This window comes from Megascapheus bottae, chromosome 14, assembly GCF_031878675.1.
Source record: "Megascapheus bottae isolate mThoBot1 chromosome 14, mThoBot2.hap1, whole genome shotgun sequence".
NCBI lineage: Eukaryota > Metazoa > Chordata > Mammalia > Rodentia > Geomyidae > Megascapheus > Megascapheus bottae.
This window is the reverse complement of record NC_143522.1, coordinates 13,579,245-13,723,052: the sequence shown is the minus strand read 5'-3', so window position 1 is coordinate 13,723,052 and position 143,808 is coordinate 13,579,245. Positions and strand designations below refer to the sequence as shown.

Genomic DNA, 143,808 nt, shown 5'->3' with positions numbered 1-143,808 from the left:
CACGCCTGGGCTCACCCTTCCTCCCAAACGACTCTCATCTTGATTCTTCCTCTCCAGCCAACTGTTTCAGACACTGACGCGATGTTCACCATCAGGGTCTTCAACCTTCTCTTCCAGTCTTGCCATCTGTGCAAAGCTGTGCTGTTTGCTTTTCTGAGCATGAGGTTTCTGTCAAGACCTCTGAAGATCTGGCTTTCCTAATGCAGAATTTGGTGTCCATGTATTTCATGCAGCACTCGGTTACCCTCTGCTTCCCTATCCACACCAGGCTAAGGTTCCCTCACCTCTTCCCTCAAAGCAGCAAAAGCTTGAGTACTGAGACTCGTCTTCCACGTCCCTTTCCTACACACCTGAGCGAAAACCTCCAGTCTCTCTGTGCTAAACCAGCCTGTCTTTTCTCTGGTGTTAGGATAAGGCAACTTGATGTTATATAGTTCTCACCACAATTTCCTCTTCTACAGGGCAGGAAAGGAGTGTTTATTCTTGCTGAGATCCCAGCTGGGTCACAGGTTATGGGATTTTAGCCATCTGCTAACCATTTCTTATAATACCCTTTGCTCCTGATTCATGCCTAGAACAAACTTGGTTTCATTTGCAAATATTCTTCACTTTCTCCTCCATTTTGATACTTAGATTACATTTATGTAGATCTTCATGGATATGTAATTATGCTTATTTATTAAGCAGAGGGCTTTTTTGTGTGTTTATGTGTGTTGGGGGAGATTATGGGGCTTGAACTCAGCATGGGTCTGTCCTTGAGCTCATCAGCTCAAGGCTACCACCTATCCTTGAGACAAGCCCCATTTCCTGTTTTCTAGAGGTTAGTTGGAGGTACGAGTCTCAGGTCCTTTTGTGCCTAGGCTGGCTTTAAACCTTAATCCTCAGATTTCAGCCTCCTGAGTAGCTAGGATTACAGATGTGAGCCACCATGCCCAGCAAGCGTAGATTTATATATCCTAATTGAATGTCCCTAATGCAAAAATCTCAAGTGTGAAATACTCCTATATCTGTAACATTTGAGGCACAGATTCATGCCACAAGTGGAAAATGCCATACCTGAGCTCATATACTAGATTGAAATCCAAATGCAACACACTAAAAATATTATACAAGTCACCTCCAGGTTGTGTGTGAGGTGTATATGAAACACGATTGGTATGTAAGTTGTCTATAATATAAATGGATTTCATGTCTAGACTCAGGTGTCTTTCCCAAGCTATAGTATTATGTAAATGCAAACATTCCCAAATCTGAAAAGAATCTGAAATTGTAAGTATTTGTGGTTCCATGTATTGTGGATAAGAAATATTCAATCTGTACTTGACATAATATGCTTTTCCATTGGATACCCAGCATTAGTCTTTATAGCTGTCACGGCAATCATTTTATTATCTTAGTTAATTTTTCTGTACATTCCTCTGGAAGGATTCATGAGAATTTCTTGTATGAGCAGGAATTTGGAAAAGTACACAAATGGTATTTGTACAATTAATAAGCACTAATAAGAATTTATAATTTTGAAAAGTCTGTCTGTAGGCTGAATTCAGTTCATGTGGGTATGACATGCTTCACTGGCTTTTTCTTTCCTCAAATTACTGGTGTTAATTGATTTACATTTTTGTTGTTGCGGTTTGGTTTCTCACAAAGCATTGTTGTTGAGAAATCTAATGACAACTTAATTATCTTTCCTTTGTGAATGATAGAGCCTTTCAGTGGGGATCTGGTTGCGATGCATTCTCATAGATTTTGTCCCAGAGAGACATGAATGTCTGTTGCATTAAGCAGAGAATATGGTCTTGGTGTCTTCCCTGGCTTTTTGTTCAGGATTTTTGCAGGCCTTTTTGATTTGGTGTTGTTCTCTTCACCCCTGTTTCTGTTTTGGGTTTGTGTGATGTGCTAAAATGTCATGGCCCTTTCCTTCCAGAGACCTTGGCTTGTCTCCTTGACTTTGATCCTCTACCACTGCTGTGCTCTATTCCTGAGCTGTCCATCACGGCCACCATACAATGGAAGCCAGTCACCACGTGAGCCATCAGCCATTGGAATGTGACTAGTTTCAATTTCCAATGCAATTTGAGTGACTGTAGACATGACTAGCCATGTATGGCTAGTTTCCAGATTCTGGGGTTCAGAGTGAGACCTCCCATCTCCTTTGCACCAAGGTCCCAATCTTCCCTCAGCTGGAAGTCTTACTTCAGGTTCTTCTGGCTGGGGTGCTGTCCTGAAAGGCCTTCTTTGTTGGTTTCAACAGTGACCCCAGAGTGTCCTGTCCTGCAGCCCAGCTTTGGCTGCTTGTTTCCCAGTGACCTGCCCTAGGATAAGGGTCTAGCTGCTATCAGCAGTTCCTGGGCCTTCTGAGTTCTAACCCCCAAATCCTGTCCTAAGTGGGTTTTATCGATGCATTTTCTCTGAGCTGAAAGATTGCTGCTAAGGTGATAATACTGTTTGTTTGCCCTAGTATTAGAGACTTTTGTTCCAAGTTCCTGGGAAGTGGGATATAGAGTTCTTCCTCTTCCCTTAGTTCTTGGATTCCACACAGCTCCTGAATAGACGTACTACTTGTGTGCCCCAATGTTTATCCTGCATTTGCAAACACCTTTGGCTCAATGTCGAGTGAGAAATTCACATTCAGGAGAGTGCGTTCATATCTCAGAGACCTGGAGAATGTCCATGGAGACCTGCTGCAAAATTTCCATCTTCAGTGAAGGGACCAGGAACTTCCCTACACTGTACATCCTCACTGCCACCCCTCCCTCCCGCTTCTGCCCTGTCCCTCTGCCTCAGGCCCCAGTTTGTCCATAGGAAACACAATGCAGGCACACACAGCTTCTCCAGAGCATGCCAGGCCAAGGGAGAGAGGGTCTCAAAGCTGCTGGGACTGGGCATCAATGATTGCTGCAACCCTAAACAAGAGAGTGAAGAGAGGGGTGAGCACTCGCCTCAGAGGACTGTGGGCTAGACAGGGTCCTCCAGTGAGGGTGGATCTTCCTTTCTGGGTCTATGATTCAAACGGCAGTGTATTCTCAAACCCCCATCTTCTATTCACAGCCAGTAATAATGCTTTACCAGCCGAGTATCTCTAACCCAGTCAGGCTGACACTGAGGACTCAGTATCATGCACCTAGTATGTCAGGGACCTTCATTTTGTTCTGGATTATGCCAGCAACATGGAGTCTAAAGAACATTCCAAGGACTGTGCAGTATTCTGCCATGTGAACCAGCCCCATCCCCTGCCAATTCCTCCCACCCCAGTGCAGACCCTGGAAGGCAGGTGAGTCAAGGGATGAGTCGTCCCAGTTTCTCTTTGGATAGCCTGATCCCCATCCAATAGTGGCCACGTGCAGCTCTTTACTCTATCCTGAGAAGCACGAGACAAGCCATGTACATGGACTTTTAGCTGCCCATGTGACTGTGACCATATGTTGACCAATAGGCCTGACTCTAGTATCTTCTAGGACGTTCTCTCCCTTCCAGACATGGTACAGTCCCGGCTTCCCATAGCCTTGTGTTCTTATAGCCTTGATGAGGACAATAATGACACAATCAAAGCTCATGCTGACTTGGGCTCACAGATAACACAGACCAAGGACAAGTCATAGGACCTCTGAGACGTGACCTTCTCCAACTTGTATCTACCACCTAACACTTTTTACCTGTCATTCATTTAGGCTCTCTCTGTGTAAACCCTAGCTTTTCAAAAATAATGTACTAGAAACCAGGGATTTGTTTTTCTCTCAGACAAAGGACTTGTGAAGACCAAAGGCCGGGGCTGATGTGACAGTCCCAAAATGTAGCCACCATCCTAGGCTCTTTCTACCTTTCTGTTCCACTATACTTAGTACATGGCATCCATCTTCCAGGTTACTGCAGGGCTACAAGATGGCTGATGCAGCTCAAATATCAGGTCCACCTTTCTGGCATGCTGAAGAAAAGAAGAATCAGCTTCTTTTAGAAAGCATTCTGGAAGCCCCTTTACAATAACCTTCTAATATTTCAGGGATGGACCCAATTGCAAAGGAAGCTGGGAAATGTAATTTTTCAATGGGGCCTATTTCTATCCTCAACAATGCAGGAATTTGGTCAGTAAGGGATTGCCTAGTGTCACTTAACCCTTACCAAGTACTCACTGGATACCAGCTGCAGTTCTAACAAACACTGTTCCCATGATCAATTATTACCCCTTATTTTCTGTAAGGGGAATCTGATGCATGGGGTTGAAGCAATGTTCCGAAAGGGTAGAGCCTGGACTTGCCATCAAGGTCCCCTAGATCTAGGCCAGTTTCTACCTAGGCCTTGCTCTCAGGGTGTGTCATTTCCCATCGCAGTCCAAGTCTCTGGTGCTCCCTTCCCAGCCTCCAACCTCCAATCTCCTGCTCACTGGGTCACTGGAGTGGAAGAGCCTGGCCTCTGCACCTTTCTGAGATCTGCCACCATCCTCCATTTGCTGCATACAACCCTTGGTTATTTGTGGTCCCTAACCACCCCCATCCTTCCCTTGTTTCCTCATTTCATTGTTTTCCACAGCACCCCTTAATCCTGTCTATAAAATAAAAGGAGCTGGCATCTCTACAGGCCTCCTCTTCATGCTTCCAGTTCCCTCCTCCTCCTTCCTCTCTCCCTTCAACCTCCTTGCTCTCTCACTCTCCCCTCCCCCAGGACACTGCCTCTCCAGCCCCTCACACCTGGCACACAGCCACCTCTGAGCTCACCCAGGGAACAGGTCTGAGCTGCCAGGGCCATAAACATAATGGAACTGGCTCTGCCCCCTCCCCTGGGCCTGGCAGTCACTCACTGTCACTAACAGGCTGAGTCCCCAACTCCCTTCACGGTGCTTGAGAGGACAGAGTCCAGAGTGAAGGGGACTTTTATACTCCTGGAGGGAGCTTTGCCTTCATGTTCCTCCTCCAGTCCTTTCTTCCTTATGCCAGACTTTCAAGCTGGTAGCTTGCAAGTTTTTGGTCCAACTGGGATTCTGTACTTCATACAGCAAACACCGGTTTATCAACCTCAGTAATCGGTAGTACCAGTGAAAGGTTTGCTTGGCCACTTGGCAGGGTAAAGGCTGCACATTAGAAAATCACCCTGGCTGGGTGCCAGTGGCTCACGACTGTTATCCTAGCTATTCAGGAGGCTGAGATCTGGGGAATGCAGTTTGAATACACCCTTATCTCTAATTAAGCACCAAAAAACCAGAAGTAGAGCTGTGGCTCAAGTAATAGAGCACTAGCACAAGGTTTAGGGACAACACTTAAGGTACTGAATTTAAGCCCCTGGGACCAGGATCAAAAAGAAAGAAAGAAAAACACTCTGTTGTGGTGGGGCTGAGCCCAGGGCACAACTATGATTTAGGAATATGAACCAAAAAAACCTTCAGAAAATTTCAGAGAACAAGCATCATGCTGATTTTAAATAGAAGAGCTTTTGTACCTATCTTCGTTCCTGTTTAGCATCATTCTAGGAAGACATGACATTGGGAGCTAAGGCAGCCATCCTGTGATAATCTTGAGAACTAAAATTGATGTATAAACAATTATAAAAAGCCGTAACCTCAAATCTCAGATCCTACCTCCAGACTTCTCATTGAGAATGGAAAATCAAGTCCTACTTGTTTAAGTTACTCCAATGGGCTGAATAATTCCCCGAAAGATGTTCATGTTCTGATTTCTGGACCCCAGAATAAGTCAAGTTACATGGCAACAGGGAATAAGGGTAACAGCTGGAACTGCCGTTGGTAATCAGTTGAATTTAAAATGGGGAGCTTAGCCAGGTGCCTGCAGCACATGTCTGTAATCCTAACTTCTCAGGAAAATGAAAGTTGAGGATTACAGTTTGAAGCCAGGGAAGTCTGTGAGACTCTCATTTCCAATCAACCACCAAAACCCTGGAAGTGGAGCTGTGGCTCAAGTGGTAGAGCTAGAACATGATTTTTTTCCAGTCCTGAGACTTGAACTCAGGGCCTGGACACTGTCCTTGAACACTAGCTAGCACTCTGCCACTTGAGCCACAGCACCGCTTCCAGCTTTTCCTGAGTATGTGGTACTGAGATATCAAACCTAAGGCTTCATATATGCCAGGCAAACACTCTACCACTAGGCTATACTCCCAGCGCCAGAACATGAATCTGAGTATGAAAAGCTCAGGGAAAGAAACCATCTTTTGAGTTCAAATCTTTTGAGCTCAAATGAGGGTGGGGAGCTTAGTCTGCATAATCTGGGAAGACTCAATCAGAAATTGAAGGAGATATGCATATATGTTGTATTTTGTGTTTGTGTGCATATTTGTATGTTTGTTTGTGTATATATGTGTAATGTCTATGTATTCTAGAATATAGCATTTACAAAAGGGATATATTAGAAAGAGATTTATTTTAAGGAATTGTGGGGCACTAATATTCAAAATTTTCAGAGTTGTCCACTGGTCTAGGATTTCAGGGAGAAGCTGCGGGTCGAAGATTAAAGTCTTAAGTCTGCAACTTTCCAACTGGAAGTCTAGCATGATTCTTTTTTTTTATTGTAATTAATAAAAGGGTTACATGATATTTGCCAGATAGAAGGTGCATTAATTCACATACATTGATACCCTTTCACATGTCTTGGTACCCATTTCCCTCCCCCCCCCCCTACACCCCCCATCTAGCATGATTCTTACACGGTGGTTTGAGGTAGAATTGTCTGCTTCTAAAGCTCCCAGCCTTTGCTCTGCCTTATCCCACTTCCTTTCAAAGTGTTAATCACTTTTTTGGTCAGTTGTAGGACTTGAACTCTGAGCCTTGGCATTATCCCTGAGCTCTTTAGCTCAAGACTACTACCCTACCCCTTGAGCCACAGTGCCACTTCTGGTTTTCTGGTGGTTAATTGAAGGTAAGAGTCTCATGGATGGGCTGGCTTTGAACAGTGATCCTCGGATCTCAGCCTCCTGAGTAGTTAGGATTACAGGGGTGAGACACCACATTTAAGACTCTTCCTCAGCAACATGAGTGCCCCATACAAGCAGGCCCCAAGGCCTGGCTAAGTTGACACACACCAACACCTATCACCAGGATTCCTAACTGTGGAAGAGTCTACACCAGCATCATTGGCTTTGAAGATGGAAGAGAGCCAAGACTCAAAGGTTCAGGTCTCCATAAAGCTTTTAGAAGGCACCATTGCCCTTATTTCAGCCTCACAAGACCCACATAGGTGTTGATCTCCAAAGGAATAAGATGAGCATTTCTGTGACTCTTCTTCTTCAGATGCAAAAACAGCTGCTGAAGTCCCATACAGAAGAAAAGAAACAGTGTCCTCCAAACATATCTGTCTCTTTGATCCTATCTTCCTTGCACCTCACTGGCCAGAACACTGCCGTATGATCACCCCAAGCCTCAGGGAGGACAGTATAATAGGCTGAAGGTTTTTTTAAATGTATTTTTTGTTACTGTAAAGGTGATATACAGGGTTATAGTGGCATAAGTCAGATAATGAGTACATTTCTTTTTGAACCGTGTCAGCCCTTCCCTCGCTCCTTCCCATCCCACCCACAAGTTGTATAGTTCATTTTTCACATAGTGTCTAGTGGGTATCACTTCTGCATTTGTTCACCCTTTGTCCCGAGTTTTCTGTGTCCCCCCCTTACCTTGTCAAAGACAAGCTGACATGATAAAAAGGAAAAGACAAAGACAGAAGCAACAACAACAGAAAATCTCTTAAGTGGGTATACCTGCACAATCAAATTCTTCTTTTCCAAAGGAAAGAATGATATTATTGTACCATGCATAAGGAAATGGAAAGACTTGGAAAAAAATATATTAAGCAAAGTAAGCCAGACCCAAAGGAACATGGGTTGCATGGTTTCCCTCATCTATGGTAACCAGAATGTGCCTATGAATCTACAAGTAAACACACTGAGTAGTAAAAACAAAGAAACAAGCAAAACAACAAACCCACTGGGACATGATAAATTATACAGGTCCCTAGACCGTCACACAGTGAAACCAAAGGGAGATAATCATAGGAGCAGATCACAAAGACTCGGTAGCATATGAACATAGAAAATAGTGTTTATTAGCTGGGCCCAGTGGCTCACACCTCTAATCCTAGCTACTCAGGAGGCTGAGAACTGAGGAGGAGGGTTCAAAGCCAGCCCAGGCACTAAATTCTAAATTCCATGAGACTCTTTTTTTTTTTTTTTGCCAGTCCTGGGCTTCAGCTCAGGGCTTGAGCACTGTCCTTGGACTTTCTCAAAGCTAGCACTCTACCACTTGAGCCTCAGCACCACTTCTGGCTTTTTGCTATGTATGTAGTACTGAGGAATAGAATCTGGGTCTTTGTGCATGCTAGGCAAGCACTCTACCACTAGGCCAAACTCCCGGCCCCTCCGTGAGACTCTTATCTCCAATTAAACCAGAAGTGGCACTGTGGCTCAAGGGTAGGGAGGTAGTCTGGAGCTGAAGAGCTCAGGAACAAAGCCCAGGCCCAGAGTTCAAGCCCCACAACTGACAAAAGAAAACAAATAAAATAGTATTTATTTATTGAAATGAACTCCAAGAAATAGACTGAATTTTTGTGTCCCTTCTTTCGTCCTGTGTTGGAATTCTCACCCTCAAGGTGATGGTATAGGGGATGGGGCCTTTGGTCATAAAGGTGGAGCTCTGATAAAGGGACCAGTGTCCCTGCAAAAGATCTTGGAGAGCTCTGTCATCCTTTCTTCTGTGAGTGGTTACATGAAATGTGCTGCAGCAGGAAGCAGACCCAAGCAGACATGGATTCTACCAGGATCATGGATTCAGCCATGAGCTTGGACTTAAGGCTTCCAAGTATGGAAAAGAACTTTCTGTTGTTTTATAAGCCACTCAGAACATGGGATTTGGTTATATATCCTAAACAAAACAAGGTAATAGGGATTAGGAAGGTCTTTTTGTTGTTCTTTTTTTTCCTTTTCAGTCTTCAATGTAGAGACTAGCTAGAATGAGAGACTGGAAGTAAGCAGTCATCGATGTGTGTTATGGCACACTCCATTATGCTTCAACCAACCAATCAATCAGTCGGTCAATAGATCAATTAATCAGTCAAAGAGAGGACAAGTTGAAAGGAACCAGGGTTCTGGTTTTCAAAGCTGTGTTTGGCCACCAGGTTAGGCTTGCTGACAGTTTGTTCCTTCCTGTCTCTCTTGTGGGCTCCCTTTGAATGAAGAGCCCCGATACTGAGCTTCGGGATTCAAACAGGCAGAGAGGTTTGTCTCTCACTGCTCCCTGCCCCCTCCAATCCTGTCCATACAAGACTGATAATGAAACCAATACCTTTCACCGGCGTAATTTTCATATTTAATGAGCATGACTCAAAAACTATTACATTAATTAGTCAAATCCCACAAACCGTTAATGGTGCACGCAGTAATTAATATTGTATTCAATTAAAAAATGACCTATTTCGGGGGCTGCTTCCAGGTTGGGAGTGTGAGGAGGGGAGGTGGGGATATTGCACACACACATGGCACTATTCGTTGGCACAGCTCTGTGGTGAGCTCTTCTCTCTTTTTCTTTACCCTGCCATTCATGGAGGGAGTGTGGGTGTTCCCTGCCCCACCACCCTAGCCAGTCACCAGCTTCCCCTCTGCCTTGTGCCTCCCCTCCCTGCCTCTCCCCCACTGTGGAGCCGACAGCCTACTTGCTGTGATTTATGGGAGGGCCTGGCACAGGGCTCACAGACTGGAAAATTTCCAGTTTACACAAGAATTCCCTGAAAAATGAGCTTGGTTAATTTATTTCTTTCATTAACGAATTCGAACTATGAGATAATCTTTCTGAGCACCCCTCCTGGGCCCACCCTCCAGTGTTCACACATCCTGACAAGCTGCACCCTCGCCTCCCCCTGCCTGATGGGTGGTAGGCAGAGCTCAGGAGGGCCAGGGGATGGCCTCAGTAGGTGTTGGCCACCTCCAGCTGTGGCCTGAGGTCCATCTGATCCTCTTCTCTGTCAACCATAGATGCCAGGACTGAATCTCAGGGCTAAGCCAATAAGACTCCTGGCATCTAGTTGGCTCAATGTGTTTACAGAAAAGCTCAGCTCGTGGCTGTGGCTATGAAGTCACTGCCAAGAGATGTTTAACTCAGTGTTCATCACTCAGGGTCCTGAGGGGTAGGGCCCATCTTCAGAACAGGGCTGAAGGCCAAGGTTTCTACCTGATCCTCAAAAATGTGGCTATGAACAGAGCATATGGGGATCCCAACATGCAGCTCTCCCACTTCTCTTGCATCAAGAGCTTCACCACAAACTCACACCACCTCTCCCAAACAGCTGCCTCAAGATCCCCCCCATTAGGTCTGAGATAGCCTGGAACCCTCAGGAGGATTGAGGGACAGTCGAATTAGATTAGGGCAGACGTACAACTTGAACCCAGATGCTGGCTTGGAGCCCATGAAGGAGTATGCCTGATGGGTGGAGCTCCGAGCTTGGAAGCAGGAACACATACTTGAAGTCCTAACTACCACTTTCTTGCTGTGGTAAGACTGTGAATAAGTTACGTAATCCCTGCCTCTGCATTTGATTTTAGGATGAGAATTAAAAAACTTACTTCCGGACTGGGAGTTTGGCCTAGTGGTAGAGTGCTTGCCTAGCATGCACAAAGGCCCAGGTTCGATTCCTCTGTACCACATACACAGAAAAAAAAGCCAGGAGTGGTGCTGAGGCTCAAGTGGTGGAGCTCTAGCCTTGAGAAAGTCCAAGGACAGTGCTCAGGCCCTGAGCTCAAGCCCAGGACTGGCAAAAATAAATAAATAAATAAATAACTTCCACAAAAGGCTGTTGCTTGACTCTATAACACACAGAGCCCACTCTAGGACACACATCAGGATGGAGTTAGTAGAAGTGATGATTGCTGTAATCATGATTGCATTATTAGAAAAGGTCAGCTAGAGCTTGGGAACATCCAGGCTGGGGGTTGGTGTTACTGATTCAGGAGGCTCCTGGCTGTGTCACTCTCTTGCTTCAAGATTTTGAGAAAAACCAAATAATCTGCCTGAGCATTGGTGTTCTCATTTGTGCAATAGACATTATGGTAATAGCCTCCCAGGATGTCATACAAATTAAGTGGAATAATGTACAGGTAGCCTCAGATGAAGCCAGCTATTATCTGTTAAGCATCTGTTCCTCTGTCTAAATATTTGAAATTTGTCATTGTCATCCCCCTCCAGATATGTTAGTGCTTCCTCTTCCAGTATAAATGAAACCCATATAGTATAACCTGCACAAATGTACACTTAAAATAATGTTACAGACCCTAAGGCTAATATTGAGCAGAAATCATACAAAAAGTAATGACTGTTTTTTGTCAATCGTGGGACCTGAACTGGGTGTTGTCCCTGAGCTCTTCAGCTCAAGGTTAACCATCCTACCCCTTGAGCCATAGGGCCACTTCTGGTTTTCTGGTGGTTAATTGGAGATAAGAGTCTTATGGACTTTAGTGCACTTTAGTGCCCAGGCTGGCTTTGAACCACGATCCTCAGATCGCAGCCTCATGAGTAGCTAGGGTTACAGGTATGAGCCACAGTGCCCAGGTGAAATTATTCTTTATCACTATCTTTAAGTTCTGCTGAGGTCTAGAAGACTTTGGATTTTAGAGCACCCTCAGATCTGCCTTTAGGATTCAGGAAAATTAGCCATCTTCCTCACTGCATCCTCCCCTCTCCTACTCGCCCCTCCATGAGATAGAAAGGATATATAGAAGGCAAGTAACACTATAATTTTAAGTGCTCTGGAATGACTTCTTAGTTACACAGACACTTAATAAAATTTCCTGGAAAAGAGGTTGAGTCCACCGTAATTCTAGGCCTCCTACTGACTTGAGCATAATTGCTGCTAATCGACAAAGAGGTAATTACTGTTTGACCTGCCTTCTGCTTTTGAAGCAAACAGTCACACACCCTTGAGGGAATCTGGTGTTGTATCTGAGTCTCTGTCCTTGAAAAGGCCCCATGCTCCAGTCCATCATAGGCTCCCTGGATCTCTGATGAGGAAGAGAAGTTGAGATCCTAAGGGAAGTAGACTGGTGTCAGTCCTAGTAGCGTCTGCCCAAGAGCATGTTGTGTGGTATGGCAAAGGGGTGAGCAGACTGCAGAATAGCCGCTCATTGGCTGCTTATCAGCTGCCCCTCACGCAATATGCTTCCTCTAGATTGTGTGAGCCAATCCCATAGATTCAAGATGGTTCTTAAATGGAGAGAAGCGAGGTGGCTGAGGAGCCCGAGTGGTGTAACATGGAAAGCACTAGACCTACCATTGCTAACTTTGAATGTGAAACAAAATATTGGGCAGATCATTTGTAGAGTGCTTGTCTGGCATGTGTGAAGTCCTGGTTCAATTTCTAGCACTGAAATTGCTTGGTGTGTGGGAAGAGCCCACCCACCAAGGGATGGAGTAGCCCCTTAGTGTCTGAAAAAGGCCAGGAGGAGGATTTCCCCCAAAGCCTCTGGGACAGCCTTATTGACATCTTAATCTTAGTCTAGTGAAATCCAGGCCAGATGCCAAATTTCTACAACTTGTAAGATAATAAATCGGTGGGGCTTCTCATGGTATTCTGTGTTGATTTGTTGTAGCAGCCATTGAGAACTAAAGAAGCTGTTGAGGAGTAAGCGTTGGTGACCCTAGCCTGTTGCCTGATGTGGGAACCTCCTAATACATCTTGATTCAGAGGCCCTCCTACGTTGTGAGGTCTCTTAGTCCAGTCGTATCCCTCAGAGCTTGAAATCATTCGTCCTTCTTTGCTAACGATACATATACAGTTAACTCTCCATCAACAACGCTTCCAATTCTGGGAGAGGGCTCCAAGGGCCTGGTCATCAGCCATGTTTGTTGAAGACTGAGTGGAGTGAAGATGAGCTTCTTGAAATTCTTGCCAGGCACACCTTGAGCAAACATTGCTGTCACCTTTCTCTTCCTGTTGCACTCGGGATTTACTTGGGAGACTCCCTTCCTGATCTCCATAAGGCATGGCTGCCCCACCTCTGGTCGTGCAAGCAGCATGACCCAATTCTTAGAGTTTGGCAGGCAAAGGTCCCTAGGGAAAGAACAGATCTCTTCCAGGGGGGTGACTGAGGATCGGGATGTCAGACAAGTACTTGGACAAACGTTAGGCTCTACTAATCCCATGTTGAGGAAACTATCTGGAATCAAAGTTGAGCTGAACAAATGTACTCGGATGTACACTGCAGGTAGATTTTAACTTGTCCTCTATAAGGAAAATGAGAGGGTTATTGTAGATTCCCTGAACTCACATGAGAACAAACTGCAGTTTTGTTCAACAGAAATACAGTCAATCAAAACTAATCTCGTAGGGGCCAGGAGTGTGGTCTAATGGTAGATTGCTTGCCTAGCATGCACGACACCCTAGGTTTGATTCCTTGGTACCAAGTACCCAGAAAGTGGTGCCATGGCTCAAATGGTAGAGTGATAGCTTTGAGAAAGACCAAGGACAGTGCCCAGGCCCTGAGTTTAAGCCCCAGGTCTCGCAAAAGAAAAATATTGTAGACACCCCTACTTAAAAAATATCATCTTGCCGGGTGCCAGTGGCTCTCTCACTTTGGGTATTACCAGCCTGCTCCATAGACCGTCAGACGTGTTCTTGGGCTATCTCTTTCTCCCTCTTTCCCCTGATGTTTGTCTCTTAGTGTCTTGGGTGGATACCAAGTTATGGAGAACAAGAAGGGGCTAGTCATGAGCCAGGCATGTGACTGTAATCCTAGCTTCTCAGGAGGCTGAGATCTGAGGATTTGGGTTCAAAGCCAACCCAGGAACTAAAGTCCATGAGACTCTTATCTACAATTAACCACTAGAAAGCTGGAAGTGGCTCTGTGACTTCAGGGGTAGGGTGGAGGCCTTGAGCTGAAGAGCTCAGGAACAACACCCAGGCCCAAAGTTCAAGGCCCATGACAGACAAAAAAAAAAAGGTTAGAGGGACCCTCCACTCATGGAGGGTAAGGGCTGTAAGGGTTGGGGGAATCCTAGCAGGAGAATCAATCTGTCCCCACTGACAAGGCCTGAACATGAGCAGAGAAGCCTCTGGAAGTTCCTTAGAGCTCTGTGCCTTTTGTTCTAGGCTCTCCTTGCCCTTTGGGGAGAGGCCCAAACCCAGAACCTGATGTTCCCTCTCTCCCTTTCCTGTTTTGATGGGCAAGTAGGAAGCTGCCTCCCAAAGCTTGATCAGGCCCTAACCTTTTTCAGTCTCGTCTTAGTCGGGGTGTGTTCTCCTTGCCCTTCCTGCGGGTCAGAAGGCAAGAAGCGCTAAAAACCCCGACACTCCTACAGATATCTCTAGCAGAACCAGCACTCTGGTTTCAACACTGATAGATCCTAAGATTCTATTTTGTGACATCATGAACCCAGATAGGATGTGGCGGTCATGTTCCATCGAAGTAACTGTGCATGCACAATAACCAAGGGTGGAAACAACTTTCAGTTCAGACCTGTGGCCTCCAGAAGTCTGAGAGAATAAATAGCTATTATTTCTTTTTTCTTTTCTTTTCTTTCTTTCTTTCCTTTTTTTTTTTTTTTTTTTTTGGTCAGTTGCAGGGCTTGGGCTCTGGGCCTGGACACTGTCCCTGTGTAATTCAACTCAAGGCTACTACTCCACCCACAGGACCACTTCCGGTTTTCTAGTGACTAATTGGAGATAAGGGTCTCACAGTCTTTAGTGCCTGGGGTTGACGTTGAACCTCCATCCTCAGATCTCAGCCTCTTAGTAGCTAGGATTATAGGCGTGAGCAATGCATCCAGCTAATATATGTTGTTTCAAGCCACCCAGATGATTGGCTTTTTGTTACAGCAGTGCTAGGAAATGAATACACTCTATCCCATTCCATTTCTATAAAGACATAGAGAATGGACAGGCTTTAGAAAGGGAGTGGTGGCTCCTTGAACATTTGCACATGTGAGAATGAGCTGTTCATTGCTTCACAGAGTTATTGAGGACCAGAAAGGCAGAATTTGTGACATGCTTGTAATCCTGGCTATTTTGGAGGTTGAGATCTGAGGACTGGGGTTCTAAGCCAGCCTAGGCAGGAAAGTTCATGAGACTTATCTCCACTTATGAAGCAAAAGGCTGGAAGTGGAGCTGTGGTCCAAGCAGTAGAACTTCAGCTTTCAGAAAAAAAAAAAAAAGCTATGAGATAGAGCCCAGGCCCTGAATTCAAGCTCTAGTATTGGTGGGGGGGTGGGGGAAAGAGAGAGAGACAGAGACAGAGAGACAGAGAGAGACAGAGACAGAGAGAGAGAGAGAGACAGAGAGGAAGGAGGGAAGGCAGGCAGACAGAGCTTGAGAAAGAAAGGGGCTTAGAAATGTTAACCACTCATGTGAACATGAGACAACAAATTATTCTATTACTGCAATAGCAGAACCAAAATTCTGACCAGGCAGCAGCCTGCGCTCATTCTTGTTTGTAACTTCTTAACCATTTGCACTGTCTTTTGGGATCTCTGGATTCCATCCCCTTCCTTACCCCGCAACCATGAAGAAACCCTTGCTGAGAGCCCAGGTTGGGGCAAGGGATGGTTTAACCCACTCCGGGGAATGTGGGGAATGCTGCACATGGGTTAACTTTGCCTTGAGGGGCCAGGAACCCCAGTTTTCCCCCACCCCCAAGTGTCAGTGTGCACTCATGTGTGCCCGAAGAGCACAGGGAGAGAATCCAGTGATATTTCACACAAATGAGAAATGTTGTTCTGCAGATTAAAGCCTGGCCGGGCCTGGTTTTGTCTTTATTTATGCTTTTCCATTTCCCTCTGGGCCGACATGGGTGCCGATGTTGGGGAGCACTGAAGGACGTAATTGGCGTGGTGAAGGATTGTTGAGTGGCCTGACGCTCTCTTGCAGGGCCACCCTTCCTTCCCTCCCCCATCTGTCACCATCTAATGTGACAAAGTTTTTATCGGGCATTGAGGCACGGGAGATTAAAAGTAAATACTGCAATCAGCAGGCAGCTGGGGAGAAAATGCAGTGCATTTCACAGTAAGCTGCACAGCTCATCAGGGTAGCCTTGTGGCTGGTGAGGCGAGGGGTAGGGGGTGGAGACCACAGGCTAGGGTGGGGGGCCAGGGGGCCCACAGGCCCAAGCTGAAGTAGTAAAATGAGACTGGCCGTCACATACCAAATGCCTACTCTATGCAAGAAATTCGGTCCCAGTGGTTTTGTGCATTTCCTAATTTGACCCTTATGATGATAAGGAAGAGTTGGAATAAGTTCTTAATTTAATCAATGAAGAACCCAAAGGCCGAATACATTACTGAAAATTTCCAGCGTCATCCTAAAGGTTGGCAATCTAGGGTGAGCTCCTTTTTCCCTGCTCTCTTCTTGGGTGAACACTTTTGGGGGTCTGAATTTGCAAGCCAAATTACCACAAACTGTTTTGTTACCTCTTCATAAATTGTCCTAAACCACAAGCTTCTAATAGTTAATCACTCAATCATTTAGTCATTAGAAAAATTCTGTTTTTTTCCCCTCCTTAATGTCTCAAGCATCTACATTACCAATTATGTACTATACACTCAATAAATATCCATTGATTGAATGAATGAATAAAGAAATCAACATTGGTCCAATAACTGCCATGAGGGTTAAAAAGTAGCCAGGTGCTGGTGGATTGTGCCTGTAATCCTAGATTCTTAGAAAGTTAAATCCCTGGTTCAAAACCAGCTTAGACAGAAAATCTGTGAAACTGCTACCTCCCATTAACTAGCAAAATAAAACCAGAAGTAGAATTGTGGCTCAAGTGGCAGAGTTTCACTCAAGTGAGAGCATGAGGTCCTGACTTCATGTCCTAGTGTTGGCACCAACTTTTTTTTTATTGTAATTAGTAAAAGGGTTACATGATATTTGCCAGATAGAAGGTTCATTAATTCACATACATTGATACCCTTTCACATGTCTTGGTACCCATTACCCTCCCCCCCACACCCCCCACCCATCTTGGTTTTCCCCCTTTCCCTATCAAATTTCAAATAACCAAATACAAATAAATTCAATATATCAGATAACAAAGTGAGATACTGTAACAATATGAGATACCCAAGGGACAGCAAAGGAGATGAGAGACAACATAGTACATTAAGGACAACAATCATTCATTATATGGCTTTTGTTTCAATACCCTGGAGGTCCTTTCAATTAGCTTCATACTATATGGCCTTATGTATCAAGGTTTTGCTCTATTGCAGATCTCTGCTAGTAGAGCCCAAGGTTTCTACTGATTATGACGAATGAGGGAAACCATTGAGCCTAAGTTCCTTTGAGTCTGGCTTACTTCACTTAATATGAAAATGGCCTATAGACACATGAAGAAATGCTCAACATCTCTGGTCATAAAAGAAATGCAAATCAAAACAACTCTAAGATTCCACCTCACTCCAGTTAGAATGGCCAGGATCAGGAAAACGAATAATAACAGATGCTGGAGGGGATGTGGCCAGGAGGGATCACTACTACACTGTTGGTGGGAGTGCAAACTCGTTCAACCACTATGGAAAGCAGTATGGTAGTGCCTCAAAAGGCTAAACATAGAACTCCCCTATGACCCAGCAATTCCACTACTTGGCATTTACCCAACCATCCAGAAACAAGGGCATACTAAATCCACTAGCACAACAATGTTCATTGCAGCACTATTCACCATAGCAAAGATATGGAACCAACCTAAATGTCCCTCAGTTGATGAGTGGATCAACTAGTTGTGGTATTTGTACACAATGGAATTCTATGCTGCTGTCAGAAAGAATGACATTGACCCATTTGTTAGGAAATGGAAAGACTTAGAAAAAATCATATTAAGTGAAGTAAACCAACTTTTTTTTTAAGTTTCTTAACATTGTAGAAAAAGAAATCCAGGCACTGGTGGCTCACACCTGTAATCCTAGCTATTCAGGAGGCTGAGATCTGAGGATCTTGGTTCAAAGCCATCCTTGGCAGAAGAGTCCATGAAACTCATATTTTCAATTAACCACCAGAAAATAGGAAATAGAACAGTCATGGCACTATGGACACTTTCCTCTACATTGTTTTTTCTGTGGCTATTGACCTATATACTTCGTATTTTTGGTTAGCAACCTTTCTGGTCTCTACCCATTAGATGCCAATATTGCAAATCACCATTCTGATACCTGAAGATGTTTCTAGGCATAGCTAAATGTCCCCTGAGGAAAAAAAAATTTTAAATCACCTCTAGGGCTGGGAGTTTAGCCTAATGGTAGAGTGCTTGCCTAGCATGCACGAAGAACTGGGTTCGATTCCTTGGTATCACATATATAGAAAAAAGCCAGAAGTGGTGCTGTGGCTCAAGTGATAGAGCTCTAGCCTTGGGAAAACCAAAGGATAGTGCTCAGGCCCTGAGCCTAAGCCCAGGACTGGCAAAAAAAAAAAAAGAAAAAAATCACCTCTAGATGAACACTATAATGAATTATTATATCATCAAAGACTAGAAATATACTTTGGGGGCAGTATTTATCCATTTTAGTGAGCATGCTAGAGAGAGTCTGAGCTCAAAGGTACACAATAGGGGCTGATATGAAATCTTGGCAAACAGGCCAGACAAGTGCTGTGAAACAGCACAGTCTAAAACTAGGGGATCAGGCAAGTGACTGAGAGAGATGGGACGGGATATGAGACAGTGTTCAGAAATCCCACAGGAGAGGTCTCCAAGTAGAGCCATTTCCAGCCATAATCTGCTATCCTGATTCATGAACTGCAGCCCCCTGTGGCCAGGGATTGGTCTTGTACATCTGAAACAGTCTTCTTAGACAAAAGAACTGAGTCTGGGCTGAGTAACACGGACAGGATGCCCCGACTGTGACCACAACCCTCCACCATCCCCCCCCACCCCAGACACACTTCCCCTGCATTGACCTCTTCTGCCTTTTTCCCATCACCTTCCTCCTTAAAGACTCTTGGGAGCAACACACAGTAAACAGTCAATGGGAGATAAATGTCCACGTAATAGATTGAAATCCATTGGTAATAGATTGATGATAGATTGTAATCCATTGTAGTCCAGGTAAATGGAATGGATCCCAGGTACCCAAAGTGGTGAATTGCTCCTTCCTGGCACGGATTTCCTCCCTGTCTTGATACTCCCCCTCTCTTCCACTCTGTCTACACCCCCTGTCCACTACCTCACACATGCTGTGGCAGGCTTGGCTTCTGGGAATCCAGCATGTGGTCATCACTGAGGATCAGGAATGGCACCCTGCCACAGCTAAGTGAGGACTTCTTGACCCAGATGATGGGTGTATCTAGCTACATTTCCTGCACAGGGATGAAAGCTGGTGAATGGGGGCTGAAGTGGGAAGGACAGGCCCCTTCACCCAGCCACTACAGAAATCCATACGTACTGTCGGTTGTGGGCACCCGCCAAAGGAAGTCAGCGTGGCCCACAGGAGCAGTGTGAAGTGCACACGTTTTCACAGTGGACAGCAGGTCTGCCCCCGGTGTCTCAAGTTTTCAGGGGTACTATCTTTTATTCAGGAGATCCCCAGAGATGGTAGGTAACACTATCTCCCAGTTGTTTCTGTGCTAACAAACACAGGCACCTCGGTTTGAACATGTTTGTGTTCACATGCCTGAACATCGGTCCGCGTGCACACACATGCGTTGCCCAGCATGCATGTGTATGCGGACCCAGGTTTTTGTGTGTTGCTGTGTATTTGTGGATGCAGCAGTCGCGTGTTATTATGCTACTAATGGGAATGCTGCCATGGAGCACAACTCTCAATTAGCTCCCAGGGAGATTGCTGTGGCAGCCAGTCATGGAACAGCAAAGCCTGAAGGAATGGATTAATTTGTAGTACAAGCAGTTAGGGCCACTGCATTAGCAATGGGGGTTCAGCAGCCAGAGACCTGATTAGCGGAGCTCAAGACTATTCGGCATCACACATACCTTGATGGTATCAGAGGAACCTCAAGGACCACTTCGGGGATGCTGGCAAGGACATAGCCACAGCACTGGAAGACAGAGAGGCTAGTGATCAGTACTCTCTCCCTCCTTCCCTCCATCCACCCCATGTATCCCTCAGTCTCTGGCACAGCATGATGGGTAGAAGCGATGACCCGTGATAAGGGAGATGTCCTCATCACATGTGAGCGAAGAAGTAAAAAGACCTGGAGATGGTCATGGTAAAAGTCACTTAGACATAATGTAGTCAAGCCAGGTGCAGTACCTCATGCCTATCATCCTAGCTACTCAGAAGGATGACATCTGAGCTCATGGTTCAAAGCCAGTCTGGGCACTAAAGTTTGTGAGACTCATATCTCCAATTAACTGCCAGAAAACTGGAAGTGGTGCTGTGGCTCAAGAGGGCAGTAGCCATGAGCTGAAGAGCTCAGGGACAACACCCAGACGCAGAGTTCAAGTCCCATGACTGACAAAAATAAATAAATAAAAATAAAAAGGTGCATTCAGGTAGAGGCTGTGATTCCTGGGGATCTCAAGCCAAAGAGACTAGAAAGGTAGCAGTAGAATTTGGTCCTGGAATTCTTTCCTGCCTCTAGAGATCAAGCACATCTACGTTCTCAGGAGAGACGTTACTAGGCTAGACTGAGTCAAGAGAACAAGAAAGATTCTGGGACTTTCATTTCCTTCGTTTCTACCTCTGGTTTTGTTGGTGAAGGAAGAAGCTTTGTTCTGCATCCTTTTCTTCTTGGACTGGACAGTTTCTTCAGTGTCCTTATACGTCTTAAGCCGGTTATTTTTTAGGATGTTCCTCCATTTAAGTTTTTTTAAACAAATTTATTGATATTATAAAGGTGTTGTACAGAAGGGTTGCAATTACATAAGTCAAGAGTACATTTCTTTTTAGACAATGTCACTCCTCCCCTCACTGGTTTGTCTGGTTATTGTTGTTGTTTGTGGTGGTGGTGGTGTGTGTGTATGTATGTGTGTGTGATTAGATTCAGTTCATGCATTTGGACAAAAGTTTCCCAGAAGTGATGTTGGGTTGTTCTCTGTTTTGTGTCAGGCGGCACAGGATGCTATTAATGTTAGTCATTCAGTTAAGTGATAACCCGCCAGGTTTCTCCCGTGTAAAGTCACTGTGCTTCCCTGTGTAACAAGTAATTGTGGGAAGGTATTATGAGGCTGTATACATGCCCTGCTTCATACTTCAAACTTCCACCTGCAGTGCTGAGACCTACTGACGGTCTTCCAATTCCTTCATTCCTTTTGTATTTGTTATGGGGAATTCTACTGTTAACAAGAGCCATCCTTCTCCCTCATTTATTTATCTTTTCATATTAGTACATATTTTTGGTCGGTTATAGGGCTTGAACCCAGGGCCTGGGTGCTGTCCCCGAGCTCCTTTTGAGGAAGGCTTGTGTTCTACCACTCTGAGCCCCAGTACCACTTCTGGTTTTCTGGTGGTTAACTGGAGATAAGAGTCTCACAGACTTTCCTGTTTAGGCTGGCTTTGAAATGTAATCCTCAGATCTCCTGAATAGCTAGGATTACAGGTGCGAGCCACCAGCACCTGGTATTGGATTGTCTATTATTAATGGCCACTTCTGCCTAATAATTACAAAGCTGAGGAGGTACAACAGTGAACTCTTGACCTGCAGGACCTAAACCATCTAAACTTTTACAGAAAATTACCAATCTTTGGTATATATTATGTCAAAAAAGATTCTATTTGTAACACTGGCATGGTGATGTGCCTATCTTGGGTTAGCTTCTGAAGTCAACCTGCAAAGCACAAGTCTTAGAACCATCCAAAAAGTCTTTTGAAAGTTGTCCTGTAGGGAGACACTCATAGCTTTTTTTTTGCCAGTCATGGGGCTTGAACTCAGGGCCTGAGCACTGCCCTTGGACTTTTCTCAAGGCTCGAGATCTACCACTTGAGCTACACCACTTCCAGCTTTTTTCTATGCATATGGTGCTGAGGAATTGACCCCAGATCTTTGTGCATGCTAGGCAAGCTCTCTACCACTAGGCCAAACTCCCAGCCTGACGGATAGCATTTTTATGAAATCCATTGTAGCCAGTTTTTCCAGTTTTATGAAATCCATCCAGTTTTTCCAGCCTCTACAAGCTCATGCCGTATATTTGGATAGCATATACCTGCAATGTGAAGCGCTGCTATTGGAAGCCATGCCAACCCACAAAGCAGCCAGCTCAAATGTGCCATGTAGCCAACTGCACTCCTGAAACCCAAGCACATGAGGCTAGCAATGATTACAAGAAATAAATGATTAAAAACCCTAGAATAGCATTTCCTCAGAAGCTCTCTCATTTGGAAAATTACAAAAGAAAATTGAAATGGGAAATGTTTTACCAGTGTAAAAGCTAGAAAACACACACATAGTGTGTGTGTGTGTGTGTGTGTGTGTGTGTGTGTGTGTGTGTACAAAAAACTTTTAAACATATGCTGAAAGAGACTTTATACTCTGGTAAATTACATCAATGATTAGTGAACACAACAAGTACCATCCAGTTAAGAGTGACTGAAAAAATGAATTTGAAAGATACTGGTGGCTCAGGCCTATAATCCTAGCTACTCAGAACGCTGAGATATGAGGATTGTGGTACAAAATCAGTTCAGGCAGGAAAGTCCATGAGACTCTTATCTCTAATAAACTACTCAGAAAAAAACAAATGGTACTGTGGCTCAAGTGGTAGAACGCTAGCCTTGGGACAACACCTAGGCCCTGAGTTTAAACCCTATGACTGGTGTACACACACACACACACACACACACACACACACACACACAAGACATGATTCCAAATGTATTTGAAATGTTCTACTGGATTAATATAGCAATCATCTACCATTTCCTACCCACTAAATTGGGCAAACGGAAGTATGATTATACTGAATAATGATCTGGACATAAGGAATTGAGGTTGCTAAACCTGGATGTTGGGGACTGGAGAAGTAGTTGAGTTGACAAACCATTGTGAAGAGCCATTTGAGTGAGTGGGCAAAACCAGCCACCAACGAATATGTTCCACTGAACTTCCCTAAAAATGCTGTTACCAGGGTGATCTCATCCCAGGGGATTTCTGAGCTGCTTCCAAGGGGACTTAAAAGTCAAAGAAACTGTCAGAGAGCCCCAGCAACTCAGAGGAAGAAGTGAGAATCATAGTCCCATCCCTCTTGTCAAACTCTCTGGACAGGATGAAGGTGCAGTGGGAGTGAAGTATGGGATGGCACTTTCTGAGCAAGGCTGAAGTTAGAGCCCAGGATTCTTATCTTATCTCTTACCTCAAAGGAGCTACCAAAAAGCAGGAAGTGGAGCTATGGCTCAAGTGGCAGAATGCTAGAAAACTAGCCCAGGGGCATTGCCTCCCTCCCCTTCCCCCAAATATGCATCGCTTTGGAGGACATCTGCCAGAGGGACCTAGGCTCCTGTCCAGCCATCCATTGGTTTGTTCTTTAGATCTAAGCCACTGGGGTGAAAGAGATGATCCAGACATAGTGTCTGTCTTCAAGGACTCCAGATCTAAGAGGGGGACACTGATGCATTAACAACTCATTTACAATTCAACTGCCTGTGACAAATGGGGGAGCAGAATTTTCTGAACATAGAGAAGGGAGGGTGGCTTCGGCAGCTGGTCTTGAGAGAAAAGAAGGGGACTACAGGGAGGGGATCATGACCTTGGAAACCGTGGAAGATGGTTCTTGGCAGAGGGAAGAGGCACAGGACTAAAATGAAAAGGGAAGGAGCCTGCCCTCTCCACTGTCTCTGACATTCAACCCAGTACCACATCACTGTTGGCATTTTTGAGCAAATCAGAAATGGGATGATAAAAAGGAATAAAGTCTGACTGGTACAGAATTTGAAACAATGCAGATCCTTCTTGATATCTGTTCCTATGGTTCCTGAATTCTGTGAATGTAGAATGAGAAGAACGTATCAGGAACACATCTCATAAAAAAAGCCTGCCTGCATTCCAACAGCCACCTCACACCAGTATTCACCCTCTGGGCTCCAGAGGTAAAAAGCCTGCTTGGGGGACTCCTGGCCTAGTAGACATCCATCTCCATCAGCTCTGAGAGGTCTGACTCAGGTTAGTGAGAGGACAGACAGAACAAAGCCTGGAGCCCAGCAAGGAGAGGCATTTGTGAATTAGGCTGAGCTGGGGCTGGTCCAGTAGGAAAGCAGTAAACCACCAAACGATCTACAAGGACACTTTAGAGGGATGAGGTCCCCAGGGCAAGTTGGACTATAAACAGAAGAGTTGGAGTAGCCTGCTGCTAGAATGTGAGTGTCGTGAAGCAGGATAGAGAAATGAGGAAAGAATGAAACTAAAATCAATAAGTATTATAAAGCTATACCATCCGTCATTAAACCAGGAAATAAACTGAAGAAAAACATAAAAATAGTTCTCCCTTCCCCCCTCCCCTTTTTTTTTGTCAGTCCTGGAGCTTGAAGTCCGGGCCTCGGCACTGTCCCTGAGCTTCTTTTTCTCAAGGCTAGCACTCGTGTCACCTGAACCACAGTGCCACTTGTGGCTTTTTCTATTTATGTGTTATTGAGGAATCAAACCCAGGGCTTCATGAATGCTAGGCAAGTACTCTACCATTCAGCCACATTCCCAGCCTCACCACCTATTTTTATTTAGTTACTTATTGTAGGGGGGGTGCACATGCTTGTATTGGGGCTGGAAATCAGGGTCTCGTGATCTCACTGGGCTTTTTCCTTTACAGTGAGTATTTTACCCCTTGAGCCACACCTCTGCTTTTGGATTTTTGCTGGTTATTTAGTGATGAAAGTCTGTCAGGTTTGTCTGCTCATGCTGGTTTTGAATCTCCATCCTCATACCCTGTCCTAGGATTATAGGTATGAGCCATCAGCATTTGACTTCTCACCACCTATTTTTTGATATTTAGTTCCAAGAATAAAAGTAAAGGTGCATCTGCCTTCTCCTTTGAGATGTTAAGTTTCCTTGAAGGGATTGAGAGCCCTCCCCCCCTCAAAAAAAAAAAAGGAAGACATACCTGCCTAGAAAGAACCTGAAGCTCACTTACTGCTGCTGTATTTGGGCCCATATCACATGTCCCAGTTTTAAACTACTAATGAGCACCTATCTTCACTGTGAGGAAAAATGGAAAGAGGAATAGGTGGGACTTGATTCTCAATAGATGAAGACTGTCTATTGAGGCATAACAGGAAGGGGTGACAACCTTCCCATGGGAATGGAGGCTGTGCAAAGAGGTGGGCTTGGAGTTAGGCTTTTATGGGGTCTGAGTAAGGCGACAGCAATTCCACTCGTTGGCATTTACCCAACTGTCCAGAAACAAGGACATACTAAAGCCACTAGCACAACCATGTTCATTGCAGCACTATTTACCATAGCAAAGATATGGAACCAACCCAGATGTCCCTCAGTAGATGATTGGATCAAGATATACTTATACACAATGGAATTCTATGCTGCCATCAGAAAGAACGACATCGCCCCATTTGTAAGGAGATGGAAAGACTTGGAAAAAATCATATTAAGTGAAGTACGCCAGACTCAAAGGAACATAGGCTCAATGGTTTCCCTCATTTGTAATAATTAGTACACATCTAGGACTCTCCTAGCAGAGGATTACAATAGGTACATAAGGTCATACGTGATGAGACTAAATGAAAGGATCTCTAGGATATGGAAACAAGAGCTTTATCTTGTGTGATTATTGTTCTTAATGTACTATGTTATTTCTCTTCTCTTTTTTTGCCCTTTGGTTAAGTTCATACTGTTACTGTATCTGACTTTGTTATCTAGTATATTGTATATATGTTTATTTGTTTATTTGAAATAGGAAAGGGAAGGAGGGAAAACAAGATGATTGGGAGGGAGTGGAGGGAGGAAAATGGGGACAAAAACATGAGAAGAGGTATCAATGTGTGAGAAGTAATGCACCTAGTATCTGGCAAATGTAACTGTAACCCCTCTATACATTACCCCAACAATAAAAAAAAAATCAGGCTGGGAGCATAGCCTAATGGTAGAATGCTTACCTAACATTCATAAAGCCCTGGGCTTGATACCTTGGTACCACATACACAGAAAAAGCCCAAGTGGCGCTGTGGCTCAAGTGGCAGAGTGCTAGCCTTGAGCAAAATGTGTCTAAGGACAGTACCCAGGCCCTGAGTTCAAGCCCCAGGACTTGCAAAGAAAAAAAGAAGAAGAAAGGGTAAAAATGGCTGTGGAGAACTGCAGTTTGGGAGTCTTTCCTTCTGTCTCCTGCATAGGGAGCAGGAAATGGTTCTTTTCCATTTCTCGCTACTTTATCCTTTTATACTACAATGAATCCTTGCTAAAACTTCCATCTTGTGAGATGCTTCTTGTGGTGAGACCCCTTGAAATGCTGTCCACACATAGATCTTATGTTCCTGCATTTGTGTGGATGCTAGGAAGCTGACTGAAGGAACCCTCTCATCCATCTTCCAGTGACACAACCCAAGGCACAGCTGTGCCCGGGTTCCTGTCCTCTGAACACCTCTCCTGTCAATACATCCTTACTGAGCTCTTGGTATGAGTCCAGCACTGCTCTATGCACGAGGCTCGTTTCAGTGAACAAAACCAGTGCCTCGTGACTATAATCCTAGCTACTTAGAAGGCTGAGATCAGAGAATCAGGGTTCCTAGCCACCCTGAGCAGACGAATCCTAAAGGCTTATGTATCAGTCGAGTGCCTGGACTCAGAGCTTGGGCACTGTCCCTGAGCTCTTTTGCTCAAGGCTAGCATCCTACCACCTGGAGCCACAGCACCACTTCTTTTTCTGGTGGTTTAACTGGAAATGAGTGTCACAAACTTTCCTGCCCAGTCTGGCTTTGAACCATGACCCTCAGATTCCCTCTGAGTGGCTAGGATTACAGGTTCTTATCTCTAATTCACCAACAAAAAGCCAGAAGTAATGTGGCTTAAGTGATATACAGTAGTGTCAACCTTGAGGGAGGAAAAAAAATTAAGCAAGAGTACTCTGGTCCCGAGTTCAAGTCCCAGTATCAGCACACATACAAAATAAAAGCCTAATGTATTGCTTCGAGTGTCGCTCAGTAGAGTAATTGAGCACTCGCCTAGTGTAGATAAGGTCCTGAGTTTAATTGTAACACCGAAAAGACAAGCTTAATGTACCTCTTGGGTTTTTTTTTTAATCATTTTTTTTGGGGGGGGGGACGCAGTCCTGGGCTTGGGCTCAGGGCCTGAGCACTGTGCTTGGGTTTTCTCAAGGTCTAGAGCTCTACCACTTGAGCCACAGCACCACTTCTGGTTTTTTCTATGTATGTGCTACTGTAGTGCTACAGTGCTAGGCAAGCACTGTACCACTAGGCCAAACTCCCCCCCCCCTTTTTTTTTTTCTTGTCAGTTATGGGGCTTGAATTCGGCTTGGGCGCTGTCTCTGAACTCTTCAGCTCAAGGCTACTGCCCTACCCTTGAGCCAAGCCCCACTTCCCGTTTGGTTTTTTTTTTTCTAGAGGTTAATTGGAGATAATTGTCTCAGATCCTTTTGTGTCCCGGCTGGCTTTGAACCTTGATCCTCAGATCTCAGGTTCCTGAGATTACAGGATTACAGGTGTGAGCCACCGAGCCGGCTTTTTTTTTTTTTTAACACAGTAGAAAGTGATAAGTACATTGAAGGAAACCAAGGCATAGGAGAAGATAGTAGATGTTGGACAGCATGTGGGGTGTGTGTGTGTGTGTGTGTGTGTGTGTGTGTGTGTGTGCGCGCGAAAGAGAGAGAGAGAGAGAGAGAGAGAGAGAGAGAGAGAGAGAGAGAGAGAAGCATACACATGCATAGTCTTTTCCCCCTCCCCCCCAAGGTTTCAGTCCATAGAGCATGGATACATTGTTGTTGTTTTTTTATTCTTTATTAAGATTGGGTAGCACATGTATATTCTTAAGTGTGTAAAGTAGGTAAGGCAACCTGGAGAAGGAGGCCTTTGAAGGTTCCTTTTCCATATCACACAATTGTTTCAAGTCACATTTTCACCTGTGAGCTTTCATGGATGAATATGTCACCAAAAAGACTTGAGCTCCTCTAAGAACAGAAACCATTTTGCCTCTCCTCCGTTGCCCTCAAAGCCTAGCACAGACTTGCGCCCATCGTGGAGATGCAGACAGAGGTTTTGGATGAATAAATGAATGAATGAATGAGTGAGTGAAAAAGCAATGTCTTCCATCTCAAGATTGGGCTTCTGGTTCAGGCATTAGGGAATCATTGTATTCACTGCTGGGCCAACCAGAACTGTCCCTTTAGGGCAGGGAGAAAAAGAGGTGTCTTCAGTCAAGGAGAGCCTCGTGATGAGGTGATGGGACAGGGAAGGTAGGAACAGGACTGAAGGTGAGGTGGGGTGGGCAATTGGAGAGGGGAAGGAAGAGCAGAAGAAGCAGGAGGGGAGAAAACAAAAGATCAATAAGCTGAGAAGTGACAGCAGCCAGCCAGGGAACGCTGCACCATTAGAATTCATGAACTCGCTTCTTACATTAAGTCTTTATATGACACCTGGCCTTTAATGCAAAGCTGGCTGCGAACATTAAAAATTAAAAGCCGAAGGTAGGCTACATCCATCTCTGATAGCGAGGCTCCCCTCCTATCTGAGGCCTGCACAAAGCTATTACACATTGATAAATTATTTGGGGTAATAGCCGAGATATTACATTGTTTCTGAGTGAAGGTAAAATCTCTCCCTGACACGGGCATTTATCAGGAGTGCCTTTCATGCTATTTATTATGGGCTAGATGAGCAGGGTCTGTGGTGGCTGGGGTGCTGGGCTTGAGCCCCTTTCCCTCCCACCCTCGCCCTGTCCCTCTGTCACTCCCTTGATAGGGTATTGAAGGAGCCAATGACAAGTTAATTAATAACTAAAGATATGCCATTCTCCCTTTAAGGGTGGGGCTCCTGGAGATGAATGGAGTTTGGTTGCTGAGCAATCAGATGCATCACAACTGCCTTGGTCCCTGACTCTGCTCTAGTCCCTTTGAGGTAAACTTGAAGCCATCCTCCCCATCCTACGATTTGGGAAGAGCCCACCAAGCTAGGTCTTGCCCTCATCACGCCGTGTCCACGACCTCCCCACCCTTTCACACTGGCAGCCAATCAGAACTGTTGAATACTTATTTGGCTGATGGGCTTAGAGATTTCCCTGCCAGCAACTCCCCACCCTCCTAACCCCCACACCCCCAGCCCATCCAGGGACCTACACGCTGTATCTTGGCTAGGGAGCCACTTCTTTTGCCACTGGGTTTCAAAACTGGCGCTCTCTGCTTTTCCTGCCTCTGTAGGCTTGGTCAAAACTCTTAATGGTGCCCTCCAGTCTGTGGAGCAGCCCAGAAAGCTGGCTCTAGTGTCAAGCAAGGCTGAGATTTCTACTTCCTCCATTTCTGCTTCTTCCACTATAGTAGGAGTGGGATAACCATGGCAGCCCCTTAGGTGGCTGTTAGAGTGGGGTCATGTGAGGAATGGCTGAGCTTCCCAAGAGAGCCTCCTGCACGTGAGGTGGGTAGGTGTAGATTGACCTGTGTGTGTGTGTGTGTGTGTGTGTGTGTGTAGACAGAGTAGACAATGCCATGGGGTCACTTACAGGCTTACAGCTGCTGACACTGGCTGTTTGCTTTGGGGGGGAGGGGGAGGGCTGGGGAGAGTCACCTATCCACCATCCCTTCTGGAAGAAGCATTCCTTCCAGGAATGTTTTCCAAGGGCCTGTTGTTTTTCAGGCATGCTGTTAAGAACTATGTAGACAATGACGAACTTGACAGATGTGGTTTCTACTCTCTTGATAGAAGCAGGTTGCTCTAGATTAGAGCTTAGCTAGATTATAACCTATATCCTCCCTGCTGCTGGCAGAGCCAGAATGACTGTCCCTCTATGGCATTTCCATCGAACAGTCAGACGCCATAGAATTCTAAACCAGCGGAAGAAGAGCCAGCCCCCTGGGCACACAGGCCTCTGTGGTTCAGTATTCTACTTGGTCTGGAAGGTAGTTCAGTGTGCAGGGCGGGTAGATCTAGGGCGAACCACCGGGGGTGGCTTTGCCTCCCTCCCCAACCATCACCATTGTCAACGTCTGCAAGCCTGGCTGATCACCACTCATCCAGCCTCCTTGCACTCACACAGGACCAGCTGACTGCATTCCAGTTAGGGCTCCATTCTCTGCCAACCAGGCCGAGCCTGCCTTCCCCTAGGACTTTGGGAAACACCTGAGCATGCTCCCAAAAGTCCAGAAAGGACAAGTGGATCATGGATCATGATGATGGAGCAACTTCACTGATTAATTATGCTATAGATTTGGTTGCTGGGCTGACTCAGGTCGTTTTTGTTATTTTTGTTTTCTCTTGGTGCCAGTTCTGGAGCTTAAACTCAGGGTTTGGGCTCTGGCCCTGAGCTTTTATATTCAAGGCTGGTGTTCTATCACTTGTGCCATTGCTCCACTTCTAGCTTTTTGGTGGTTAATAGAGATAAGCGTTTCATGAAAAGTTGGGAATGTGGCTTAGTTGTAGAGTTGCCTAGCATGAGTCCAGAAATAACACGGTGGCTCAAATGATAGAATGCTAGCCCAGAGTGAGAGATTGGGAACAGTGCCCAGGCCCTGAGTTCAATCCCTAGAACTAGCGAAAAAAGTCTCATGGACTTTCCTGGCTGGACTGGCTTTGAACCAAGATCCTCAGATCTCAGCTCTGTGGGTAGCTAGGATTACAGGCATGAGCCACCAGCACCAGCTCTCAGCTCCTTCTTGATGGGAATTTTTCTTGTGAGGAGAGACTCCAGTCTAAAAGGGTGATTGTTATCCCGATAGAAGCTGCATTTCCTTCTTGCCAGGAGAGTCAGATGGGCCCGGCCAGGTGAATGAAAGTCAACTTCTGTTGTCTTCCCAGAACGAATCTCATTCAAGGAGCTTGAGGAGGCAGAGGAACAGCTGAGACCCTGCTCTAAATAGCTGATGCATAAATAAAAAGTCCAACCAGAAACAGCCTTCTGGAATTAACTCAATGATAGAGTGACATCTAATAATAATAATAGTAATCATGGCAGGTAACTCTTGCCAGCGTGAAGTGTGTGCCATTGCCTTCTGTGTCTCATTTAATCCTCACTGGAATGCAGGAAGCTGAGATTACAGAGGCCCAAAGATGCAGCACCCAGGGTGGCCAGGGCTTTGACCTAAGCACTAAGCACACACAGGAAAGGCTCTTGAGGACAAGCTGTTCCACTTCTTCATCTTCACTGGAGCACACCGAGGCCCAGACTGGGAAATTTCTTACCTAAGAGCAGTTCTTAGGAAGAAACAGGACTGGATCCCGTGTCCTAATTCCAAACCCAGAGCTTTTCTCTGACATGCCAGAACATAAGTATTAACAAAACCACTCTCTTTTCCCTTTCCTTCCCTTCTCTCTTCAAGGCCAAGGGAGATCATAATGGCAGAGAGAGAGAGAGAGAGAGAGAGAGAGAGAGAGAGAGAGAGAGAGAGAGAGAGAGAGAGAGAGAGAGAGAGAGGAGGCAAGAGAGTACACAAAATGTTGACAGACAATAGACAGACAGACAGACACATATAGCCTTGAGAAGGTTTGGAGCTCCAGGAATCTGACTTTGAAGATGAAAGCAGGAATCAGAGGTAACAGCAGCTGGAGGTGAGGACTGCGAAGGTAGCTGACTGCCTGCAAGAGTCACAGGCCAAGAGTAAGTAATGGATGTGCCAGGAGGCCTTAGTGTTAAAAGTACTCTGAAAGGAACTGGCAGAGCCAGTGGCCTTAGCAGATAAAGCTCAGCACACCAAAAGACCACGGAAAATCTAGGAGGGAGCCAGCATCCAGCAAAGGTAGAGAAATGAGGGCAGTCCCAAGGCCAGGTGGGAGAAAAAGGACCAGCCAAAGCTGAGAGGTGGGCATGAGTATCCTCTAAGCCAGAGCCATCACTGGAGCTTAGATTTTTATTTGGAGTTGATCACTGGGCAAGAAAAAAAGATGGCAAGAGTATCTTAGAAGTTTTCCCTGAACATTATTTCTCTTTTGTTATCTTTATAAATAACTGCTATAAATATTTAAATTTGATTACTTTTTCTGGAAGTATTGAGGATTAAAGCCAGAGTAGGCAAGTACCCTACCCCTGAGCCCCAAATCACTTTAACCACCAGAAAACCAGATGTAGCACTGTGGCAGCACTGTGGCTCAAGTGGTAGAGTACCAGCCTTGAGCTGAAGAGCTCAGGGACAGCATCCAGGCCCAATGTCCAAGCCCCCACAATGGACAAAAATAAAATAAAATGAAATAAATTAAAAGTACACACACACACACACACACACACACACACTTGTCTTGGCGAGTTTGTGACAAAATGTAGAACATCGTGTATTTTGAATTCTCCCTGATTTGAGGCTGCTGGATCCACAGAGGCCTTCCCATCTCCAGAAGGAACGCTGCTCTGGGTAGGAAAGGGTGTGTTTTCTGGAGAGAGACTTCTACATCAGATGGGCACAGAAATTGCAATCACTCCGAATTCATAAGTAGGCTGGTCTTGCAGCCAAAGTCCCTGCTAATGCTGCACAATTTAATCTTTGGGATAGATCACAAGTGTCTGGGTTTTAGGCCTGCCTGGCTATGCAGAGTTAATGTGACTTTGGGGTTGGGGCTGGAGTAGCGGGGGAGATGGAGAGGATGGAGGGGTGAGTTTTTACAATCCCAATGTCTCTGCACCCAGAACCTGGCAAGGGGGCAGTGGTCAGAAGGAAACAGAGGGAGAGAAAGATATCAAGTGTAGTAATCAGAATGAAAAATGGAGCCGCGGTTACTTTAAACAAGAGCTAATTCATCACAAGAACGAGTGGATAAGTAGCTGAGTTTCAGGCGTTCAGTAAGTTCCCTGTTCTGCTCCAAAAATTATTCCACCCCTGTCTGCACGCTCCCATAAATCATCCCTTCTTCACATCAGCTCCGATTACCAATTACTCCTGCCTGTAACACGCTTTCCTTGCCCAACGCCAGCAGACGGGCGCTTGCCTTTTAATTTTACAAATGCTTTTCTCCCACTTTGCTTTCTTCTTTCTCCTTCAGCCTCTCCCCTCCACCCCCCCAGCCTTGCTCTTTCTCCTCCTTCCTCTCTTCCGTCTCTGTCATTTCTTACTTGCATAGGCCCCTGTGAACCTGAACCTATTCAGTAGCCTTTTGGGATAGGAATCAAGTGCTACCAAGAATACTAGAGACCCTGGGAACACTTGCAGAAGATGTGAGAAGGATGGCACCTTGGTATCCATCCCCATCCTTTGTCTTAGTCTACAGCATGAGACAGCGCTTCCGTCTCAGGTTCCCCTCCCCTGTTGGAAAGATTGGGACGGTCTTGCATGGTTACAGCGGTCACCATAATCACTGATCTGTAAGGAGAGTTGACAGTGCTCGAGGAACAGAAGAGGAGAGTGTCTACCTGCCTTCCAACCCAGATTCTTTCTACCACCATAGACTCTCCCAGAATCTAGCCACTGTATCACAACTGGGGCCACAACTTAGTATCATATGCACCCTACTTTCTTCAAAACAACTTAACATGGCCCATTTTTTCAAAAAATTCATTGAGCCAGACCCATGTGACTCACAGCTATAATCCTAGTTACTCAGGAGGCTGAGATCTGAGGACTGTGGTTTGAAGCCAACTCTGGCAGGAAAGTCCATGAGACTCTTGAATCCAATTAACCACCAGAAAACCAGAAGTGGCTCTGTGGCTCAAAGCAGTAGAGCACCAGCCTTGAGGAAAAGGCTCAGAGAGAGTACCCAGGCCCTGAGTTCAAGCCCCATGACAGACTATATATCTATATATAGATATATAGTCTATCAATAGTATATATAATATATAGTTATATATAGTTCCACTTTATAGGTGATGGAAACCAGAGTCTACTATGTGATTAGCTTATTATTTAATTTATTCTTTTATTTTAATTTATCATTAGTCATCAAAAATAAAAATGAAAAGATTTCATATTACTGTATTCATTTAGATCGCTACATCTATCCACCAAGCATGACCGTGCCTGCCACCAGTCAGGCACAAAGAATCCTCAGGAGTCTTTTGAAACTTAGAACCCAGTAGGGCACAAAGCTCAGCGCCTTAGTAACGGTGGGATATGGGAGATGAAGCTAATAAAGAAAAGCCAGCTGTATAGACAATGGGGAGAAAATTAAACCAGTAAATGGACTGGAGCTATCGCAGTGATTGGCTGTTAACCAATAGAAAGCATGAAGGCATCCTGCTAGTCACTGTAAGAACTCACTAGTGAATACAGTTTGCATTTGAGAATCTTTACATGAGAAGTACCTGACAGCACACCAAGGAGGGTGCTACAGGACGGGTTGTAGCTACCATGTATTGGGTAGATACCGTCTAATGTGAATCTAATCCCACCACTTTATCACAAACCAAGTCATTGTAGATCCTTTACTTCTCACAGCAGGAAACAGCCCCCACAGTCATCAAGTGGCTGATGGGTGGAGAGTAGGTTTTTCCATTGTCTCTTGGCCAAAGCAGCTAGCCATAAGGTGAAAATCACCTTTCCCTGCTGATGAGCTTTATTAAATGAATGACATGGACATTCGAGTTAATTAACTCTCACGCCCTTTGTCCTTTCACTTTATAACCTGGCCCTGTTTATTTAGGGCCAAATCCTTTAATGTCTTCAATTTATTGAAGTCATTTCTTCTTGTTGGTTCAGAGTTTCTAGAAACCTCTGGGGGGAGGCTCCCCAGGGAAGGGTGACACTTAGGGTAGCATATCTAGGTGCCAAGTAGCATCTGCGTGATGAGATGAGACAGCAGAACTTGGGGAAGCTGTGCTACTTAAGGGGTTCCAGCGGCAGCAGCTGGTAGAATATATGGATAGGTATATGATAGGAATTTGAGGTTGGATGAGCACAGGTGGTTCTGACATAAGCCACAAGCTGAGAATTACCAGCTGCATTCATTTGTTTCCATCTGCAACTGTTCACTGGCTCAGTTCAAGCCCAGTGACTTCAGTTGAAGGGACCTGGGGTAATCCCTAGGCGTTGAGAATTTTTAAGTTCTTAGAATGCAGCCAAAGGAGACAGGCCATGGCTTGGAGGGTTGGAAGACTCCAGACTTCATCCCAAATCAGTGCCCTGAGTGATGGGTGCCCTAAAGGGCACCTATCAGGGAGCTCAGAGTTCAAAATCATGACTTTGTTCTAGAATTCTCAGATCAAAGACTTAGAAGTCAAGTATAAGCCAAGCACGGTGGCTCGTGCCTGTAATCCTAGCTACTCAGGAGGCTGAGACCTGAGGACCATAGCTCAAAGCAGAAGAATAAGAAGAAGTAAAGAAGCTTGGAAGTACTAAACATGAGGAATGGGACTTGCCAGAGCTGATGGTACATGCCTGTAATCCTAGCTACTCCAGAAGCTGAGATCTGAGGACCAAAGTCTGAAGCCAGCTTGAACAGACAAACTCATAAGACTCTTACCTTCAACTAACCAGAAAAAGATTTTTAAATGGATTTTTAAATGGTAGAGTGTCAGCCTTGAGCAAAAAAACAAAACAAAACAAAAAAAACGCTAAATAAGAGTGCTGCACTCTGAATTCAAGCTCCAGTAACAATGCATACATGCACGTGTGTGTGTGCATTCACATGCATGCGTGCACACACACACACACACACACACACACACATACACACACACAAAGAGGGAATTCGATGCTGGAGACCCTGGAGCCAGCTTCAGCACCATCCCTAGCGTGGAGGGATCGCATCCCTGTCTGTCTCTCCCTGTGGCTGCTTGCCCAGCTCTGTTTTCCATCTGTAAATCAGCTTCCTGGGCTGCTTTTAAGCACCAAGGACAGAGACTGATCATTGGCAATAACTCAGACTGAAGATAGGGAGTGGAGGTGGGGGTGTGATCTGATTTTGTTTTGTGTTGTTTTAATGGAAACTGGCCAATGGGAACCACAAACTCAAAGGTGTCATTCTGACCCAGGCTAGAGAAATGAACAAAACCATCCACTTAGAACATTAGTGTTCATGAGTAAGGAAGAACTTTTAGAAAGGACTTGAGAAAAATAGCCTTGCTTCTATCTTATAGAGAATTCAGAGACAGAGAAAACTTGACTGCCTCTATGTTCACTGCATTTACTCACCAGCCTGATCAGGGCTGGGACAATATCAAGAAAACAGTAAGTGTACAAGAACATGGAACCCAGTAGATGAATGAAGACCCAGCCAAGGGGCCTTTGGGGTATCCCTGCCCCTGTTCCTGTATCCTGAGATGTAAGAACAAGGTTATAAGTATCTGGAAATCACAAAGCCCAGAAGAAAACTGCCAAGGAGGGTCTTAACTGAGCGCCAGTCTACTAGTAAAGGCGAGATAGGCCCTTGGTACCATGGAGTTGAGATCTGAGAATCCACCCCTGTGGGTGGATTCTGGGCAAGGCTGAATTCTTGTCCAGTGTGTGTGTGTGTGTGTGTGTGTGTGTGTGTGTGTGTGTGTGTGTGTGTGTGTGTGTGTGTGTGTGTGTGTCAGTCTTGGGGCTTGAACTGAGGGTCCAGGCACTGTCCCTGTTTTGGTTTTGCTTTTTGCTTGTTCTGGTGTTTGGATTTTTGGTTTATTTTCTGTTTTCTACTTAAGCCCTGTGTCCTCTTCAGGCTTTTTGGTGGTTAATTGGAGATCAGAGCCTATGGGGCTTTCCTACTGGGTTGTCTTTGAACTTGAACTCCAGAGCTCAGCCTGAGCAGCTAGGATTATAGGCATAAGCCACCGTGCCCAGCTATTACTGGCTTTTTGCCATCAAACTTGCTAGAAGGCTTTTGGAACGAAGAGACTCTTTCCTGAAAAGATCACTTTAAGCCTGGCTCATCCTTCTCCTTCCTCAGTTCTCCTCCTCTCCTATGGGAGCCCGGTGCTTGGTTTCCAAATGGACAGGAGGTTAAAGGACAAGCTTTTCCCTTGTCCTGAACACAGTGGTTGTGTTTGTGAGGGCTTTTCAAGTGTACAGTGCACCACCGCTGACTGCAGCCCTGGCTACCCATTGTGTTGGGGCTGTTTGAATTGTGCCTTGATCTTGGACCAAGGCCATCCAGAACTGAAGTTCCAGGCCAGCTTCTGCCCAGCAAATGGTCCTCTTGCTCCTTACTCCTTCCCATGTGAATTAGCTTTCATCCTGACCAAGGCCTCCGGTCCATTCAAAGCCCCTTTCTGTGTCGTGCAATCTGGCTGGTCTCCCATAAATAACCTCCAGTGACTATGACCCTAGCCATGGCTCACAGTGACCTATGTCGTCCACCAGGCTCAAGGTCACAAGCCAACTCTCAGACTCCTTGGGGTTCTCAGTCTACTTCATGCTTGTTCCCACATCTTTGCCTCTGTTCCCGACATCCTGTCTACGTAGTATATCCTCCTTCCCTACTTAGCTTACCTCTCATTGGATTCGTTTCTGATAATGTGCGAGGTTTTGAGGGAATTTGACTTCCACTGCGAGTTTTCCTGTCCCCTCCATGGAGGGCTGACTCCTTGCTGATTTCCAGAACCCTTTGGATAACTGTGTCGTGATATGTGGCTATCAATCGCAAGATGAGACACTGGCTTTACCAGATATGTTGAAAGCTATCTTTAAAGGATTTAAGTAGTGGCTGGGAAAGAATATAGGTACTAGGTCTCAGGTAGCTTTGAGGAAAGTTGTTCTTCCCCTGAGAAGAGAGAGCACACTATACTAGACAGGAAGGCCCAGGGCTCTATCACTTCCAATAGTGCTAAGCCTGTCATTTGAGGGCCATTAATGGAATCTAAGGAAAGAGTCAGAGCTGAGACATAGACATAGACACTGCTGGAATTCTAGACAGTTGTTTGCTTGGTAACTCTCACCAGGTGAGAGGTCCCTGGGACAAGCACCAGGTAAGATGATGCTATTGACCAGAACCATTAGAAAGAATGATAGTGTACCATTCTCAAGGAAATAGAAAGACTTGGAAAGAGTTATATTAAATAAAGTTAACCAGACACAAAGAAACAAATGTTGCTTGATTCCTCTAGTAAGTGGTAGACAAAATGTGTCTATAAATCTATAAGTAAACAAATTGGGTAGTGTGTAAATTCCAAATGAATTAACTGAACTGTAATAGATGCTATGGAGAACTAAAAGAGTATAACTTTTTTAAGAAATACTAAGTCAAGCAGGGCACAGTGGCTCATGCCTGTAATCCTGGCTACTCAGGAGGCTGAGATCTGAGAATCACAATTCAAAGCTAGCCCAGGCACGAAAGTCCATGAGACTCTCCAATTAACCACCAAAAAACCGGAAGTGGGGCTGTAGCTCCTGGGGTAGGGCAGTAGCCTTGAGCTAAAGAGCTCAGGGATAGCACCCAAGCCCAGAGTTCAAGCCTCACAACCGATGTGGGGCGGGGAGAGGGCAGGGAAGAACCACCAAGTCAAAGTCCAACAAAATAAGCACCAAGAAATGGATACTTGTGGACCAGGAGTATGGCCTAGTGGTAGAGTGCTTGCCTAGCATGCACAAAGCCCTGGGTTCGATTCCTTGGTACCACATACATAGAAAAAGATGGAAGTGGCACTGTGGCTCAAGTGATAGATCTCTAGCCTTGAGAAAGCCCAAGGACAGTGCTCAGGCCTGAGGTCAAGCCCTAGAACTGGCAAAAGAAAAAAATAAATATTTGCAAGGGGGCGGGAGAGGAGTAGATGAATGAAGGAGGGAAGGAAGGAGAAAGCAGTCAAGAAGTCATCGAATGAAGAAATGTAAGAGAAGGGGGAGTAGAAAGGGATTGAGACTGTTGAAGGGGGGTGGCACAGACCAAGATGCATTGTATTTGTTTACTGCTTTGTTAAGTGACACTTCCCTTGTACAACTAACTACTTAAAGATAATTTTTTTAAAAAACACAGAAAGTCTCAGAAATGAGTGAATGACAGGCGACTATTTGGATGAAAAAGACCTATTAGGAAAGCAAGTTTAACCCACGTTTATTGAGCATTTACTATGACCAGGACCCTGAGCCTGAACAATTTTTCTGAGACTTTACCAAGAGGTTATAGAGAAATTCTGTCACCCCCTGTTAACAATGAGGAAAGGAAGACATGGGAAGTTCAAGTTTAACCTACAGCAAAGACGCGAGCAGAAGCTATCATTGAACCATATACTTCATGTCTCAACAGTCAGACTACTAGGTCAGAGACCAGAAAACAGCACAAAAATAGTCTATTTCTGAATGCCGAGGAGGGCTATGAAATCCGTCTGGATCTTTAAGTGGCTGAGAAATGAACTAGTTATTAAAAACCTGTTTTTAATAAGAAAAACAAAGTTAAGAAATACATGCAATTAGTAAGTCATCATAAAAAAAACAGGCAAAGGGTCACTTAGAAAAATTAAATGCTAGGGAGACACATCAATCACAGAGTCCTGCGGTGGTACAAAATGGAAAGGCCTTGCCAGAATTAGCTAATGAACTTAAAAGAACTCTTGACATGCACTTTCAGCAAGCAGAGGGTGGACCACAAAGATGAATGGAGAGGGAAAACTTAGAACTGGACTTGAAAAACAGGAAGAAAACCGATTCCAGCAATTTCCCCCCAGGGAAGCCATAAGTTCCGTTTGTAGGCAAGCCATAGAACAAATTTTATGATTAAAAATTTACGATAAATTTTATGACTAGAAAATCCAGGAAGCAGCTGGAAAGCAACAGAGACCTGAGCCATAAACTCAACTGGCAGGTTTACATAGAAGTCATGCCGGGAAACGACAATGCTTTTTTTTTTTTTAATTCTAACTAATTTGTAATATAAGTAGAAAGAGGGTCTGCTGAAGATTCCGTGCGTTTTGATTTTAGAAAAGCCTTTGATTCAGTGTCTTATGAAATCTGACTGACAAAATTAATTTAAATTGGCATGGACAAGGACCGTCACAGGATAGGCCTCGGCTGTAAGGCCATAAACTCAGGTGAGATGGACCAGGGGGCGGGCCTGGGGCTGCTCTGTAGGTTGGGTCTGCACAAGCAGACGCCTATCATATCCACAGCTTTCATGAAGGTGAGGTTCATGGCTGGCGATAGGTGAGAGTAATGTAGCCAGGGTGACACAGACGAGGAGGGCACACAACGGCAGAATTTTCGCCAGACAGTAGTGTGTGCTGCACAAAGGGTGCCTGAGATCAGAAGAACCAAAGTCTACTGGCAGCCTAAGTATCAAGAAGAATATCCCCTCCAAAGGATGGGGACACACAGGTGCTCAAGGCTGTTAGGGATGACGAGAAACAGAAAGCCTGCTTGGAACAAGTGAAGCCAGGTAGTATTAGCGTCATGGCCTCCCATCATAAAGAAATTCACCACTTGTGACTGCAGGTGGGGCAAGAAGCTGGGTGCTCTGAGGATATCAGACGTCCCACCTCACACCCTTTTGGCTCTCCCTGGCTTGAGGCTTGCTCAACATGGTGGCAAGACCCATCCTTGGCCATAGAAGTTCCAGGCCTCCTGATCCCAGCAGCCAGTGAACAAAGCTGCGGTTCTTTCTGGTTTCTGGAAAAGTCCCAGCAAGGACACTAGCTAGTGCAGCCCAAGTCACGTGCCCACCTCGGGGACAGAGCAGGATCAACTCTTCCCAGAGTGCACAAACTAAGAATGGTGAAAAGATAACTGAGTTCCCCGAAGACCGACCCTGAGACAGGATTGAAGGGAAGGAATACGCTCTTTTTCAAGACTCACAGGCTGTCAGGCACTAGTGGCTCATGCTTGTAATCTCAGAGGATGAGATATGGAGGATCATAACTAGAAGCCAGCTGGGGCAGAAAAGTCTGCAAGAAGCCAGGCATTGGTGGCTCATGTTGTAATCCTCGCAGCTCAGGAGGCTGAGATCTGAGCATCATTCTCTAAAGCCAGCTCAGGCAGGAAAATACATGAGACTCTTATCTCCAATTAACCACCAGAAAACCCAAAGTTGTGCTGTGGCTCAAGCGGTAGGACAGTGGCCTTGAGCTGAAGAGTCCAGGGAAAATGCCCAGGCCCAGAGTTCAAGTCCTATAACTGACTAAAAAAAAAAAAGTCTCCAATTAACCAGCAAAATGTCAGACTAGAGAAGTGGCTCAAGCCATAAGCAAGCAACCTGAACAAGTATGAGGCTTGAGTTCAAGCCTTGGTACTCTCACTCACATGTTCTCTTCCCCCCCTCCTCCCCAAGGAAAGAGATCCCTCCATTCTCCACTTCTAGCAGTAGTTGTCCAGTTGTGCCCTGGGGAGGTTGCTGGGATACACATATGCTCAGGACAAAGGGCTCCTGATGGGCCAGGAGTTTGGCCTAGTGGTAGAGTGCTTGCCTAGCATGCAGGAATACCGGGGTTCGATTCCTCAGTACCACATACCCAGAAAAAGAAAAGCTGGAAGTAGAGCACTAGCCTTGAAGAAAGCCCAAGGGCAGTGCGCAGGCTCTGAGTTCAAGCCCCAGGACCAGCAAAAAAAAAGGGGGGGGGTTTTGTGAGTGGGGGAAGAGACTGGGGCTCCCACCACAATTCCCAGCTGAATGAAAAAAGCTGGAAATGGTGCTGAGGCTCAAGTGGTAGAACTCTAGCCTTGAGAAAGTCCAAGGACAGTGCTCAGACCCTGAGCTCAAGCCCAGGACTGGCAAAAAAAAAAAAAAAAAAAAAAAAAGAATAAAGTATCTACCATTTTTGTTCTCTGTGACACTGAGAGATTAGATTCTGAGTGAGGTGAAGGTGCTGCCATCTGCCTTTGAGGAACTGGCTGAAGGGGAGCCTTCCTGCAGATTTGCCATGTGCTACCACTAGCTCCGCCTGACGCCTTCTTTCTCAGGCCCCAAGTCCAAGCCTGGCCAGGCTGTGGGAGTAAAGTGCCTTGGTTTCTCTCCTACCGGACAAGTATCTCCCCTCTCTTCCCTCTATCCCAGTCCCTTCCTCTCCCCAACCCTCACAGGTACCCAGCCTACTTCCCCGCCTACCATCTCCCAATCAGGGCCTGTTTTAATCCTTGCTGGGTCTCCTTTAGTTTTCCTCCTTTGCTGGGTTTCCTGGGTTGTAATTTTTCCCTCTGTGTCATCCATCACAGACATAGCACCGCTTGTGCAAATTAAAATGCACCTCAGAATAATAAAAAAGGGGCTTTCTCACTCCCCCTCCTTTTCCTTCCCAGCAGCAACTGTTCAATACAAAACATTTGTCTCCTGCAAGAGCAAAGGCATTAACCCTGTGGGTGCTGTCATTGAGTTGATGTAGCCCTGGCGGCCTGGGAGGCCAGTGATCAAGGCCTGAGGAAGTTGGAGAAATGCAGAGAAGGGTACATGGCTCTCTAGACTTGATTCAAGCCTCTGGAATGGCAGGCACCAGGCAGACTCAGCCTCTTTAGTCCCCAGCAGTCTTCTGTGAGGCAGAACTCGATCTTCATTTTGAAAACACGAAGCTATGGGTGATTGGTGACTTTCTCAATGAGTTGCCCAGAACTTGGTCTTCTCTGCTTGCCTCCTGAGGCCAGGGCCCACAGGCCAATAGCATCCGGTTAGCAATGGCCTGTAAACAATGCAGACTCTTGGGCCCTAAGCCAGACCTGTTGTCTCAGAATCTGAATCAAAACAAAAAAATCCTTCTGGGTGCAGTGGCTCACACCTGTAATCCTAGCTACTCAGGAGGCTGAGAGCTGAGGATCAAGGTTCAAAGCCAGGCTGGGCACTAAAGACCATGAGACTTTTATCTCCAATTAACCACCAGAAAACTGGAAGTGGCACTGGGGCTCAAGGGGTAGGGTGGTAGCCTTGAGTTTAAGAGCTCAGGGACAGTGCCCAGGCTGAGTTCAAGCCCCATGACCCACCAAAAAAAAAAATCATGTGGTAGGGAAAATAATACCCAGGAAGTTGAAGAATTGCTGCTCTAAGCCTGTGTGCCTGCCTCTCTCATCCACTCCTCATGTCATGATGTCCTGAACATATCCTGCTAAGAATGCCTTTTCTCTGGGGGCAGTGGACTCAACACAACCCTCCCCTTCTCCATGACTCCAGGCCACAGGTGGACGTGAGCAGGCCTTCCCCAGGCCTACCACCACCACAGCAACTATACCCAGACTTGTTGTTCGTTACTTGTTTCCTTACCTGGGCACCTGCTCCATGCTCCTTGGGGATCATCTGGAGGCTGGAAGATACCTCATTCCCCCTGTGTCCATAGTCCAAGAACAGAAGCCTCATGGTGAGTCTTTCTGCATTTGCATCTTAATGTACATACACATACAACTGTATACACTCACCAGTTTATAATTATAAAAGTGATATAGTAGATCTTCTTGGGGCAATGAAATAGACATACTTGTCCCTATTACTTCTATTAACTAAACCCTAGGGTTATATAGAAAGCATTGATAAGCAAGATGAAGAAGACAAGACTGTAGACTGGGAGGGATATCAGGACTCTCTGCTCCTAACCCCAGCCAAAAAAAGAAAAAAGAAACTCATGGGAGTAGTCCTTTTGGCTCTCTGTATTTTTTTCCCCTCACCTTATATAGCCATGCTTGAAGCTGAAGAAGCCAGTAACCTGAAAATGTCCATGGGAACAAGTATCAAAGTCTACTTGCTCTCCCTACCCAAAGAATTAGGAAGAGGTGAACCTTAACAAGACAGAAAACTCGGGCCGGGAGCATGGTGTAGTGGTAGAGTGCTTGCCTACCATGCACAAAGCCCTGGGTTCAATTCCTTGGTACCACATACACAGAAAAAAAAAAAAACAAACAGAAGTGGTATTAAGGCTCAAGTGGTAGAGCACTAGCCTTGAGAAAGTGCCCAGGCTCTGAGTTCAAGCCCCAGGACTGACCAAATGAAAAAAAAAAAAAAACAGACCTTTGGCTATAAGTGTTCTTCTACTCTAACACAGTATCTCAGAAACAAACAAAACAAACAGACCAGGGCGCACGCGTGCTCAGCCCCAGCAGTAAAGATCACATAGGAGCTTAGCCTCCTACCCCCACTGGGCTGCAAGGAGGTACTTGAATGGTGCCTGAAATGGTCCGCTTCTGTCCCCACCAGTGATAATGAGCCTGAGTTCAAGCCCTAGGTCTGGAAAAAAAGAAAAGAAAAGAAAGAAATACAGTTGAGTCCTGGTGGCTCATGCCTGTAATCCTAGTTACTCAGGATGCTGAGACCTGAGGATAGTGATTTGATGCTAGCTCTGGCAAGAAAGTCTATGAGACTCTTATATTCAATTAACTACCAGAAAGCTAGAAGCAGAGCTGTGGCTCAAGTATTAGAGAACCAGCTTTGGTTAAAAAGATATGGGATAGTGCCCTGAGTTTAAGCCCCAGCTCTTGTGTGCGTATGCACGCATGCACACATACAAGAATCCTAAATAAGTAAGGAGACAAAATGGTGGATTAAAAGTATCTACCATTTTGGGGGCTTGGAGTTTGGCCTAGTAGTAGAATGCTCGCTTAGCATGCATGAATACCTGGGTTCGATTCCTCGGTACCACATACAAGAATAAAAGCTGGAAGTGGTGCTGTGGCTCAAGTGGTAGAGCTCTTACTTGAGAAAGCCCAAGGATAATGCTCAAGCCTTGAGTTCAAACCCCAGGACTGGCAAAAAAAATCAAAATAAAAAGGGGGGGTTGGCCTAGTGGTAGAGTGTTTGCCTTGCATGCATGGAGATCTGGGTTCGATTCCTCAATACTATATACCTAGAAAAAAACCCTGGAAATGGTGCTGAGGCTCAAGTGGTAGAACTCTAGCCTTGAGAAAGTCCAAGGACAGTGCTCAGACACTGAACTCAAGCCCAAGACTGGAAAAAAAAAAATAAAGTATCTACCATTTTTGTTCTCTGTGACACTGAGAGATTAGATTCTGAACCGAGAAAGAAAAGGAGAAAATCAGGAACAAGAAAGGAGATGGCAAAGAGGCAGAAAACCAGAGAAACAAACTCAGCAGAAGAAAGGGATTGAAGAGCATAGAAATTAGATCGATCAGTCAATGACATTGAAAAACTGCTAAGAAAATACAAATGGAATTCAAAAGACCTCCAGACTTCATCAAAAGACCAAACATGTAAACCACAAGTGTAGAAGAAAAGAAAACACCCAAACTATTCAATACATAGAACCAGTAACTACCCAATAAAATAATAGAAGAAAAGGTCCCCAAGTTGAGAACAGAGGGTAATACACGTAAAGGAAGCTTCCAGAATATCAGCCTATAGCCAAGAATAAACAAGACTCAGCAAAAATTTAAAAGGGAATGAAATTAAATCAAAAGAAAGGTGACCACCAGCTGACAGTGGCTCACAAGTATAATTCTAGCTACTCAGAAGGCTGAGATCTCAGAATCCTAACTTGAAGCTAACCTAGGCAGAAAAGTCACTGATACTCTTATCTCCAGTCGACCAGCAAAAAGCCAGAAGTAAGGCATAGTAGGTCATGAGCCTTGAGTGAAAAAGCTAAGAAATAGTGCCCAGAACTTGACTTCAAGCCTCAGGACTTGCACACACACACACACACACACACACACACACACACACGTGCACACACACACACACATACACAAAGAAGAAGAAGAAGAAGAGGAGGAGGAGGAGGAGGAGGAGGAGGAGGAGGAGGAGGAGGAGGAGGAGGAAGACACACAAAGAAGAAATGGAGCTGGGATCTATTAAGAGCCCAAGCTAAGGATAGGATGCTTGACAATCCAATTATCTGTCTATAGCATCAGAATTCTGGGTGTTATCAAGGTCATTGCAAGCTGTCAGCAATGATGCTGGGGAAAGAGGAATTTTATTAGTGTACCACTGAACTATTCACAGAGATAAAGACAGTTTGCCCGTGGCCAGAGGAAGACCCTGGGTAGTTGGGTAGCTAGAACCATAGCAGGCCTTTGGGGGTCTCCATCATGTGACACCATCCTGGGATCTGATTGGCTGAGCTCAGGTCTTGGCCCCACCCCAGAGGAAGAGAGGGCAGTATGGCTATTTTCATAAAGGAAGAGTAGGGATGTTGGGCTTAAGAAAGGACAGGTGGCAACTTGCACAGAATTAACAGAATGGGACCACTGGAAGGTAGCTTAGAGTTTGTTCTCCCAACCTGACCAGTTAAGGATTAAGACACCAGGATCAGAGATGTTGGCTTCCTTAGATCCCTGGCTTCCAGAGGCCAAGCTGTGTCCTGAATGCAGGCAGAGCAAGGGTCCATGCTCTATCTGCTTTCAAAGCAAGAAAACACACAACCGCCAATTCTCTGGGGCCTCCTCACCTGTATCAATGGGCTTTCAGTGTGCTTATTCTCAGAGAACATTTTTCAGTCTTCCATGAAGACATATCCCCTTCCGTGCAAATGGAAGCCAAGCCTATGTGGCTGGCAGGGAATGGAAGGATGTAGCAGGGCCAAAGAAGACTACTATTTCTTAGGAAGGGCACACTGGAGAGAACCAACTGGCCCAAGCTGACATCCCTCCTTCCTCAACCCCTGGATAGCAACCTACCCACAGGGTTATGAGACACCCATGGAAGATAAATCGTGTCACTGCCTTGGAGCAGAAAGCAAGGTGCTGTCTAGTGCCTTATCCAGCTCTGCGCTGGCTTCATGGCTGTGACAGCATGACGGATGTTTGGTTTTGTTCCCTGCACTGTTAGCATTTATCATCCTCTTGTAAAAGCGGGCACTCTCCACCTGTCCCCTTCTTGCTCATACCTTCCACTGAACTCTTTTCTGGTCCACCTCCTTCTTTAGCCTGCTCCCTGACCACTGTGGGGAACCCCCTTGATATCTCCCCAGAGGAAACCCAGAGATTTCTCACATTCAATCCAGGAACATTTGCTGAGCCATTTCTTCCAGGTGAGGCATCCTGCTTGCTTCCCACTGTGGGTGGTACACATCAGTTAAAAGAGAAGTGCCTGCCTCTGCCTTCAGAGAACTTGCCAGAAAATAGCTATGAAATCCTAGGTGGATAGAATATGACACAAAACGTGTCCCAGAGCATGAGGCAGGAAGCTGGTGACCAGAAGAGAAGGTGTGTGGGGACAGGGGACAAACAGCCAATGAGAATAAAAGCAGTAAAAAACATCCAATAAATTGGGGTGAGGAGAGTGGATGAAAGAGATAAAGAAAGAGATAAAGCCACATGTTCAGGGAAACCATTGTGCTTGAGCCAACCATTGGGCCACCTCCCCTGGCATGGCAGAAATCCTGTAATACAAGGACGCTGTTGTTAGTGCAGGCATTTGCAGAGTGTAAGATTAATTGAGGACTAGGGAAATGTAACTCAATGGTTGAGCAGATTGCTCAGCATGGATGAGGTCCTGAGTTTGATTCCGAGCATCAGAAGTCAAATTACAAAGATTATTGGGCCAGGCACGGTGGCTCACGCCTGTAATCCTAGCGACTCAGGAGGCTGAGATCTGAGGATCGCAGTTTAGTGTTCAAAGCCATCGCGGGCACTAAAGAATGTGAGACTCTTATCTCCAATTAATTACTAGAAAATGGAAAGTGGGGCTGTGGCTCAAAGGGTAGGGAGGTAGCTTTGAACTGAGGAGCTCAGGGACAATGCCCAGGCCCAGAGTGCAAGCCCCATGATCCCCCCCCAACACACACACACACACACACACACAGGTTACTGGAAGTTGGACTCTCCATTGAGGAACTATTGAGAAGTAAAAGAAATATGTGAGAACCAGGTGCTGGTGGCCCATGCCTGTAATGCTAGCTCTCAGGAGGGTGCAATCGGAGGATCATAGTTTGAAACCTCTCCAATGGACCACCAGAAAAACTGGAAGTGGCGTTTTGGTTCAAAGCGGTATAGCATTAGCCTTGAGCAAAAGAGCTCAGTAATAATGTCCAGGCCATAAGTTCAAGCCCCACAACCAACCAAAAAAAAGAAGAAAGAAAAACAAAAAGAAAAAGGAAAACATTTGACATTTGAGGTCCCTGCTGGGATTCAGTCTTACCACAGGACCTTTGCACATGTTAGTTCTTCAATTCAGAGCACATTGCCACCTGGTCTTCCCATGGTTCGAATTTTCTTATCTTTCAGATCGTTGCTTAACTGTTAACCTCTTCAGAGTGGCTTTTCCCAATGATTCTAAAGGAGATTAAGTGATTCTAAAGTGGTCCTCTCCCCACCTACTCCCATGAGCCTTTTTCAGCTCTGCCATTATTCCTAACACTTATATTTGCCATTGTTTATTAGCGTCTTTCTTTTGTCTCCTTCCTCTTTCTCCTCCACTTCTTTTTCTGACTCACCCAATTTGTGTGTAACCTTCAGGAATCCAGGGGCCACATTTGTCTCCTTTATTCCTGTGTCCTGTGTGACTGACCACATATCACTGAATTCTTGGTGGGTGCAGCAACAACTTCCAAAGAGCTCATCAGGAAGCTGAGCAGTTTTCCCCAGGATCTGAGGTTACAACTCTCAGGTACAAGGTTAGCTGTACCTACTAGATATCGGGGTTCCACTGACAGGCTTCCCTTTCAGGCTTGCTGAAAGGGAAGGAAGAGACAAAGCAATCTGGGATGGGAATAGGCATGCTGCTGGCTGGGGCTGGTGTGAGAGAGCAATACCGTGCTCCTCCTTCCAAAAAAAATGGCTAACGGGCCGGGAGTTGCACGAAGACCCAGGTTCGATTCCTCAATACCACATACATAGAAAAAAAAAGCTAGAAATGGTGCTCAAGTGGTAAAGCTCTAGCCTTGAGAAAGCCCAAGGACACTGCCTGGGCCCTGAGTTCAAAGCCCAGGACTGGCAAAAAAAAAATGCCTACAGGTTCTCCAGGTATGGTCAGTGAACACCTTGGGCCAGCCCTGCAGCCAGAGCCAAGACCACGCCTTTCTGGGCAGCCATTTTCCTATCATGGGACTTCCCTAACTGACAGCTCTTTCTCTGGGCTCTCTGCAGCAGTGAACAACTTTATTATTCGGGTTTCTGATTGGGATGGAATATAACATGCAACGATATTCTTGGCATTGGATGTGACCCTATGAAAAACAAGGGGTTATGAGAGAAAGGGAAGGAAAGAAGAAGGTGGGGATGGAGGGAGAGAGGGAAGAAAGGAAACTCCAGCTAGGTCAGCAGATCTCCTGCAGCTCATCTTGATTTCTTTAATCTGTCATTGGAGGCCTGCTGTCTAGAATACTGCCAAGAAGAGCTTCAAGCAGCAGTGATCTGTTCTCTCACACCTCAGAAGGCAGAAGGCCACGATCAAGGCCTTTCTCTCGGGAGCTGTGAGGAGAATCTGCTCCAGGCCTAGATCCTGAGTGCAGCTGTCCATATTTGATATTGCCTGGCTTGTGTTATTTCCCCTCCATTCCTTCCTCCACTTTTCATGTCACCTTCTTTTCCGCATCTGTGTCCTCTCCTTTTCCTAGAAGGACACGGGCCTCTGGCCTGAGAGCCACCCTGAGTCCATAATGATCTCATCTCCCATTTCTAGTTGATTACTTCCCATAGACAGCAAAGCAACTGCCACAGGGCTGGCCTGGCCAAGAGATGTGGAGGTGGGACATTGGTTTGCTTTTCATTTGAAAGACATGCATTTACTTCATTCACATTTGGTGCTGTGTGTGTGTGTGTGTGTGTGTGTGTGTGTGTGTGTTATATTTTGTGTCACGGGGGATTAAAATTCCCTTCACCATCCCATACTTATTAGACAAGCATTCTACCACTTGACTCTACGCTCAGCCCTTTTGCTTTTTGCTTATTTTTTAGATGGTACTCAACCTTGGATCTTGATCTTCTTATCTCCATCTCCTGAGTAATTGGGATTACAGGGCCAAATGACTACATCCATCCCGCCCCTTTGTATATTTTCATACATAAAGACACCACAGTGCCTCAGGTTACCTTCCCCTTCTAGTCACTGATCTGCAGGCTGAGACATGGGTCACCGAGTATAGAGGGGATCTGGGGTATCCTTTGCCTGGCCCTAGCCAGGGACCTGTGTCCTCCATCCTATGCCATTATGTAACCTCTGCTCCACAGAGGACAGTGGGGACCTCAGGGTAGGGACCATCTATCGATGGTTGAAAGCGGGTTTGACTTCAAGGAAATGTTCTGGAAGCAAAGCTCTCCCAGCTTCCCCTGGAAATTGCTTTGTTTAATATGCAAAATGCAGCCGTGTTTAGATGACATCTCAGCATCCATCACCCTATGCAAATCCTGACCCTGGGGAAGAGAAGGCCCTGTAAGTCACTCGATCTCCTAATCAGGTGTGTGCGGGTGACAGCAGGCCAGGAGAGCAGCACAGGGGGTAGCTGGCAGCTCACCATAGAGGCTTGATAGAGAGCAATGAGAGAGGGAGTCTGGGTCTTGGTGGAGGGCTTGTTCCGTCCATATCTGTGCCCAACATCACTCTGCCACTTGCAACTCCTCCCCTTCTTCAGGGTAGCTGCTCTTGGACTTGTGATGGAGCTGTTGAGCAGTCAACTAAAGGACAGAGCTCCAAGCAGGTTGCTGCTGAGTCTGGGGACAGTGAGTCCCTACCCTTTCCTGGGAGGTGTATGGAGAATGAAGCATTTGAAGGTAGGATTGGAGGCTTCTAACCAAGCCTGCTGGCCAGTCTCTCAACCAGTCACCACGCCAGGGCCTTCAGCAACAGGAGTGCATCATCTCAGACATGCATGCAAGATGTCCAGTAACTTGGAATTTCAGGTAAGTGATGAAGAATCCTTCGGTGTGCATCCCAAATATAGCAGAGCCTTAGTCTCCCTGGATAAATGGTTCCAAGGAGATTGCCATTGAGGAAAGGCCACAAAGGTAGAAGACGCAGAGTTCGGTACTCTACAACTACTCGAATTTACCTATCCTGGACATAGAGTAGACCTGAAACATGGAGCAGGGCACCATTATTCTCCCCTCTAGTACTACTACTAGGATTGCTCACCAAAAGCTAGGTCTTATTTGCTGCTCTTTCTCTCCGACAGTGTCCCTGCCTGATTCTTCTTCCAACTTCTGCTGAGAACATGCTGCCTTTGAACAGATCTGCACATCTCCAGGAAGCTGAATTCAGGGACGAGAGGTAGAGTGATGTGGCTATTTTCTGTGCAAGCAGAAGCTGCTGTCCATGGTGGCCCTGTTGGGAGGGGGCTAGGTCATGAAATACTAGGGTATCTTTTGCCAAACATCCTGCTCCACCATTGTCATGGAGTAACGGCTAATCATCGTTAAGACTGCTTCTTGATATGGCAGCCAGTGGTCCCCAGCATTGACCCCAACAGACTTTCCCAGCTGCAGAGGTCGCTTACATCTTTTCTTTTGGTGGTGCTAGGCTTGGAACTCGGGCACCCTGGTTGCTTGGCAGGTGCTCTATCGTTTGAGCCTCGCTTTTAGTCCTTATTTGCAGCTGCAGCTTTACCCATCCACCTCCCCTCAACTCACCATCTTGACCTCTTATTTGGTTATTGAATATGTGTTAACTGTACATACGTTTTCTCTTCCCTTCCTTATGACTTCCTTTGTTGTCTTAGTGTTTTAAGTTCATTGCTTTCAAAATGTCCTCATAACCCATCTCTGCCCTCCAGGCTTCCAAGGTGGACGTGGCTCTTTACAGTCCTCTGCTGGCATCAGGCTGAGGGCAGTGTTGGTCAGAGGACAGTCTAGACAGATATCAAAGAAACTCAACAGGCCCTGGATAGAGTCCAGATCCACAGGACCAGATAGGAGACCCCCCCAGATCATGGGACTCGTGGGGGAGCTTTGGGAGAGCAAGTAAAAGATGGAAGTACTGAGGGGGTGGAGGGGTGCTGCTGGTATCAAGAAGCAATTCCGGTCATACTATCAATATTATCAATATTGGACAAGAAAACACTTTTCCACAGTGATTTTCCTGGGAGCTGTTCTCTGTCAACTACTCTGAGCCCTTCAGTCTCCTAGTGACAGGCTTGTCACCGATCCCCATCTGGTCTCCTTTCTGCTCCAGGGGAGGGGAGAATCTGGAGAGGGGAGCCCTCCCCCCTGCTCCTGAGGGGCTTCAAACCATCTCCTGGAAAAGACTTGTCTTCTGCCTGCAAAAGTTGGAGGAGTCGTGACCAAACAAGCCACCAGGGACCTTTAGAAAGGACAGAGTACTATCTTCTCCGTGGTTGGATTTTATGTTTTATTTCTTGGTTTGTCTCAGAGTTAAAACTGAGAAGGGATGTTTCCTCCTTACAGATCATTTTTTTCCAGAAATGGCAGATTCGGGATAAACTTAGGTTCTGTTTGAGGGCTCAGGGTCTCTTAAAAATCTTGTCCCCTCAGCAGCCTGCCCTAGCCTCTCCCCACATCTTGCAAGGCTTTTAACTGTGAAGCCACCCCCACCTTCTCTGGATGTCCCTGTGAAACCCAGCAAGGCCTGCACAACAGGCTTTCCCATGAGCGGGGTTCCCTCATCACCCCAATCCTTGTTGCTTTTATTGGGGAGGCTGGCCCCCTCCTCCATGAGCTCCTGCTAACACTGTCTCCAGCAGACATGGGACATAAAGGCCAGTGATGCCCAAGCCCAGTGGTTATAGGCAGACCAGTCCGTGCAATGAACTTGAGTCCCTGGCAATAAGATATCTCTTTCTGACCCCTCTGATGCATGTGCAAGCCGTGTGGGGCCGGAACACACCCCAACTTCTTTTAATGCCTCAGCCAGCCAGGCCCTTACCCCTAGCCCGATCGCTAGAGTTTAGCTGAGTTCTGAATGTCAAGAAGGTGCCTCTGCTGTGAATGCAGTGGGCTTGGAAAGTGAGGGGATGGACATTGCACTGCACTGGCTCATCCCGTGACTCAGACTTTACTCTCTCCACAGGGAGAGGGAACTGGGACCCATATAATGTCCTCCATGGGGACATCAGAAAGGGACCCTGCAGCAGTGGGGTCTCACCAGCCTCTTGTAGGATCTCAGCATGTCCCAGCACCATGCACACTGACAGCAAACAAAGGAGACACTTGTGAGAGGCTGGACAGGTGTCCCCGTCTAGACAGAAACCAGTCTGCCTCTTCCGGCCAGAGTGGAGTGAGGACTCCCAGCCTGGGTGTAGAAAGTAGCTGGCAGGTCCATATTTCATCAGGGACTGAACCTTTCACTCTGAGAGATCCGCCCCTTGCACTGAGCATGGGTTAGGAACTCCTTGAGTGGGTGAAAGCTGACTTTGGCTGTCACCCACAAAAATCAAGTGTGCTGGAGTGTGGGTGATAGGTTTCCCATGACACAAAAGGGAAGACCTAACCAGAGCAGGATGGTGGGTTAACCTTACATAGAAGCTCTACAGAGCAAGGACCCTGGACCCATGTCCTTAGTTCAAGACTGGCAGGAAGCTGCCCTCTGGGGACACCATCTGCTTACCCTTTGGAATGCAAGGAGGGGACATTTGTGCCACTGCCAGCAAAGGCCAGGCAGTCCGGATGCTCCAACTCCCTGCCTGAGGCTTACCCTGTACCTTATCTCTTCTACTGATCTTCCTGTGCTTGGCAAAGAATGCTTGGGACCTCACCCCACACTGCCAGCCTCCTGCCAAAGCCAGGGTACCCTGGCTGGGGCCAAGCCCTGTGGTCTGCCCCTGCCCTGGGGAAGGTGGGGTATGGGAAAAAGCACAGGGCAAGGCCTAGACCCTGCTCTTTTGTTGCAGCCATTCTAACCAGCAGGCCTGAAGTCATCTCTGAGCTCTGACGTAGGGGAAGGAAGCTGCTGTGGGGTTCGGGGGTGGGGGGGAGCTGGGAAGAGGGGCACTGGACTGTAATGCTGGCAGCTGCGAGAACTGAATGGCGCCCAGGAAAACCTAGAACTCCAGTGATTGCTCCCTGTTGGGAGGAAGGAGGCAGGCAACTGGAGTGTGGAGGAGTGGGGCCTCCAGAGGGGTCCTGAAGAGATCAGAACAGATGCTCCTGATCTGAGGACCTGCCCCCCATGGGAGAACCTTAGTGGTTCCCACCGAGCTGCCAGAGTTCCGGACTCTGAGTGCTTCCCACCCAGGCTGTGGACAGGGTGGGGCCCAGGCGATGCACATGCTGCCTCTTAGTGGCTTGGCAGAGTAGCAATGCTTCCTTCAATGGACTCCAGTCCCCAGGGGAGTCAGCCCTGACCTAGGCCTCAGTGCTGCCCACAAGAAACACGTACCAAAGAAATAGCCCATGACAGATTGCAGGTGAGTCCCAGACCCATCTTCCTATCCCTGTCCCCTGCCCCCACAGGGAGTCTTCACACATGGCTGGAAGCAGGAAACCCCTTTCTCTGGGACAGCACAGTGTCATGATGTAGGGGTCAGAGGACGAGGCTGGCGCCATGGAGGTCTCCGAGTAGGTCTGTCCATCTGTCTGTCTGTATGCGGGGCCATCAGACCTTGGCCTCCAGCATCTCCAGAAAGAGTTTGTGCATGGGCACCTTGCCCTGCAGCTTGATGCCGTAGAAGTGCTGCACGGCCTTGGCAGCCGTCTGCCGCAGCAGGGGCAGCGTCAGCAGCAGCTTGCCGGTCCTCCGTGGCTCCTCGTGGCGCTGGCTCAGCTCATAGTCCTGCAGCGCCTCGTGCAGCAGGTCCTGCAGCTTCTGCACCGCCTCCAGGTCCTCGATGTACATGGAATCTATGGGCACAAGGTGAGTGTCAGTGCCTGGCCCAGCTGGGGATGACTGCCTTGTGAGCAGTGGGCTGGGGACAGATTCATAACCACAGGAAACACTTATGGCTTACTAGTAATCCTAGCTACTCAAGGAGGCTGAGGTTCAAAGCCAGCCTGGGTAAGAAAGTCAGTGAGACTCTTATCTCCAATTAACCACCGGAAAACGAGAAGTGGAGTTGTGTCTCAAAGTGGAAGAGCACTAGCCTTTCACATTTTTTTCTTCTCTTCTACCAAGCCAGCCAGGACTTCTTTGCCAGCTGAGTACTGAAATGTGGCACTGTTCCTGTAGTCTAAGTCATTCGAACTGTTGCTGGGCCTTGGCTACTGGATCCCCAGCCATGGGAGGCCTGCCAGCTTCCCCCTCAACCCGTCACCTTCCTTCCCCCAGCCTCCCCAAGGAGCTGCAATTGGCAGGTGCCTTCAACCAAAAATGAAATAAAATAACATTGCAAGATTAATTTCTTTGCAATCCATCAGCAAGTCTGTATCGATGGCATTGATAAACTGTTAATTACAAAATCAATGGCTATGAATTTTTCCTGCCACAGAGAACCCTAGAGATGCTGAGATGCAGGGTGAGTGACAGCCCAGAAGCTCCCAAGACACAGGGATGGGGCAGGGGGGGGGGGGCCTATCTGGCTCTGGTATCCTTACTGTCACCCCATCTAGCCAGCCTCCATAGTAGCACCCACGGTGGCCTAGGTGATGCCACCAAGACTTCTTGGTAGCCTCTGGGCACCACTCCTCTGCCAACATGTGCTCTAGTTGCCTGCATGAGCTTTGCGGCTCCATGTTCCTGTGTAACCTTTCCTGGCTCTTTGCTAACCTTGTTCCAAACTAGTCTTCAGCACATTGCTTTTCTAGCCATCTTGCCCTGGAAGGCCTGTGACCTGGCTTTCTCTCTCTTTTCCTCTGTCTTCTGTTGCTATTGGCCCTGAGCCAACTGGCTCGGGAGACCACCTCCTCAACTGAAGACCTGCCCCCACTCCCACCAAGAGCCATCAGACTAAGCCAGCTCTCACCTCTTGCTTTGGTTATGTTCTCATTCTCCCCACTGGGGACAGTTGCCTCCCCCAATGTGGGTCAACCCACACTCTAGTATGAATTAGTCAGGACAGCCCAAATTGAGGGTTTGGCATCCTGTACTTGGCAAGCCTCCACCTCAGACTCCATCCACCCCTTCTCCTGTTCTGGCTGCTTTGGCTTCTCCTCTGCCATTCAGACTGGGATGCAAAGAACGACATCCAAGGCATCCCTGGGAAAGGGCCACACCCAAGGAGGACAGGGGGTACTGAAGTTCTTCCATGCAATGTCATGACAGCACCCAGAGGACCCCAACAGAAACGATGCGCTTCTCATGAATTACAAGTGCTGCCAGGTGGGGTGGCTCACGCCTGTCATCCTAGCTGCTCAGGAGGCTGAGATCTGAGGATCACAGTTCACAGCCAGGTCAGGCAGGAGACTTATCTCTAATTCACCACCAAAATCAGAACTGGCACTGTGGCTCAAGGTGGTATAGTGCTAACTTTGAGCAAAAGAGCCCAGGGACAGCACACAGGCCCCAAGTGCAAGCCCCATGACTGACCCAATTTTTTTTTAAATTGCTACACTGATTTCAAGAAAGGAGATAGACTGGGTAACACATAGAACTCTGTTTTATCACTCAAGTAGTCTGTAAATCTACAGCAAAATTTAAAAAAAAAAAACCAAATGCGCGTGAGCGTGCACACATGCACACGCACACACACGCACGCACACACACACACACGCGCACACACACACACACACACACGCGCGCGCGCCAAAATACAGCATTTAGTACCCATCACCAAACACATTATACTTTTGTAATCTGGATATATAAATGGTATTTATAAAAATGAGTAACATTTTCAATTACTGTGTGGCCTTCAGTTGTTACTAATAAAAAGGAATGGAAGGGGCTGTGAGTTTGGCCTAGTGGTAGAGTGTTTGCCTAGCATGCATGAAGACCCAGGTTTGATTCCTTGGTACCACGTACATAGAAAAAGCCAGAAGCGGTGCTGTGGCTCAAGTGGTAGAGCTCTAGCCTGGAGAAAAATCCAAGGACAGTGCTCAGGTCCTAAGTTCAAATCCCAGGACTAGCAAAAATAAAATTAAAAGGAACAGGAAGCTGTGCCCTGATCTGAATTAGGCCAGGCTCCCCAGGGGCAGAGGCTGAGACCCTCTGAGTCTGAGGCTGAGTGTTTGGGTTCTGGGATTCCTGGAGTGTGCGTGTGCTCAGAATATGGGAGGCAGGAAGTCCAGGGAAAGAGAGAGAGAGAACCAAGGTAGAGCCTGCTCTGCTGACCAGCTCTGATCGAGACTTTCAGCTGGAGCAACGGGAGCTACTAGCTGGGAGACTCAGGAGTGAAGGATGGGCTCACTTGCTGGGTGGGGTTCATGAGAATAACCTTGAATGCTCCCAGCTTTACAGGTGCTGAGACAGCCCATCCTGTGGAACAATCAGCTGTACATCTCCATCCCAGATCCAGCTTTCTCCTACCACACACTGACAGCCCTGTTCCCTCTAACCCTGCAAGAGTGACAGCAGCCATGAATATTTACTCAGTGTTTCTATCTAGGCAAAGCACTGGACATGGCAGTTATGCTTTATCTTTAATGCTCACAGAAGTGCTCCAAGAAGATGATGGGAAATGGCCCCACTGAGCACACAAGGACACTGTGTGGCACTGCTAGTGTCAGAGATACGATTAGAATGTGGGGGGAAATCTTGACTTGGGTCTGTCGATCTGACCCAGACGAAAGCAATTAAGTTTGCCACACACTATCCCATACCCTTGTAGGCAGGCATTTGACACCTGCTTTCAAGAAGGTACCTCGTGTTTCCTCTCCTGCAGGAATCCCAGCACCCAGAATAGCACCCTACAAGCAGCGAGGTGCTTCAAGTATGAACAAAGTATATTTAAGTGCTAGAGAACTGCATTAATAAAGAGTAAATGGATTCAGGCACTGTTGGCTCACACCTGTAACACTAGCTACTTTGCGGGGGAGGTGGTGAGAGAGCTCAGGCACTGTCCCTGAGCTCTTCAGCTCAAGGCTACCACCCTATAAGAAAGAGTCTCACAGTCTTCAGTGCCCTGGCTGGCTTTGAATCACAATCTTCAGATCTCCGCCTCCTGAGTAGCTAGGATTACTCTAGCTACTTCTTAACTAGGTTGAGATCTGAGAATTGAGGCTCAAGTAGAGAAGTCTGTGAGATTCTTATCTCTGACTAGCTTATCTCAAAAAAAAAAAAGAACTATGGCTCTGTGGTGCATTACCTGCCTTGTGTGATAAGGTCTGGGGCCAGGAACATGGCCTAGTGGTAGAGTGCTTGCCTGGCATGCCCAAAGACCTGGGTTCGATCTCTTGGAACCACATACACAGAAAAAACCAGAAGGAAGTGGTGCTGTGACTCAAGTGTTAGAGCACTAGCCTTGAGAAAGCCCAAGGACAGTGCCCAGGCCCTGAGTTCAAGGCCCAGGACTGGCCAAAAAAAAGGTTAAGTACCTAGACCCTGAGTTCAAGCCCCAGTAATGGCACAGCAGGTAGACTGATGGCAATGGATACAAAGATTCAAAGAATTGGTATAAGCTAGGGTTGGTTTTGGAATTAGATAAATGTTGCTTTTAGTTCTAACTGGAGGAGGAGGAAAGAAGGGAGGAGGAGGAGGAGGAGGAGGAGGAGGAGGAGGAGGAGGAGGAGGAGGAAATTCAGAGCCACCTCAACAAACTAGAGTACTTGCATGCCAGATGTTATATGAAAATACAAATGTACAGGCAAATGTCTTCAAACTAGGTGCCAGTGGCTCATGCCTAGAAATCTAGTAGATCAGGAGACTGAGATCTGAAGACTGCAGCTCAAAAAAAGCCAGAAGAGGAGGTGTAGCTCAAGTGATAGAACACCAGTCTTGGGTGAAAAAAGCCAAGGGAGCCTGGCACAGTAGCTCATGCCTGTAATCCTAACAACTCAGGAGGCTGAGATCTGAGGATCAAGGTTCAAAGCTATCCCGGGCAATAAAGAAAGTGAGACTTCCAACTAAAGTCTAAAAACTGGGAAGTGGGGCTTGGCTCAAGGGTAGGGGTAGGGTAGTAGCCTTGAGCTGAAGAGCTCATGGACGAAGAGCTCATGGACAGTGCCCAGGACCCATGGCCCACAAAAAAAAAAAAAAGCCAAGTGAGACTGTGAGGCGCTGAGTTCAAGCCCTAGTATGGACATGATATATGCATGCACATAGGAATGAACATGAACAAATACACACGAATACATACATACATACATACATACACACTCTTTCTCTCTCTCTCTCTCTCTCTCTCTCTCTCTCTCTCTCTCTCTCTCTCTCTCTCTCTCTCTCTCTAATAGTCTTGTGGAATAAAAGCTGCTCACTGACTTTTCATCTTACTGAGAAGCAATTAGCTTAAGTGAAGTCTCAGATTTGACCCTTAGTGACCAGCACCAGGATTTCCATTTTTCCTAGGGCATTGGCCCAGATGTCAAGGCCTAGAAAACACTCAACCAACACTAGCCTTCATCACTGTCTTTTCAACTTCATGCCACCCTCACAATCTGTCATGCCAGTGGTGTCAGTGTCTTCCCGTCAACTCTGCCCTTAGCTAGAGATTCCTTGCTGGGCCCCTGCAGCTTCTCCTGCAGATCTGCAACCTGCTGACGCTCCCCATACCTGAGTTTGCCAGGGCCAGGGCCTTGAGGGTCACAAACTCCTCCTTTTCCACCTTGAGCTTCTTGTATCTGCGGACCAGCTGCAGGATGGCCTGGTAGAGCTCCAGTAGCCCCACCAGGCGGGAATGCTCCTCATCCATGATGTAGTCCTCTGCGTAGACAAGCTTGTCGTCGTAGGGCAGCGAGCGATACACAATTCCAAGGATGAGGATCTCCATCCAGGCGCTCTGAAGCAGGCTCATCTGGTCCCCAAGCGAGAGACTTGAGAAGCCTGCAGGAGGAGTAGGGAGGGAAGCCAATGGTCAGGAGAGAGGGGGGAGCAGGTGCCTCCTGGAACTCACTGGAGGGCAAACAAAGTGCAGGGATGGGCTCCAGGGTAGAGCAGTCCTGTGCTCCTGCAGGCCCATTGTCCTTTCCTTGGTATATGAGTCACACTGGAATTCACGGAAAAGGTTTACATTCATAAGAGCTCAGTCAATGTTGACAGTTATTATCGTTAGAATGGTTAGTTTAAAGGTATTTTGCAAGCATCATTTCCAAGAGGCATTCTTATTAATTAAATTCCTTTGTAATTTAAAGGTTTACTGGGCTCAATGAGGAGGTGGCAGTACAGGGCTCTTCCATCCACTCTAGGTGGAAGAGTTAGGAAGTTTCCAAACTGCCCCCACCCCCACCTCTGCCTCTGCTCATGGGATTTTGTGTTTTAAAATGAGCCCTGACCCTAATGCCAGGTCTCCAGTCAGGAACGAGGACTCAGCTGTTTCAGCCTGGGGAAGAAACTCTGATCACCACAAGCTGGGGCTGCTGGGAGGTCAAGGCTCCCAGGGTCAGGGGTGTTTTCTCCCAGGGGTCACCCCACTGCCCAGGCCATCACTCTCCCTTAATGATGACCTAGCAGTTCTGTGCTGGGAACTGAGAGTCACCGCTACTTCCCCCCCTCTGATGGCTGAACTCCATAGTGAAAGGTGACACAGGGCCTGGAGGTGTCCAATGTGCTGTGAAGGCTGCTTGGGGCTGGAAGTTGGACTCAGCCTTTGCCTGTGAGACCAGCCTCGGAGTAGATGCTGCTCGGAGTTGCTGTAAGCACCAAATATGGCTATGATCCTGACACAGGCAAATTGATGCTAAGCTTTTATTAATGGTGAGGCCTTCACCTGACAGGTGACGATGGCATACAGGCATTGCACTGGATATGAATGTAACTTAGGTAGTTGATGAATAACTAGGTTTACACCTATAATCCTAGCTACTCAGGAAGATAAGACCAAAGGACCGTGGTTCCGAGGCAGACTAGTCAGCAAAGTCTGTGAGGCTCATCTCCAAAGCTGGAAGTACAACTGTGGTTCAAATAGTAGAACACTAGCTTTGAGCATAAAATCTAGGGAAAGTGGCTGGGCCCTGAGTCCAAGCCCTGAATCAATCAACCAGCAAAAAGCTAAAAGTGGAAGTGTAACACAAGTGGTTGAGCACCAGTTCTGAGCAGAAAGGCCAAGAGCTGATACTGGCACATACACCAAAAAGTCAATTAATACTTGATATATTAGGGAGTGAGAAAAGCAACATAGTTTAGTGATTTTTCAAACTGCCGTAACCATCAAACATGAACAGTAACTCACTGGGGGCTCATCCCGAAACTAGATGAGTTAACTCATCTAGGAAAATAGTAAATCTATTTTCTAAAGTAATGGCTCTAAGCCAGGTGCTGGTGGCTAATGCCAGTCATCCTCACTACTTAAGAGGCTGAGATCTGAGGATCAGGATTCAAAGCCAGCCCAGGCATAGAAGTCCATGAGACTCATCTCCAGTTAACCACCAGAGAACCGGAAGTGGCTCAAGGGTTAGGATAATAGCCTTGAGCTGAAGAGCTCAGGGACAACACCCAGGCCCAGAGTTCATGTCCCACAACCTACAAAAAGAAAGAGCGAAAGAAAGAAAGAAAAGGCTCCACAAAGCCATTCATAGCAAACTCATGCACAATTTAAATGAACTTTAAATTTTTAGGATAATTACATGTATCAGTCACTCAGCCAGGACCTAGCCCTGCCTCCTGATGTGGGGGTGCCTTAAAGATGAAGAGAGGGTGCATGTGGCCATCTACCATGTCCCAGCCAGGTGCTGGCCTTGTGTGCAGAGATTGTCACTGTCACTGATACTACACACTGGTGGCATCACACCTCTCCATTTCTTACCCCGCGCCTGCCCCTTCACCTTCAAGGGCATACCACAGGCACAGGCTACCTTGGCCCTCTATTTTCCACCTCTAAGAATTCCCTCTGCACAGCCTGGGCCTTGGACTACCACCTGCCCGTAGGACTCCATGGTGACCAACTAGAGATCAGGGCAACAGGGGCAAACTTTGATGGACGTGTCTTCTCATAAGAGAGACTGGGACAGAGGGCCGAGCTATTGTGTGTGGTGCTATCCGGATTTCCAGCACAAGAGACAGGTATGTGGCCGCTGATGGGGTCCCAAGCAGCTGGGAGGTAATAAAAGATAGAATTGGACATCTAATTTCCCTTATCAGGTCCCTGAGTAGAAGAGAGGCCTTGGGCAACATTAATTAACAGATACCAATCAGCCTGCACAGGAGGTTTGTGTGTGTGCGTGTGTGTGTAAGTACATCTCAGGGTGAAGTAAGAGGAAGGTCTGAGAGCAGACAGACTGGGAGGGAAGATGCAGGAGGAGGGCAGGGGAGGAAATTAATAGACAAGTATACTGAAAGGTGGAAGAAAGGTGGAGCAGGAACCAAGCTTCAAGAGAAACGATTCATGTGGCTAATCACACAGGTACTGCCTTAACAAGAACGTCCCACCATGGGTCACTCAACAAATAATTTACTAAGCACCTATTAAATGTAGGCCCATGTTAGGCCCTAGGGACAGGCAATGTGCTTCAACAAAGACTGAAACCTGTTTTGAAGAACTCATAGTGAATGAGTTGTCAGGCATCATCAACCAGTACAAACTTTTTTGTTTGGAATTTTTGGGGAGTGAGGGAAGAATGTTAATTGTTCTGTTTTATTTTTTCCGGTCTTGGGGTTTGAACTCAGGGCTTGGCTTCTATCCCTGGTATTCTTTTGCTCAAGACTAGCACTCCACTTCTTGAGCCACAGTACCACTCCTGGATTTTTCTGAATAGTTTATTGAAAATAAACTCGCCAGGGCTGGCTTTGAACTGGACCCTCAGATTTCAGCCTCCTGATTAGCTAGGATTACAGGTGTGAGCCACCAGTGTCTGGCTTGATGGGTTTTTAGGATTTTGTTTTCTTTTGTTTTGGGGTGGGGGGAGTGTTTTTGTTATTTGGTGTGGTTGTACTTGTTATGCAAGCTGCTTTGCCACTGAGCTACAACCCAGCCCTGTTGTTTTTTTATGCCAGAACAGGGGGCTTAAATTCAGGGTCCTGGCAGCATCCCTTAGCTTTTTGGAACCACAGCTTCCATTTTGATCTTCCCAGTGCTTAATTGTTGATAATAATTTAATGCGCTTTCCTGCTCAGGCTGGCTTTGAACCATGATCCTTAGATCTCAAGCTCTTGAGTAGGCAGGATGACAGGTATGAGCCACTGGTCCCCAGCTTAACAAGCAGTTATATGACAAGATGAGCTCTGGTGACGGGAAGGCTTGAGAAGAAGTAATGGGAGTCTGGAAGACTTTGCACAGTGGGGCTTTGGAGGCAGCGCTCTAAGGATTGGGAAGAGATCTGAAGGCTGCCATGCCCTGGCTCTGAGCTCTGAGGAAGCACAGACATGGGGATTCTCATCTTCCTATCTACCACCAGCACCTAGCCTGGAGCAGGAGTGTCCTGACAAGTATCACTGCAGCGGAGAGAAGGCAAAAATGCCAAGGGCCTGACGGCCCTGTATGATGGGCAAATGTGTCCAAAGCACTTGCCTAGAGCCTCCTTAGGTCCTTGAGCTCAAATTTCACTGTCTGCCATTTAGCCTGCCCTGCCCATGAGACAGGGAGACAGCCCTGAGACATAGAAGGCAGCCACCTGAAAAATGTGAGCAGTAAACTCAGCTCTTGATTTCTCTCCTTGAACATTTTGCAGAGGAAAGCATGGTAGCACATACCTGTAATCCCAGAATTTAGAAGACTGAGGCAGAAGGATTGACAGTTTGAGGGCAACCTGGATTACATAGAGAAACTTCGTCTCAAAACAATGGAAACAAAATTGGAAAGACCTAGCAAACCCAAACAGACACCTCAAAGTGCTGTGAGTACATGCAGGAAAAGGAGGGAAAGAATCAAATATTTGAAATATTCCAAATATTGGGGGGAAGACACTAAAAGGAAAATGGCTGCACATTAGGCGCTCACACCTATAATCCTAGCTTCTTAGGAGACTGAGATCTAAGGATTAGAGGTTTGAGGCCAGCCTGGGTAAGAAAGTCTATGAGACTCTCATCTCCAGTTAACCACCAAAAGCTAGAAAATGGAGCCGTGGCTCAAGTGGTAGTAGAGCACTAACCTTGAGCAAAAAAAGCTCAGGATTGTGCCCAGGCCTTGAGTTCAAGCCCCAAGACTGGCACAAAGAGGAAGGGGAGAAAAAGAAAAAAAGTATAAATGTTACTTGCAGGATTATCCAGGGAAGAGACAAGGAGATAAGAGTGAATAACTATGCACCTTCTTTTTGGCCAACTTTTGGTTTTTGAATCTTGTCAATATTTAAGATGCTAATAAATAAAATCAAAGCATAACTATAACTCAATCAAAATTAAAATAAATCCTAGCTTTCTATTTAGAAATTCCACTTTTAGGAGCATCTTCCCACAAAGAGATGCATACATACACAAATACCTATAGATGAAATGTGAAAAGAGGTTGTCAGATCACTGTCTGAAATGACAAAGCAGAAAACATTCCAGATGTGCTGGGATACCTGTACTTGCTATATAGATGCCATTTTTACTTAAATGAAGGGACATCAGAAGCCACTAGAGGTGTCTGTGACGTGTCTGTGCTTGTGACAAATCCAGTCAGAAGGTCAAGGAAGGCCTAGGTTTTAGAACACAGACTCCGGGGCCAGGCAGAATTTCTGCTCTGCTGACTGGAAGTGACCTTGCCAAGCCTACATTTCTTCATCTGGGAACTGGGCTCATCATAGCACATTCCTCAGCAGGTACTTGAACTTAATGTGTTTATACATGTAGCACACGGTGTGGGAAGCTAGTCACACTTATACCATACATGGTAGTCGTGCACACACAGGGAATTTGCAGGATGCTTGCATGTTCACTTCTGACGTCCTCACTAAAAGCCCATGCTCTCTCTGCTTAAAACCTGAAAGAAGCCAGGCACTGGTGCCCTATATCTGTAATCCTAGCTATTTAGAAGGCTGAGAGCCTAAGAATCACCATTCCAAAGCAGCCCAGGTAGAAAAGTATCTGAAATTCTTATCTCTAATTAATCGTGTGTGTGTGTGTGTGTGTGTGTGTGTGTGTGTGTGTGTGTGCAGAAAAAAATAGCTGCAAGTGGAAATGTAGCTCAAGTGGTAGAGCAACAAAGAACCTTGACTGGAGAAGCTAAGGGATAGCACCCAGATGGTGAGTTCAAGCCCCAGTACCTGCACACACATGCATACACAATTGAAGCAGCTCTCTGACCAAAGTTGTTTTCTCAACACCTCCTTCTCAGTCCTGGGAATCTCACCCAGTAGCAGGAGTGCAGTTGAGGTGTGTGTGTGTGTGTGTGTGTGTGTGTGTGTGTGTGTGTGTGTGTGTGCGCGCGCTGGGGGGACAGGGGGACAAACTTGGGCTGACTTCCTCAGAGGCCCTGGCTGCCAGGCCTCCCACCTTGAGCTTTGCTGTCTCAGGAAAACCATCTTATCTATACCCACAGATCTCTGAACATCCAGGCCCTGACCAAACCTCATCTCCTCCTCCCCTCCCCCCACCCCGTGATTTGGCACCACAGGCTCTAGAATTTAAAGGGGGAAAAAAAAGCACATAATTTGTGGCAAGTGGAGTTCATAATCTGTTAATTTATGAGTGTCTCTGCCGACCTGGAGGGCCATTAGAGAGGTAATAAAGGGAGATGTAATTATAGGATCTGGGGCCACTTCAGACACAGCTGCTGTCACTCGGCAGCTCATTTTTCATCCAGCCAGACGGTGGCTACCTGGAGCAGGCTGCCCAGGGACCCTCCTGAAGAGGGATGGCTGGCAAGGTTGTGGGGATCCCTCAAAGGCCCTTCTGGACAGGGCAACTCAGATGGCCTAAAGAAGGGCAGACAGGGCCAGGAGTTTGGCCTAGTGGTAGAGTGCTTGCTTAGCATGCACAAAGACCTGGGTTCGATTCCTTGGTACCACATACATAGAAAAATGCCAGAAGTGGTGCTGAGGCTCAAGTGGTAGAGCTCTAGTCTTGAGAAAGTTCAAGGACAGTGCTCAGGATCTGAGCTCAAGCCCAGGACTGGCAAAAAAAAAAAAAAAAAAAAAGCCTAAAGATTTTGGGCTTGTCATCCAATTACCTAAATGCTTAGAAAAAACAAACAAACAAAAAACACCTGTATTAGGGAATGAACCTTCACAGTCACTAGGAACAATAGCTGTTCTTCTGAGCAAATCACTGTCAGCCCCAAATTCTCCCAGGGAACTCATTCATGTCCCCATTCTTGGGCCAGAAATTAATCTACAGTACCTTCTCCCATTGTTTTTGAGATCTTGTTCTCTGAAATTGTAGTTATCCAAGTGAACCACAATCTAAAACTATTACGTGAATATCTGGAATACCAAATATAAGCATTTGAGTTTTCAATTGTGGAACGTTCTGGAATCTCATGCCATCCTGATCTGTTTTGCCTAGTACAAAAATTATCCCGCTGCCCAGTGTATCCATACTGTATCTGCTGGCTCTCTACTGTCACTCAGCCACCAGATCAACTGTGAGGAAAATGCAGTGCAAGTGCTCAAACAGTCTTTATTTTTTTTTTTATTTAAGATGGCCACAAAGAGCTGGGCCCGGTGGCTCACACCTGTAAACCTAGCTACTCAGGAGGCTGAGATCTCAGGATCAAGGTTCAAAGCCAGCCCAGCCACTAAAGAAAGTAAGACTCTTATCTCAAACTAATCTCTAGAAAACCAGAAGTGGGGTTCTGGTTCAGGGGTAGGGTGGTAGTCTTGAGCTGAAGAGCTCAGGGATAGTGTCCAGGCACAGAGTTCAAGCCCCATGACCCACAAAAATAAAAGAAGAAAGAAGAAGAAAAGATAGCCACAAAGCTGCAGTAGTAACCAGTGTGAGGGTGGGGGGATGGAGGCATGGTTCAATTGGTAGGGCACTAGCCAATGAGCAAAAGAGTTAGGTAACAAGTTGGAGTTCTGGACTTGGAAGGAAGGAAGGAAGGAAGGAAGGAAGGAAGGAAGGAAAGGAGGGAGGTAGGGAGGGAGGGAGGGAGGGAGGGAATAACTCTGGTGCTAGGTGCCAAGGCAGGAAAGAATAGTATATATAGGGTTCAGGCATCCCCAATTGAGCCTTAGGGCATCTACTGAAGGTCTTAGAACATAATCCCCATGACACGTCTCAACCAGAGCTTCTAATAAAAGACTACATCTAGCAAGTACTCAACCTCAGTGCACAAACACAAGCATGGCACGGCTCCTGGGTGCCAAGCTCTGGACCGGAAGAGCAGGAAGGCACTGAAGCATGAGATGTGGTTCAGTGTGTAAGAACAGCAGCCTCCTCAGAGCTCCAGTCCTGAGCACTGAGTGACAAGCCCTCCCAGTCCATGCCAGGTGGGAGTGGCCAGGAGACACACTAGACTCTGGTGTTCAGTATGAGCTCCAGCTTCCATTCCCTCCACTCACACTGCATTCTCTTTCTCTCTCAAGTCCATCCCTCTCTTTGTTAGTGAGTCTGTCTTCTGATGAGTTTTCCATCTAATTGGAGATGGGATGAAGTCAATTAGTTTAAAACTACGGGGTGCATACTGTGTCATTTCCTGTCATAGGAGGTTTACATGCAGTGGCAAGAGACTCCACTCATTAATTTTACCTTAAACACTGGAAGGTCAAGCCCCAATAATTCAGTATGCAGATTTATGCAAATAGGCAAATCTGTGTCTGAGACAGGCAACTGTTCATTTCTGTGTGTGTGTGTGTGTGTGTGTGTGTGTGTGTGTGTGTGTGTGTGTGTACACCAGTCCTGGGGCCTTGGCACTATCCCTGAGCATTTTTGCTCAAGGCTGGAACACTAACACTTGAGCCACCGATCTACTTCCAGCTTCTTGACTGTTAATTAGAGATTAAGAGTCTCAAGCACTTTCCTGTCTGGACTGGCTTTGAACAGTGATCCTCAGATCTTAGCTCACTTTCATTACTGGAGTGGCATCCATGGTGACAGCCTCCACAGTTATTACGAAGCACCCACTGAGGGTGGAACGCCTGTCACTCTCCCAGCAATCCTGTACCTGGGGAGGAGGACAGGGGAGGAGTCTCTTCTATTTCAAATAATGGAGTCAGTGAGGACAGAGAAGGCATGAAAATGACTCTATAGTCTATGCTCAGTCCCCACTCTGTCAGGTGACAGTCTCCTGATCCTGCACCCCTGTCTTAAAGAGGGTGATAGCAGGAGAAGCAGTGACCCCAGAAACCACCAGGCGCCACTCCAGAGCTGTTTCTAGAATACAGTATCCGGCCGACCCAGATAGGAGTGTGGGGGCAGGGCCCCATGGCTGCACCCAATTTGGCCCTGGGTTAGTAGAGCAATCTAGGCTGAGGTGTCCTTAAGCAGTGGCCTGACCCCACATCTGTGCTGAGCCAGCACTGGGCAGATTCAAAAACTACTGAGTATGTAATCCCCACGGGCTGAGCTCCTCAGCAAGGGCGTACCAGCCACGTCCCTGGCAAACCTGCCCTGCAGTCTGGGGGCCACCAGGGAGTTCCCCAGACTGCCTGCTTGCAGCACCACCATCTCCTCCAGGGTCTCTGAGAGCTCTGCCTGCAGGAAGGCTCCCTCCTCCAGTGGCACACTATCATATAGGACCGGGTCTCATTTGAGTCTACTGAGGCTACTTGGCATTCAGAGCCTAGAATCCTGATACTCAATAACCACACTATCCTTCAGGGCCATGGCAGACATGGGAGATGGGAAGACAAGCCATCCCACCAACTACAACTAGAGCCAAACAAGAAAGAGTATACTGTACAAACAAGAAAAAAGTACACTGTATAGAAAAGCCCCCCCCCCAAAGCGTGTGCAATGTAGAACTGTATTTTTGAAAATGAAGAATCAGCTCCTGCCATTTACTCAAACAAACAAAAGAGGGTTCTGCAGGGTGTGAGTGGCTCACACCTGTAATCCTAGCTGCTCAAGAGGCTGAGATCTGAGGATTGTGATTCAAAGCCAGCCCAGGCAGGAAAGTTGGTAAAACTCTTATTTCCAGTTAACCTCCAGAAAACTGGAAGTGATGCTGTGACTCAAATGGTACAGTGCTAGGCCTTGAGCGGAAGAACTCAGGTACAGCACCCAGACCCAGAGTTCAAACCCCATGGCAGACAAAACAAAAAGGTTAAAGTGGGCTTTGGGTCCACATGAAGAGAAGCCCATAGGGCTTCTTCTCTTCACATGCTTCTCTCCTCAAAAATGCCCTTAAAATCATGAAATCCAACAGGGCCACCAGTGGCTCACACATGTAATCCCAGCTACCTAAGAGGCTGAGATCTGAGATTTGTGGTTTAAGGCTAGCCCAGACAGAAAAATCCACGATTCTCTTATCTCTAATTAATCAGCAAAAAGCCAAAAGTGAAGTTGTGGCTCAAGTAGTAGAGTGCTGGCCTTGAGTACACAAGTTCAGGACAGTATTCAGGCCCTGAGTTCAAGTTCCAGGCAGCAGCAAAAAAAAAGGCAGTCGAATACAAGGCAAAATAATGGGCACACTATTTTGACTATCCTGAGTTTCATAGCATATATAAACTATGCATATGTGTGTGTGTGTATAACATATATGCTAAAACAGTATAAATTGTATACTATAATTAATGGTATACTAAATTGTATACTATGTTTTTTTTAAATCATGGAATTAGGTTGGGCACTAATGGCTGGTTGCTTTCCTGCCTAATCCCTATGAGGTCTACCAGACATCCCTGCTCTTTGTCCTTGAAGGGTTTAGGGATGATCTTTGAATAGTACAAATAGTTCATCTAGCCACCGCAGGCTATAATCTTAGCGACTTAGGAGGCTGAGATCTGAGGATTCAAGTTCAAATTCCAGAAGTAGCACTGTGGCTCAGGTGGTAGAGCTCTAGCCTTGAGCAAAAGAAGCTCAGGGTAAGTGCTCAGGCCTGAGTTCAAACCCTTGGACTGGCACAAACAAATGAATAAACAAAAACAAATAGAAAACCAGGAGCCAATGGTTCACACCTGTAATCCTGGCTACGCAGAAGTCGGAGACCCAAGGATCATGGTTCAAAGCCAGCCCAGGCAGGAAACATTCATGAGACATCTCCAATTAATTATCAGAAAACCAAAAGTGGCACTGTGGCTCAAAGTGACACAGTACTAGCTAGACTTGAGCAAAAGAGCTCAAGGATATTGTTGTCCAGGCTCTGAGCTCAAGCCCTACAATCAACAAAAACGAAAAGACAGTAGATCTAATCATAACCCTTTCCAGAATGAATAAGGACTCGTGACTAAGGACCCTGTGAAGTTCTTACATATTACTATACCCTCAACGCTCTAAAATCCCACAGAGAGAAAGGACCTCAAGGAAGAGCAGACTTGCCAAAAGACATCCCAGTCTACTCAGAGGCCAGGCACCAACCAGGATCACCCACAGCTATGGAACTGGCCTTGGGGAGCCTGGATGAGATCTCTTAGCCACCCTCTCCACACTCCCCGTGATTCACCTGGGATGTTCTTGGCCCAGCCAATGATGACCACAAGCTCCCGATCCGCCAGGTCACAGAGAATGGTCAGGGACTTGATGTCCCCGTCGGGCATTTCAGGGGGAGGCATGGAGTACAGCTTTTCCGGCTCAGCCACCAGTAGATATGAGACAATCTTGGTCACTAAAAGGACCAAAGACAGAGAGGTGAATGCCTGAGGAAAGAGGGCAGGGCAGAGCTTCAGACAAATCAGGAAGAAGTTCGATTCCTAGAGCTAAAAGAAGCGCAAATACAACTCGGGGTCTGTGCATCAGGCAGACAGTTTCTCCTAGGCAGTTGCCTGATGAATTCTCCCAGGAAGAACTCACAGAGCAACTTGGGGGGTGGGGAGGGGAGAAGTGAGGGTGCAGATACTTGGTGCTGTGCACCTCTGTCTTAAGATCATGCCTCACTGGGAGCCAGGCAGACCCATGTGGATGGACTTTCAATATAAAGCCAGGAAAGAATTCTTCTCCCCAAGGGATTCTCTGACGCCCTCCCCTCCCCCTCCCCCACCCCCATTTCCCACCCCCCACACACACCCGCAATTCCCAGATCCACATTATCCCATGGCCCTGTGCTGGAAAGGTGGCATTTCCCCCAAGGAATGCCCAGTATCCTAGGACAAGGGGAGGGAGTGATTGGCTGTCCTGGTACGCACATGGCTTTTTAGCAGGTGGCGAAATTTGTAAGTTCAGATATGAGTTGCTCTCCGAGTCCAGCCTCCGCTTGTATTTCTGACGGCCTCCACGCACTCGATCTAGACGCACACCTGTCAGGGAGGAAAGGAGACAAGTCTCAGGAGCTAGCCAACATCACCAAGGGTGCCGCAATGACTTCCAACTGCAGCACTGGCTGAGTCCTGCAGGGTCCTGCCCAGCAAGCCTCAAGCCAGGGAGCTGAACAATCCTACAAAAACTGTCTGACAGTAGTGTTGGCATTGGCTTGTTCCATGCCTGGTTCTGCCTCTCTGGTTCAGCATCCTCCTGAGACCCATCCTAAGTGAGCTCCTTGAGCCTTTGTCTTTCAAAGGGAAAATACCTCAGTGTTTTAGATCTGCCTGAATCAGAGGAAGGTGGAGTTTTTCTTGTCAAGATGAAAAGGCCCCTGAGTTGGCAGACACTTTGTAACTGCCCCAACAGGGACAGAAGCACATAATGGGCTCTTATTACAAAGGTCAATGACTGCCTAGTGTTGATGCCTCACGCCTGTATCCTAGCTACTCAGGAGGTGGAGATCTGGGGATGGCTGATCTTAAGACTGGGATAGCACCAGCCTTATGCATAAAAAGCTAAGGGACAAGCTGGGCACCGGTGACTCACACCTGTAACCTAGGTACTCAGGAGGCTGAGATCTGAGGATTGTGGTTCGAAGCCAGCCTCCGTAGAAAAGTCCCTGAAAAGTCCCCATTCTCTGGAGGGTCTTATCTCCAAATCAATCACTCAAAGGAGTGGAGCTGTGGCTGAAGTAGTAGAACACTAGCCTTAAGCACAAAGAGGCTCAAAAGGACAGCAAGCACCCAGGCCCTGAGGATAAGCCCCATGACTGACAATTAAAAAAAAAAATCTTTGATGTATCCTCCACCACCCCCGCCTCTAGGTCTTTTACAGCCTGGTGATCAATGGTTCCCATCAATGCACATATCAATTATCAGCTTTTTTCCTTTCTCTTAAGGAGCCTGTTGGGTTTGATTGTGCACATTCGGAGGCCTGGTGAAATGGGCCTGCTTCTGCTTCCTGACAGCTTCTCCCTCTGCACACCTTCATGATGGGTGCGACTTGTGGATTCAGCTAGGCCCCCTCAGGGTCCTGTCACTGCTCCCTGCTCAGCTCCACACAGCCTTGAACCTGGGCAAGCTTCCTCATCCCTGGTTTCATCAGTCGGCCAGGGAAGAGGTATGGCAGTACCCATATGCCCACTACCCACTTACTACCTGTTGACAGCTAAATGAATTTGTGGTATGTTGTAAAGCAGCCTCTTGTCACATCGCTCTAGAAGGCAATGACTGTCTATTCAAAGCCCCTCTGAAAGCAAAGGCAGAGATGACCACAACCTTATTATCATGGCAGTAATGATTTAAAAAACCACCTACATGGGCTGGGAACTTGGCCTGGTAGTAGAGTGCTTGGCTAGTATGCAGGAAGACACACATTTGATTCCTCAGTGCCACATACATAGAAAAAGCTAGAAGTGGTGCTGTGGCTCAAGTGGTAGGGCTCCAGCCTTGAGAAAGCCCAAGGACAGTGCTCAGGCCCTGAGTTTAAGCCCCAGAACTGGCAAAAAAAATTTTTTTTAAGTGAACTCTTTCAGGTGGGTACTAGCAGCTAATATCTGTAATCCTAGCAACTCAAGAGGCTGAGATCTGAGGATCCCAGTTCAAAGCCAGCCCAGGTGGAAAGTCTGTAGGACTCATCTCCAAGCCACCACCAGAAAACCAGAAATGGTGCTGTTGGCTCAAAGTGGTACAATACTAGCCTTGAGCAAAGGAGCTCAGGGATAGGACCCAGACCCAGAATTCAAGCCCAACAACAGACCAAAGGAAAATAAATAAAAAAAAAAAAAAAACTGACAGACATGATGGCTCACGCCTATAATCCTAGCTACTCAGGGGGCGGAGATCTGAGGATCATGGTTCAAAACCATTCGGGGCATTACAAAGTGTGTGAGACTCATCTCCAATTAATCACCACAAAACCAGAAGTGGTGCTGTGGCTGTAGAGGTAGGGTGGTAGCCTTGAGCTGAAGAGCTCAGGGACAGTGCCCAGGTCCAGAGTTCAAGTCCCACAACAGACAAAAACAAAACAAAACAAACAAACAAACAAAAAAAAAACCTTCTGATTTGGGGAAAGCCAAGCAATCTCAGTCCTATCCTATCTCATAGCTTCCCAATGTCCTGCCAGCCTGCAAAGGCAGTCTGCAAAAGCATGATCCGTCATGGCAGATCAGTCCTTATGACAGTATCTTCTGGTTTTGAACAGTATTCCTCCTGCTAATCCCTTTCTACCCTCTATCCCATTCAGCAAGACAACTCGTTTCTACTAGACAATCCTATATGAATCTGAACATACATGAGTACGTGCTGTCCTTCCCCGGCAACTGGCCTTTGTTGTCTTGATCTGCATAATGCTTTCAGACCTGTCATCTCTCCACCTTCTACATATTAGTCCTTATTGACACAGTCTTCTTATGAACCAAGCACTTTCAGCACCTCGGGGACACTGCTCAGTTGTGCCTATTCTTATTATCTGATATTTTATATTTTATTGAGGAGGCTGCTCACAATTTTTCTAAACAAGAAGTACCTCCCCTAAGACATAATGGTGTGGCCTGGTTTTCGCTCCTGTTACCACCAGATACTGTATCAGGACACTTATTACAAATATATCACCATTTTTGTTGTTTGAGACAGCATGTCCAGACAATCCTAATAATTATCCAATCTGTTCCTCTCACTTTGACACCTCCCATCCCCTCCCTGCTCCCTGGGGTCTCTGATAGCAAGGTGGGGCATATGGCTTGATTCCAGACAATGGAAAGTCAGGGCTTTTGTGAATTCTTTTGTTTTTCAAATGAAAGGTATGAACATGTTTGGTGTGATTGTTTCTGCCTGTCTATTTGACCTGGAAGAGGAAACCTAGAGTTGTGGCAAGTACCTTGTAACTATGAGGCAACCATCTAATGACACCTAAAGGATATCCCAGAAGAAAGAAAGAATTGACTCCTTTATGCTGTGGCTGAGAAGTCACTGTGATCAGCAAGGGCCCAAGTCCACGCCTGTGAGAAGAATCAGTCTCCCTGATTGTTGCATAAGCTGTTGGCTTCCAGAGAACTCTTAAACCTCAATAGTCTCTCTGATGCTGGGGGCTCATGCCTGTAATCCTAGCTACTCAGGAGGCCGAGATCTGAGGATCATGGTTCCCTGCAGAAAAGTCCATGAGACACTTATCTTGAATAAACCACCCTAAAATAAGCTGGAAGTAGAGCTGTGGCTCAAGAGATAGAGTGCTAGATTTGAGGGGGAAAAAAAGCTCAGGAGCAGTGCCCAGGCTGTGAGTTCAAAGACCAGGACTGGTAACAACAACAGCAATAACAAATAATCAGCAGAAAAGCTGGGTTCATGCTTGTAGGCCTAGCTACTTAAGATGCTGAGATCTAAGGATCTTGGTTCAAAACCAGCCCCAGAGACTCTTATCTCCAAATAACCGGCAAAAAGCTAGAAGTAGAGATGTGGCTCAAGAAGTAGAGGGCAGCTAGCAGTGAAAAGGCCAAGCAAAATAATAGAATAAATAAATAAATAAATAAATAAATAAATAAATAATTGTGGATAACAAACAGTAAGTTCAATATTCACTGTTATTCAAATTGCTTTAACCTTGAAGATGTTCTGATCCTGACATGGTCCAGTGGTATATTATTCTCTAGCTGCACAAAGTGACACACTGGGGGATACATGAGGTCACTGTAACATCTCACAGCTGCAACTGAGTCTACAGTGATCTCAAAACAAAAAGTTCATGAAAAACGAATTTTTTTAATCCTGGGTGGAAAATCAAATGGTGCAACTGTTGGTAGTACACAATCTTGTTTTCTTTGCTGCCAGAGTGAAATCTATGTATCATTTGACTTGGTAGTTCTACTCCTAGTTAGATACCCAAAAGAACTGCAAGGTGGGGTTACAAGAATGGATTAGTTGGTAGAACAGTGAACAAAGTGTCAGGTACTAAGCTCAAGTACCAGTCTCACAAGCAATAACAACAGCAACAAATAGACGTGTAAGTAGTGAGCCAGGTGCAGTGGCTCACACCTGTAAAAGTAGCTACTCAGGAGGCTGAGATCTGAGGATCGGGGTTCAAAGCCAGCCCAGGCATTAAAGACCATGAGACTCTTACCTCCAATTAAGCATTAGAAAACCGAAAGTGGCACTGTGGCTGGAGGAGTAAGGCAGCAGCCTTAAACTGAAGAGTTCAGGGACAGTGCCCAGGCCCAGAGTTCAAGCCCTACGACTCACACACAACACAAAAAAATGTTTAAGCAGTGAGCCTGGTGTTAGAGAGCTTGCCTAGCATGTACAAGGACATGGTTCTGATCGCTCACAGTGAAAAAATTAAAGAAGCCAGGAGTTTGGCCTAGTCGTAGAGTGCTTGCCGAGCATACAGGAAGAACTGGGTTCAATTCCTCCATACCACATACATAGAAAAAGCTGGAAGTAGTGCTGTGGCTCAAGTGGTAGAGCTCTAGCCTTGAGAAAGACCAAGGACAGTGCTCAGGCCCCTGAGATCAAGCCCTAGGACTGGCAAAAAAAAATAAAATAAAATAAAGAAAAGACATTGAAAACAGGAATTTGAACAGATATGTATATGCCGGGATTTACTGCAGTACTATGTACAATAGCCAAAAGGTAGAAACAGCCTCAGCAACCATGAATGTGGATAAATAAACACAATATATACATGTAACACTACATAGTCCTAAGAAGGGTTCTGCTATCTGTTACAATATGAATCAAATTGTAAGAGTGCTATGCCACACTAAAATAAAAATAGACACCAAAGGACAAAAATTCCCTTTAATTAAGTATCTGGGACAGTCAGATTGTTTGTTTTGCCAGTCCTGGGGCTTGAACTCAGGGCCTGGGCACTTGGACTTTTGCTCAAGGTTAGTGCTCTGCCACTTGAGCCACACTGCCACTTCTGGCTTTTTCTGTGTATGTGGTAAAAAGGAATTGAATCCAGGGCTTTGTGCATGCTAGGTGAGCACTCTACCACTAGGCTATGCTCCTGGCCCGGACAGTCAAACTCTGAGACCGACTGGATGGAATGTGTGGCAGCCTGGGGAGAGGAAGAGCAAAGCAGGATGAGGAGTTGGCTTTAAATGGGTAGTATTACCATTTAGGATGGTGAAAACCTTTTCCAATAGAGATAAGGGTTAGAAAATCTGAACACACTTATTGATACTAAGCTGAATTGACCCTGAACTAAATACTTAAATGGATTTTGCAGATTTTGATCTTGGTGTTTCCCTGTTGAGATAAAATCTTAGCTATAGCTCTGGCTGGTCTTCAACTTGATCCTTCTTCCTAAGACTATGAACCACTAGATAACAGAAGTAATCCTGGGCTTAGAATGTTTTGGTTTTGGCCACATGCTGATGGCTCTGGTGGCTCTGGCCTGTAATCCTAGCTACGCAGGAAGAGGCTGAGATCTGAGAATCTGGTTCAAAGCCAGCCCAGGCAGGAATGCCCATGAGACTAATTTCCCATTAACCATCTAAAACCTGGAAGTGAAGCTATCTCTCAAAGTGGTGGAGCATTAGCCTTGAGTAAGTATGCTCTGGGACAGTGTCCAGACCCTGAGTTCTAGGCCCACAACAAACCAAAAAATGTTTTGTCTTTCTTTTTTGGATTTTCTTTTTTCAGTCTGGGACCAGTGGCTCACATTTGTTTTCTCAGGAGGCTGAGATCTTAGAACGGTAGTTTACAGCCAGCCCAGGCAGGAGAGCTCTGGAGAATATCTCTAACTAAGCACCATAAAAGCCAGAAGTAGAACTGTGGTTCAGGTGATGGGGTCCTGGTTTTGTGCTTAAAAGCTCAGGAAACAGCAGGGCGTGGTGGCTCACACCTGTAAGCCTAGCTACTCTGGGGGCTGAGATCTGAGAATTGGGATTTGAAGGCAGCCCAGATAAGCAAGTCTGTGAGATTTGCCTTGGGTTCAAGCTCCAGGACCTATACATGCACACACACGCACACACACACACACACACACACACACACACACACACACACACGTGCACACACACACACACACACACACTACACACACTTCTTAGATTAATTGAATTTAAGACAAAATGTATGAACTTTGTAGCAAAATATGTAGCAAGCATTCAATAGTACCTGTTTTTTTTTTTTTTTTTTTCATTTAGTAGGTCATGGGGCTTAAACTCTGGGCCTGGGCGCTGTCCCTTAACTCTAGCTCAAGGCTACCATCATACCCCTTGAGCCATAGGGCAAGTTTGTTTTCTGGTAATTAACTGGAGATGAGTCTCCCCTTCTTTAGTGCCTGGGCTGGTTCTGAACCAAGATCCTCAGATCTCAGCCTCCTGAGTAGCTAGGATTACAGGCATGAGCCACCATGCTAGTTGTTTTTTTTTTTGGCCAGTCCTAGGGTTTGAACTTGGGACCTGAGCACTGTTCTTGGTCATTCTCAAGGCTAGAGCTCTACCACTTGAGCCATAGCACTACTTGTGGCATTTTTCTACATATGTGGTACCAAGGAATCAAACCTGGGTCTTCGTGCATACTATTCAAGCACTCTACCACTAGGCCAAACTCCTGGCCCATCAATAGTACCTTCTTGTTCTTCATCAGAGCACTTGCTGAATTGATAGTACCAAGATTCTGACCTTTGTTCATAATAAAAGCAAAATCATTCCCACTGACCCCTCCTTTCTTCTTATTTTTCCCCATAAGCTGGATGAGATCCCAGTCTTTTAAAAATAGTCAAATGTGCAGGGCATAAGCCTCTGAGGCCAGTTTAAGTTTCTTCCAGGCACTAAAAATAACCAGAAAAAATTCTTCAGAGCATGGCCCTACACCTGACCTGGGCCTGGCCTGGTGCCCCGGCTCTTTCCTCATCTGCCTATAAAAGGTTTAGTCAGGAGGAGACACCTCAAAACCAGAGTTCTTTCCAAGCTATTTTCCAATGGGGGTGTGGGGAGGGCAGGCAGGGCCCACAGGCCTTGCAGGAAGGGTGTTTATGGTCAAGATTTTTCTCTTTTCCTATCCAGAACTCATGCCCAGCATGAGTTCAGAAAAGGCTGAAAGTGGTGCCGTGCTCAAGTGGTAGCACACTGGCCTTAAAAAGGCCCAAGGACAGTGTCCAGGCCCTGAGTTCAAGCCCTAGGACTGCCAAAAAAAAGAGAGGAAAAAAATATATAATATGGATAACATACATATATATTATATATGTGATAAAAATCAATCTTCTAACACGATGAAGAATATCAATCTCAAATAAGTGAGCAACATGAAAACTCTATGGTATAACTAACCCTAGCAGCCAGCATCCCTAAAGATGGGAAACAAGGGCAGGTACTGTGGCTCATACCTATAATCCTGTCTACTCAGGAGGCTCAGATCCGAGGATTGTGGTTCAAAGCCAGTCAGGCAGGAAAGTCCATGAGATCTCCAGTTAACCACCAGAAAACCAGAAGTGGAACTGTGGCTCAATGTAGTAGAGTGCTAGCCTTGAGCTGAAGAGCACAGGGACAGCATCTGAGTGTCAGAGTTCAAGTCCCATGACTGAACAGACCAAAAAAAGAAGATGGAGCACAAGATGAAAATGACCACCACTGTCATTCTTATTTACAGAGGAGAAAATAGAGGCTTTCTAAGCTTAAGCAACATATCTAAAGAGCTGGTAAAATGGTGAAGCTGGAGCTTTATTTATTTAGCCAGTCTTGGGGCTTGAACTCAGGGTCTGGGCACTGTCCCTGAGCTTCTGCTCTACCATTTGAGCCAGAAAACCACTTCTGGCTTTTTCTGTTTATGTAGTACTGAAGAATTGAATCTAGGGCTTCATGCTTGCCTTACTCTACCACTAAGCCACATTTCCAAGCCTAGCTAGGGCTTTTTACCACATCTAAATGATCTATTATCCAAAGTGCCACATGTGCAGAGAGTGAACAGTAAGAGGGTTGACAGATAGGAACATCTGTCTTCCTCCATTAACACTTGTCCATCCAGAGGTCATGGCACAGAAGGCTCAGAGCACATGGCAAGCCCTCAGGAATGGTTCCACAAGAAGGGAGGGGAGCCCAGTGAGGCATGAATGGAAGATAGAAAGTACAGGATCCAAACCTCTGTTAAGAGTTTTCAGGCTGTAGTTCAATGTTATTTTCTGAAGTGCTGCCAAGCTGGTTTGTTTCAAAACAGGAATGTATTTCAGAAAAGACAAAGAATTTCTAAAGACAACTCATCTCTCATTCTCTTTCTTCATGCACAGGGCCAGATAAATGGTATTTCTGGCCTGGGCTGGAGGCACATTCCTCTGTAAGTACAAAACCATTAAAGCCCATGCAGCAGAAACATGATCAGGGCCTCCTTTTAATTTCCTGACATGAGCTGGCCACTAACCCAATTATCTAGAATCCCCCAAGGAGCCCTCCGCCTTCCCAACAAGCACAAAGAGAGAGTGAGCATATTGCATGGATGCAGGCCCAGCTCTCACTGAAATCAAATATCTTTTAGAAAACACTTGGGGAGTGAGAGCAGTGGGGCAGGGGCTATGTGGAGAGGCTCATGGCTGGTAAGAGGGAGAAGGGAAGGTGAAGAACACGGGGACAGGCTGACTAAGAAGATGCTCGAATCTCAGAGCTATGCCAAACACTTGGGAAGCCCCTATGAAATGTAGCACACGAACCCAGATGCTGGCGGCTCATAGCTGTAAACCTACTTAGGAGACTGAGATCTGAGGATCACGATTCAAACCAGCCTGGACAGAAAAGTTGGTAAAACTCTTATCTCTAATTAATGAACAAAACAGCCAGAAATAGAAGACTCAAAGACCAAGGGGCAGCCTGAACCCCAAGTTCAAACTTCAGTACAGTACAAAACAAACAAACAAAAAATAGAAAAGTAGACCATGAATATCATCTCTGTTGCACAAGCTGCCCTGAAGTTCCAAGCAGTGTGCAGAGAGCTACAGAGGACATATACTTAGTCAGCTCTGAAACTCTGAGACTAAGGAAGCCTTTCCTACGTCCAACTTCTTTCTCAGTCATTGCTGGGCCCCTAAACCACTGAACAGTCTTTCAGATGATTTTAGGAAAGGAAGGAAGTCACTAAAGAGCTTGAGCTGCTGCACAATAGCAGTTCAGACTCCAGATGATGGGGAAAAAAGAGAACAGTGTCCTGGTCTGAGACTCAGGTCCCCAGGTCAGAGTCCACTATGGAACCGTCACTCATGACACAGCTGCAGAAAGGGTAAGGTCTTAAGAGTGACTTAGGAAACGGGATGGCTTATAGCTGTCATCGTACTTACTCTGGAAGCAGAGATCTGTGGATTATGGTTCAAAGTGAACGCAGAAAAGCCCCTGAGACTCTTTATATTAACTAATCACACAAAAAAAGTCTGAAGTGGAGCTGCGGCTCAAGTGGTAGCATGCTAGCTTTGAGCAAAAGAAGCTCAAGGACAGTGTTCAGGCCTTGACTTTAAGCCCTAGGACCAGCATGGGTGTGCACGTGTGTGCACACACAAACATATGTTCACATATGCAAGCATGCAGAACTGACTTGGGGAAGGCAGAGAGAGGGTGGAGCCCAGGCTGGTATGGGAGCTATGCCAGGAGGGATACCCAAACAAAAGAAAGCTGGAGCCAGAATAGTTATCAAGAGAGTCCTCTGCCTGGCAGGGACCCAGGCTACTGAGTGAAGTCTGCTTCTCCTGAGGGGACTGGTCCCTGCAGAGCCCCAGATCTCAGGACCTCACCAAGGCTCCATGGGGACGCACACTGAGCCAGGTGCTCAGCCTCCCCCCAACCCCAGGAAACTATGTGTCATCTTTCCCATTGTGGATTTAGACATGCCAGAACTGGAGGGGTGGGCAAGAGATTATTCTGGTGACCATCCTTCCTCTTGCAGGCAGAATTCTCTAGCCCAACTCAGGAGTAGCATATCTGCCCAGGATGCTGGCCGCAACTCCATCAATCTCAAGGCTATTGAAGATGTGTGACAGGGGCTGCCCCAAAGAAATTCCTGTGCACCACAATGACAGTTTGAGGGTTGAGGGGAGCTGGACCCAGAGCTTCTGCTCTGTGCTGTGAGGGATGTAGGTGGGTAGAGAGGATGGCTACTCAGAGGTGACTAAATGAAAAACACAGTACCAAGCTCCAGAATACCATCACACCTACATGCAATCTTTTGTGTGTGTGTGTGTGTGTGTGTGTGTGTGTGTGTGTGTGTGTGTGTGTCTGTGTGTGTGTCTGTGTCTGTGTGTCTGTGTGTCTGTGTGTCTCCTAGCTGGGGCTTGAACTCAGAGCTTCTCTGCTCTCACGTGGTTTTTTTGTTCAAGATCGGTATTCTCCCACTTGAGCCATGCCTCTAGTTCTGTGAAATCTGTCTTTCTAACGAGCATTACCTCAATCTACCCCGCTTTGTTTTTAATCCTTTCAAGTCATTATTCATCACAACACTAGGGGATTGAACTCAAGAGTTTTGTCCTCACTAGGCCAAGCAGCCCTTTTCACCATGATTGCTTTTTGAATAGGGTCTTATATATATGTTCAGTTGAGCACGAACCACATCCCTCCTATTTATACTTCTTGTGTAGATGGCACCATCAAGCTACCACACTCAGCATTAACTGGTAGAAATGGCATCTCCCAAACTTTGTGCCTAGTCTGGTCTCAATAACAATAATTCTGATCTCCATCTCCCAAGTAGCTAGGGTTATAGGCATGAGCCACACCACCAGTGGGCATGTTTCACTTAGCACATACAGGTAGTAACGCTTAGTTACTACCTGTGGCTGTGGTTGCCATACCAGACAGTGCAAATCTAAGTGAAAAAACAGGGATAAAAAGGAAGAAGAAGAAAAGGATAGGAAGACAGGAAGAGGAACAAGGGAAGCATTCACCAGAAAAGAGTCATGTCCTGTTTCCTTCTCCCACCCTTACCCCTGCTAACCCAGAAAACTAGTCTCCTCTGCAGGAGAGAAAGTCCTTCCCGGGGCCAAAGGTATGGTATTTACTTATCACTCTATGCCTTAACACCTTCCACCCCCAAATCCTTAAGGAGCACTGACAGTGGGTAGAGAGAGGCCTGCTCCAAAGGAGGATTTCTGAGAGTGAGTGACAAGCCAAGAGCTGTCCCTCTCCCAGGAGATGACAGGTGCCTAGACTGTGGGAAGGCGGCTAATGTGTTGGAGAGATGTCAGAAGCCAGATGACCTTGAAGGGCGGATGTGACCTGTGCTTCCCCTTGTGCTTCAAGGGGAAGCACAAGGGCCTGAAACTCCCCAGTGAGAAGAGCTAAGCTCACCCCTACCTGGCAGCAGGTAAGGTCTTAGCATAGGAGAGCTTCTTACCCTCCTTTAGCATCCCCACTTTCAGACATTTCATGAAGCGGCAGGCCTGGCAGGATTTGCGCCTCCGTTTTGTGATCTCACACTCATTGGTGGCCGGGCAGCTGTACTCGATGTTTCCTGCAACACAGAGAGGGAGGGTTACCAGATGCCTGCAGTCCAGGGGCAAACTGGCCTCAGCTACAACTTCCCCTGCTGGGGTTCCAAACCAGGAGGGTGGCTGTTTGTCTGAATGTTTCAGAATCTTCCCTGCAGGGACTTCAGGCCGGAAGGTTGGAGGTCCAATAGCCATTAGGAAAAGCACTCCATCAGCATGGGTGGCAAATTTACTGTGCTGGCAGTTTTTATCCCAGGAAGACCAAAGGCCTTGTGCAAACCATCAGACCTCCTACCCTCCAGTCTCCAGCCTAGGACCTCCTGTTGCTGGGGAAAGCTTCATGGACATTCAGCCCACAGCAGTCAGGGTCTGGATTCTGCACTGGAGAAGCCTCACGCCACCCAGTTTTGCTGGGTTCTATTCCTCGGTACCACATACATAGAAAAAAGCCAGAAATGGTGCTGTGGCTCAAGTGGTAGAGCTCTAGCCTTGAGAAAGCTCAAGGACAGTGCTCAGGCCCTGAGTTCAAGGCCCAGGACTGGCAAAAAAAAAATCACTTTTCTTCACCTTTCTCTCATCTAGTCTTGGCTTGCTCATCTGTGCAAGTGCACCTTCCACACCAAAGATTTGAACAGGACATTGCCTAGGAAGTTGCTTTAAAGAAAATTATAGGGCCAGAAATGTGGCTTAGTGATAGAGTGTATGCATGAAGCCCTGGGTTCAATTCCTCAATACCAACATAAACAGAAAAAGCTGAAAGTTGCACTGTGGCTCAAGTGGTAGAGTACTAGCCTTGAGCAAAAGAAGCTCAAGGACAGTGCCCAGGCCCTGTGTTCAAGCCCAGGACTGGCAAAACAAACAAACAAAAAAAGTACTGGAGCCGGCAAGGTGGCTCATAACCTACAATCCTAGCTACTCAGGCGCCTGACATCTGATGGCAGTTCAAAGCCAGCCCAGGTAGTAAAGGTGAGACTCTTAGCTCCAATTAAACACTAGAAAATGGGAAGTAGGGCTGTGGCTACAGGTGTAAGGCATTAGCCTTGAGCTAAAAAGCTCAGGGACAACACCCAGGCTCAGGGGTAGGGCTGTAGCCTCGAGCTGAAAAGCTCAGGGATAGCACCCAGGCCCAGAGTTCAAGCCCCATGACCCACAAAAAAAAAAAAAAGGTGCTAGAGCAGATTGAAGTGGCTCATGACTGTAATCCTAGCTATTCAGGAGGCTGAGACCTGAGGGTTGCAGTTCAAAGCCAACCAGGGCAACAGACATCCAGGAAACACATCTCCAATTAACCAGCAAAAAGCCAGAAGTGGAGGGGTAGCTAAGTGGTAGAGTACCAGACTTCAGTGAAAAAGCTGACAGTGTGAGTGCAATATCCCAAGTCCAAGCCTCACTGTATGTGCATGCACACATGTACACACATGCAAAGTAAAATATGGACAAGGGACAGAGCCCTATAGAGTGCTTTTCTACAAGGATAAAAGGCCATGGGTTCAACTCCCCGCATCACCCCCAAAACAACTGGATACAGATTCAAGCAGCAGAATGCGTGCCCAGCAAGCAGGAGGCACTGAGTTCAATCCCCGGGGCCAAGAAAAGACAGCCAAGGGGCTAGTTAATGTGAGGTGAGCCTCTGATAAGGACAGTTGGTTTTCTGTGGCGGAGGGGATTTGTGATGAATTTTACAGTCATTCAAACAGGTTATAAAGTCACTACCAGAAGGCCAGCTCCAGGTTCTCAGGGGGTGGGGAGACACCTGAAGGTTTTGTATGCTGCTCACCAAACTCTAGCAGTACCTGGAAAGCCCAGGGGAAAGCCCCGGAGATGCCATGGAAGATCAAACACACACACACACACACACACACACACACACTTCCCCGATGAGAACCCCAGTATCACAGAGTGCTTCGGGGCAGTGTGACAAGCCAGGCCTCAAGAGATTTAGCCTGACCTTCAATGCTCTTTTCAGGGCCTGCTCCTGGGAGCATACTCATTCCCTTCAGAGTGGCTTAACCAATCTGTGCCAATAACACTCCTGGTGCTGGAAGCCAAGGCGATAGGGTGCCAGGTCTCTCATCATAGATACCCACCTTGGAAGGACAGAGAGAAACTGCCTGCCCTTGGAATCCAACTACTTGACAATAACAGTTGCTAGGGATAATAAGGAGGCATTGGCAGCTCCCACTATTACTCAGGAGGCCGAAATCGGAGGTTCCTAGTTCGAAACCAGGCTGGGCTGGAAAGTCTATGAAACTCTTCTCTCCAGTTAACCACCCAAAAGCAGGATGTGGAAGGTGGCTTAAGTGGTAGGGTACAAACTTCGAGCAAAAAAAATAAAAAATAAAAAAACACTAAGGGAGAATGTGAGGGGTCCTGTGCACATGGACACACACACACACACACACACACACACACACACACACACACACACACTAGCTAGGAGTTTCTATGAACTGCTTTCTGCATGAACTATGGGCTCCCTCAGTCTTCACCACACCCTGAGTGGACACATTGCTACCCAAGACACAGGAGCTTATATTATAGTGATTGGCAATGCTGCCCTCAAAGACAGCCCCCTGTTGCTGACCTGGCGGCTGAGATGGTGTGCTGCAGACATCTACCAGACTTTCTAGGAACAAGCCAGATTCCTGTCACCAGTGACAAAATGTCTAAAGGAGTCACATCGCAGGGCTTGACTTACCCTCAAGGGGAATCCAGGGGCATTACAGCAACTTGGGGCTTCCCAGGAGGGGCTAGAGGTCACCCTGTCTGTTGGAGGATAGGAAGGGATGGCAGTTCTGTGCCACTCCACCAACTTCTACAAATCTAACTATTAACTTTTATTCGTGTGTGTGTGTGTGTGTGTGTGTGTGTGTGTGTGTGTGTGTGTGTGTGTATGCCAGTTCTGGGGCTTGAACTCAGAGCCTGGGTACTGTCCCGAGCTTCTTTTGGGTTATCACTCTACACCTGAGCCACAGCATCACTTCTGGGTTTTTTTGTTTTTGTTTTTTTGGAGTTTTTTGGCCAATCCTGGGCTTGAGCTCAGGGCTTGCGCACTGTTCTTGGACTTTCTCAAGGCTAGCTTTCTACCACTTGAGCCTCAGCACCACTTCTGGCTTTTTTCTATGTATGTGGTAACGAGGAATGGAACCCGGGTCTTCGTGCATGCTAGGCAAGCACTCTACCACTAGGCCAAACTCCTAATCCCATGTGTTTTTCTGTTTATGAAGTACACAGGAATTGAACCCAGGGCTTTATACATGATAAGCAAGTACTCTACACTAAGCCACATTCCCAAACCTTCTTTTTCTTTCTTTTAGGTACTGGGGTACCTCATGCTTTCCTTAGGCCTCACTTGGTAGGTGAATGCTCCTACCACTGAGTCATGTCTTTAGCCCTGCTTTGAGCTGGTTATTTTGAGCTGGCCTGAACTACCATCCACCTATCTGTGGCCTTATCATTGGCAGATGACAGGCATGGGCCACTAAGCCCAGCTTATCTGAGCTGATATGGGATCTCTCAGACTCCTCAGTCCTGGCTACCCTAAATGAGGATCTTCTCCTCAGCTTCACAGGTAGCTTAGGATAACAGAAACCACTCCCTCCCTGTGCCTCCCCAACCCATGCTAGCCAGGCCCAGGCCCCACCTGGGGAAGTATTCCCCCTCTACTGACTAGGCCCCACCCCTGCCCCCTGCCTGTACTCTAACTGGCTGGTCCACCCAGGCTAGCTCCTGTGGGCAACAAAATTCCTGACACCCAGAAGGTGTTCAGTACATGCTGAGAGCTAACTTGGGCCATCTTACAAATATGAGTACAGTATGGGGGCAAATGCCTATCATCCTAGTGCTTGAGAGGAATAAGTCTCTGGAAATTGCCAGTCCTGGGGCTTGAACTCAGGGCCTGAGCACTGTCCTTGGGCTTTCTCAAGGCTAGAGCTCTACCACTTGAGCCACAGCACCACTTCCAGCTTTTTCTATGTATGTGGCACTAAGGAATCAAACCCAGGTCTTTGTGTGTGCTAGGCAAGCATTCTGCCACTAGGCCAAACTCCCAGCCCTGGAGTACCATTCTTGACTCTGTACGTGCATGAGAGAGAGAGAGAGAGAGAGAGAGAGAGAGAGAGAGAGGGGGAGAGAGTGCGTGTACATGCACACACATATTGTAATTGTACTCATTTTTGTCCCTTTCAATTTGTTTTATGGTCCCAGCGGCTGGCTGCCAGCAAAAGCAGGCTGGAGGCCTTGTCTTGTCATTTCTGTAAGTGCCTCGTCGATAAAGTGATGAGATTAGTTCATCACAGTCCCTGTGGTCTCAAGGGGAGTCTAGAAGAGCTCAAGAACAGGGAGGGGGCATTGGAAGCACACAGACACCCGTGCAGACCCTGGGCCAACTCTGGTATGGCAAGTTTGGGGGTATGCCCACACGAGACAGGGACATAGCCGATGGCTAGCATTAGTTCAGAGTTCTCGTCTGGAAGCATGTCCAGCACTGACATGTGAAGACACCACATGGCTTCCTCTGCCATAAAACAGATACTGTTTCCATCCCAGAGAGCTGAAAGATGTACCAAGCAGGTCAGGAAGCTGAGTTTTCATGGCTACACAGGAAGCTGACAAGTAAGGATGGAGATTCAAACACATCCCTGACAGAAAAGTCCATGACACTTTTACCTCTAGCTAACCATCAAAACAGATGGAAGTAGAATGCTAACCTTGAGCAAGGAAATCTCAAGGGCAGTGCCCAGGCCTTGAGTTAATGCCAGGGCCCCTCCCCCTCCACACACTGGCATCTGAAGCTAGAGGAGAAAGGAACAAACACCCAGAACCTGCCCCTGACTGCTGGGGACCTTGAGACACCACCAAGTCTCTTTGATCCTGGGCCACCCTAAGAAGGAGATACCAGTGGCACCCCCATCAGCTGTCCAGAAATAGCTGCAGGAGAACAACACACCTGCCCAGACTCAGAGATGAGACTGCTGAGCTGACACAGCCCATGGGGACCTGTGGGCTAAGGCTGGATGACCTGGTAAGCAGCTGCTACAGAAGAGCCTTGCTCCTGGAGGACAGAGACTGCCCCTTCCACCCTGGATGGCTGAGTGTCATCTGCCCTCCAACCTCCCCTCCCTATAGCTTGATGATCTGACTCTTGACTCCTGATTCCACTTCCTTCTTGGTGTCTTGAGTGCCTTGGCTTTCTCAAACTCAACTCACTCTCTCCTCACCTGCTCCTCTCACTGTCAACCTGTCAAGGACTCCATCGAGCCTGTGACTCAGGTCAGATGCTGAGCAGGCACCCTGCACCCTCCTGCTCTACTCCTAAGGCCTTTTTATCCTGCTTCCTTCTCATGCTGCAGCAGCCCCTAACTCCTCGCCGTTAGCCTCCACCACCTCCGCTTCTTTTTCAGGCTGCCTTCCATTACCCCTAAAGGGGACATAAGGTTTCTACCTGAGCAAACCCAGATAGATGGCCTCTGGTCTACCACAGCACACAGCACACACACATACACAAACACACACACCAGTGAGTGTATAACTACCAAGAAATCTGATGAAGGTTGGTAGATGGTTTTTTTTTGGTTTGGTTGGTTTTTTGTTTTTTGGGAGTTTTTTTTTGCCAGTCCTGGGCTTGAGCTCAGGGCCTCAGCACTGTCCTTGGATTTTCTCAAGGCTAGAGCTCTATCACTTGAACCACAGCACCACTTCTGGCTTTTTCTTTGTATGTGGTACCGAGGAATCGAACCCAGGTCTTTGTGCATGCTAGGCAAGCACTCTATCACTAAGCCACATTCCCAGTCCAGATGTTATTTTAATAATAAAATTCCAATAATGAGCCAGGTGCCGGTGACCTATGCTAGCTACTCAGAGGACCGAGATCTGAGGATCATGGTTCAATGCCAGCCCAGACAACAAAGTTTGTGAAACTCTAATCTCCAACTACCCAGAAAAAGCTGAAGTATCACTGTGGCTCAAGTGGTAGAGGGCTAGCCTTGAGCACAGAGAGGCTTAGGGACAGAGCATAGGCCTAGGACTTGAAAAAAAAATGTTCAATAATGAAACCAGGTGTCTGGACTCACACCTATAATCCTAGCTACTCAGGAGGCTGAGATCTGAGGGCAGGAAAGTCTGTGAGACTCTTATCTCCGAGTAACCATCAAAACTAGAGCGGTTTCACAAGCTCAAGAGGTAAGGCTCAAACCTCAGTAAAAATGCTAAAGAACAAGCTGGGTGTGGTGGTACCGTGGTTCATGCCTAGAATCGTAACTACTCAGGAGGCTGAGATCTGAAGATTGTGGTTCAAAGCTTGCCAGGGCCCTAAAGAACATGAAACTCTTATCTTCAATCAACCACTAGAAAACAGGAAGTGAGGCTATGGCCCAAAGGTAGGGCAGTAGCCTTGAACTGAAGAGCTCAGGAACAGCTCCCAGGCCCAGAGTTCAAGCCCCCTGACCCACCAAAAAAAAAAAAAAAGCTAAGGGACAATATCCAGGCCAGGAGCAGGCCATGAGTTCAAGCCCCAGTGCTGGCACAAAGGGAAAAAAAAGAAAGAAAGAACGAAAGAAAGAACGAAAGAAAGAACGAAAGAAAGAAAGAAAGAAAGAAAGAAAGAAAGAAAGAAAGAAAGAAAGAAATAGAAAACGTAAGGAAAGTTTCAAAAAAGCTTCCAATAATGAATAAACAAGGAAAAGCCAGGTGGTGCCACTGAGAGATGTTCAGAAAAACACAAACCTAGAACAAATGAGGTACTTTCAACTCCTCCCAGCCCCCACCCCAACAGGTCTATCTCCCTGCACCACTCCAACTTCAAAAGCTTTCCCAGTAGAGCTGTTTTCAAAGTAGAACATGCTTCAATCCCAGTGAGAAAAGGGCTGGACAATTGTAATCAGATTGAGGCCAATCTAAAGGGTCTCACGTGCTAAGCAGCAGGCTAGGGGTAGGGTAGGGCTGGCAATTTGCATTTCTAAGGAACTTCTAAAGGAAACTCTTAGCTGGGGGGGGGGTGTGTGTGGAGGGAGAACAGACTTGAAAAGCACAGCCCCTAGATGATCTCACTGGGCCCAAAGGCCCATTTGGATCTCATTCTTAAGCTTTAGGCTCTGATGCCTAACTCTCCCTGGTCTCCAGGATCTGAACTAGTCCAAACTTTCATCCATCAGCTGTCTACCCCCCTCCTCTGCCCCCTTGAACACTTCTTCCTTTTAGGTTTCTTTTCCCATGGTGGTCTTGCCAACCCATCGATCCCTGTAGCAGCCTCTGTTAAAAACCAGGAGTCCCTTCAGTTTCCATTGTGCAGCCTCTGTACTTTAAAAATTCAGTCCAGTCAGGCATGGTTGCGTTACTCAGGAGGCTGAGATCTTAGGATCATGGTTCAAAGCCAGCCTGGGCACTAAAGTGACTCATCTCCAATTGGCCACTATAAAACCAGAAATGGTGCTGTGGCTGAAGGAGTAGGGTGGTAGCCTTGAGCTGAAGAGCTCAGGGACAATTTGGGCCCACAGTTCAGGCCCCACAACTGAGAAACACACACACACACACACACACACACACACACACACACACACACACACACACTATCTCACTCAGTCCAGCCAGGCCTGCAATTCTAGATGCTCAGGAGGCTATTTGAGGATCGCTTGGAAGCCAGATTATCTCAAAGTAGCCATCAAAAAAGTCTGAAAGTGAAGCTGTGGCTTAAGTGGCAGAGCACCAGACTCAGTGAAAAAGCTAAGGGAAGTATCTTGGCCCTGCTGATTTCAAACCCTAGTACTAGCAGAAAAAAGCAAAACACAAAACAAAAGGTGGATTGTGGATCAGGCTAAACAAGCTCTGGATGTCACTTGGCTTACACATCGGCCCCATGCTGCCTTGTACCCTGCCTGTGTCTCCAAAGAGAAATTGTGAGCTGCTCTCCTTTGCTCCCTCAGTGCCCTTCAGATAGCTAAAGCTCTGTAGATTTGCTGGTCTCTACACAGATGAGGAAACTGAGGCCAGAGGATCTCAGTCCCTGCCCAAGGTCAGCAGCTCTGGACTGGAATCAAAACCAGATCTCACTCCCACACCACTCCTGCACTTTGTCTCAAGACTTGGGTCCCCCAGGATCCACCAGCCTTGTTCTCCAGGACAAAACGTCTGGAGGTAGTCCAAGGCAGAATAGCCCATCAATCATGCCCCTGCTTGGCTCCTTGGGGACTTTCCTTCCAGGCCTACATCCGGGCCCCAGGTGAGTAAAGGAAACACTGTGCCAGGACTCTGCCTCACTTGCTCCTCTTTGTCTTAAGTCACACACCCAGGAGGTACTTGAAGGTCTCTTCCCTAGATATATCCAGGGAAGCTGACCGGCTCCCCTTAATCAGGGAGGGGTAGAACCCCGATTCACCCACCTTCTTTCGGTCCAGCATTAACTTTGTGGTGTTAAGGATTGAATCCAAGACTCATCCTCAGCATGTGCTCCACACTGAGCCATCTTCCCAGCACTCTTAAATAAACAGGGGTTCACAGGCCAGACACCCATGGCTCCTACCCATATTCAAGGAGGTTGAAATCATGGTTCACAGCCAGCTGGGGCATGAAAAGTCTGTGAGACTCTCATCTCCAATTAACTAGCAAAAAGTCAGAAGTAGAGCTGGGAAAGTGACACTGTGGCTTAAGTGGTAGAGCACTAGCCTTGAACTGAAGAGTATAGGGACAGTGCCTAGGCCCAGTGTTCAAGCCCCACCCCACCCCCCAAAAAAAAGTGGAGCTTTAATTCAAGAGGTAGAGTACCAGCTTTGAGCAAAAAAGCTAAGGGACAACACCCAGGTCCCAAGTTCAAGTCCCAGCAGTGCTTTTCCCCCCAGAAAAGGGGTCCAGGAGTTTGGCCTAATGGTAGAGTGCTTGCCTAGCATGCCCCAAGTCCAGATTCAATTCCTTGGTACCACATACATAGAAAAAAGCCAGAAGTGCTGCTGAGGCTCAAGTGGTAGAGCTCTAACCTTGAGAAAGCCCTAGGACAGTGATCAGGCCCTGAGTTCAAGCCTCAGGACTGGCAAAAGAAAAGTAGGGGAAAATAAAACCTGAAGGAAGGGAGAAAGGAGATTAGAAACTAAGAAACTCGGGGAAGAGAAAAGGGGAAGTGGTGAGAGCATCTCTGCGGAGAGAAAGGAGGTAAACTGAGCTATGCCAGGGACAGGCAGGCATCCTGACACAAGAAGTTAACAGGAAGTAACAATGGAGTCAGCAGGTCCAATTTCAGGGAGAAGGGAGACGAGGTGAGGTAGTCTCCATTTGCAGCAGGATGCACTCACTGCTAGGCACAAGAGGTCAAGGGCTCGGGCACGGTACAGATGGGAAAATCCCTGAAGTGCATTGGAAGAGGGCCAGATTACTGCATTATCCCTCCACCAGACTCGGGCAGCCATGGCAGAGACTCCCCCTCACGGATGCAGATGCCTACTGCCCAATATTAGGAGCTGGATGTATAAGCCCAGAGGCCCAAGTACAAGCACCTTGGAGAATTAGACCAATTCATCAGAGTGCTAAGGTCACCACTTGCAGGAGACTTACAAGGGACCAAGTCACAGTAGGAAAGAAGCTCACCAGGAAAGGGGATGCTTAGTAATCAGCAGGCGACCTCCAGGCCTCAAGTCCCTTTTCTAAGGTATGATTGGTACCTTTGCCTAAACCTACCTTTCTCTCTGCCTCCAGGGCTGGCCAATCCCTGTAGAAGAGCCATCTTCTCCTTTAGATAAGTTAGTATATTCAAATTCTAGTCTGCTTCGCCTGAAGCCATTCTGTCCAGAGCCTTTCTTTCTTATCTCTGAGCTCATCTAATCTGGGTCCTATAGCCACACCTCTGAACACTCAGGAAAAATTCAGGATCTCAATTAGATCCTGAATTTTATATCAAGTAGATATAAACACTTCCGGTGCACCTAGGGGTTCACGGCCCAGAGAGTTGGGGGCTATTCAGCCTTGCAGAAGAGTGAGAGCTGTAGAGGGCTGATAGTTTTACTCTTGGCCACTAGACAACTAGTCTGTAACAACTTTGTATTCAAAGCAGTCATGAGACAATTTGTAAATGAATAAAGGTGGCTGTCTTCCAGCCCTCCTTGATTCACAAAAGCCAGCCCTTAGCCACAGGCCAGTCATAATTGTCTCATCTTTTCCAGCCTCCCCCTCTAGCCTCCCCTCCCTTTCCACCCACACTGGGCAAGCCAATCAGTGGGCTCTCAAAACGGTATTTGCAGGAGATGGACAGACTCAGGACTTTCACCCTAGGATCTATTACTAGGTAATTGTTTTTGCAATGTAAACATCCTCCAGGTATATGCTATGATTTCTGGGTTGGTTGAGCAGATTCAAAAGACTCAAAATAGAGCTAGGCCCTGGTAACTCACACCTATAATCCTAGCTACTCTAGAAGCTGACACCCAGCTATCTCAGTTCAGCGGTAGCCTAGGCAAGCAAGTCCCCAAGACTTATCTCCAATGAGCCTGTCAAAAGCTGGGACTGGAGGCATGTGGCAAAGTGACAGCTGTGAGCAGAAAAGGCCAAGTGAGAGCACCAAGGACCAAGGCCCTGGGTTCAAGCCCTAGTAGTGACAAGAAAACACCTGAGGTAGGGTGGGATCTGGTATGATTTCCAGACCCTTTCTTCCATACACTGGAAAACGAATCCTTCATTTCTATTTATGAAGAATTTTTTTAATGGCCTGGAGACTTGAGAGTGTAGCTCAGTGGAGTTGAGGGCGGGGAGGGGAGCTGTTCTCTTTGTTTGGTCCCTGATCAGGCAGGTGTTTAGGAATCTACACATGCTGGAAAATACCCATAGAATCATGGCAGTCTGGTTTTGGGGGACAGCATTCATGATCCCATTCTGTGGGTCCTCTGCACCCTACACAAAACGAGACTCAACATTAACTCATTTCTTAGATGTGTGTGTGTGTGTGTGTGTGTGTGTTTGGGTATTGTGTGTGTGTGTGTTTTGCCGTTGTTGTTGGTATAGGGCTTGAACTCAAGGCTTGGGCATTGTCCCTGAACCCTCTTGTTCAAGGCTAGCTCTCTACCACTTTGAAGCATAGTGCCATTTCCAATTTCTGGTTAATTAGAAACAAGAGTCTCACAGACTTGCCTACCATGGACTTTCCTACCACTGGCTTTAACAGTGAGTGATCTTCAGACCTCAGCCTCTTGAGTGGCTAGGATTATAGGCATGTGCCACCAGCACCTGGCTTGGCTTGTCTCTAGTTATTCTAACATAGTTTTTTTTTTTCCAGCTGTATACTTCCAAATGTTCTACAATGACATTTAGAAAGAACAAAATTTTTTTTTAAAATTTCTTAGAACAAAAGCAAAAAGTAAACTGTAAATACCAGAGCAGTCTACCTTTAGGCTTACTTTCCTTGCTCTAGAGGACAGCCACTTGCTGGTAACGAGCATGTTTGTCTTAATAACTTCTATGAAGAGGTCAGTATCCTCTTCTCAGTAAACAATAATTAAGACTGTTTACACATCTTTCCTTCAGACTCCAAACTGGCTCAGAACATTCTTAGCTACCTGGGCTCCAGTGAGGGAGTACAAACAGCAGTGAGACTACAAACAGCAGCCTTTACTTCTAGAACAATGGTATCTAGAATGCTCCATCCCCATTTAAGAATATGGGGAAAGAAAGAAAAATAAATCCAATTGTCTCCTTAAATACAATTTTCCAAACACTGATCTTGAAGATTGTTTAAGCTAATGAAACGTCACCAGTTTAGGGAGTAGTTATTTCAGTAACTTAAATTGGTTAAAACATCTCATGTAGTCAAATATTCTGATACATAAGAGCATTTGTAAGGGGTTCTCAGCTTTGTCGAGATAGGAAACGTAATTGCCATAATGTGTTCACTTAGATGCCAGGGCTTCCACAAGGTTCAAGCCAATAGAAGGCTGGCAGTTACCTAACATTCACCAGGCCTTGGATTCTATCCCTAGTGCTAAAGAAAAAGAAAAGCTGGCCCAGCCCAGGATGCATTCAAGGCTGCCCTAGAGGCTAACACAAAGGGAATACAGAGGAGTTCAATCAATATTTGCTAGGTAAAGCTGGGACTAGGACTCCGTCCAGGTGAGATGATGAACCCAAGGTGATGAACTCAAGGTCTTGAGATTTTAGGAGAAGTTGCTTTTTCCCTTTTTACCATACTTGAACTTCTACTGGAACTTGGACCTCAGCACTTCATGCTTGCTAAGCAGGTATTCTACCACTTGAGCAACATCCCAGTCCTTTACCACATTTTTAAATGCTCACCGAATCTTTATAATTAAAGTAGGTAAAATTATCTAAATCTTTTCTGTTGTTTTTGTTTTGGTATCAGTCCTGGGGCTTGAACTCAAGGCCTAGCCACTATCTCTGAGCTTCTTTTGCTTGAGATTAGTACTCTACCACTTGAACCACAAGGCCACTTCCAGGTTTTTCTGTTTACTGATACTGAGAAATCAAATCCAGGGTTTCATGCATGATAGGCAAGTACTCTACCACTAAGCCACATTCCCAGCCCCAATTATCTAAATCTTATTGGATGAAAATAATCATTGCACTGCTTTCATTAACCGTACGAAAGCTGGGCACTAGTGGCTCCAGCCTGTAATCCTTATTACTCAGGAGGCTGAGATCTGAGGATTCATGGTTTAAAGCCAGCCTGGGCACAAAAGTCAATGAGACTTTTATCTACAATGAACCACCGGAAAACCAAAAGTGGCCTTGTTGCTCAAGTGGTAGAGTATTAGTCTTGAGCTGAAGAGCTAAGGAACAGTACTCAGATTGGGGAAAAGAGGGGGAAGATATGCAGATTACAAAAGCTTTTTATTCTCTAACAGCAAATTGTGTCTGTTATCTTAGTAACAGTGTCTTAAGTGGTATTAAGGTGAAAATAATCGTTATAAACATTCATTTTTAGCACTTTCTAGGCCCCAGACAATACTCTTAAATACTTGAAATATATTAATTTCCTCTATCTTCTGACAGGGTTTAGGTGATTTAAGAATGATGTCTCAACAAAACCTAGATACATAAGGCCATACAGTGTGACGCTAAATGAAAAGACCTCTAAGATATGAAAACGAAAGCCATATAATGAGTGATTGTTGTCCTTAATGTACTATGTTATTTCTCATCTCTTTTGCTGTCCCTTGGTTATCTCATATTGTTAGAGTATTTTACTTTGTTATCTGATATATTGGATATATTTGTATTTGGTTATTTGAAATTGGATAGGGAAGGGGGGAAAACAAGATGAGGGGTGGGGGTGGGGGGAGGGAAATGGGGACCAAGACATGAGAAAGGGTATCAATGTATGTGAAGTAATACACCTTCTATCTGGTGAATGTAATGTAACCCTTCTATTAATTACAATAAAAAATATATGGAAAAAAAAGAATGATGTCTCAGGAAGTAGGGATATGGCTCAAGGGGTAAATCAGTAGCCTTGAGCTGAAGAGCTCAGGGACAGGGCCCAGGCCCAGAGTTCAAGTCCCATGACCAACAGGAAAAGAAAAAAAAAAAGATGTCTCATGCTACAGATAAAGCAAGTGAAATGAGAATCTGAGCCATCAAGCCCGCCAAGAACCCTCTGACCCACAAGGATAACCAGGCCCAATTCTTTTTTTCCTATGCCAATGCTGGCCTAGGCACTGACCCTTAGTTTTTGAGTCAAGGCTGGCACTCTTCCACTAGAACCATACCTCCACTTTCAGATTTTTGGTGCTTAAGCTCCCAGGCTTGACTGTCCAGGCTGGCTTTGAACCTTGATCTTCAGATCTCAGCCTTCTGAGTAGGATTACAAGCATAAGCTACTGGTGCCTGACTTCCAATTCTTTCTTTAAAGCATGTCCAATTCTAATGCCCTCTAGTGTTTTCATAGATTGTTCACTTGAAATTTTAGCCAATAGTTGCTAAATGAATAAACAAAATTGTGTCAGGGAAGCCCAGTCTTTTCCAAAAAACTCAAAAGGCACAGAGGGAAAAGAGAGGACCTCTCAGGACCATGGCTGAGCCTCGGAGGACAGATCGGATGGGTTGGGATGGAGTGGAATTGGAGTCCCCTGGCATTCCTCTAGCCCAGCTCAGATGTGTTGTAGTGCCAGGGGCAATCACAACACTGCTTGGTGCTTAGTAGGTGTTCAGGAGCTAAGCTGGCTGAATGTCTGGAAATGCCCCAGACCTACTACAGTAGGAACCTTACAATCACTCTGCACAGTGAACCCTGAAACTGGCCAGTGAGGTCCGCTGAATCATTACCCCCAAGTAACCAGCAGAGTAGGATAGGAAGCCACCAAGTCTTTATAAGAATGAGTCACCCCAGGGCCAGTGGAAAGAGGAAGGCAGGACTGATATGCAAATGCATTATAAAATAGCCTAAAGACAGGCCACACTAGGAACTGACATAGCTAATTCCCTCCCCCAAGAGCACAAGCCTTCAACAAGGCAAAATAGTCAGGTCTCATGTGTGCAATTAAAGAAGAGAAAAACAAGGGTTTGCCCCCAAGAGGCTAGCTAGCTGGAGCCTGTAATCCTAGCTACTCAGGAGGCTGAGACCTGAAGATCTAAGTTCAAAGCCAGCCCGGGCACAAAAGGACTGGGGGCTCTTATTTCCAGTTAACATCTAGAAAATGGGAAATGAGGCTATGGCTCAAGGGTAGGGCGGTAGCCTTAAGCTGAAGACCTCAGGGACAACGCCCAGGCCCAGGCCCAGGTGCAGGGCGGTAGCCTTGAGCTGAAGACCTCAGAGACAGCACCCAGGCAGCGTTCAATCCCCAGGACCCACCCAAAAAAAAAAAAGAAAAGAAAAGAAAAAGAAAGGCTGGAGGCATGGCTCAAGGCGGTACAGTGCTTTCCTAGCAAACTTAATCCTGCCAACTAGTTTACACTGGGGCAAAGCAAATAATGCTATTTTTATTCCAGAAAAATAAGCTTCTAAGGGGCACACATTTTAGTGTACTCTCCGTTCAGGTGAGAGACCCCCCCTGCCCCCCCACCCCCCCCCCCACACACACATGGCTAGGCCTTGTCGTGGATTTTGGTAGTGACAGATGCCTGCAACTGTTGAAAAAGTTCCAGAATCACAGACAGGAGAAAGCTGGAAAGGAGAATCTGTAGTTCACTCATGCCCCCCCCCCCGCTCCACACACACACCTGCACCTGCCCCCAGCCTCTGCTCTGCCCATCACCACGCACCTTGGATAGTCCTCTTGAAGAAGGCCTTGCAAGCCTCACAGGAGGCCACGCCATAGTGGTAGCCGGAGGCAATGTCCCCGCATACCAGACACAGGCGCTTGGGGATGGCGTTGAGCATGTACTCGCACTTGATGGCCGAGTCCTCCATGATGCCACTAGCACAGTCCTCGTAGCTCTTGCGGCACGCAGGGCCTCCCAGCCCTGCCCCTGTGAACATGGGTGGTGAGTCCAGACCATTGGCGTGAGTGCCTAGGGCCATGCCAAAGCCACCGCTGGCATCCGATGAGCCGCTGGGGCTGTGATGGCTGAGGGCATCAATGCCCGAGGATGGACTGGACGGCTCCGTCTTGATGAAAGAGCTGCAACTGGAGCCCAGCAGCCTGTCGTCTGCAGACATCCGGTTGAGCAGCCTGTGGAGGAGAGAGAGCGTAGGAGTCAAGGTGGGAGGGCCTGGTGGGCGGGGCGCCAGCTAAGGACAACTGGGATGGTGGTCCGGAGGCCTGCTTGGTGCAGCCCACAGCAAGTTTCTGCCAACTTCGAATTTCTCTACGACACTACTGTTTGTTTTATTTTGCTTTATTTATTTTACGTGAATACACACACACACACACACACACACACACACGTGTGTCTGTCTGTCTGTGTCTATGTGCAGATTCTTAGGCTTGAACTAACTCAGAGCCTGGATGCTGTCCCCTAACTTTCTCACTCTACCACTTAAGACAAAGCCATAACTTCATTTCTGGTTTTGTTTTGATTTCATTTGGGGGGGGGTCATTAATTAGAGATGAGTCTCACAGACTTCCCTGCCCCACCTGGTTTTGAACCATGGTCCTCAGATTTCAGCCTCCTGAATAGCTAGAGTTGCAGGTGTGAACCACCAGCCCCACAGCTCGAGTCTTTGCAAATTGCTAGCCTGAGAGGGACACTCTTCAGCCCGAATACTTAGCCAACCATCCAGCAACATAATGGCTAGAACTATCCCAATGTGTCCAGCCCGGATCAGGAACTCAGCTCTAAGGACTCATTGAACAATAACAGCTATCCATGATAGGCACCCTGCTGGGCCACGAGGCCAGCACAAACTTAGTGCTTCCGGAGTTCCTTTTGGGATCCAACCTAGAGACTAAGGATGTCAAGTCACCTGACCTGTGCAGCTGGAGGGAAAGGCACCACCCAGACTGGTAGCACTTGGGTTTTGCCTCAGGCTCATGACTGCTAAATGGACTGCTCCTTTGGAACACAGCCCCAGTCTCTACCCCCTCACTCTTTCCTTATCAGCCCCCAGCTCCCACCCAATGCACCTATCAGCAAGACTGTTTTCTGCAGAATGCTAGAAGCGGGCTGCTAGTCTCACCCCTGCACACACACACACACACACACACACACACACACACACACACACACACCTCCCTGCTCTTTGTCCTTTCCTTCCCATCTGTGGTAAGGCTTTGCCTAGTCAGATCTCAACCTCCAAAGCTTTAAGGCTCAGCTACACAAGCAAGCTTTAACCTGAAGTTTTTTAGCCTGGAAAAGCAAAACAGCCTCACCAATATGGCGGATCACGGCCAGAAAGACACGTTTCCAGTAATGGGAAGCCCACCCTCCCAGATCCCTGTGGAGTAGCTGGGAAGGCAGCCAGGATGTGACCCTCCCATATCCCCAGGTCCAAGTGGGGACCTGAGACCCTCAGAGCCAGGAGATTAAAAGTGGCTGAGTTCCCAGCAGGGAGATGAGCCGTGTTCAGGGGAGCACAGCTGCTCCCTACCCTGCAGGCTGGATTGGATCTGAGTCAGGAGGCCTGGGGTCCAACCACAGGTGGCCCCACTCCCTCTACTACCTACTGGAAGGAGCAGGAAGAAGTGGATGCTTACGCCCCAGGGGCAGGAGAATGAGAAGAGGGAAAGATCTTGGAAGTCTGCCAGAGCCAACTCCAGGATTCTGTCCTGTGCACCACACTAAACAAAGAAAAAGCAGGAACCTGAACTGGAGGGAGGGTCTCCATGCTTGAGGGATCACCATGAAGCTGCAGGATTCTACCTCCAGTGTTGCTTTGACAAGCCGGTCTTTTCTAGGCAGCCCACTAGAGAAAAATCTGGTCACTCCCTGGCAAAGGGGCTTCCTCAATAGACCACAAAATCCACCTTCCATCAAAGTCTAGCCACCTACCAACACCTCAAAGGTGTCTGTTAAATCTTCTAGGAGGGAGCCCCTACTGCCCCTCTGGTCTGACTGGTAAGTTCATGGTCAACACTTATCTCCAATTAACCACTAGAAAAGTAGAAGTGGCACTGTGGCTCTAGGGTTAGGGTGGTAGCCTTGAGCTGAAGAGCCCAATCGCAGAGTCCAAGCCCTATGACCAGCAAACAAACACACAAACAAACAAACTCCCATAAGGATCTGGCCCTCCAGTTTACAATCTCCTGGAATATAGAGCATAAGGACAGAGATTCTGGGTCGATTCTATTCCAAATGGAGTATTTCAGAATCCCCCTGAGATCCTCTCCGCCATGCCCCCTAGTCTCCCTTGAATTGGCAGAGGGTTTTCCCACTGAGTCCCTGTCCTCTCCTTGGGCAAAGCATCCATCTTCTCTCCAAACACCAGTGATGTGGCCCCAGAATGCCATCAGTCTGTCAAGATATCCATCATCTGTCAGAATTTGATTGAATAGGCAGGAGTGTATCTCTGGACTCGTCCAAACCCATCCTACCATGAGATCATATGGAGAGCAACTGAACACATGCTCTTGAAAGCAGCCCCCAATGGCTGCCTCATGTCCTACTCTTCACAGGACCATGCCAGGCCTGAAGTAAAGTTCTGTTACCACATCTCCTCTTTCTTTGGCCTCTACCTGCCTTCTCCGGGTTTCCCCAAAGGGAAAGGTTTCACAAAATGCACATGACATAAACCATCATGAAGAACAGCTACCATTTAGTTAGCATGTATTGTCCCTGGAGGTACAAGAACTGTTTACCCTTGGGAAGTAACACCCAGTCTCTTCCAGGAGTGGGTAGGTGACAGTTTTCCCAACTGCCTTCTTAGCACCAAAGCTCAGCTAATCTTGATGGACAGTGGATGGTGGATAATGATTGTGTTTCCAATTCTTGCCCCTTCCTTCTTGATCTCAAAGGGCCTAAAGCATCCTGTAGTGTTTGTTTGCCTTCTCCTCCTCCAGGGTTGAGAAACTGAATCTTGGCCTACTTTAGTTGGCAGGAGAACACATGCTAATTTAATGCCTGAATTCCAGATTGGGGGGAGGGTGGGGGTGTTGGGTTGAAATGATGTTATTTATTTCTCTTTTTTTTCCTCCTCCTCCTTCCCTCCTCCTCTTCTTCCTCCTCCTCCTTCTTCTGCCAGTCCTGGGGTTTGAACTAAGGGCCTGTCACTGTTCTTTCTCCAGGCCAGTGCTCTACTACTTGAGCTACAACTCCACTTCTGGCTTTTTCTGTGTATGTGGTATTGAGGAATCGAACCCAGGGCTTCATGCATGCTAAGTAAGCACTCTACCACTAAGCCACATTCCCAGCCCCAGGTTACTCTTGTCTCTAATTGATGGCTCATGCCTGTAATCCTAGCTACTCAGGAGGCTGAGATCTGAGGATCAAGGTTCAAAGCCAACCTGGGTACTAGACACAAGTCCGTGATTCTCTTATCTCCAGTTAATCACCAGAAAACCAGAAGTGGAAGTGGCGCTGTCACTCAAGGGGTCGGGCAGTAGCCGTGAGCTGAAGAGCTCAGGGACAATACCCAGGCCCAGAGTTCAAGTCCCACCATCGCTCCCGATCCCCCCCAAAAAGCCAGAAATGGAGCTGTGGTGGAAGTGCTAGCCTTGAGCATAAAAGCTCAAGGACAGCATCAGGTTCTGAGTTTAACCCCCAGTATTGCCCCCAAAATAATAATAATTAAAAAGAAACCTAGTCCAGCCAGGCACTGGTGGCTTAGTCCTATAATCTTAGCTTCTCAGGAGGCTGATATCTGAGGGTGGAAGTTCAAAGCCAGCCTGGGATCCAATTAACCAGGAAACCTGAAGTGGAGCTATTTCTCAAAGTAGTATAGCCCTAACCTTGAGCTGAAGAGCTAAAGGACAGCACCCAGGCTCTGAGTTAAAAAAGAAAGAAAGAAACAACAACAAAAAAAAACCTTAGTCCAGCCACAGTGATTTATGGCTGTAATCCTAGCACCTAGTAAGGATCTGTTTGAAAACAACTTGGGCAGAAAAGTCTAGAGATGCCACTAACCAGCAAAACAAATTGGAGGCATGGCTCAAGTGGTAGAATCTAAGCTATGATCAACAACAATAAAACAAACAAATAAAAACTGAGCTGGGCATAGTGGCTCGCACCTACAATCCTAGCTACTCAGGAGGCTGAGACCTGAAGATTGAAGTTTAAAGCCAGCCCAGGCGCTAAAGAACAAGAGACTCTTATCTCCAATTAACTACTAGAAAACAGGAAGTGGGGATGTGGCTCCAGGGGTAGGGTTGTAGCCTTGAGCTGAAGAGCTCAGAGACAACACCCAAACCCACTGGTAGGATTGTAGCCCTGAACTGAAGAGCTCAGGGACAGCTCCCAGGCCCAGAGTCCAAGCACCATGACAGACCAAAAAAAAAGGAAAACTGAATGAGAGCTCAATGGCCTGAGTTCAAGCCCTGTACCAACATACAATACAAAAAAATAAAAACAACGAAGAGCTTATCACAGAACTATGAGATTAGTCAATGGGAAGTAGAAGGTGGACAGTGGGTTAGATTGCAGCCACTGAGTCAGTGGCTTGAACTCAGGCCATGGTATCTTGTTGGTGCTTAAAAAGTTCCAGATTGGGCTGGGCCTGGGTAGTTTGAGCCTGTAATCCTAGCTATGCAGGAGGCTGAGATCTGAGGACTGCGGTTTGAAGTGAGCAAGTTCATGAGACACTTATCTCTAATGAGGCAGCAAAAAGTCAGAAGTAGAACTGTATGGCTCAAGTGATAGAGTGCCAGCATTGGGTGAAAAAGCCAAGCAAGAGTTTGAGGCCCTGAGTTCAAGCCCCAGGATGGTCACAAAGCAGAAGAAAGAAGAAGCAGCAGCAGCTGAGACCTAGGTTGTAGGTTCTCAGCCTCTTTGCACAACTCACGTGTCAGCCTGAGCCAGTCTTTGCCTTGCAGAATGTTCAAGAGGATTCCTGGTTTCTATCCACTCCCTATCAATCTATGTCAACCAGGATCCAGACACATCAACCAAGACCTTCCTCGGGCATGGCCAAAGGTCTCCCTTGAAGCTTCAATTGCCCCCCCAGTTGAGAACCACTGACTTAGCTATAGGAGGAAAGAAGTAAACAGACAAGGGCCCAGGAGGGCTAGGCAAAAGGAGCTACACAGTCCCAGAAGAGGGGCTGGTGGCCAGGAGGACCTGGGAAATACCCAGGGCTGAGTGTAGAGGCTTCCATGGGAGGAGGCAGAGGATCAGGGGGAAAATTGGGAGGCTGAGAGATTTTACCAGGGCCTGAGAATCTGGTACTTAGGATCTCAGAGGTGGCTGCAGGTATGGGGTTCAGGTGTTGTCTAGGGAGAGAGGCAGCTCTGAGAGGAGGGGGATACCGTCTATGGCTGGCTAGTTCCCGATTGGATCGATGATTATTGACTCTTTATGGGAGGATGGAGAATGGATGCCCAGCTCAGCCTTTGCAAGAGCAATAGTCCGAGGTGAGGTCGAAGGCCCTGGAGGCTCATTTCCCTTTGATCCCTGGTAAACTGGAGTCAGCCAGAGCCAGCCAGAATGTTAGAGTCACCACCCACCACATGACTCTGTCCTGTCCCCACCCAGCCCCGCCCGCAGCCTTCTCAGTGGGGTGGGGGTGGGGAGCTCCCTGCTGGACAAAAAAATGGAAGATTTTCCTGACCTGAAGACCAGAAGAATTTTTAAAGTTCTGAATGAAATTCAAACTGTTGAACTATTTTGTCTCAGACCTCTAGAGGAGATAAATCCCTGGGTAACAGCAAGAGAGCATGATCGATTTCTCCCTTGGAATTCCCAGGAAGTATGTATGTTCCTGGAGGTTGCTAGCCATTGGGCAGGCAGGATACAAGCGTGCACTGGCCTGAGGACTCTCTGCCATGGGATGGGATCTTCCTATCACTTGGAAGAATGTGGATCATGCAGAAACACCATGTCCTCAAGCACAGCAACCAGTGGCTGAATCCCTGTTGAGAGTCTGCAGGCTGGTGTAGGACTCACCACTTATTCTCCATGTTACTGTTGACTCTGATTGGCCAGGTCACCCTCTCTGCACCTCCTGGTCCTCCAATCACAGCACCTGCTTCCTAGGGCTGTCCTGGGTGACAAGAGCAGATGAGGGGAAAGGCTTAGAACAGCACTGGCCCTCAATCAGGGCTTAGTGGGTAATGAGGTTGTTATTCTCCCAAGAAACCACTAACCAGAAAAATCCAGTAGCTGGCAGGCTTGTGATTAAGCCTTTTAAAGTTCCCTAGATTCACAACCTTGGATAATCTGGTAAGAAACTTGTTGTATACCAGGAGGGGAAAAGGGTTAGCCAAGCAAATTGAAAGGACAAACAGACTGAAATTGGTGGCACAGTCCTATTATCCCAGCTATTTGGGAGGCAGAGATACAGGGTCAAGTTCAAGGCCAAAATGGGGCAAAAAGTTAGCAAGACACAAACAAGAATGGAGTGGTAACCTGCTGGTCTCAGATATCCTAGGAGATAGGAGCCAGTCCCATGCAAATAGGAAGACCCTAACTGAAAAATAACCTAAAGTACAGAGGGTTGCAAGTGTGAGGGAGCACCAGTTAGGCACTGAGTTATTCTAAATACTGGGGGGAGAGGGAAAGGAGGAAAGACAGAAGATGGGAAGGGAGAATGGTGTAGTGCCACAAACCTATAAACCAATACCTTGGAGGCTGAAGCAGGATGATCTTGCACTTAAGGTCACACTGGGCTACATAGGAAGACCTTGTCTAAAACAAAACAAAACAAAAAAGTAGAAGGAAGGGGCCAGAAGTTTGGCCTAGTGGTAGAGTACTTGCCTAACATGCACAAAGACTCGGGTGCGATACCTCGGTACCACAAACAGAAAAAGCCGGAAGTGGTGCTGTAGTTCAAGTGGTAGAGAAAACCCAAGGAGAGTGCTCAGGCCCTGGACTCAAACCCAGGACTGGCAAAAAAAAAAAATGTAGAAGGAAGAGTGAGAGGGGGAGGGGAAGAGAAGTAAAACAAGTCAGGCTGGGCTCATGCCTGTAATCCTAGCTACTCAAGAGGCTGAGATCTGAGGATCAAGGTTCAAAGCCAGCCCAGGCACAGAAGGACCTGAGACTCTTATCTCCAATTAACCTCTAGAAAATGGAAGTGGGGCTTGGCTCAAGGGTAGGGCAGTAGCCTTAAGCTGAAGAGCTCAGGGACAGAGCCCAGGCCGAGTTCAAGCCCCATGACCCAACCCCAAAAAAGGAAGAAAAGCAAGTCAGAACTAGAAATCTACCTTAAGGAAGAAAAATGGTTTCAGAATTTTTGAACTCTATACTCATATGCAAATTTCAAAATTAATTTGCTCTAGGCTCAGCAGCCAGGCTTTGTTATAAATCGCCTCCTCCAGCCCCTGGAAGTAGCCCATAAGCTTCCTTTAAATCAGAGTTATGAAGCTGGGCTCTGAGGCTCATGCCTATAATCCTAGCTACTCTGGAGGCTGAGATCTGACATTCAAGATTCAAGGCCATCCTGGGCATTAAAGTCCATGAGATTCTTCTCTCCAGTTTCCAGAAAACTGGAAGTGGCACTGTGGCTCAAGGGGTAGAGCAGTATCCTTGAACTGAAGAGCTCAGGGACAGTACCCAGGCCCAGAGTTCAAGCCCCATGACCAACAAAGAAAAAAAAAACATTTAAAAAAAACAAAAACAGTGTTATGGGGCCAGAGCAGGCTTAGTGGTTTAGTGCCTGCCTATCATGCACAAAGCTCTGCACTGGATTCCTAGATACCACATACACAGAAAAAGCCAGAAGGGATACTGTGGCTCAGTTGGTAGAGCTCTAGGCTTGAGAATTCCAAGGACAGTGCGCAGGCCTTGAGTTCAAGCCTCAGGACTGGCAAAAAAAATGATGACAACGATAGAGTCATGATGAGCTTATACCCACATCCCAGCCCTGGGAAGGCAAGGGCCAAAGCTCTTAATTTCACATAGTGAGAATCTATCCAGTTATCCTCATCATTATTTAATAATTATTTAATGCTGAAATGCCTTTAACAGAAGCATGAGATGCAAATTTTCTTTTTTGTTATTCATGGGGTTGGAGCTCAGGGCCTGTGCACTGTCCCTGAGCTCTTTTTTTTTTTTTTTTCCTTTTCTGGTAGTGGGTTTGAACCCTGGGCCTGGGTGCTGTCCCTAAGCTCTTCAGCTCAAGGCTACCGCCCTACCCTTTGAGCCACTGCACCACTTCCAGCTTTCTAGTCGTTTATTGGAGATAAAAGTCTCATGGAATTTAGTGCCCAGACTGGCTTTGAACCACAGTCCTCAGATTTCAGCCTTCTGAGTAGCTAGGATTACAGGAGTGAGCTTCTGTTTATGAGGTACTTCCAGCTTTTTGGTATTTAATTGGAGATGAGTAACATAGACTTTTCTGCCTGAGCTGGATTTGACCACAGTCCTCAGATCTCAGCCTCCTGAATAGCTATCATAAGCCACTACCAATGGGCTACATTTTTTTTCTCTTAAAGTCCTTCCATGAGGATCGGAGCAGTCTCCATACCTATAATTCTAGCTATTCAGGAGGCTAAAAATCTAAAGGATCTTGGTTCCTAACCAACCTGGAGAGAAAAGTTTCATAGATTCCATATCCAAAATAATCAGCTGGAGGCAGGGCTTCAGTGATGTGGCTTCAGTGATGAAAGGGCCAGTCTTAGCAAACAAAAGGCTTTGAGTTCGGGCCCGGGAGTTTGGCCTAGCGGTTAAAGTGCTTGCCTAGCATGCACAAGGACCCGGGTTCGATTCCTCGGTATCCTACATGCACAACCAAGCCGGAAGTGGCAGAGACGAGACACAACCAAGCCGGAAAAGTGGCAGAGAGCGGAGGCGAGCAAGCGGAGGCCACCACAAGCAAGCGGAGCCCAACCGAGTGGTGGCCGGAGCGTGCGGGAGCGAGCCGAGCCAGAGCCAGCGAGGCCGGAGCGAGCGGGGCCAGAAAGAGAGAGAGAAGGGGGCCAAAAAAAAAAAGGCTTTGAGTTCAAACCTCAATATCACCTTCTTAAAGAAGAACAGCCACTCAAAAATGTTTTACTAATTTAGGTGGGTGCTAATGACTCATGCCTGTAATCATAGCTATTCAGGAAGCTGAGATCTGAGGATCTCAGTTCAAAGCCAGCTGGGGCAGGAAAGCCAGTGAGACTCCAATTAACCACCAGAAAACCAGAAGTGGTGCTGTGGCTCAAGTGGTAAAGGACTAGCCTTGAGCTGAAGAGCTCAGGGACAGTAGTACCCAGGCCCAGGGTTCAAGCCCCACTATCAACAACAACAACCACAACAAACTGCAGCTTGAGCCAGGAGTTTTGCCTAGTGGCAGAGTGCTTGTCTAGCATGCATGAAGATAGGGGTTTGAGTCCACGGTACCACATACATAGAAAATGCTGGAAGTGGTGCTGTGTCTCAAGTAGTAGAGTTCTAGCCTTGAGAAAGCCCAAAGACATTGCTGAGGCCCTGAGTTCAAGCCCTAGGACTGGCCAAGCTAGCCATACTGAAAAGAAAACCTCAGGGACAGTACCCAAGCTGCCCTGAGTTCAAGCTCCAGGATGGGCATACACATGTAAAAAAAAAAAAAAGAAAGTTCAATAAATCAAACAGGCCTCATCCTAAGTAGTTTGAATTGCTTACACTGTGCATGTCAATAGACGTTTTGTTGTTGTTGTTTATGTTTAAGATGAAGTCTTCCGGTAGGCTAGCTTCAACTGACTTTAAACTCCTGCTGTTTATGGTTGCAGTGCTCAGCCTTCCTAGTGTGAGAATTACAGGAGCCACCAAGACTGACTTAACACATTTTTTTTCATCGATCATGAGGCTTGAACTCTGGGCCTGGCCACTGTCACTGAGCTCTTCAGCTCAAGGCCAGCCCTCTACCACTTGAGCCACAGTACTACTTCCAGTTTGCTGGTGGTTCCTTAGAGAGAAGAGTCTCATGGACTTTTGTGCCCTGGCTGGCTTTGAACCATGGCCTTCAGATCTCAGCCTCCTAAGTAGGTAGGATTACAGGCATGAGCCACCGTATCTGTCTTCCATAATTTTTAAAATCATTCTTATGCCATGGAAGCCTTGCTTATACGTATCATTCAACAGTGGAAAATATTTTCAGGATATACAACTGGGTTCACTGGATCATGAGTTCTCAGATGTGTTTCTGCCTGAGAAAACCAAAACTCTGGGGAAGCAAATGGCTTGCTCCAAGTTCCTTCTAGAAAGCCAGGCTTATTGAAAGGGATACATGGAGGACTGGCCCAGATTTTAGAGACCCGCCCCCCTCAATCAGGGACCTGCCCAGGAGGATGAACTGACATAGGAAACCATCTACCTGCCACCCTCTCTGGCCACCTTTCTGCTGAGGCACTTAGCTGTGTGACTTTTTAAATTTTATTTGCCCCATGGGATTATTTCCCAAATGCTACCCCTTTCTCTCTTGGGCCTCTTCCAGCTGGAAGGCTGTACCAAGACCTGTGTCTCTCCACCACCACTAGAGCCCAGGCAGAAATCTCTAATTAAGCATCTTGTCATTAGAAACATTACTTAAACCCAGGCTGATCCCAGACAACTGATGGAAATCTTGTCCCACACAACGATAGCATGGAAGGTAATGATGGGTAATTAGTGTCTTTCAATCAGGGTTTCTTATCCATGATTTTTCAGGCTCCGTGCACCAGGATGAGAAGAGACAGGCTGCTGCATGGAAGCAGGAAGGGCAGCTAGGAAGTCTCAGTTCACCCCCACACGAGGGGCCTTTGATGGCCCTTGGAAACGTCCATCCTGACCTGGGTCCTCTTAATTGAATGCCTTCAGGCAGGTCCAGAGGGACCTTGTGACTCCCTCCTTCGCCCTTTTGTTGGAAGGACAGCTCATTCCCTCTCATCTTCCATCATCTCAACCATCTCAACTCCATCTCAACTTATTTGTCTGTCGGTCCATCTGATTCTCTCCCCCTCTCTCTCTCTCTCTCTCTCTCTCTCTCTCTCTCTCTCTCTCTCTCTCTCTCTCTCTCTCTCTCTCTCTCTCTCTCCCTCCTTCCCTCCCTCCCTCCTCCCTCCGTCTCTCTCTCCAGTCGCAGCTAGTCCTGAGCTCTAGAGCACACAGCCCACCAAGGTGCGATGAAAAAGAATAGCAAAGCTGTCAGCACAGTGGAGCCTCCCTCGGTTGCTACTGGAAGCAGAGCCCCCACAGCATCTCTGTTACGTTCAAGGAGCGCGGCCTGACTCCCAGATACCTCAGCTGACACAGGCTTCTGAAAAATAGCTCCTGTGCCATCTCCTCGGTTCATTGATCCATTCACTCACTCCTTCCACTCCTCATCACACCACATTTCATCAACTGTTGGTTACACTTTTTTGCTCACATTTTACCATTTTGGCAATCAGAATGTATCCAGAATGGATATCATGTCATAGTTTAGCCAGCACCAGGAAATAATGAAGCCTTTAGTGTAGGATGTCACAGATCGCATAAAACAGCTAAGAGTAGCACGCAAGGGAGAGGTGCTCTTTGGCCCTCCAGAAGGGAGCAGAGGCAGGGAGCTGGAGAAGGCTGGTTGCCCTGGGTGAGTGACTGGCTATTGATCTGATAAACAAACAGCCAGCAGGCCCAATCACAATGTTATTTTACATTTCAATTAGTGCTCAGGAAGCCTCTTTCTCAGGGCCGAGTGGCAGCTGACAAAGTTCTGAATTCTGAGCCTAGTGGGAGGTGTTGGAGTCTACTTCTGTTTTGCCTCTGGGTGGGGGCCCTCCTGGGCGGGGCTGAGATGGCAGTAGGAGGATGTGAGCCCCAGAGGGGTAGGTGTGAGTCAAGCCTGAAGGGAAGGGCCTCAGGCTGCTGACCACCCCTCAGCTGACCACACCTGACCAGAGCAATGCTGGGCTTTCTCAGGAAGCAATGCTCTCTCTAGTTTCCTGCAAATCAGAGCTTCCTTCAGTCCCCAAATGACTGCTTTACAGATTGGGGGGGGGGGGGAGGTAGGGTGGGAGGGGTAGCCAGGTGCACAGGTGTTGGGTCACCTAGTCCACATAGCTTCTAACTACCTAGAAGGGCAACTACTTGAACTCCCAACCCCTCAAGACTGGCATCTGGGGCTGAGCTAGATCTGAGGAGACATCTTTACTTCTCCCTTTCCTGGCCAGGCGAACTTTTATTTAAAGGCAGATGAGAATTGGCCTCTGTCCTGCTAGAGGGGCAGCGGGAGGGCCTGGCCTTGATAGCCATTTCCAGAGGACAGCACAGCCCGAGTGCTCTTCCCTGGACCACCCTGGGCATGGCCACTGCTTAAGGGCAGCAACTGGGACCCAAAGAACCAGCCGGGCTGCTTCTCAAGGAGAATGACGCCATTTAGAAGTCTGAGTTCTTTGGCAGTTCTCAATGATAGGAATAGCCAAGAGAAATGCCCTGGGATGCATTTGTGTGTGTGTGTGTGTGTGTGTGTGTGTGTGTGTGTGTGTGTAGAGAATTCAAAGTAGGTGAAACAGGAACTCACAATATGATTATTCTTTTATTTATTTGTTTGGGGCTTTAATTCTGTGTCTGGGCACTGTCCCTGAGCTTTTGTGCTCAAGGCTAGCCTTCTACCACTTGAGCCACAGCTCCTCTCCTTCCCTGGCCTTGCTTCAAACTCAGATTCTCAGATCTCAGTCTCCTAACTCACAAGAGTATAGGCCTGAGAACCTAGCTTGGGAACTCCTAATATTAAAGGCTCATTCACAGGTCCCAGGAGCTACTACTCTGACCCATGTCTTTAGTTTAATTGAGGTCATATTTTGGCTCTTTGGGCTGAGTGCCCAAATTGCTGTCTTCTTTGTTCTCAGGGTGCGCTAACCTCAAGTGGACCCCCCACTCAGCACACATTCTCACAAAGACACACATGCATACACACACACACACACACACACACACATACACACACACACACATACACACACACACACACATACCTTCTACAACAATAACTTACTTTACATACTTAGAACCCTGGTTCCCAGATCTCCTGTCAGGGGTGGAATTAATTTCATAATGTACATTTCAGGCTTGAAAGTTATTCTTTTTTTTTTTTTTTTTGCCAGTCCTGGGCTTGAGCTCAGGGCCTGAGCACTGTCCTTGGACTTTCTCAAGGCTAGAGCTCTACCACTTGAGCCTCAGCACCACTTCCGGCTTTTTTCTATATGTGGTACCGAGGAATCGAACCTAGGTCTCCATGCATGCTAGGCAAGCACTTTAACCACTAGGCCAAACTCCTGGCTTGTGAAAGTTATTCTTAATAAACAGCACGAGTTATCTTCTGAACTCTTATTATGCCTGGTACAAAGAGCCCAGACAGTGATCTGGCTTGGCTTCTGCTCCAAAACTGTGTGTCCTTCACACAGTCAGTCGCCTTGTCTGGTGTATCCTTCCACTTCCTTTTCTGGCCATTTACTGAAGGGCCTTTGGGACCACTTGCTAAGTTCTGGAAGGAAGTGGGACCCTGGCCTCTCATGTCCCAAGGCTGACAGGGAAGCTGGATGCTGGGTGCTCCTGCCTTGTGCTAATTCCACAGCAGGCCTGTAATCCCAGCACAAGAATCTCAAAGCCAGGTTTGGCTACATATAGAGAACATGTGTCAAAAAAAAAATCAGGGCCACGAGCATAGCCTTGTGGTAGAGTGCTTGCCTAGTATTCATGAAGCCCTGGTTTCCATCCCTCCATACCACAGAAAAAAAGCCGGAAATGCCATTCTGACTCAAGAGGTAGAGTGCTAACTTTGAGAAAGCCCAAGGACAGTGCCCAAACCCTGAGTTCAAGCCCCAGGACTGGCAAAAAAATTCAAACATTTACTACCTGTTTATAACCTGTTCAACTAAGGTTAGTTCCATAAAAGTAGAGACTTTGATTAATTGCTCTACCTCAGAGCCACAATACACTGATAAATACATAAACCAATTACCAAAAGCCAGAGGAAGAAAAAAATGAACAGCAGAGACTGTGGAATAATAACATAGGAAGTAGTGTGCATAAATTGACATGGTTCAGACTTGACTTCCAAGGCTTTGTGGTTGGAGGTAAGCCACTTAGCCTCTCTGAGCTTTGGGTATATTGTCCATAAAGTCTATACCATCTCCCTTTATTCAGAGGGTTGCCTTGAGGATTTAGGAGAAAATGAGCAGAAAATATACAGACTTCCTATAGCCTAGACTGTTCTGGACCACTCCATGCTCTACCTCAGCCTCTCAAGTTTTGGGGTTCCAGGCGTGTCCTACATGGCCCATTTCTTGTTGAAATTTGTTTTGGACTGGACCCACATCTCATCTTCATCACGGTGGCCTATAGCTCTTTACCTACCTATAAGATTCCCAAGTAGGAAGTCCCCTGTGGAACTGGACTGAACCTAGCAGCTCTGTCAGGTTGTCTCCACCCTGGCCTATGTCTCACTCTGGTTCCTACTACACCGGGCCGAGCGCCAGGCACAGAGTGGGCTTGGCCAGGCACAGGGTGGGCTGTGAGAGAACAAAGGACTCCCCAGGTCAGGCACCTGGCTCCCAGTCCATCAGCAAGCACCCCATCTCTCACTGCACCTGGGAATGTCTGGGCCCTGCACACCTCAGAAGTGAGAGCCTAGGGGAAGAGAAGACTCAGTCCATCCTTCCCTCAGTATCCCACAGATCAATCAGCTCAATGAAACATAGAAGGCCGCGGGGAGGGCGGGACAAAAACACCAAGTAATGACTAATAATCAAGTAAAATTGAATTATTTCTGTGCTGACTGGGTGGGATGGGTGGAAATATGAGGAAATTTCTGGGAGAGGGGACAGCAAACTCAGCAGAACACCACCCCCCATGCTGACCCTGGGGATCCTGGTAGAATGGCGGGGCCCACAATCCCCAGTGTGAACTTGGTACAAGACTGGATTCTAAAACAGAGTCAAAGGTCTTACCACTGATTTCAGTGCAGGTACCCACATGTACTGAGTCAAACACAGCAGATCCTGGGCAGAAGCACACAGTTCACAGCAGGTGACAAAGACAATTAATGATTCATGGATTATAATGAGTCCTAACATGCTGGAACCAGAACACACACACACACACACACACACACACACACACACACACACACACACACACAGTATTCACAGAGGGAGCAAGGCATCTGGGAAGGCTTCCTAGAGGAGATGAAGCCAATCCTCTGTCTTAAATGACAGCTGGTGTCAGCCAGGCCAAGAAGAGCAGCAGGTGCAAGTCATAAAGCAAGCAAGAAGGAGGCAGAGCTCTGCCTGGGTGGGCAGGAGTGTGGCATGGGGTGGGGCCAGGTAGTTTGCAGGTGAGTTGTGTGCCAGAGAGTGGGGTGGAGAAGTGAGCATGGCCAGCTAGCTTTCTGGCCACTGGAACCTCTGTGTCACCCAGATGCCACACCTGAAGCAATGAAGAACATTTGCTTGATACTGAGTCTTTCACCTCGGGGTTGCAGCTCGGTGAGGCATAGGGGGCTTGCTAGCTCAAGGATAAACCGGTCAGGAGTTTAGGCTTCCTGCTTCCCATCTCTGGCCTCTTCTTTCCTACCTGGACTTTCTTTGCAATACCAGAGATTTAGTAAAGCTAGCTATTTAAAGGAACTCCACAGGTAATCCTTGAGTAAACGGAAAATCTTTAAGCAAAGCTAATAATCACCCTATAATCAGAGGTTAGGTAATACAGGATTTTACAGTACCTCGTGGGGCTGAATAGTTCTGGTCCCTACAAATGGTCTCATGCATGCTTGAGAGAGGGAGAAGGGGGAGACACAGACAGAGATAGAGAGACAAAGACAAAGACAGAGACAGAGACAGAGAGACAGGGTGCTGCTTGTGGCAGGGTGGGATATAGAGGTTTAGTCCAGGGGTAGCCTACTTGCCTGCCTAGGTTCAGTCCCTGCAGGGAGTAGAGAATGAGAGGAGAGGGAAGAGGGAAAAGAAGAGAGAGAAGACAGAAGAAGGAAGGAAGGTGGGGAAGGAAAGAAGAAGGGAAGGGAGGAGGAAGGAGAGAACAGAACAGGATGGGTAGAGAGGAGAGAGGAAGAGCTCCTGGCATGTTGGGGCGAGGCTGGGAGGGGGACATGAGCAGGATGGGGGTCTTCGTTTGGTGCTGGTTGGAAGAAGAAAGGCACTTAGTGGTGCTGGCTCTCACAAGATCTTCCACATGACAAAGAACAAGAAAAAGAGAGCCTTACTTCTTAGAATGGAGACTGACATCTTGGGAGAACAAGACATCTATTTTTCCCCTCCAACCCAACCACTTGGACTACTGGGGATCCCACCATTTGCAGCCAGTTTGTTCCTCAGTTTACCATTGATAGGTCCAGGCAAGTTGGAACCAACTTGTGTCCTAGCACATAGCCCAGTAAACAACAGGTGCTCTGTACATGTGCCAAGACTAATACTTGTCACATTTTCAGGAATTTGACTCAGAATGAAGATAGAGAAAAACCAAGCTCTTTTATTTTGTGCTGCTTGCTCCACTGAAGTCATGTCTCTAGCCCTGTTTTTTTTTGTTGTTGGTTAATTGGAGATAGATTCTCATACACTGTTCTGCTCAGGCTGGCTTCAAGCTGGGATCCAGACCTCAGCCTACTGATGACCTAGGACTACAGGACGTGGGATGACAGCTACAGGTGCCTGGCTCAAAAAAAAAAAAATCTAAGCTCTTGATATAAATTAGTAAGAGGAAGTGATGTCCATTGAGCAGCTTTTTTATACTGGGGCATTAAGTATTCTCCCTCTCTCACTCTCTCTCCCTCTCTCTTTCTCCCTCCCTCCCTCCCCCCTTTCTCTCTTTCTCCCTCCCTCCCTCCCTCCATAAACATTTTTTCCTGGCCCTTTATTTTTAACTTTTTTTTTTTGCCAGTCATGGGGCTTGAACTCAGAGCCTGAGCACTGTCCTTGGCTTTTTTTTTCTCAAGGCTAGAGCTCTACCACTTGAGTCACAGCACCACTTCCAGCTTTTTTCTATGTATGTGGTACTGAGGAACTGAACCTGGGTCTTCGTGCATGCGAGGCAAGCACTCTACTTCTAGGCTAAATTCTCAGCTCTATTTTTAACATTTTTAATTGTTAGAAAGGTGATAGACAGAGGGGTTACAGTGACAAAGTCAGGTAAAGAGTACATTTCTTGGCAGGAAATGTGACTTAGTGGTAGACTGCTTGCCTAGCATGCATGGAGCCCTAGGTTTGATTCCTAAGTATTACATAAACAGAAAAATCTGTAACTCATCTTGCAACTCAAGTGGTAGAGTGCTAACCTTGAACAAAAGAAGATCAAGGACAGTGCCTAGGCCCTGAGTTCAAGGCCAGGACTAGCAATATATATATGTAGTTTGGTTGCTTGGTCTTTTTGGGGGGGGGACTATGCCACCCCTTTCCTGGCTCTCTTCTAGATTTTCCCATCCCATTCACACTGCAAATTGTGTAGTTCATTTTCAGTGTAGTATCTAGTGAGTACCACTGCTGCATTGAGGTTTGATTTTCTGATTATTACGCATGTGAATATGTTACCCTGTGTGTGTGTGTGTGTGTGTGTGTGTGTGTGTGTGTGTGTGTGTGTGTGTGTATGTGTGTGTTGGTACTGGGGTTTGAACCCAGGGCCTTTGTACTGTCTTTTAGCTTTTTCACTCAAGGCTGGTACTCTACCACTTCAGTTACACCTCCACCTCCACTTCCAGCTTTTTCTATCCCTGCCCTCACCCCTCCTTAGTTGGAGGTAAGAATCTCACAGACTTTTCTGCCCAATTTGGCTTCAAACCACAGATCTCAGCCTCCTAAGTAGCTAGGATTACCGGCATGAGCCACAGGCACCCAGCTAAATGTGTTACTTTATTTATTTATTTATTTATTTTTGCCAGTTCTGGGGCTTGAACGCAGGGCCTGAGCACCGTCCTTGGGCTTTTTCTCAAGGCTAGAGCTCTACCACTTGAGCCACAGCACTACTCCCAGCTTTTCTATGTATGTGGCACCAAGGAATCGAATCCAGGTCTTCGTGCATGCTAGGCAAGCACTCTACCACTAGGCCAAACTCCCAGCCTGTGTTACCTTTTTTTAAGACTGAAAAATGAAGCTAGATTTCCTCTGTCATCCTAGCTACTCAACAGGCTGAGATCTGAGATCAAGATTTGAAGCCAGCTTGGGCAGAAAAATCCATGATTTGAACTCCAATTACCCAGCAAATAGCCAAATTGGTACTGCAGGTGTGGCTCAAGTGGCAGTTTTCCAGCTGTGAGAGAAAAATAGCCTAGGGAGGCCCTGAGTTCAAACCCCACCCAATACTGGTTTTAAAAAAAAGATTGAAAAATGAAAAGTAAAATGGGCTCCCAGGGGCTTAATAAATAGCAAACCAAAAGTGTAAAACAAATGACCTTATAAGCCTGCTTCTTTCTCCCATATGAGATGGAGAGACATCACACATTAGAAATACACACCCGGGATAATCTCAGTAAAGTTCACAGGCAAGACCAATGCAATAAACTCTTCTCTTCCATGCTTCCCCCCCCTTACCCCTCCCAAACCCCTCTCCCCAAAGGAGGTCCCTCAGCTTGTTTGGCTAATGTATTCGCAAACCAAATTAGGTGGCCCCTGGCTCCCAGGGAGGTCCCCAAGCCAGTGGCTAGATGCAGAGAATTAGATACCATCTCATGCTCAAATCTGATTAGGCTGGCCCCGCCCCTGCCCCCACTCACCAAAGCCCACTTTCTAATCAATTTTACAAAAGGCCTCTGCAGATATACACTAATGGTATTGAGCTGGGATCTGTAAACCAAGTCTTCCAAAGGGGAATGCAGAGATAAAATGTTCAGGCTGTATTAAGGGAGAAGCTTGTCGCCAGAGTGGTGCCCTTAACTCTAAGAGACAAGGGCCGGGGACACTCCCAAACAATGTCACTACTACCTCCAGATCTCCAGCTTCAACGTGACTTCCACTTTCAAACCAAGCCCCACTCCAGCTCCTCTCTAAGCAGGTCCCTTGCCACTTAGCCTGTGTGCACTTGATGCCCAGCTGCTGAACTGTCTGTGCCCCTTTGCCCATGATCCCCTGTGTCCACCAACGGTAGCCACTGTAACACCAGGCTGCCGTTTTATTATCCTGCCCCTAAGTTTCCGGTCTGAGGCTGAGTACCTAGAAAAATCCCCAGTGTTGATTAAGTGCTCCGCAAAGCTAGTTCTTTCTTCTTGTCCTGGCCCAGCTGCTTAGCACCAACTTTCTTGTCAGTCCTGTGTATTTTGTGGTGCTTTGGGCATTTCTTCTCAGCCAAGTTCTTTGAGGATAGGAATTATCTTTTCTCCATCTTGGAATTCCCTTCCCTTCTTCTCTCTTCTTCCCCAACACCCTCCTTCATTCATATAAGGGGGGGGGGCGTGGAGAAAGCAGCCATGAACTCAGGGATTTGCAATGCTAGGCAAATACACTACCTCTGAGCTACCTTCAGCCCCATCTTTTTGTTTGTTTGTTTTGGTAGTACTGAGTACTCTTGGACTCCTCAGGCCTAGCACTCTTGCTCTGTTTTCTGGCTCAAGGCTGACACTCTACCACCTGAGCCATGCCTCCAGCCCTGCTTTTTGCTGTTTATTTTAGAAGATGGAATCTCTCAGACTTTTCTGCTCTGGCTGGCTTTAACTGTGATCCTCTAGATCTCAGCCTCCTGACTTGGATTTCAGGAGTAATCTACGGACAGCACCTTTCTCTCAATAGATTGGGCGCCGGGGGAGGGGGGGGAGGCATAGGGCTGGAACTCAGCCTGGGAGCTGTCCCTAAGCTCTTCAGCTCAAGGCTACCACCCTACCCCTGGGCCTGGACTTTGTTCCTCAGCTCTTCAGCTCAAGGCTATAGCCCTACCCTAGAGCCAAGCCCCACTTTCCCATTTTTCTAGAGGTTAATTGGAGATAAGAGTCTCAGGTCCTTTTGTGCCCAGGCTGGCTTTGATCCTCAGAGCTCAGCCTCCTGAGTAGCTAGGATTACAGATGTGAGTCACTGCACCCGGCTTCCTCAATAGATTTGGCAATAGAATGATATTCTTCTCTCTCTTTTCCTTCCTTCCTTCATTCCTTCCTTCCTTGCTTATTTCCTTCCTTCCTTCCTTCTTTCCTCCCTCCCTTCCTCCCTTCCTTCCTTTTCTCCTTTCTCTTTCTTTCTCATCTCACTACATAGCCCAGGCTGGCCTTGAACTTACTATTCTTCTGCCTCAGCTTCTATAGTGCTGGGGTTACAGTTGAGCCCCATTACACTTAGTATAATGATTGTGTGTGATCCTGGAGTTTGAACTCACAGCTTCTTGCTTGTGGGCAGGTGCTCTACACTAGAGCCCCCAAATTGTGAGGGTATTTGGTATGGATGCTACGATCTGGATTGGTAAAGTACTCAACAGCTATGACTAAGCTCCTGCATGGCTGTGTGCCAGGCTATGAGGTCAGCAGCAGGAATGGCTCCTGATCAGGCTCAGATCCCAGTGCTCTGGGATTCTGGGCAACCTGAAGCTGGAGTTGGAGGTGGCTCGGCAGCCTGAGAGCTAGTTTCCTGGGCAGAACAAGGATCTGGCCAGCAGGGGGCGATCTGCACGGCTGTGCACACAATCCTAAGGCCCAGGCTGCCAAGGCCACTCCATTCATTACAGGCAGGGCCCGGTGCTGAGGGGCTGCTCTCCCAGACAAGATTAGGGAATAGGAGGGGCTTGGTGGAAGGATAGCGGTTCATAGAAGGCTGAAATTCTAGGGCAGTGACCCAGAAAGAGGTCACCTAGCAGTATATTCAGTTTTTCATCCACAATACTAGAGGCCTGGACATGGCTCTGGCAGGGAACTAGGGTCTTGGAAGCCTTAGTGAGCTAAGGGGACTTAGTGAGAGAGGGAGCTGATTATCAAGTACAGAAGTATAATGCAAGGTCAGTAGTTTTAAAGTTACAGAAATACATTTACTGTGGTCTGGGTACATATGGCATAGGACAGGTCCCTAGTAAGTACTAGCAGCTGAGGACAGACAGACAGACAGACAGACACACACACACACACACACACACACATACACACACTCATCTGCATCCACACAGGCACATGCACACAGGTAATGAATACCCCAATACAAAATCTGATGCTATGACCATGACTTTGTTTACTTAGCAGATGGTCAGAGAGCATGCTGGGTGTTTGAGAGTACCCAGACTTATCCAAGTCCTGTGTTATTAGACCAGAAGGTCCTGTCCCCATTAGCGCCCATATTGCTACCCTGGTTGTCAGGTCAGGGGCTACCTCCCATGGCCTTAGGCACCCCCAGCCCTTAGGCACCAAGGCAAAGATAGAGCTGTGCACATGCTCTGTCAGCAGCAAGCTGGATGAAGGCTGGAAAATGTTCTGTACCCATATTCTTCTGCCTTTCCTCTGGACACACACAGCAAACACACAGTCACTCTTCTCTCCCAGCGTTCTGCTCCCCATGTTCTCTAATCTCCCCACTATCCAACATCGAAGAGCAGCCTATCCACGGGCTCTACCACTTGAACCACAGCATCTCTTCTGGCTTTTTCTGTGTATGTGGTACCAAGGAATCCAACCCAGCGTATGGCACATGCTAGGCGAGCAGTCTACCACTAGGCTATACTCTCAGCCCCCTACAGATTTTTCTACCCTCAGTGGGCTTCAAACCATGATCCTCAGATCTCAGTCTCCTGAATAGCTAGGATTACACGTGTGAGCTACCAGTGCCTCACATGAGGTTTGTTGTTTTGTTTTATTTTATTTTATTTTTTTAATTGGAACACTCCGTGGCTGCAAAGACCACCAGGAAATCAAGATAGCACCTTTTTTTCATGTATGATGGCTGCAGAACTGACTAATCTTGACTATTTTGTCCTCTGAGGCCTTCCATATGAATATCTAGCTGTGCACCTGAGCTTTAATTATGGCCAAAGTAAGATACTCCTTTCACCTCCCTGCAGGAGGCCCCCGCCTCAGAACAGAATCCTGAAAACAGGAGGACTGTGGCACAGGCCCACAAGAGAGCAAATCTTTTGTTACTGTCTACTGACTCACACAGAATGGCAAGGCATCTTCTAAGGACTATTTCCAAGTCAGAGGTCACCAATGCTTGTGCTATGCTTTTGCTTTCTGTCTTCTGGTCCCTTCAGAGCCTGAAGGTCCAGCCTGAAGATGCCTGGCTTCCTATTTCTGGTCTCTAGGCCAGGGTATCTCCAACATTCAGTCTCACAGGATACATCCAACTCTAGCCCATTCTGCCCAGTTCAGGGTCCAATGAATCAGTGCAGAATCAACTATTAGCCTAGCTGGAGCATGGGGGGAAAGAGGGCTCAACAATCAGTTCATAAAGACAAGGCTATTTTTTTTTGTGGGTCTTGGGGCTTGAACTCAGCCTGGGCGCTGTCCCTGAGCTCTTCAGCTCAAGGCTACTGCCCTACCCCTGGGCCTGGGCTTGGGCTTTGTTCCTCAGCTCTTCAGCTCAAGGCTACAGGTCTGCCCTTGAGCTAAGCCCCACTTCCCATTTTCTAGAAGTTAGTTAGAGATAAGAGTCTCAGGTTCTTTTGTGCTGAGCTGGCTTTGAACCTGGATCCTCAGATATCAGCCTCCTGAGTAGCTAGGATTACAGGTGTGAGCCACTGCTCCTGCTCCCAGCAAGGCAAGGACATTTTTACACACCTAAAATGAAGAAGACTGTAACCCCACACTAAAGACAAATCTTAGGCTGCAGAGAGTGCTGAAAGGTTCCTCAGCTGCTGCTCCTTCTTGTTCTCCTTTTCCCTTGTTTCCAAGTCCGCAGAAAGGCATTGGAGGGCATCTGCCACGATTCAGAGTTCTCTTCCCTGGATGTTCCACGCTTGCTATGTTCTTGTGCAAAAGTCTGAAATGTTTCTCTTTCCCAGATGGCTTTCCCAGAAGAAACCCCCCAGAGGATGGCAGCGTATGAAAAGGGGACCCGATTGCCAGGCTAATTCTTAAGAGCAAATAAGTGAATAAGGAGGAGGAGGAGCCTTTTGTGTCTCTCTTCCTATCTCTCACTAGACTCATGCCAGCTCTGCTTCATTTGACCCTCCCCAGCCAAACAACGTAGGCTCTGCTAGGTAATTTGCAGGTTTGACCGTTTAGATGGGGAAAGTTCTCAGCATCTGGCTGGGCCATTACTCAATTCTGCATGAAGCAGGGACAGAGGCTAAGGGGTGGCTGACACATTATCTGAGTTCCTGGGGATACCTACATAAACTCCAAAGTGGGGACAAATGGTCAGGAGCAGCCGGTGTGACTGTGAAGTCAGGAGAGCCATTGTGACCAACAGACATTTATACACCCGGTCAGTGCCATCTCCTTCAATGTGGTCACCTTGGACTTCTCTTTCCAGTCCCCAGTGGTGCTGCCTTTGGTCACAGCATTTTTGGAGGTCCTCTTGGGAACTGCCTTTAATGCCAGGCTAGTTGAGGAGAAGAGTCTCGACCTTTGTAATGAAAAACTGCTTTGCTCAGCTTTGTCACCCAGCTAATTCCTGAGACTGCCCTCCAAATGACCTTGGCAGCCTTCAAATTTAAATCCACCCCAAAGGAAGACAACTCATTCTCCATAGGAGACAGCAATGCCAGCCACTCACCGCTGCAATCTTAGCTACTCAGGGAAGCTGAGACTCTAGGCTCACAGTTCAGAGTCCACCAGGGAAGTAAAACTAACCAGCAATAAAAAATTAATCAGCAAAAAAGTTCAACTGGTACCAGGCACGGTGGCTTATGCCTTTAATCCTAGCTAGTCAGGAGGCTTAGATCTTCGGTTCAAAGCCAGCCTGGGCACAAAAAGACCTGAGACTCTTGTCTCCAATTAAGCTAGGAAACAGAAGTGGGGTTTGGTTCCAGGGTAGGGTGGTAGCCTTGAGCCGAGCCCAAGTCCTATGACCCGCCCCCCCCCCCACAAAAATGTTCAACTGGAATCATGGCTCAAGCAGGAGAGCACCAGCTGTGAACAAGCTAGTAGAAGTCAAGTCTCAGTACCAGCAACAATACACAATAGAAGTCAAAGACCAACAAGGAGGGAATGTGGGGTCATCAATAGAACTTGATTCCCAGGCATGCACCCCCATGAGCTCGCCCGCAATTAGCCTTAAGTTACAGACAGAACACAAGTTCTAAGTGACCCACCTAAAATCACTGAACCGCCAGAGGCCTGGACCCTTCTCCTTAGGTTGCAGAAGGTGTGGCATCTTTTTTTTAAAATCAAGCTTTTATGCTGATTGAAATAACCAATCACACTTTATGCACAGCCAGGGAAACAATCACATCCCAGAAGTTAGCATCTGCCAAGAGGCAGACTGGAGCCAGGGACATAGAAGAACCAAGGGGTCCTTGCGGAGTTCAATCAACCAGACACAAGCTTTACATCTAGAGATGAGGATTAAAATGATCCCTAACCAGGCAGGGTGCGATGGCTCACACCTGTAATCATAGCTACTCAGGAGGCTCAGATCTGAGAACTGTGGTTCAAAGCCAGTCCTGGTACTAAAAAGTCCCTGAGACTTTTTTTTTTTTGGTGGGGTCACGGGGCTTGAACTCAGCCTAAGAACTTCCCTGAGCTCTTCCACTCAAGGCTACCACCCTACCCCTAGAGCCACAGTTCCACTTCTCTATTTTCTAACAGTTAATTGGAAATAAGAGTCTCATATTCTTCAGTGTCTGGGCTGGCTTTGAACCACAATCCTCACATCTCAGCTTCTTAAGTAGCTAAGATTACAGGTGTGAGCCACTGCACCCCATCAGCTCTCTGTGTTTTTTTGTTGCTGTTGTTTTGTTTTTGTTTGTTTGTTGCCAGTTATGGGGCTTGAACTCAGGGCCTGGGCACTGTCCTTGGATACTTTTTGCTCAATGCTAGCGCTCTGACACCTGAGCCACAGCACCACTTCTGGCCTTTTCCGTGTATGTGGTAGCGAGGGATTGAGCCTAGTGCTTCTTGCATGGTAGGCAAGCACTCTACCACTAGGCCATGCTATGAGCTCTGTGTGTTACAGGATAATATTTCTCTGCTTCTATCTCAGTGAGGAAAGAAAAAAAATGCACAAATCCCCTTGTAGCATGGTTGTGTGATTAAAAAACAGAAATTAGGTAAAGTATGTCTTCATGTGTATGCCTGGCACATGGTAAAATTCAGACACACACTGGATGAATTTTCCAACAAGGAACTTGAAACCATTTTCCAACAAGGCCAGGCTGGTCTTATAGGCACTACAGTTCAAAGAGCAAAAACAAATAAAACAAATTGAGAGACTATCCCCACGTGCCTGGAAGTACTGTGTTCTCTGTCACTACCAAGCAAAGGGACACACTGTCAAGGGGAAAAGTGAGTATGGGCTTTGAATTCAGGGCCTCAGGACCTTGAATAATGTGCTAGGCTCTACCACTTAAGCCTGTGCCCAGGCCTTTTTTTTTTTTTGCTTTTTTTTATGCCAGTTCTGGGGTTCGAAGCCTGGAGGCCTGAGTTCACACAGAGTCTTGTATTCTTTCCCCAGTCTGACCTTGAACTTTAAATCCCCTACTTATGACTCTTCAGTTGTTGGGGTTACAGGTACATGCCAACACACCCAACTCTCAGCCTTCTTCCTTTCTTCTTTCTTTTTTTCTTTTTTTTACAGGTGCTGGGGTTTGAACTCAGGGCCTGAGTGCTGTCCGTAGTTTTTCCATCCAAGGCAAACGTCTACCACTTGAGCTATACTTCCACTTCCAGCTTTTAGTTGGAGATAAGAGTCTTAGGAACTTGGCTTCAAATTATAATCCTTAGATCTCAGCCTGCTGAGTAGCTAGGATTACAGGTGTGAGCCACCAGTGCCTGGCTCCAGCCTTTTTACTATACAAGAAAAGAAGAGAAAGGGAGGGAAGGGGGAAGGAAGGGAGGGAGGAAGGAAGGAAGGAAGGAATAAATAGATAACTAGATAGATACATAAATAGTTTGTCCTGTGGCTAATACCAAGATTCCCATGGCCAAGGTCAAGCTCCATCCGTTCAGGGAAGATTAGAGCAGGATAGATCAAGAGCTCACTTGCATGGTGGGTCCAGGGCTGGCCTCGTGTGTGCAGTGAGGAGGATCTCAGGTGACCCTCAGCAAGACTCTTCCCGAGTCTCCTATAAGGCAGAAAGTCCCAGCCTCTGGAGTGTGTCTGGCTATGACCTTGAATCCCAAGGTCCTGCTAGAGAAGCAACAATGAGAAATTCACCAGGCACAGCTCTCTTTGATGTGTCCTGACCTGGGGGATTGGTATCAGGAGACACAAAAAAACCAGATGATACTTTCCAGGGTCATAGTCCACCATGGAGAGGAGCCCAGAGCCTCTTTCATGTCCTTTCCTGCACCCATCAGTGCCAGGGCGGCTGGCGTAGGCAGGCGAGAGTCCATTGAGACACAAGATTAATGGCTTCTAAGGCAGGTGAGCCAGTCACGATCCTCTGCAGTTCCCTGGGCCTGGCTCCATGAGGCGTGCAGTATAGAAAGTACCCGGTGGAAAGGCTAGTTCTTGCCAACCAGGCAGAAGCCCTGTGTGGGTCTACAGCGGGTACCTGTGGGCTGAGGCTCACTTGGGCCTGTTGCTGCTGCTGCTGCTACTTCAAGGTCCTGGTAAGCTGAGAGAAGAGGTGGATAGATAAGAGCTCAGGCTAGGATGGACCCAGTTTCTGAGGTCTGTGTGCCTAGCACTGGATTCTAGGTTTATTTAAAGATGCCCACTGTTTCAGTTCTCCACTTCTGGCTTTTTGAAGGTTCCCTGGGGATGAGAATCTACCTCTGCGGGCTTTGAAACATGATCCTCAGATCTCAAGCTCTGAGTCGATAGAATGATGGACATAAGACATAGGTACCTGCTTTTGATCTTTAAGTTTCTTACACAGGAATTATTTGAGTCAGTTGATAGGCCTTCCTCTGGCTCTCTGACTGACCCCTGCACTCTCCTCTCCCCAGCTAGGGTAGGAGAGCTGTGGGGATCCTGGCATTATCACAATTGACACCACCCAGCTCTAAGGCTCAGAGTTCAAATCCTCAGCATCTGTCACTAGGTCAGAGGCCTGATAGAAATGGAGGGCATATCACCTTGATGCCCAGAAAGATAGCCAGGATGAAACAGAGTGCCTGGTAAGGCCAAGTAGCCAGGCCCAGGCCTATTCTGCACCTAAGCATAGCACTATCATGAAGGTACTTATCCACTTGGGACCTCAGCCTCCCTGTCTGCGAAATGAGGGCACTGGAATGAGTAAGCCTCCTGGGTTCTTCTCGGCTTCCCACAGTCTGCCTTCTCCTTGGGTGGGAAGGGGGTGGGGGGAGGTCCCACATATAGCCAAGCAATGTGCTCAGGGGGCAGTAGTTAGTATTGTTGTCATTAGCAGCAGGAAAATGAAGATCTGTGAAACCGGCCTAGAACCCCAGGATTACAAAGGAACTGGGTAGGAAAAGCCCCAAATGGCTCAGCCTGGAGAGACCAGGCCCACATCATAGATGTAGCTTCCTGCAGTCTTGGGGACCTGTCTCCTGCTGCCAAGATTTTCTATTTTCTAGGACTGCTGTGATATCACGTCAAGCAATGTCATAACATAGTATTAAAACAAAACACACTTAACAAGCCAGGCGCTGGTGACTCATGTCTGCAATCCCACTTACTCAGGAGGCTGAGAGCTGAGAATCAAAATTCAAAATCGGCCCAGGTAGACAAATCCCAAAGACTCTGATCTCCAATTAACCAGTAAAAATAGTCAGAAGAGTTAAGTGTGACTCAAGTGGCAGAGTGTCAGTTTTTTGAGTGGAAAAGCCAAGTAAGGTCCTGAGTTCAAGCCCTATTACCAGCGCATGTACATGGGTGGACACACACACACACACACACACACACACACGTGTGTGTGGCCAGTGCCAAGAGCGAGTGAGGTTCCTTCCCCTCCCCTGCCCAGCTGAGGGGACCCACTCACAGAATACAAAACCTTCCAAATTCCTTCAGGCAGCAGGTATGGCATGTACGAGAGAGAGAGAGAGAGAGAGAGAGAGAGAGAGAGAGAGAGAGAGAGAGAGAGAGAGAGAGAGAGAGAGAGAGAGAGAGAGAGAGAGAGAGAGGGAGAGAGACAGAGACAGAGACACAGAGAGAGACACAGAGAGAGAGAGACAGAGAGAGAGAGACAGACAGACGGACAGACAGACACACAGACACACAGACAGACACACAGACAGACACAGACAGAGAGAGACAGAAAGAAAAGTTCAGAATGGGATCTGGCACTTTTATTCCTCTACTCCTTGACTTGCTGCCCTCTTCTCCCTGCCTGGTGAGCTTTACTGTGCGTTAGGAAAGCCAGGCTCACACCTTATGGATCCCTTCCTCAACCAGGCTCTACAGCAGTGACTAGCCTGAACAACTGAACAGGTTGACCATAAGCAGTTTAGCTGGAGACACAAATGTTCTCAAAAGGTATTCAGATTTTTCACTTCCCCCTTCTTGAAGCCTGATCCTGACTTACAGATTCTCAGCAGGTCCTACGGAGCTCAGATCAAAGGGAAGATGCTCATAAAGAGTAAGGAGCAAGAATCTAATTCCCAGGCTATTTCTTTCTTGGCACGGTCACTTCCAAGGGCATTTGTCTATACACCAGGAGTTTAAAAATACAAAACGAGACCCTGGCCAGGAGACAGACATTCTGTCCTACACAGCTGAGCAGTTACAGCCATTACCAGATGTCCCATATCTCCTAGCTCCAGTATCACTGGGAATGTGACGGGTCAAGGCCCGGGTGGGGATGCATGTGGGTCACCAAGCAGTCACTCTGAGTGGGACAAGGTGACGCTCCAGGCTCAGTGCTGGCTGGGACCTAGGGAAACCATCAAGAAGAAGGTGGCAAGGGCCCCAGCTCACTATCTCTCCCCTGGCGCTCCACCGTCCTCACTGCTGCCAGCCCCAAATCTTCAATCTGCATTCTCCTGTAGCATCACAAACAACTGTGGCACACCACAGCCGAAGCGGTTCACAGCGCATGCTCAGACTGGAGGAATATCCTGTCCATCCCTCATATGAGCAGGTCATCACCTTCATGGGCACCACCACCAATCCAGTATGGCTGCCTTGCCCCCTGCGGCAGTCTTCCAGGGAACCTCCCTTCACGCCTGAGCTTGGCTCTGCCCCATTTCTGTCCCAGGGTCCCCTGTGTCTGCCTCACCCGATACTCCAGGTTGAGGCAATGTGACTGTAAGGCCTTCATGTCTGGGCGCAATCTCCTTGTGCCCTAAGGTGTAAGCATACCTCTCCATCAAGCCTTTCCCTAGGAACACCAGTGTTTTCTGCTCTCAGCTACTCATGTCCAAAGGGCATGGGCAGGAGAGCAGAAGAGTCAGGAAATTAGACTTGGAAGCCCAGCAAAAAACCCCTTGCATTGTTCCCTCGGGAAGGCCTCTGTTTCAGGAAGAAATATTAAAATGAGTACTCACTGTGAGCCAGTCCCTGCTTTTAGTTCTTTCTAACAATCCAGCACGCGTCACTGCTGACAAGTGACCTGAGGTGCAGGGTGGTCATGTCATGAGTCAGTGCCCAGAGCAGGACTCAAGGGAGCCAGGCTGTGGCTGGTGGTCTGCAGACAATGCTGAACCCCTAACCGAGGGAAAAAGACTGATGTGCCCGCGCGTGTCAATTTTCATGGGAGCGCGAATACTCCCGTTGATGAGGACAGAGGTTAGAAGCTGATTGGCTGTGCCTATTTCTACCCCTTTTTTTCTTCCTTCCTTCTCTCCTGCCCTCTCTCTTTTCTTCCCTTCCTCCTTCCTTATTTTCTTCCTTGCCCCTCTTTATTCGTGTGTGTCCATACTGGGGTTGGAACTCGGGAACTCATGCTCTTTTTTTGGGGGGGGGCATGGGGCTTGAACTCAGGGCCTGGGCACTGTCTCTGAGCTCTTCAGCTCAAGGCTATGGGGTAGGTCATTACGTGTTTGTTGTTTCTGGTGATTCTGGCCATTCAGGCCCAGGTCTAGGCAAGTGCTCTACCCCCTAAGCTGCATGGCCAGGTCAGAGGTCAGTTTGCCTCTGCATATTCAGCAGCTGTGTGTTGGGGTGGGGAGTCCTGAACACCTTCCAGTCTGTCTGGAGGTCAGGCAAGCCACGTGAATGCACACGAGATGGTGTGTGTGTGTGTGTGTGTGTGTGAAGAGACAGACATTCTATATGGAGAAGGAGCTGCTGTGCCAAAGAACTGTAGCTGCTTTCTGAAACCAGAGTGGTGAGTCAGTTCCTCCGAGATCCTGTCTTCACCTGCCTTCCACAGGATGCCCCTGAGCCCAGGACCCTCCAGACTCCCCCAGGAGCCCAGGCAACACCCAGTTACTGAGCTGGCACTGGTGAGGTGCAGTACTACCCGGAGCCTGTAGGGGGCTCTAGAGCCCTTCCATTTCCCTACCCTGTCTGCGAGGGCAGGAGGAGTAAAACAATGGTTGTATTCACCAGGCTGCAGACTGGTGCTCAGGGAGGTGAGTGAGGGCAACTGGGGCTCACCGGTACCCTGCTGGCAGCCCTAGTTGGTCCACAGTCCCAGATGGCTGTGTTTTAGGTTTGGTCGCTGGTTCTCTCTGCATTTCCACCTGACACTGGTGTAGGCAGGGTCTACATAGCTTCCCGGAGAAGCCTGGACCACCCCCCCCCCCACCCCTTTTAGGCACAGCCCAGCACGGAGCAGCTGCAGCTCCAGTTCCTGCAGGCCGGCCACCTCTCCAGCCAGCCTGCCAGGGAAACACCAGGTGGAGAGGAGTCCCCCAAAAGATGTGACCCTGACTAAATTCAGCAGTCATGGATGCTGTTGGGAGACCCCACTGCACAGATTTATTTGCCTAATTACAACTCTGTCAGAATACCTGGAGGATAGAAGCCAGGAGCCTACTAACTTCTAAGGGAATGTCCAGCCTAATCATTGAATGGCAACAAAAAAGTTAAAGATGGTCCTTTTAAAAAACAACTTGAAGAAAAAACGACAGTACATATGATCGCTGTGTTTGTTTTAAAAGCAGGGGGAATAATTAAGGGAAATGAGTTTCTTAGAGAAATTTAGGAAAAATAAACATGAATAGGGAAGTATCGCACGGGATTTACTTGATATTAAAAAAATGTTGTTTACCTACATTCAAATTTAACTTGGTATTTCATATTTTATCCGACAACCCTACCCAAGAGGCTGACAATATAGGAATTCATTCCGAGGAAATTTCTTACTCATCATCTGTACCCCAAATGGTAATTTCCTTTCTAATCCCCTGTATTACATGTAGAAAACCCAAACCATATGATCATATTAAACAAAATAATCAGTTCAGGCAGCAGCTTTACCGCTGGGGACAACTCTTATCTCAAGCCGTACTAGAGGACAAAAAAGTAACTTGCCAGCTGGGTATAGATGGCTCTCACCTGTAAGCCTAGCTACTCAGGATGCTGAGATCTGAAGATCACGGTTCAAAGCCACCCCAGATATGAAAGTCCACAACACTCTTATCTTTAAGCACCAGAAAGCTGGAAGTGGTGCTGTGGCTCAAGTGGTAGAGTGCTGGCCTTGAGCTGAAGACCTCAGAGGCAGCAACCCAGTCCGAGTTCAAGCCCCATGACCGGGAAAAAAAAAAAAAAGTAACTGGCCAAAGAACATCAAGAAAAAAAACCCTGACATTTAATGCACCTGGTACTTTGGGAATTACCCTGTGTAACGTAATATAAACAAAAATGTTTCTCTTTTTTTGAAAAAAGGAGAAAAAGACTCATTTCTGTATAAATCTACAAATCTGATTTCTGTAGTTCTTACAAAGGCATGTACATTTGCACTCAGTTAACTTCCTGGAAAAGAGGAGAGAAACTATAAGGGACTCCAGGCTGTCAATAAATAGGTTTCTTCAAAATGCAATGCCAGGTCTCTTGTTAATTGGTTACATGTCACTTACCCAGGAAGCTGTCTTAATTTCAAAAGACCACCACGGCTTGCAATACAGGGTTGTGGCAGAGAAGGAGGGAGGAAAGACAAAGCCGTCCTCAGCAAGTTGGCCCTACAACTGAGGAGGACATGTAAGAAAGATCTGGAAATAATAAACAGCTCATTTGCTGTGAATAAAAGCATACTCAGGCCATCCCTGAATACTCGCTGATCATGACACAGACTCTGAGTGTTCTCTGTAAGGAAAAAAACACCCTTTCTCCTAATCCTTCTTAAACTCAACAAGACTGATTGGTTTTTATTATTCATGAATTAATTTTTTACTCACGGTCCAACAAGGGAATTGCAGCTATAAAATTTCTCACTGACTGGGGGGGGGGGGTAGTTCTTGGCCTGAGCCACACAGCCAAACTCTTGTGCTCCTTAGGGTGGCATGTTTGGTTTGCTAAATCAGTTAATAATCAATTAATAATCCAACACCTCAGACTTTTATTTGACCTGAAGGAGGGAAAAAAATGGAGTGGGAACCCAAGTAAGAATACCAAGGTGATTAAAAAATGTGCAGACAATTAGGGACCCTGGTACAGTAGATGGAACAGAGTCACCTCATTTTTCTCAGGTATGCATGTGTGTATACACACAAACATACAGACACAGAAACACACACACACACACACACACACACACACACACACACACGAGAGATGAAATAACAGAGACAATGCCGAACTCAAAAGTAATCTATCTGATGAACCCAGTTTGTATACAAGTAGGGGTTAGATCTGGGAGTCACTATAGAAAGCCACATGAGGGGCCATGGGGACCCAGGGGGCTCAGGTTTCTGGGACCTCAGGCCTCTGGAGAATAGGCCCAGGTACCCAGGAACAAGGAGAGAGTCCTATGGATTCCAAATGACCAAGACAGCAACCAAATGTCCCTGTTCCTAACCTCTTGTCCTCTGTGTGTCTTTGGTCTGCAAAACTCCCCCCCAGAACACAGCTGGAGGGGGGGATGTGTGAGGTGGAGCAGCTCAAACTCCACTGGTGGTGGGCACACTTGGCATGCATCCTTCACAGGGAACACTTCTCACAGCTGCATTCAAAGGCAAAATGCCCCCCATTACAGGAAGGCACCTTCCCTCTACCTGCCTCTTAGCCAGACACCCAGCTGCTTTTACTCCTGGGTGAATTCAGACATGCGAACCCGAAGCCTCTCTATGCTAACGTTTGCATAAAAAATATTTATGTTTCAGGACATAAGACCCAGCTACACTCACCCAGTTTCTATAAGAAATCTGATGGTGAGAACTCCTTTGCGCTCCTTGAGAAGGAAACGGGAGATGCTATGAGACTGGTGTCGTAATTATGATCATCTCATTATTGCTGTTAATTCTCAAAATAACAACAACAACAAAAACCAAAACAACAACAACAACAAAAAACTTGTTCTTTCTACCAAACAGTCAAGCTTGACTGTTGAGGTAGACAATGTCGACAACTCAACAGATAAATGACAAAGCATAAACAAATGTTATACTGTGCGTACTAAAGGGTTGGTTACTCTCAGAGGGGAGATTTTTTATTTTTTCACTGTTGATCAGTGAGGAAGAAAATCCAAAGCCTATACCAACTCACTCTGAGCCACCAACATCCCAAACTAGGATTCCCAGAGCCAGGCAGAGAGGGGAGGGCAAGATTAAAAAACTGGTTTTAAAAAGAGTTTGGTTCTTCTGACAGGCACCTTTCACCTCACTCTCTTACCTAGTTCCCCAGGTAAGAGAACAGCCAGCCTGGAATTCCCTATATACGGTAGTGGGTTTTTTTTTTTTTAACACTTTTTATTCTTTTCATCCGAACAGGTGAGCAGGCAAGTGACAGTGGATAAGGGACTTGATGGGTGGATCAGACAGTAATTCTGCATGGAGAGTTCACCTGCCTGGCACTCAGCCATGTGCATACACACACATACACAGGCTCACACATAGACTCACACTTCGATGCGCCTTTCTCCAGATAATGAAATTGAGAAGGGTTATCAAGAAAAGGATAAGCTACAGCAAGTTGGGATGTAAATAGAAAGGGGAAAATAAGTGAAGACAAAAGAAAATGCAAAATTGTAAAACCCTAGAGAAATCTTATGTAAAACATCAGCCATCTATCTCCTTCTGTTGCTAACACTGTAACCCTTGTTCTTTACCCACTTTGAAAGCCAAGAGATCTTTGAGAAGTCCGGGGATGTTCAAAACTCTTTTCAAAGTATGTATTTTGAAGTGCAATCAGGTTAAAAATATTCAATCTAGAAATCGAAGCAAATATCACAAAATTGCTCAAACAGATTAAAAAAAGACTCAAACCTCCACCTAACTTACATATCTGCACTAATTCACACAACTAGAAATAAAAGAGCCAAATTCAAACAGCACTTCCTTGAATAAAGAGTCTGGCTGAGATTGGGTCCGGCACACACACCGTTTAGGAAATACGAAGTCAGGACAGGAGGCTGGCTGCAGATATAATTGGCAAGAAAGGACCCAAGATAATGGGCAGGCGAGGACCCTGAGATAGTTTTAAATGAAAATTGATCACATTTGAAACCAGAGGATAAAAACAAAACCTTGTCAGAGTTTGTAGAACTGCCTTTCGACCCCTGGATGAAATGACATTGAAGAATAAAATAACATTTTTCCAGAAAACCATTCCCACAAAAGGTTTGATCCTGGTCCATGCTGGATGACAATATTAAAGAGAATATTTTAACATCCTAAGGAACAAAGGAGAGATATTTTAAAAAGAAAATAAAGTATTTCTAAGACCAAAATGGATAGAGCTTTAAAAGTACAATAAAATAAAGATGGAAGAAAAATTATATCACCAATGTAATGTTTCCCTCCAGGAAATATTTTCATTTAAATTCAGATAATTCTGTTTTTATTTACTATTTAACTAATTAATTAACTAGCTGCCAGTACTATGGCTTGAATTCAGCTCTGGGCAGTGTTCCTCAGTTTTTTTGGTCTAGGTCGGCATTCAACCGTCTGAGCCACAGCTCCACTTCCAGTGTTTTTTTTTTTTTAATGATTAATTGGAGATAGATGCCTCATGGACTTTCCTGCCTCTGATAGTTCTGAACCACAGTCCTCAGATATCAGTCTCCTGAGTAGCAAGGATTACAGGCACGAATCACAAGTACTGGCTCAAAGGGCTCTAAGTTGAAGACATTTAGCCAGCCATGTTCCCCTACCTTATCTGATTCCTTGCTCAAAGTTCTGTGGGCAGATTAGCCAGGAGGATTTAAGAAAACACTGAAACTTTGAGCCAGGGCCCATCAGTGGTGACATCCATGAGACGGAGAGGAGGTAAAGGACTTGCTCTTGGCAGATGGCTCAAGTGCTCTCCTTCCAGGGTGGCCATCCAGAGAAGGGGAGCACCCTCCCCTCCTTCTCTGCAGCCTGTCCCAGTCCTACTCGGGCCAGCAAACTAAAAACAGGCTTGTTACACAGAATAAAACCATCTGCATTGCAGGGGTGACCAGGCAGCAGGTCCCTCTGCCTCTGCATCCCCTTTCATGCTATGGACCAACCAGTGGAAGGCAGGGCAGGCCCTCTAGGAGGATACCCGGGCCTGACCTCAGTCCAGGCAAGGTGGCAACAGGGTGAATGTTTACAGAACAGAGCCCTCTGCCCACCATCACCCTTTTCAGAAGGGAATACCCATTGCAATACACTGGCACATTACCAGACAACTCTCAGGGAAGGACATAGCTTTCGATATTTGGGGTATAGAAAGATTCTATACCACGGAGGGTTAATGGCATTCCCCCAAATACCTGACACTTTCTTAAGCCATTACTTACAAATAAAGATCCTCTTGAGATCCTTTCTGATTTTCATTCTGACCAGTACCAAAAGACAAGGCACCTGAGAGAGGAGATCTTTCTATCTCCTCAAAGAGGCAGATATGCTACTCAAAGGAGGAGAAATCACCAGAAGGCTACCATCTCCCGCTCCCTCAGTGTTTTGGGTGTCTTTTTATTGAATGCTTAGTTGGGGGTCTCTGCTGCTCGACACACATTGACCCCCAGCGGACCAGTGTCCAGCCTTCCCCAAAGATCTCAGGGGCAGAGTGGCCAGAAGTGACCACTCTGCAGACTCTCCTTCAGAGCCCAGGTACCAACAGGCTCTCACCTCCTAAGGCTGTCTCTAGGAAGAGGCTGGAGTGATGGTGAACACAATTTATGGCCTTGCAGCCCTAGGAGCACCAGGCAGAAGTCGTCTCACATCTTCTTTAGCATCCAGAGTTCTCTAGCACGACACCCAGAGGCACAAGGCTTACTGGAAGGCACTCAGTCTTCCCATAGCATCCTCCAGGGTGGCTGGGAAATCAAGGGAGGAACGTGTATTCCAGTACATCCCTGTGTAAGGTCACATCCCAAGAGGGGAGGGTCACTAGCCAATGCCCTAGGGAATAAAGAACCCTCAACTACTTAAGCCTCTCCCAACCACTGTCCTTCCAAGGAAGGGGAGGGACTTAGCTCAGTGCTGCCACTGTCAGTAGAAGGTCAGTGGCCTCACCAGTGGCAGGAGGCAGGCTGGTCCTGCCAGGGGGAGGGGGGTTAGGTTAATCTGCCAGGTCAGCTATTGCAGGGGTCACCGTGATGTGCAGAGAAGTTGAGCATCCAGTCCCCCATGGCTGGTCTGCTAATTACATTTGCAATTATAAACACCACAACCTCCCCATACAGGGACTCGGCCGGACTCATGGATGGGACAACCAGATGTAATCCTATTCCAGGCCATCCCAGATAGCCCAGGGGACATGGGGGCCAGCTGAAGCTGATGGGCTCTTCCTCTAAGAACTGGCCGTGTCCATGACCATTTCCCAGTGGTGTGAGTTTGCTAGACTGCACTGAAACACAGCTCCATCTGGGCTTCCAGCACACACATGCTAAAAATGTCCCCCAATTTGTCCCTTGAAATCAAGCAGGTAGATTCAAGGTGGAGCAGGCAAGATGGTTAGGAAGCCTCTAGGCTTCTTGGTTTGGTTACAGTGCATCTTCACCGTTTCCAGCCTCCTGGGAGCTTTCTGCAGGCCTGTGCTCCTGTCCCCCTCTTGGCCTCTGTACTCATAGGGACTGTGGTGATGGTGAAGGACACTGGAAGCTGAGCATTCCAGATAGCTGGGGGGTCCTCTGCCACCTAGTAATACTGGACAAGAGTCCCTAGAGTCCAGATAGAGTTCCTGGAGTGAGGGTTGAGAGCCGTGAGGAGGGTTGGCTGGTCTGAGCAGAACTCTCAGTCATGGACAAGAGTACTTCAAAGGCCTTTTGTCAAGAACAATGGAGAGACCCTGTGAAGGTCAGTAGAAGAGGGAGGACATCAGAATGTGGGGTCAGGTTTTACTTTGAAGAGGTGGATTATGGTAGAAACACTTCTCTTAAATTTGGAACCACAAAGGGCTTCAATTATTTCAAGGAAGCCACTTAAAGTCCTGAGGAGGCCAATTCTAGGAAGGGGTGCTGGAGACCCAACACCAAAGCATCCTGCCTTGATTCTGCTATCTGCTGAATTCTCTCTCCTTCTGCAGCTGTCTCTGTCCACAGCCATGCCTGAATGCCCGGATGCACTGTCAGTGTATCTCACAATCCTTATTTACATGGCCTGCTACTGTTATGCAGATCTTTGCTCAAAAGAAACCAGGTATTTTTTAGAGGACTAAGGAAGAGACAAACTTATTCAATGGCTATAGATTCTTTAAAAAAATCATTTGGCAAAATATCCAATTTCAAGAGCATGAAGAGAAGTTACCAGGGTGCCCCCTACACACACACACACACACACACACACACACACACACACACACACACACACACACACACACACACACACCAGGGCCAAGCATTCTAGGAAGGCAGTGAGGCCACCAGTCTCCAAGTGCTTTTCCTCCAAAGTCCCCTCTGTCCCTTTTCTGTTGGATTGAACAGGATATTCGTTGGTTTCCTCACATTGTAGAATGAAAAGGTTCCTGTTCACAGATCAGGTTCTTTTCCTTCCTTCCTTCTTCCCTTCCTTTCCTTCTTTTCCCACTCTCTCTCCCTCCTTCCCTCCTTATCACCCTCCCTCCCTCCCCCCTTCCTTCCTTCCTTCCTTCCTTCCTTCCTTCCTTCCTTCCTTCCTTCCTTCCTTCCTTCCTGTCTTCCTTCCTGTCTTCCTGCCTCTCTCTTTCATGCTTTCCTTATTTCTACCTTCCTATCTTTTATTTTTTTTAAATAAGTAAACATCCATTCACCTAATTATTGGTAAAATAGAGGATTGTTTCTAACATGAAAGGAGTTGGAGAAAGAATCAGCTCCAATAGGAAATTTCCAGGGATGTCAGGATCTCACTGAGCTGGAAAGGGCCTTAGCAAGGCTTCGATGGAGCCCTGCAAGACTGACCTAATGTTTTCTCCATTTACTGCCCCGGGGGCTGAACAAGTCCCACTGGCACTTGCCCATCCAGAAGGATGGTAGTCACAGAAGAGTTTATTTTCTAAAGCCCCTCCATTGGAAAACCAAGACGGATGTCCTCAACTCTGATTTATTTTAAAATGTACCATTAAAAATTAATTTCCCCCTTTGTTTTTCTCTGGGTCACTGATTCTGAATTACCATGTGGCATTTTTCCTATGTGTGAACTCACATATTTTACCTTCAGGACAGTTCGTTCTTTGTTTCTGCAACAACACAAAGTGGTCATCGAATAGTGGTAAGGCCACCCTTACCCCTCTGGGTTTTGTGCTGAGGGTGTCCAGCCATCCTGTCAGGGACACATTTGTTCCCAGGCACACAGTGGAGCGTGTTGGCTTCCACTCCAGCTGATTATATATGTACATAAAATATTGATTAGAAAGGGTAATGGAGTCACCCACAGGATTGGCTACAGAAAAAGGAAAATGAAGGAGAGAAAGTAGGAAGAGGTGTGTGTGTGTGTGTGTGTGTGTGTGTGTGTGTGTTTCATTTCTGACCTGGGAAAGTGAGATGGCACAGACACACAACAAAATGTTATCTGTGTGGTGGTAAGAGGAGGTTCTTTATCTCTGAACTCTGCTCCCTGTGCCTTTGGGTTTTCCCAGGTCCCGGGGATATCAGCTAACCTGCATGGGTTAAAGCCATCTGCACAAGGCATACAACTCCCTTCACATATGTGTTATCTGTAAAGCAGCATCACCATAGTCAAGGGTTCATCCAGTGTCTTTCCAATCAACCAAAGTGCACATCCCTGCCCCCCGCCCCCGTTTTGTGACTTTTACTACTGATGGTCCAAGGCTTCCAGTCACAGATCCTGAGGTAGAGGTCAAATGCCTCCTACAGATACCAGCTGCTGGCCTGCCATGCTCGACCTTGGCAGTGATGCTGTCCTGTGCCATGCCAAAAGAAAAACAACACTGGAACCCACGTCTACCTAAGTGCTTCAGGACTGTGTCTAGCAGTTCTGGGCATTGAGAAATGACATCCTAGAGGGACCAGATTTCAGCCGAGATGGCAGATAGAGTTCTGGCTTTTCCTATGCCTCCTGGAGTGAAGAGCTTCCTCCAGCCCACCCCCCAAGAAAACAGCAGAGGATTCAAATCACAGTCAAGCCTTTCCTTGGTTTCCAGGACCTTGCTGTTCTCACCCCTGTGTCTTCTTGTTCACATTTTCACCTGAAACTCAAGCCTCTCAGTTCCTGTCAGGTCCTGCCGTAGCGGGTTGCTAACCTTCCCGTTGCTTCTGGCTTTCCTGGTCAACACAATCAAACAATATACTTTCCCTTACACATTTCATATTGATTGACTATGACTTGAGCCAGGGACAAACGCACAAAGATTTCCAGCTCAACTGAAGAAGTCACCTCTGGAGAGAAAGAGTCTAAATAATTTAAGCATCCAATATTTGTCTTCCTTGGTCATTTTATGAGAGGAAATGCCCCCCACAAGCATCAAGTCTCACTTATTCCCCCCCCCAAAGGATCCTCAACCCCCATCAGCTGGGATAAGTACACACCTTGAAAGAGAATGAAAAGCCACGTTACAGGCTAATGGATCTTAACTAAGAAGCCCCCTCACCATCCCATCTCCCAGACTAGTGCTTTCTTTGGACCCTTTGTCTAAATCTGGGAGCATCTAAAGGACCCCTGAAAATCCTAAATCTAGAGCCAGAAAGGTCGACAGGGGAAGACAGGACTGTCGGATTCACCCAACTCACCCGCAGCAAGCGGTGAAGTTGCTTCTGAGCCCGGGAGTGGGCCACAGCAAAAGGAAAAAGTCGGTGCCAGGGTGGTGGTGTGGGGGGGGAGTGGGGAGGATAAGACACCCTTGGAAGCCCCACAGGATCCAGAATAGTTATTCTATCCATGTGGTTCAATGGTTCTTCAAAGGCGAGATAGGAAGAAGGAGGGGCGCGAAGATAAAAGCTGGAAAGAAAGACTGACTTGAACTTCGTTTGGGAGGGGAGAGAGGGGAAAAGGGAGGAAGAACGCAACGTTATGCAGATTAAAAAAAAAAATCTGTGGGTGAAAACATCGAATTTCCAGCTTACCAGTTCTGTCTTTTTAAAACACCTTTCCAAAGAGCACCCTGCACCTGTGTAGACCAGGCTCCTCACTCCCAGCTCCTGGAGGCCACCCAGGCGGGGCAATCTGGCAGCTGTGACCAGCACAGGATACGGGCCGGGGGGCTCAGGTGGCCGGGGAGGTCCTGGACTGGACGCGAGGGGGATAGCCACCCACGCGACTCTCAGGGAATCGGAGGTTCACTTTAAACTCTGTGCGCTCGGGGCGGGCCGAGGGCTCACGGTCCAGTCAATCCCGGGGATGCGGGAACCGCTCCCCCGTCGGCTCCCCTAAAACCTCCAGGTAACTTTGCCGCGGCGTCTACGCGTGGCTTGGACCCCGGCTTCCTGCGCATCCGAGCCCGCCGCGTCGCCGCGCGCACCTCGCGGGCTCCTCGGGACAGCGTGCGCACTCGGGGTTCACCCCGTGGCGGGGTGGGGATCCCCCTGGAGGTCAGCCCGGCCGCCTGCAAGGCCGGACCCCGCCGGATCGGCTCCCCGCTGGCGGGAGATCAGTTTGGATCCCCAGCAGAGAAATAAAATCAAAGCAGCCGGCTTGCTCCGCGTCTCCGGCGCGCGCGGGACGGAACACCCTGGCTGCACCTGTTCTGGGGGTTCGCCTGCCCTTCACCCCCTTTATGGATATAGTTGTTTTTTTTTTTTTTTTTTTGGCACCGCCCAGTTACGATCGGAGTGAACAGAGAAAGTGCTACTCTTGCCTGAAAGTGAGCATTTAGAAATGGGGGCACGCGGGAAAAGTTAGGGGTTGACTAAAACCCTAGGGAAGACGCCCAGGAAGAGTACAGCCCCCCCCCAACACACCCACCCCGGCCCCCCGCGCCCCCGGGGCTCCCCAGCGCTTCAGACGTGTGCAGAAGAGGAGCTGCGCCAGCCAGGACCGAGCCTGGCCGGATGGACAGAAGGGCGGGCGGACCACACGGGAAGCAGGACACCTACTGGTTGTGGTAGCCGAGGGGGTCCGGGAGGCAGAGTTCGGAGACGTCCATCAGTCCCGGGTTACCATTCCCAGTTGGCGGAGGCAGGCGGCGGGGGAAATCACGCGCAAGGCGAGTGAAGGGCACCCGCGACGAGGTGCGGTCTGCTCCGGGCCGGGACGCGGGGACGGGAGCGGGCAGAGCGGGGGAGGCAGGGGCGAGGTGCGGGGGGAGAAGAGGCCCGAGCCGAGCGAGTGCGCACAGCTCCGCGCCGCCACTCATCCGCACTCGCGGCGAGCCGGCGAGCGGGCGGGCGGACGGGCAGAGGGGATGCGACGACGCGCGGTCGGAGGAGGCTGGGGCACCCGAGACTTGGAGCCCACTAACCCTACTGTAGCTTTAAGGCTGAGAGACTGATGTATGGTTTGGCTCCTATTGGCTACCTCGCAGGGGCTGGACTTAAAGTGACAGGATCAAGCTGGGGTGTGGGGGGAGGGGGCCGGCCTGGGACGAGGTGAGGTGCGCAGGGCTGAGTCTTGTGGACACCGAAGGTCCCAGTATCCTGAGGAGTAGAAGGACTCGATTTTAAAGAGCTAAAACTTGCCCACCAGAGGGGGGGTGGGGAGAGAGAGAGAGAGAGAGAGAGAGAGAGAGAGAGAGAGAGAGAGAGAGAGAGAGAGAGAGAGAGAGAGAGAGAGAGAGAGAGAGAGAGAGAGAGAGAGAGAGAGCTCCAAATGGCTGGTACGTGGTTGTGGGTAGGGGGAAAGTTTATGGACTACATAATCTCCACCAACATCCCACCAAATTTTAACTAGCAGGCCTAGCAAACTCATCTCTCAGAATTTTTGGAATGGGCTCGCGTTGCATCATTTCAAATAAATCACAAGTCTTCCATACCAGCACCACGGAGAAGCATCAAAACCTTGTTTTGGGGTGCTGGAATGTGTGAAAGGTCAGGAGATCACACAGGTGAGACACAGTCACAGAGAGCAAAAGGGAAATGGGTTCCTTTCCAAGCTGCTGTTTCACCTGGCATTTGGCTAGGTACAGTGTGTGCATCCACAAAAATGCCTCTAGATTTTAAAAGAGAGGCTGGGCTCACACACCCTGAGACACAGGGGCCATGCATAAATCCCCATCTGCTTAGGAAAACGCAGTGGCGGTTCAAACCCTCAGCCTTCCTGCCATAGCCCCTCCCAGGCACAAGGAGACACTTTCAAATGTGCACCTGAATCCCCAGCTACGAACACACCTGCATCCCTGCCCTCGCTCTGCTCCCTCCTTGAGCTAGAATATTACGGGCTGCCACAGCACCGAACAGAGCGATACGTCAAGTCCTAATCCTTCTTGTGGGGCTTTTCATCTTTTGAGATGTGCCTGCCACAGGGATAATAATCAATTTGATTCAAATGAGTGTGGGAGGGGAGCAAGTATAGAATTATTTAAAATGGGGAGAAAAAGCCCTCAGGAGAGACCACCACTTCATTCTCTATGTTCTACAGAGGACAATGAGCAGTAAGGAGAGAAGTAATTTCGTCATCAAAATAATATCTAAGTGGAGTGTAACTGGGGGAGCAGCATGCATGCTGGGAGTAAAATGGGGAAACAGAGAGGGTGGTGCCAAGCCCCAGAAGGGGCCAGCTGCTCCAGGAGGGTTAGGAGAATGGGCAGCAGCTCTACAGATGTTTGGCTAAAATAACTGCTTGTGCAGGCTAGGAAAGGGGGCTGAATGGAGGAATGAGTGGAAATCTTCCGGCTGGAAGCTCATGAAGGCATCTCACTGAGAGATGGATGAAGATGTCTGCTCTGTCAGAAGACTCCTAGCTTCTTTGATCAAATAGAGAGTTTGTTAGAGATAGGCAGAAGGATCCATAGACATTTTCCTAGCCTGGCTTCTGTATGACCCCCAGCTCTTGCTGAGTATTCAATGACTGTTCTCAGCCCTTTCTCTGCTCTGGAAGTACATGCCACCGGGCAGTGCCTTGTAAGATTTGTGTCTACCGGATTGGGAGTTTGGCCTAGTGGTAGAGTGCCTGCCTAGCATGCACGAAGACCCAGGTTCGATTCCTCAGTACCACATACATAGAAAAAGCCAGAAGTGGTGCTGTGGCTCAGGATAGAAAAAGGCAGGAGTGGTGCGGTGGCTCAAGGTAGAACACTAGCTTTGAGGAAAGCCCAAGGACAGTGCTCAGGCCCTGAGCTCAAGCCCAGGACTGGCAAAAAAAAAAAAAAAAAAAATATATATATATATATATATATATATATATATATGTATGTATATGGTGTCTACCTTTTGCAATTAGGAGGGAAGTTCCAGTTTTCAGCCTGAAGAGAAATCCACACAAGTTTCTGTGAGTCTCTGGAATCACCCCACAACTCATGCCACTCTTCCCTTAGGGCCCAATCTTTGCCCTTGCCACATAGAGGACCCCTTTCCACACCACACCATAGTCCTCTGCTATTTGCCTTGCTGCCAGTAGCTTTCTCACAGTCAGCAGTCCTAGGTGGGTTAGTGTTGGGATGAGTGATGAGTGGCACCGCTCCTCTCATCGTTCCCTCCCCTCACCACTGCTTTCCCCACTAGACTGCAAGCTCCACGAAGGGAGTAACTGTTTCCTGGGCAGTCACTGGACAATCCCAGAACCACCAGTGCCCGTGGTCTCAGCGATGGACCGTGGATGTATGCTACCATGCCTGGCTCACAGTTCCTTTTCCTTCTATTATTATTACTACAATTTACATATTTTTCAGGACAGCATAACTTTTGTTTCTCTGTACTGGGGATTGAATCTAGGGCTTTACCCTTGGCAGGGAAGTGCTCTGCTCTTGAGCCATTCCTTCAGCCCTCAAAAACATCAGTTTTCAGCCAGGCACTGTGGCTCACACCTGTAATCCTAGCTACTCAGGAGGCTGAGATCTGAGGATCAGGTTTAAAGCCAGCCCTGGCACAAAAGGACCTGAGATTCTTATCTCCAGTTAACCTCTAGGAAACCGGAAGTGGGGTAGGGTGATAGCCTTGAGCTGAAGAGCTCAGGAACAGCGCCCAGGCAGAGTTCAAGCCCCATGACCCACAAAAATAAATAAATAAATCCGTTTTCACAGGAGACAGCACACTCAGTGGAATTAAGATGTCACCAGAAGCTGACACATAGGGCCCTAGGTTTAAGGACTCTGGACACAAAGGAATGAGAAGTCAGTGGAGGTTAGAGAGCTGGAATAATGACTGCACACAGTCCCCCTCTGTTTCCAAGGCTCCAGGATGGTATTTATGGAAGGCCTAGCTTCTAGGTATTAGCTGATAGTTCTCTGGGGAGCAAGAAGTCTCTGGGGTGTCTTTGAGACCCCAGAAGGCCCTGCCCCCACAACCCTGGAGTTTTGTTTCCCTTTTTATCCCTGGCAAGCTTGAGCCTCCACACTGCTCCAGGAGAGATTAAGCAGGGAGCCAGGAAACACCCCCCCCACACACCCCAGTCCTCTGGGGACATGATTCAACATGGCAGCCCAAGTTTTACCTAAGACATTTCAGGCAAGTCTGGTCCCACTCTGTGCACAGACCCAACCTCTCCTTGTCAGGTCTTCGGTCAGTTCACAGAAGACAGGATTCCTTCCTAAAGCAGGGGCCAGGTTCCATGCCTTTGGCTGGAGAGGCCATAGAGGGCAATACACAGAAGACTCTGGGATCCTAGCCTCACTCCTCCATGTGACCTTCCAAGGTCATCTTTTCCCCAGAAAACAAAGGCTATGCTAGGCAGAAAGCAGGTTGGCAGAGCTCTTGGCTTCTTTCAAGCTTGAACTGCATACAGCCAGTCACAATTTTATACCTTTACTATTCACCTCCAGCAATTCCTACTCATCTTCCATCCCTAGCAGAAGCTCTAAGCCATCTTTTTTTTCCTGACTTTTTGTCCTTTGGGTTACCCAGTCCAGCACTGGAGCATGGGGCTGAGAACATCATGGCAGAAGGTATAAGCTGACACTTCGTTTACATAGGTATTTATTACATTCCCAGCACTTCATAGCTGGGAGAGGCTCTGGGAATTACAGATGGTCCTTGCTTCTTGTATGGTTTGACACAGATTTTCTCTTTTCAAGTAGAGTAGGCTGGCTTTTGAACTTGTGATCTTCCTGCCTCAGCCTTGAGTGCTGAGATTGCAAGCTGGAACCACCATTCCTGACTTAATCTGATTTTTCTTACAGTGGTACAAAAGCCACATGAGTTCAGAAGAAACTGAACCTCCATTTTTTTTATTGGCTTATATGAGTTATACATGGGTGTGTGCGTGTGTGTGTGTGTGTGTGTGTGTGTGTGTCAAAGTTACTTCTCCACACATGTTTATACTGTGATAAACCTCAAAGCATGAGTTTTGATCTTTACGCAGGAGAGGGAATACAACCCAACATTCCCTAGCCAATGCTGAGTAGACACATTAAGTCTCCACTCCCAGGTAGTCCCCGATCGCTCACAGTGAGCTATGATGTTTTTAGGTTAGGTGCACACCAGGTATTTCCAGTGATGATGAATTGACCGGGTGCATGCCTAGGAGAATCTGCATTTAAATCAAGAAATGTGCACATTTCCCTGGGTGGCCAAGTGTCCTTCTCAAGGTCACATGCAAATAGCAGACAAGTATGCCCTCTGTGGTCTCTGGGTTTCTTTTCATTCAACTTTGAAATCTTTGTAGGCAAGATTCTCTCCTTCTCCTGACCCACTAATTGAAGCTTTTTCCTAAGGACTAGGAGACCTGACAAGAGCAGTCCCAGGAGCGTGACCTTCCACGCTGCATCTATCCGCATTGGTGAAGATGTGGG

At 47.2% G+C, this 143,808-nt stretch overlaps 1 protein-coding gene across 2 annotated transcripts; it reads right to left on the bottom strand.

Moving 5' to 3' along the window:
* Nucleotides 1-51,967: 51,967 nt before the first annotated feature.
* Nucleotides 51,968-139,135, bottom strand: Esrrb (estrogen related receptor beta). Of its 2 annotated transcripts, XM_090345395.1 has the most exons (7): nucleotides 139,022-139,135; nucleotides 97,391-97,800; nucleotides 82,111-82,227; nucleotides 70,690-70,800; nucleotides 70,011-70,172; nucleotides 59,168-59,437; nucleotides 51,968-54,426 (listed from the first exon to the last, which is right to left on the bottom strand). In XM_090345395.1, exons 1-7 carry the CDS (start codon nucleotides 139,069-139,071, stop codon nucleotides 54,182-54,184), a joined length of 1,365 nt encoding a protein of 454 aa, XP_090201521.1. In that variant the 5' UTR covers nucleotides 139,072-139,135; the 3' UTR covers nucleotides 51,968-54,181. The 2 variants fall into 2 exon arrangements, with proteins under 2 accessions (XP_090201521.1, XP_090201522.1); XM_090345396.1 differs by lacking the exons at nucleotides 82,111-82,227; nucleotides 97,391-97,800; nucleotides 139,022-139,135 and adding an exon at nucleotides 71,070-71,159.
* Nucleotides 139,136-143,808: the final 4,673 nt, after the last annotated feature.

Bases quoted from the DNA above. Each gene is read 5' to 3' on its own strand.
- Esrrb (XM_090345395.1), bottom strand. From the start codon at position 139,071: ATGGACGTCTCCGAACTCTGCCTCCCGGACCCCCTCGGCTACCACAAC. The intron at 70,801-82,110 runs GTAAGAAGCTCT...CCTCCCTGACAG, and splicing joins AGTGGGGATGCTAAAGGAGG to GTGTGCGTCTAGATCGAGTG. The intron at 59,438-70,010 runs GTGAATCACGGG...CTCCTCCTGCAG, and splicing joins CTGGGCCAAGAACATCCCAG to GCTTCTCAAGTCTCTCGCTT.